The 121,896-nt window shown below is 52.0% G+C and overlaps 6 protein-coding genes across 9 annotated transcripts; 5 read left to right on the top strand and 1 right to left on the bottom strand.

The window, feature by feature from the left end:
• The first annotated feature begins 2,722 nt into the window (after window positions 1-2,722).
• IPO13 (importin 13) lies at window positions 2,723-22,225 on the top strand. Its single transcript, XM_068964155.1, has 20 exons — window positions 2,723-3,387; window positions 5,148-5,884; window positions 11,125-11,265; window positions 11,356-11,497; window positions 11,589-11,755; window positions 11,965-12,085; window positions 12,172-12,319; window positions 12,749-12,930; window positions 13,014-13,040; window positions 13,215-13,349; window positions 13,520-13,663; window positions 14,979-15,059; window positions 15,583-15,720; window positions 15,884-15,980; window positions 18,837-18,889; window positions 21,096-21,162; window positions 21,253-21,311; window positions 21,460-21,549; window positions 21,824-22,005; window positions 22,100-22,225. Exons 1-20 carry the CDS (start codon window positions 3,304-3,306, stop codon window positions 22,194-22,196), a joined length of 2,892 nt encoding a protein of 963 aa, XP_068820256.1. The 5' UTR covers window positions 2,723-3,303; the 3' UTR covers window positions 22,197-22,225.
• A 2,336-nt stretch (window positions 22,226-24,561) lies between these two features.
• DPH2 (diphthamide biosynthesis 2) lies at window positions 24,562-27,887 on the top strand. 3 transcript variants are annotated; one of them, XM_068965516.1, is made up of 6 exons: window positions 24,562-24,809; window positions 25,008-25,120; window positions 25,643-25,866; window positions 26,338-26,748; window positions 26,839-27,015; window positions 27,097-27,887. In XM_068965516.1, exons 1-6 carry the CDS (start codon window positions 24,663-24,665, stop codon window positions 27,219-27,221), a joined length of 1,197 nt encoding a protein of 398 aa, XP_068821617.1. In that variant the 5' UTR covers window positions 24,562-24,662; the 3' UTR covers window positions 27,222-27,887. The 3 variants fall into 3 exon arrangements, with proteins under 3 accessions (XP_068821617.1, XP_068821616.1, XP_068821618.1); XM_068965515.1 differs by having other exon boundaries at window positions 26,065-26,748; XM_068965517.1 differs by lacking the exon at window positions 26,338-26,748.
• Window positions 27,888-30,024: 2,137 nt separating this feature from the next.
• Window positions 30,025-33,314, top strand: ATP6V0B (ATPase H+ transporting V0 subunit b). Its single transcript, XM_068965056.1, has 8 exons — window positions 30,025-30,175; window positions 30,937-30,985; window positions 31,219-31,302; window positions 31,430-31,507; window positions 31,715-31,784; window positions 31,897-31,948; window positions 32,158-32,348; window positions 33,034-33,314. The coding sequence occupies exons 1-8, from the start codon at window positions 30,109-30,111 to the stop codon at window positions 33,058-33,060; spliced, it is 618 nt and encodes a 205-aa protein (XP_068821157.1). The 5' UTR covers window positions 30,025-30,108; the 3' UTR covers window positions 33,061-33,314.
• Window positions 33,315-35,549: 2,235 nt separating this feature from the next.
• On the top strand, window positions 35,550-43,919 carry B4GALT2 (beta-1,4-galactosyltransferase 2). Its single transcript, XM_068964477.1, has 7 exons — window positions 35,550-35,561; window positions 36,058-36,413; window positions 36,615-36,850; window positions 39,776-39,966; window positions 40,109-40,231; window positions 40,343-40,447; window positions 43,246-43,919. The coding sequence occupies exons 2-7, from the start codon at window positions 36,110-36,112 to the stop codon at window positions 43,394-43,396; spliced, it is 1,110 nt and encodes a 369-aa protein (XP_068820578.1). The 5' UTR covers window positions 35,550-35,561; window positions 36,058-36,109; the 3' UTR covers window positions 43,397-43,919.
• A 980-nt stretch (window positions 43,920-44,899) lies between these two features.
• Window positions 44,900-48,201, top strand: CCDC24 (coiled-coil domain containing 24). Its single transcript, XM_068961753.1, has 8 exons — window positions 44,900-45,025; window positions 45,253-45,428; window positions 45,568-45,684; window positions 46,376-46,453; window positions 47,049-47,103; window positions 47,596-47,665; window positions 47,802-47,880; window positions 47,964-48,201. Exons 1-8 carry the CDS (start codon window positions 44,900-44,902, stop codon window positions 48,199-48,201), a joined length of 939 nt encoding a protein of 312 aa, XP_068817854.1.
• A 1,289-nt stretch (window positions 48,202-49,490) lies between these two features.
• On the bottom strand, window positions 49,491-79,932 carry SLC6A9 (solute carrier family 6 member 9). 2 transcript variants are annotated; one of them, XM_068963699.1, is made up of 14 exons: window positions 79,854-79,932; window positions 74,233-74,348; window positions 62,382-62,538; window positions 61,673-61,804; window positions 60,982-61,252; window positions 54,422-54,554; window positions 54,093-54,227; window positions 53,908-54,011; window positions 53,262-53,499; window positions 53,038-53,172; window positions 52,826-52,925; window positions 52,637-52,737; window positions 49,926-50,096; window positions 49,491-49,800 (listed from the first exon to the last, which is right to left on the bottom strand). In XM_068963699.1, exons 2-14 carry the CDS (start codon window positions 74,260-74,262, stop codon window positions 49,606-49,608), a joined length of 1,902 nt encoding a protein of 633 aa, XP_068819800.1. In that variant the 5' UTR covers window positions 74,263-74,348; window positions 79,854-79,932; the 3' UTR covers window positions 49,491-49,605. The 2 variants fall into 2 exon arrangements, with proteins under 2 accessions (XP_068819800.1, XP_068819799.1); XM_068963698.1 differs by lacking the exons at window positions 74,233-74,348; window positions 79,854-79,932 and adding exons at window positions 65,921-66,076; window positions 68,448-68,507.
• Between the last annotated feature and the right edge of the window lie 41,964 nt (window positions 79,933-121,896).

Here is a 121,896-nt window from a genome sequence, read left to right as displayed (position 1 = left end):
CAAAGAATCTGCCTGCAAAGCAGGAGACCCAGGTTCAATCCCTGAGTCAGGACGATCCCCTGGAGAAGGAAATGGCTGCCCACTCTAGTATTCTTGCCTGAGAAATCCCATGGACAGGGGAGCAGGTGGGCTACAGTCCATGGGGTTACAAAAGAGTCTGGCATAACTCAGTGACTAAACAACAAAAACAATCCAGGGTTGTCACAGGTTCTGGCCCCATATGTTCTATTCTTAAAAAAAAAAAAAAAAAAAACAGTTTTAATTATTTAAAATTTTTATTTATTTGTGGCTGTGCTGGGTCCTTGTTGCCTTTGGGAAGACTTTTCTCTAGACGCAGCAAGCAGGGGCCACTCTGTTGCAGTGCCCGGGCTTCACACTGCAATTGTTTCTCTTGTTGCCGAGCATGGGTTCTAGGTGCGGAGCTTTCAGTGCTGCAGTGCGTGGACTTCAGAGCGCGGGCTCAGCAGTTGTGGTACACACGCTTAGCAGTTGCTCCATGCCATGTGGGATCTTTCAGATCACGGATCAAACCTATGTCCTCTGCATTGGAGGTGGATTCTTAGCCACTGGACTACCAGGGAAGCCCCCTCATTTTTGTTAGAAAGAGGTGGACAGATTTTGAACACAGAATTTGTGGTCTTAACTCTCCCTCCATTCCTCCACCTTCCACAAGGATATTTTAGTATCAGGACCAAGACCTTTCACACCCCTATGCACAGACCTGAAATCAGTACTTTATTGTGGCTTCCTGTTTCCTCCTTCCAAATCCCCCTTTCTTCCTTCAATGTATTATACTGTTGCAGGAAAGGGGACCCACCCCCCTCCCAGGGCCCAAAAGAGGGATCTTGTCTAACCCTAGGAGATGAATGGCCCTTGGAGACACATGTGCTGACAAAGCAAGAGACTTTTATCAGGAAGGGGCATCTGGGTGGAGAGCAGTAGAGTAAGGGAACCCAGGAGAACTGCTCTGCCTCAGGAATGGCAGTCTCGGTTTTACGGTGATTGGATTAACTTTCTGGGTTATCTCTGGCCAATCACTCTGACTCAGGGTCCTTCCTGGTGGCACACACATTACTCAGCCAAGAAGGATGGCAGCAAGAAGGATTCAGGGAGGTGGTAGGACCTGTGGGGTCTCCTTTTGACTTTTTCCGAATTTTTCTGGTTGGTGGTGGCAGCTTGTTAGTTTCGCATTCCTTACCACATGTTGTGCGGTAAAATAAGTCATGCAAATAGTTACTATGGTGCCTGGCCAGGGTGGGCAGTTTCAGTCAGTGTTTCCCCTAACAATACTATAGACATATTTTTCTAAAATGTAAATTCAATCGTCAATGCCCACTTGCAACCTCATCGTGGTTTCACATCGCACTTAGGATAATGTCTCAATTTTTCTTTCCAAGCTCATCGCCTTCCTCATCCCCTCCCCCTTCCTCCCCCTCACAGACAACCCCCTTAAAGTGAACACAGCTAACTAACTGTACTTCAGACATTTTCTTGATAAAGATTTGTTGAATGACTAGATTCCCACTGGACTCTGCTTACCAGCTAATCAAGCCTCCTCCTCCCCAGCCTCTTGCTGTTGCTATTCAAGCTAAGATCAAGTTTCTCCTCCTCAGGGAAGCCTTCATCCACCTCAGGCCTCAGTGGCTTCCTCCACTGAACACAAGAACAGAGGTCCTTTCCTTTTTTATTTTATTTTTCCACTTGAGGTAGAGACTGCTGGCGACTTGGGCCAACCAGATCTGTGGCTGATCTCTGCTACCCTCGCTGTGTGTCCAGCGAAAAGATAAGCTCAACTTTCCTCAACTTCGGCTTCCTCATCTGAAAATAGTGAATGAAAATGCCCATCACAGAGTTGCTCCGAGAATTGGACTTAAGGTATGCAATGTGCTGTTCCTTGCACTTAAATATCAGCTATTTTAATGACTCATAAAGACAAGTTGCTTCCGAGAACCTAATGAAATTCTCCAAGCACTGTCCATGGTAAGTAGTTTCCCGGTTGCTCGCTGGGTGGCCCTGAGAGCCATCCTTTTTTATTCCTGAGGCGCGCCAAGCCCCTTTCCTCCTCGGTGTTCTTCTCACGACAGTACCCTTCCTGGGACCGAGGTCTTGCCGCCAGGGGAGCACCAGATTAACCTGTGTCCCCCCAGCCCCTCGGTCCCCTCCCAAACACACACCTTAACCTCCAGCCTGGCTTCCCAGCTCTATCCCACCGGCCTCTAGACTCACGTCCTCTTAGGAAGCTGCCCGCAGCGCCTCTCGCCGGTCGAACTTGGCCGCAATAGGCCTAAGGCTTCCTGGGCTCGGCTGATCCCCAACCCACGTGCTCCCGGCCTCCGCCGCAAGGCACCGCCTTCCCGCTGGGCGCCATGCGGACTACATTTCCCAGGGTGCGCAGCGGCGGGGGCTTAGCTCGGGTGGTGGGGAGGGGCCCCCCCTCAAGCGGCGCGCCGTTCCGCGGCCTGCTCAGGGGCGCGCGGGCAAGCGCGAGGATACGAGAGGGGACCCGGAATGAGTTTCCGCGCAGTTCCGCCGTGCCGTGCCGGGCTGTGCCGGCCGGGTGGGGCCAGGGCAGGCGCGGGTCCGAGGGGGACGGCTTCTGAGTCGGCGGCGCCGCCGACAGGCGCTCGGGGCAGCCCGTGCCTCGCTGAGGTCCCCGCCCCGTCCCGGCCGGGCCGGCTCCCCTGTCAGTCACTGGGGCGGAGGCAGCGGCGGTAGCAGGGCCGGAGACGGAGGGTGAGAAGAGCGTGGGCCTGGCGGAGCCGAGGGGACCTGCCACAGCCCCTTAACTCCACGGACTCTTCGCCCGAGATTTGCGAAGCTGTACCCCTGCGCTTCGTTGGACGCCTCCGTAACCCGCGAAGGGCTCTCTCCCCCGTAACCTCCCACCCCCGTGACCTCCTCCTAGAACCGGAGATCTCACTAGGGTGTTGTGGTACAGGCCATCGACCCTGTGACCCCTTGGTTTTCCCCAGGCCTCGATTCCCTATGACTCCCTCTTCATAGATTCTGGGGACAGAACCCTGATCTACCATCAGAACCCCCGCCTGCAAACTCCTCACTGACGGCTTTCTCCTAGGAGTTCCCCTCAGTGGGTCTCCTCCTAAGAGCACCCCTTTTGGCCTCTGGCTAGCCCCCCACCCTCTACCGAGGTGGGGCGGCCTCGGCAGCCATGCTCGCCCTGGGACCCCTGTCACCCCACCACTTCCTGGGCACCCAAGCCGGAGTCTAGCAGGGGGGCAGCAGCCAAGAGGCTGGGGCAGGAGACAGGCCACGGTCCACCTCCCTGCTGGGGAGGGAGCAAAGATGGAGCGGCGGGAGGAGCAGCCGGGGGCTGCAGGGGCTGGAGCAGCGCCAGCCTTGGACTTCACGGTGGAGAACGTGGAGAAGGTATGAGGGCCCTGGGGAGGGGCACTCCAGTGACAGAGCAGAAGTTCTGGGGACTGACACTAATGCCAGGGCCCAGGCCTGGGCTGGGTGCCCGTTGGGATGGTGCCTCCAGAGCACCTGGCATTTGCTTTCTCTCTGGGCCAGCCGACAGCAATGCAATGGTGTCTTAGGCTATTTTTGGCCTTCCGTAGACACCGGTCCTCTGTGGACACGCTAGGGTCTTGGGATGGTCCCTCCAGGGTGCTGATGGCTTAGACCCTCCATCCAGACTGGCTACTCCAGCTCCATGGGAAATGCATGAGCAGTGCAGTAAGAAACCAGGAATGAGGGAGACTTGCAGCTCAGTCTCCAGAAACCAGAGTGATGCTGAGCCATCCTGGCCCTGTTTGGTTGAGCAGGGGCTCAGAAAATAATCTGAAACTAAAACAATCTGGGTTGTGTTTTCACTTTTCCTTGGAGAAGGGTCCTTCGGTTGTTGGATGGAGGCCAGACCACTCCCGGGCAGGCGGAAGTAGGGCTGGCCCCTTGGTTTTGTGCTGGATCCAAGGAGCCTGGTCCTGCTGGCAGCTTCAGGGTCCTTCCCTACTCACCTGCCCACATGGCTTCCTGCCATGGCACTCTCAGGCTCCCCCACTGCTCAGTCTGTCTTTTTCAAACTGCTTCTCTATGTCTTTGCTGGGTTCTGCCCCCAGAGGCTGGGAATGTAGAAATACTTTCCACCCTGGGGTGGATGGGGGAGACGGGGCTATCGTGGTGGAAAACAGGGAATGGTTGCAGATACTCATTTGTTATTCTTGAGCCCCGTTTACCATACCCAATGGTAAGGATGCATCTTTCTGCTTCTGTTCTCTGCCTGCCTCAGCATCCCAAGGGTCAGTGGCCATAACTGGCTGTCAGGGGTACAGACAGGGCTCAACCTACTTGGATGGAGCCTGCTTAGGGGGTGAGAGTCCTGGCCTCACTCATCCACCCCTTGGGGCTGGGCAGTGTTGGCATGGTGGCGCACTGTTCCATGTGCCTCCAGGGAAATAAACCACTGTTTTCCTACTGTGTGAAGTCCTAATGGAATTGGGACCCTGGGGATTTAGCTAGTTGAGAGCTCCAGGCTGGGCACTTGCCAGGGCTGCAGGCCAAGACTTCTCTGGACCAGCTTTTGGACCCTCTTGTATGCTCTCTGAGGAGTTTCTCACCCTCCCTTCCAGTTTGTCTTTGCCCTAGGGCTGCCTGGCAAAGTCTTAGTCCTGCTCAGATTTCACAATGGCTTTGGTGCCAGCATCTGGAGTGACCTAGGGATGATCCTGGGGGAGCTAAATGGAGCTGTTGGAGTAGATGAGAGCAGCTGTGCCTGGGAGGGTTGGAGGCGGGGGGTGGCTCAGGCTGTTCCGTGCTCTTCTCAGACTTAGCTTCTTCCTTATGGAGCCACTCCTTCCACCTGGGCCTTGCCCTTTACCTCAGGTGCGTTTCCTTGGGGGAACTTGGCCTCCTCTTTTGCTGCTTCCCTGCAGAAGTTCACGCTCCCAACCCCTAAGGTTTTGCTATAAAGAGAAGAGGCTATGGTGGAGTGTGGGCAAGTTCGGGCTCTCAAGATCCCGGCCGGACCCCAGGTCCATGAAGCACTGCTGAGCCTGAGCTCTCCCTTCCTGCTCAGCCCCCTGGTCAGAAAGAGAGGACAGTTTTGCAGGACCGAGTCATGGCCTGTGTTGTGGGCTCTGGCAGGACCAGAGTGGCCAGCACCTGCTCAGTCTTGTGCTGTCCTGCAGGCGCTGCACCAGCTCTACTATGACCCGAACATTGAGAACAAGAACCTGGCTCAAAAGTGGCTGATGCAGGCCCAGGCGTCCCCTCAGGCCTGGCACTTCAGCTGGCAGCTCCTGCAGCCGGACAAGGTGCCTGAGATCCAGTACTTTGGGGCCAGCGCCCTACACATCAAGATCTCTCGCTACTGGAGTGACATCCCTACTGACCAGTATGAGAGCCTAAAGGCACAGCTCTTCACCCAGATCACCCGCTTTGCCAGTGGCTCCAAGATTGTGCTGACTCGGCTGTGCGTGGCGCTGGCCTCGCTAGCTCTCAGCATGATGCCCGACGCTTGGCCATGTGCTGTGGCAGATATGGTACGGCTGTTCCAGGCCGAGGACTCACCAGTGGATAGCCAGGGCCGCTGCCTGGCCCTGTTGGAGCTGTTGACAGTGCTGCCCGAGGAGTTCCAGACCAGCCGCCTGCCCCAGTATCGCAAAAGCCTGGTGCGGACCAGCCTGGCAGTGGAGTGTGGGGCTGTCTTCCCGCTGCTGGAGCAGCTGCTGCAGCAGCCCAGCTCACCCAGCTGTGTGCGTCAGAAGGTGCTCAAGTGCTTTTCCAGCTGGGTGCAGCTGGAGGTACCGCTGCAAGACTGCGAGGCGCTCATTCAGGCTGCCTTCGCGGCTCTGCAGGACTCAGAGCTCTTTGACAGCAGTGTGGAGGCCATTGTCAATGCCATCTCACAGCCTGATGCCCAGAGGTGAGCCAGTCCCAACCTTCCCGGAGATGGACAGCCTGCTTGGCCAGCCACACATCCATCCATCCATCTGTTCAGTAAACACTAATTGAGAACCTACTACATGCCTGGCCCTATGCTGAATATACAGCAAGGAACCAAACAAGACACAGTCCTTATCCTTGTGGTTCAGAGAGGGAGACAAGACATTAGACAACAAACCATCCAACGAATTAGTCAATGAAAATATTTGACTCTCCCTTCTCGTTCCCTCAGTCACCAAGTCCTGGCTGCTCTGCTCCATATCTTTTCCATTTCCACTGCCCCCACGCTAGTGTAAGGCGTCCTCATCTCTCTCCCCAGATTACCGAGGGGATTCCTCACCAGTCCCCTGGTTTTCACACTTGTACCTTTCATTGCCAACCCAGCACCCAGAGAAATCTTGTTAAAAATGAGAGTCTCATCTTTCCTTTCTGCTCAGAAATCCCCAGTGGCCCCACACTGCTCTTAGGGTAAAGTTCAGAATTCTCAGTGTGATTCACGAGGGCGAAGCACAGTGTGGCATCCCCAGCCCCGTCTCGAGCCGTGCTGCTTCCTGTCTTCACTCTCACATGAACTTTTCAGTTTCTTGAGTGTCCCAGGCTCCTTCCAGCCTCCCAGCCATCACATGTACTTGTCATATCATTGTTGCCTGATCTGAAACTTCAGTTCCTTGGGAAAGTCCTCATGATTTTTAAGACTGTTTGGTCTTCTCTGTTTTTTCTCAGCGCTCCCAGTGTTTTTCCTTCTTAGCCTGTAATGCAGTTTCATTATAAATTAATGTATGTCTCCCCATTAGTCTCTCAGCAATGTGAGGACAGGCTCTCTGTCATTTTATTTTGTCACATTGTGCCTGGCAGCACTTGGTAGCATTCATTATTTTTTAAACAGAGGAAAAGTAGGAGTTGCCTACTTGGTGAGGGTCAGGGGTGGGAGAGGGTGGAAGGGGAGGGAGTGTTCCAGGCTTCGGGAGATACAGCAGGGGCAAAGGCATGTAGTGGGCAGCACCACCATACACTCAAGGACCCAAAACAAGGTGAGTGTAATGAGATGTTTCCTCAGGAAATGTTGCTTGAGCGTCTGTTTATGTGTGGGGGTCTAGGCTGACCACAGGGAGCCTAAAGATGGATAGGTTGGTTTCTGCAAGTCAAGAGCTCAGAATCCAGGAGACACATGGATGGGCAAGTACAGCCTACGTGATGAGTGCTCTAATGGAGGGCGCAGAACTGAGAGGAGGCATTTAACCCAGTGTGAGGGTATGAAGGGCTTCCCAGAGGAGGTGCCAACGGACCTGTGCTTTGAAGGCTGTGTAAGAGTTAGCCAGATGGAAGTGATGGATATGGGGAGGACATTTCAGACCGAAGGAAGAGCCCAAGCAAGGAAAGGGTGTGAGAGAGCCTGGTGAGTGGGTATGATTAAAGAGCAAAGTGTAAGGGCCAGTGGTAGGAGATCTAGACTCATCAAGGCCTTGTTGACCAGGCTTAAGATTTTGGTCTTTGTGCTGAAGAGGATATAATAAGAGAAAATGGTGTGATGAGATTTTTGGTAGAAGTTGGATTGGCGTGGCAAGCCTGGAAGCCTGATACTTCACATTTCAGAGAAGAGGCTTTGAGAATGCTCAACAGAGCCAGAGGGGGAGATACCACTCAAAGGGATGGCCTGGGGAAGTGGTTGATGGCTCTAGCTTTGGCATTAGTCATGTTTGAGTTTGAATCCCAAATAATTCATTTCCTAGATCTGAGACCTTGGATAAACCACATTTAAGCCTCAGTTTCTGTTATCAGTAAAATGGATCATTATACAGAGTTTAAATAGGATAATGTTCCCAGGGCCTGACCCTGGTATTCTGGGAATATTTTGGTATGAAGATTCAATAAGAGAATGTTTCTGAGAGCTTTAGCATGGTTCCTTGACATCGCATTAATGGCGGTTACTAGTATTTGGTATCACAATTGCTTTGGCAGTTAGTATGAGCCCTTTCCCATGACTTCTCAGCTTTTCCAGATTAAGGTGGTACCAAGTCCTAGGTCAAGGCCTTTCTTGGCTGGCTAGGCTCAGACAGTTGGTGGCTAAGGGGAATTTGCGGGGCCAACGCGTGGGTGATGTGAGGTGTCCTTGGATACACCCAGGTTTACCCGCCTAGCCAGTCTCAAGGGCTTTGGCAGGTAATTGATGCCTCTGCTCCTCTGAACGAATGAGCAAGCAAGAAGCCAGAGAGGGAACCTATAGCCTCCTGAGCGCCCATTGGCTGCAGCCCCCTCGGTTGCTTAGCAACTCTCCCCATTTTCTCAGCTCTGCTCCCAGAGCTCTAATTGCAGGTCTGGGCTGGGCTCAGTGTGAGTGGCAGCCAAGGAGTCCCAGCAGCTCTGCCCCGGCAGCTCAAGCTGACCAACAGGAGCCAGGCCTTTGGAACTCAGGCTCAGCTGTGGTGTTTTAAAGACATCCTCTCTATCTCCCTCCCCCAGACCTAGAAGCCTTGAGGCCTCAGGTGCATCCTGTTTGCTCACAGGTCTCAGGCTCAGGTGTCTGGGTGGTAGGAAATCAATGCAAGAGTTGCCCCTATGGGTGGACTACATCCAGCCTGGAGTCAGCGTTTGGGCTTTGCTCTGTCTAGTCCATTTCCTAACTTTGGCTTGAGAAAGTCACCTTCAGTGGCTTTGAATTTTGGGTCATCTAGCCATTCCCCAGGTGTCCTGACGTTGGCTCTCTCCTTGGCTGAGCTTGCACTCAAGTCACCATTTTCCCACCCTACACAGCTGCTGCTGTTTGCCTGGCTCTCCTTTGAAAAAGATTTTTTCTTCAGATTTGTTTTTAATCCTGGGAAAGCTTTTTGCTGGGGGGCTGGAGAAGGGAAAAAAGATGAATTAGACAGGCTCATGGGAGCTCCCATCAGTTAGAATTTGAGGTATGTGTTGAGATGTGCATAGATCCTTTGAGGAAATTCAGGTTGGGCCCTGAGACAGAACCAGGTCTATAGCAGTGCACGGGGCTGCCTTAACCTGGAATATGTCACTCTTTGCTCTGTGACCTTGAGTAATGCTCTGAGCTCTACTGGGCTATATTGTTCTTGATTTATCCTGTTACGAGGCAGAGATGAGACAAATTAAGAACTTTGATTACCTACTGTGTACATGAATTTTGAAGATGTGAGGGAGCCCTGGAATTCAGTGAGGATGCTGTGGGGGTAGGGCACTACCTTCTGCTGCCATCTCAGCTACTGGGCAGCTCAGGGCCACAGCCTTGGCCCTACCCCTACTCACTGTGCCAGAGTCTGGCCTGAAGGTGCCCATTGTCTTGTGGTGCAGCCTGTGTCAGGGCCATGAGACAAGCCATCCCCACTGTCTCCAGGCCACACCCTCTGGAGCTGTCTCTGGGCTGTGGGTAATCTGGTATGAACGCCTTGTCCCACCAGAACTGGGATGTGGAAGCCAGCATCCCGAACTGGTTGCCTCTTGCCCTTCTCATCCTTTGCCTAAGGTTATCTTGCCAGGGCTACCTCCTAGCAAGCTGCTTAAGTCCAGATCCTTCTGGATCTTCAGTACCGCCTCCCTTCCATAGATTGCTATGGTGACACCGTGATTGGCAGTAGAGGGTTCCCCCCTGAGAGCATCACTTCCTCTGCTTAGTCTAGTCTCCACAGAGCAGGCAGCTGGGGATGGAGCTAGCCTTCTCTCAGCCTCCTTTGTGTACTCTGCTTCCTCTGCTCCTTCCTTAGGGGTCACTGTGCTTCGATGCTCTGGCTCAGACCCTCTTTTCTCATTCAGCACTGACGCATGCACGCATGCTAAGTCGCTTCAGTCATGTCTGACTCTTCGCGACCCTACGGACCATAGCCCACCAGGCTCCTGTGTCCATGGGATTCTCCAGGCAAGAATACTGGAGTGGGTCGCCATGCCCTCCTCCCATTTGACACTTAATTCTTGGGCACTTTCCAGCTATTCCCATAGCTGTTTGCTGAGGATTCCAAAATCTACGTCTCTTGCTCTAACCTCTCCATGGGGCTTCAGGTTTCCATATCCAGTTCTCTCTGGACACTTCTACCTGCCTCTTTCCCTGGGTACCTCTGATTCAATATGTCTAATGTTGAACTTAACACCTTGTGGCCTGCTGTTAAATTTATTACTGTCCCCATCCATCCTTTCCTCCAGGTCTCAGTAAGTATTTCCACCAGGGAGAGTTGTTCTTGACTCTTCGCCATCCTCCTGTACCTGTTTTGTCTCTGAGTTCCCTCTGAGTTCATTCCCTCCCTAACTGCCACCAGACTCCTTAGGAGTTAGGATTTGGTGGCAGGGGGTGGGGTGGAGGGTGGAGGTGGATGCTCGCGGGAGCTGTTGCTGGCTCCTGAAGTCTTTAACAAGACTTTTCAGCGTGTGTTGCCTGTTCTGTCTCCTGTCCTCATTCAATCTCCCCTGATACTGATGGTATGTATTAATTTCCTACAGCTGCCATGCTAAGGTACCACACCCTGGCACACGCGACAGATTCATTGTCTCACAGTTGTGGAGCCTGGAGGTCTGAAATCATGGTCTCAGCTCCCTCTGAAACCTGTAGGAGCGCCCTTCCTTGCTGCCTCCCAGCTTCGGGTGCTTTGCTGGCAGTCTTTGGTGCTCTGTTGGCTTGCTGCATAGTTCCAGCCGCTCCCTTTGTTGTCACATGTCACCCTCCCTGTAGGTCTCTGTCATTACATGGATGTCTTCTTTTAAGAACATCAGTCATATTGTATTAGGGCCACCCCCTACTCTCTGATCTAATCTGCAGTGACCCTGTTTCCAAATCAGGTCACATTCTGAGCTACTAAGGTTAGGGCTTCAACACACCTTTTTTGGGGAAACATAATTCAGTCAATAGCTGTCTTATTCTCTGGCCCCCCCAAATTTATTTGTCCTCTCCACATGCAAAACACGTTCACCTCATCCTAACCTCCCTAAAAGTCTTAAGCCATTCAAGCACCAACTCTAAGTCCAACTGGAGGACACAGGTCCAGCTACACCTACCTTTTTGTATATCCTTTCCAGAGTTCTCCTGGAGGTCTCTGACCTAAACTTATTCCCAAATTGGGCAATGTCAAACCTGCCACACAGGCCTAGCCCCTGATCTCTTTCTTGCTTTGGGTTTGATGTGGAAAGGGGGGCTTTGATGGACAACAGAGAGATTGTGCCTTTCTCCCAAAGCTGGCGGGAGATGGGCAGACAGTTCTGATGCATCTCCTCACCCTCTGCCTCCAGGTACGTGAACACACTTCTGAAACTCATCCCACTGGTGCTGGGACTGCAGGACCAACTGCGACAGGCAGTACAGAATGGGGACATGGAGACCTCCCACGGCATCTGTCGCATTGCTGTGGCTCTGGGCGAGAACCACTCCCGGTGAGGACAGGGGCAACTGCAGGTGGGATAGCAGGGCCCTCGAAGAAGTAAGGGAGGTGGAAGGACCTCCCCATGCCTTCTCCCTCCCAGGGCCTTGCTGGACCAAGTGGAGCACTGGCAGAGCTTCCTGGCCCTCGTCAACATGATCATGTTCTGCACGGGCATCCCTGGCCACTTCCCTGTCAACGAGACCACCAGCTCCCTGACCCTCACCTTCTGGTACACACTGCAGGTGTGTCACGTGACCTTCAGTGGACCTGGGCCGTGATGGAAGAAGGGGCATCACGGCATCTGTGGCTAACTCTCCTCCCTGGTTCTCTCAGGATGACATTCTGTCCTTTGAGGCAGAGAAACAGGCTGTGTACCAGCAGGTGTACCGGCCAGTCTACTTCCAGCTGGTGGATGTGCTTCTGCACAAGGCCCAGTTCCCTTCTGATGAAGAATATGGATTCTGGTCCTCCGATGAGAAGGAGCAGTTCCGGATTTACAGGTGACAGTAGCAGGCCAATCCTAGCTCTAAAGGGAGTCCTGAGATAATGAAGGCAATGAGGGGAGGGGTCCAAGGCCAGGTTCCCTGAATCCTGGGCCACCCTTCTCTGTTCTCTAGGCACTTTGGCAGGGCTGTGAGGGAATCGGGGTGGGCTCCTGTGCTTGAGGGAGGCACCTAGGCAGTGTATAAGGCCTTCATCTGCTTCTTAGGGTGGACATCTCAGACACGCTCATGTATGTCTATGAGATGCTGGGGGCCGAGCTCCTCAGCAACCTCTATGACAAGCTGGGTCGTTTGCTCACCAGCTCAGAGGAGCCCTACTCCTGGCAGGTACCTCCCCAGCCTGATTCCCTCAGCCCTCCCAGGTCTGTCACATCCTCCTCCTCAGCCAAGCCAGTGGCATCCTCTTTCCCCAGCACACAGAGGCCCTGCTCTACGGCTTCCAGTCCATTGCAGAGACCATCGATGTCAACTACTCTGACGTGGTGCCCGGGCTCATTGGGCTCATCCCACGGATCAGCATCAGCAACGTGCAGCTGGCGGACACTGTCATGTTCACCATTGGTGAGCCCTGGCCCACACCCGTGAGCACACCCCCAGAGCCACCGTGTGCAGCCCCAAGCCGACCTGCTGGGTCCTGTGCAAAGTGGGAGATACAAGCGCGTGCACACACAGTCAGAAACTGCAACCAGTGGACTGTCCTGGCATGTCGAGGGGTCCTTGCTACAGTGCGCTGAGCTGCAGTTCAGTGAGGCTAGTTCACTGCCACTGAAACAGTGCCGCTGGGCCTCTACCGAGTAACTTCTTCCCACTTAGCAGCAGTAAGGTCATGTTTGGGCCCGTGCGTGCATATTTGCCCATCCCATGCTCTGAACACGCAGCACTCTCTCTGTTCAGGGGCTCCAGCTCCACCCTGCCAGATCTGCCTGCTTTGCAGGGACCTGGCACGCAGCCAGCCTGGCCTGCCTCAGATGTCTTCCCTTCTTCCTCCAGGAGCTCTGTCTGAGTGGCTGGCTGACCACCCCGTCATGATCAACAGCGTTCTACCCCTTGTGCTGCATGCCTTAGGCAATCCCGAGCTCTCTATCTCTTCTGTGTCCACCCTCAAGAAGATCTGCCGAGAGTGCAAGTATGACCTGCCGCCCTATGCTGCCAACATCGTGGCTGTCTCCCAGGTATCCCAGGGCCCTGGGTGCAGCCGGGCCTCAGGGCACAGTCTGCCCTGCACTGACACCATATTCCTTCTCTTTATCCCTAGGATGTGCTGATGAAACAGATCCATAAGGTGAGTTCATAGGTTTCTAGGGCGCTCGGCTCTTTGAGGTATTGGGGGGATCTGAAGAAATCCCGTCTTCTGCCTTTGAGCCTTATTCTCGTTCTTGGAGCCTTCCCCAAGAGGCTCATTCTCCCCACCCACAGCGAGGCGTGTTTGGGACTGACCCTCTGTTCTGCCCCGCAGACGAGCCAGTGCATGTGGCTGATGCAGGCACTGGGCTTCCTGCTGTCGGCCTTGCAAGTGGAGGAGATCCTTAAAAACCTGCACTCGCTTATCTCACCATATATCCAGCAGCTGGAGAAGCTGGCAGAAGAGATAGTGAGTGAACTGGGCGCGTGCTTGTGTGTGTTCGTGTTGTATGTGGCCGCAAGCAGCAGTGGGTCTCTGGGGCTGCCCTTTGTGTGGGCTGTGGCTTAGCTGCTGAGGGGTGGGCTGGAGCTGGCAGTCAGGGCTGGGAGATCCAGAGCTTGGTTCCCTTCTCCCCGTAGCCTAATCCTTCCAACAAGCTGGCCATTGTCCACATCTTGGGGCTTCTCTCCAACCTCTTCACCACACTGGACGTCAGCCATCATGAGGATGATCATGAAGGCCCTGAGCTCCGGAAGCTGCCAGTGCCACAGGGACCCAACCCCGTGGGTGATGTTGTCATTGCCACCGCCCCCCCCCCCACCCCCAACCCTGTGGGAATGTCATAGTCACCCCTGAACTCTATGGGTAATATTGTCATTGTTTCCCTGGCCCCGTGGGGCATGATGCATTTGGTCCTTTGACCCTGTGAATGACCCTCCCACTGCCCCCTGCTCTGTAGGGAGTGATGTCCTTGTCTCACTCAGTCCTGTGGGTGATGTTGTCTTTGTTCCTAGCCTAATTGGAGTGGTGTTATAGTGTTTCCTTCTCCCCATGGGGGATACTGACATTATACATCCTAAGTGATGTAATTATGGTACCCTGTTTAACCCCCAACTCTATGGGGCCTTCTACTTCAGCATTCACCATCCTCTACAGGCACTAAGAGTGCTTACATACTCCACATGTGATAGTTCTTGCCTTTGAGTGGCTTTTGGTCTAGAGGAAATACACGTAAACAGATGGTCACAAAGCACTGTGATAAGTGCTGTGGTAAGCTTGGCACAGGACACTGGGGTGACTACTTAGGAGCTGTTTAGTCTGGGACAAGCCTCAGCTGCCCATTCAACACTATGAACATCGGGATATCTGATGCTCATCTTATAGAACTGTGCTGAATAGCAGGTATAGTCTTGATTAAAAGTACTTTGCGTACTGTAAAACTCTGTATAGATGCGAGGGACTGCTTTAGTCATTATTCCAAGTACCCCTCCAGTGTTTTTTCCTGGAGAAAAGGTTAGCCACAGTATCCTGGTCCCTCTGTTTAACTCCCCACCCCAGTATTGGTCACCCTTTTGGCTCCAGACCAAACCAAAGCCACTGTCCTCCCAAAGAACCCCTCCTTCTTCTGTGGTAGTCATCATCCCTCCTTCCCTCAGCTCCCAGGACCTCAGGCTGCTCTGCTCCACCATAAGCTGCCCGTATCTACGCATCCCTTGGGGCTCTCTACCCTAAGCCTATCTGGGTGAGACAGTATCTCTGCTTCTTCAGGGGCTGGTCCATAGGCCTTTGGCACTAAAATGCTTTTACTGAGCAGAAGTAGATAGGGAGTGACTTTTTAAAAAGATTATAAAGTTTTAATAGTCTTCTGAAGCTTGCAATTTGAAGCTTCCTCTAAGATGATCCCTAGAATTCAGGGTATCTTTGATTCATGGGGATTCAGCAAAGTACTCCTTCCCCAGGGTCCTGTGTACCAAGTCTTCAGCGTGCAGTCTGGGGTAATAGGTTTGAAACTCCTGGCCTACCTCCAACTACCAAGTAGTCCTTCTCGGGTGGCCGAGAGTGGTAGTGGGGGCACCTCACTTCTTCCTGTGTCTTCAGGTGGTGGTGGTACTGCAGCAAGTCTTCCAGCTTATCCAGAAGGTGCTGAGCAAATGGCTGAATGATGCCCAGGTGGTAGAGGTGAGTGCTGACCCTTGCCATCAGCCCCCATGATGACTCTGCTCAGAGATGGAGCTTCCACCACCTTAGCTTGCTGTGATCTGGAGGAAGTGAAGGAGACGAATCCTACCCCATAGATGCTCAGAATATCTGGGGAAGAAACTTCCTGGTGTCACAAGAAGTGCTCCACCCAAGGCTGTGATGCTGGGGCTGAGTGCCAATCAGGGATCCATTTTAGCATCCAGATACCTGCCTTGGTTCCATCCAGTGCGGGCGTTTCTCACTACTGTTGCTCCCTGAGAGGCCGTGGTGGAGATGTAAGGAGCTGGAGTTAAGTTACAGAGTTCCATCCTCAGCCCCTCTGAGAAGGGCCTTTCAGTCTCTTGCCTTCCAGGGTGAGGGTCAGACTAGCCTACCTTCCAGGGTTCACAGAGCCAGGCACGGCTGGTGGGTAAAGTCTCCTTTTTAGGCCTCTGTGCAGGGCCTCCGTTCTGTTGCAGCCAGTGGTGACCTGCTGACCAGGCCCTCTTTGCTTTCTTCCCAGGCGGTGTGCGCTATCTTTGAGAAGTCCGTTAAGACGCTGCTGGATGACTTTGCCCCCATGGTGCCACAGCTGTGTGAGATGCTGGGCCGGATGTACAGCACCATCCCCCAGGCCTCCGCTCTTGACCTCACTCGACAGGTGGGCCTTCATCCCAGGCAGAGACCTGACCCAGGGATTGGGTGGGTAGGTGGAGTAGGGTGGATGGTTGCTCTGGCAGGAGTCCTCGCCTGCATTCCAGGGACGCTGGCTTGTCCTGGTGGGCCAGGGCCTCCGTTGACCAGCATCCCCTGCTTTGTTGCAGCTGGTCCACATCTTTGCTCATGAGCCTGCCCACTTTCCCCCCATCGAGGCCCTCTTCCTGCTCGTCACCTCCGTCACACTCACCCTCTTCCAGCAAGGTAGGTCCCGACCAGGGTCTCCGCTGCTGCCGCCACTGCCACCGCCTCTGCCTCCCTGACTGGGGAGCCACAGCTGCCCACTCTGTTCTCCTCTCGCCCCGAGTCGCACATGGGTTTTGATGGGAAAGTAACGGGATCAAGCACAGCACAGCTGTCACCTTACAGATAGTTGACACCTTAGGTGGAAGTGGACAAGAGAGTGACTGATGTCTTCTCCCGGGCTCAGGACCAGGCTGGGTGTGGGGGAAGGTGGGGCTGGAAGCTCTGAGGGGCTTGGAGCACCAGCTTGGCTCCATTTCCTTTGGCACAGAATGAAAGGTGGCAAGAACATGGGCTTTGAAGTCAGCTAGACCTAGAGTCTAAGCTCATCACCACCGACTAGTTGTGTGACCTTGGGCAAGTCACATACCTTTTTAGAGCCTTTGTTTCCATATCTATGAAATAGAGATGTCAGATACTTGCTAGGACTGTTAATAGGTATTAAAGTAGCATCTTTTGGGCCCCTGGCTTGGGGGTTTTGCACATGATGTTCTCGCAGAGTGCTGGTTCCTTTCCCTGCATTGAGACTCATTCCTTTCTAGGCCAGAAGCCTTTGGCTGTGATCCCAGCCCCCCAGTCACTACGGCCCTCTGCCTGAGAGAAGTTGGGAGTGGGGGGCTCCAGGCTTCCCTGCTGCCTAACCCAGGCTTCTCACTTGGAGAAGAAACAACGTTGTTCCGTCAGCCTCCTGGGTTTTGCCTAGAGTCACGCTCACAGGCTTGAGGCTCACCAGGAGTCTTAGCTGGAGCCAGAGTGCTCTCTGCTTCTGTCCTCAGTATTTGGTCCCCTGATGCTGACCTCTGCTCTGGCGGACCGTGGGTTGTTTCCAGAGTGGGGAGAAATCTGAGCCAGAAACCGGATGTGGTCCTCCTCAGCCTCACCTCTCCCCACCCTCCATGGCCACTGCTCCATCTGGATCGCCTCAGCAATCTTCTGACTGGTTTCCCTGGCATCTGCCCTTCTCCAACCCGTTCTGCACCCAGCAGCTGTAATCTTTTTTATAAGACACAAATCTGAGCACTCTTCCCTCCCTGGCTTAAAGCCCTTCCATTGCTCCCCGTCATCCTCAGGTCATGTTCCCACTGCCCGCCACCACGTGACACAGACCTGCATACTTCTCAGCAGTCATTCCTGAATGGCTCCAGCAGTTCAGCCTCCCTGATACTTCCCCCATCATGTCCCCTTTGACTTCTGTGCCCTGCTTCTCTGCCTGGATTGCCCTGTGCCCTTCACTGGGTGAGCGCTCTCTCCTCCATGCCTTACCCCTGCATCAGTCCTCGGAAGCTTCTCTAAGGCAGAGCTGGGTGCTTCTGACCTTGCACCAGAACTGCATGGGCACGCACCGCTGATACAGCGTTGATCACACTCGTAAACAGCCTCCATGACTGTCTCCCTCCTTGGACTAAGCCCCTCAAGGGCAGGCTGGGGTCTCTTCCTTCTGCATCCCTCAGAACAAGGCCAGCAGAGAGCAGACACCAGACACTGTTGAAGAAAGGAGGCAAGGTCTCCTTGCTCTTGGAGCCTTTCTTCCTCACTGTCCAGCCCACCTCTAGCAGGGCGGCTGCTGAACCTCAAACCTGCCATCTACAGGGACCCCAGGCTTGGGTACGTTGGGCCTCACTTTACAGGAATTGATTACAGAACTTGAGTAACTTAGGGGGCCAGTGTGGAAAGGACAGGCTTTATCAAGGGCTTCTCACAGCCTGAAGGAAGTAGGGAAGAGATGATTATCGACTTGACAGTCGGGGAAACTGAATGTGGATGGCTTGCACAAGATCACACAGCTGTTAAGTGGTATCTCAGGCAGGGGTTTCCACAGCGTCTCCTCCTGAGAGTGGAGCAGCCAGGCAGGAGCTCCAGGCCATGCCTCGTCCTTGCTGAAGGTGTCATCAGAACTGGAGGCAGGATAGTGTCCAACATCCTACCTGATGGGCTTGTGGGTTGTCTTATAAGACAGGATGCCCCCACTCACCTGCTTCGCTGTCCCAGTCTTGCCATACCTTCCTCGGGCTCTGCCCTCCCACTGCACCGTGGGTGACACACTGACTGGTCTCCCTCTTTCTTCGTGCGTCCCAGTGGCGGGAGGGGGTCATCAGCCCTGAGCCTGGCTCTCTGCTGAGTCTGTCCATGCGGAGGGGCGTTGTGGGCGGGGCTCTCATTTTTGCCTCATCGTGCAGCTCCTTCCCCTGGGCCTTGACTGGCCAGCCCCACAGCATATCAGGCACTGCCGAACCCAAGAAGGAGTCTTCTGGATTAAGAGAACCCTGTAGATCCCTTTCTTTGGCTAGCCCAAGAGCCTTAAGGGCAAGGAAGGGAGCGGACACCTGCTCAGACCATGATGCCCGGGAAGGGCTTTCAGCCAGGCCTCCCAGGGCAGTACCAAGGACCAATCTCTCACCAGCCCTGCCCTCCTCTTGATGATGAGTGATGGGGAGGTATGTGATCGGAAGCAGTGTAGGGCCACTGCAGTCTGCCAGAGGCCACAACAAGAGTGTGGGGGCTGTTTGTCCAGCTGCATGGTGGCCAGCACCGCTCAAGCACTGCAGGGTCCCTTGGGGACTGGCCTGAGGAGGAGTGAAGAGTAGGTGGAAGGCCCCTTGGGAGGGAGCTGGGGCAGACCGTCCTTCACTTCGCCGTCTCTTTCTGTTGGGCTTCTCCCAGTTCATGGTTTTTGTATGTTTTGTTTCTTTATCTTGCTTCCTGCTGCTCATGTGCCCCCCGCTGTCTCCCTGCAGGCTCTCAGTCCCACATAACTATATGAGGTTGAGTTGCTGTTTGTATAATTTTTTCTTAAGTTCCATCTTTATTATATTTTAGGGCCCAGGGATCATCCTGATATTGTTGATTCATTTATGCAACTCCTGGCACAGGTGTGTTTTAGTTTTATTCATTCACGTTCTGTTCTCTCTCTTTCTCTTTCTCTTATGTTGAAATTCAATTTAAGCCTATTTTTAGCTTTCTGTTGACAAATTTTTTTTTCTGTTCAGTTGAATAGAGTTTCTTCATCTGTTTCCGTGGAAGTTGACAACCCAACATCCTCCTTTAGTGCCCCTTTGCCTCAACTAGCTCAGTCCTCCACAGAGACCAGGGAGAGGCTGATCCCGAAGGGAGGGAGCTGGGCTGGCCTGAGGGGTGGGCATGGGAGGGGGTGGTAACCATCCGTGCCCAGCAGCTCCTGTGGGCCCGAAGTGACCGAAGAGCTCAGGGGCAGGCCCGGAGTTGAAGGGCCTGGGGTTCACTGTCCCTGTGCTCCTGCGGGGAACTGCCTGCCTCAGTGCCCCCAGCCTGCTCTTGAGAGGTAGGCTGGGAGGAGCTCCGAGGGAGGGGCCAAGCTGAATGTGCTGCAGTGGAGCCCAGAGCTGGGCTGTCGCTGGGCTGCTGGACAGGTCCTGCTGCTGCTGGGAGGTGGGGTGCTGGCTCCATTGCGAGATGTGTCTGGTGTGTGTTTAAGTGTCTCGGATCTGACTCGTGTGTTTTGAGTCCGGTTTGGGCAGGGAACAGAAATCATGTGGCTGCTGTGAGCAGTATGTGTATTGTTCTGAGTGTCAGAATAAATGTGTAGCTGTAGTGAGCCTGTGCACTGATGCGTGTTGTGTGCTGACGTGCGTTAGACATGGATGGAGTTTGAGTGTCGATGTTTGTTGGAGGTGTGTGTGTTGGGCTGTGGGAGTGCATGTAATGGAGGGTAGGAGTATATATGGTCGTGGTGTGTCTGTATGAGGGTTGTATGTTTGGGAAGATACATGTGTCGGGCTGTGGGAATGTGGGGTTAGTATGTGTGTCAGGGAGATCCTGTGAGTTGGGGGCTCCTATGGGTTGGGGTCTATGATGTGTTTCTTTGTTTAATCACTCCACAAATATTTTTTGAGTGTGTTATATGTGCTTGATCATGTGGTAGGTGCTGAGAATATAATGGTGAGCAAAAGCAGACACGGTTCTTGCCCTCTTGGAACTTACAACCTAGTAGAGGGGTATAGGAGGAGTGGGAATGGACAGTGTGCTCTGGGCCTGGGTGGACATGTGTGTGAGGGTGTATCTTTGGGGCGAGGACATCTGACCGTGGGTGTGCATGGGGAGAGTGTGCGTGCTAGAGAACTGGGGAGGGTGAGGGCCTGGGTGTGTGGACATGGTTTGGGGATACAGGGTTGGGCTTGGGATGAATGTGTAGCGAGGGTGTGTTGCAATTGGGGAGAGTGGTGTATACAAGGGATGTGATTGAGGTGTGATAGAGGGTAAGTAGGGCGTTTCAAGTGAGGGGCCTGTGGGGCTGTTTGCGCTTGAGTGAAAATGAGGGAGTGGAAGGTATATGAAGGCTGGAGGGTTGGGGGTTGATGTGGAATGCATTGGGGGCTGCTGGGGGACAGCAGTGCTTGATGACTGTGGGAGCTGTGCAGAGCATCTCCTATGACCTGAGGATGTGCCATTCGCGCCTTGGTACCACTTGGGGTGAGCTCTCAGCCCCTATACTCCATCCACTTCCCCTGACATGGCAGCCCTGGCTCCTGGGCTGGGTATGAATGAGAAGGGCCCGGACACAGGCTGTCCTGGGTGAGGTGGGGCCGTGGCTCCCAGGCTCCTGCCCTGCCTTTCCTCTTCCTAAGCTGGAGAGTGTCTGAGGAATGCAGGCAGGACATAAGAGGGGGGCTGTGAACTGGGCTCCCTGTCCAGCTGCCATCTCTGCCCTGATAACAAATCAAGGGGGCCTCAACTGCCTCTGTGAATCAAAGTGAATCACTGCTGGCAACCTGGAGCCTGCAGGAGGTCTGGCCCTGTGGTAGGGGGTGGGGTGGGGTGATGTGTGTGCTCGGGGGTGACTGGGGCCCAGGCTGCAGCATTATGACTCCCAGCCTCTCTCATGCACATGTGCGTTCATGTACACATACACGTACATGGCATCCCTTGGCTGCTCCCCTCCTGACACACTGAACTCTGGAGTGGTCTCGTTCCCAAGATGGCTGGGTGGCTGGTTTTGGCAACCTTCACTTGTGTGTGAGGTTGGGGCCTGGGTGGCAGGTGAGTGGGAGGATGATTCTTAGAGTCGACTAGGGCTGGGCTTACCAGCTCCACCTCCTACAGGCTCTGAAGCGGAAGCCAGATTTGTTCCTATGTGAACGACTGGATGTCAAAGCTGTGTTCCAATGTGGTAAGTGGGGTGCCAGGTGGACAGGTGGGCCTGGGGCCCCCTCGGGAGGATCCCTGAGCCCCACCTGATCTGCCTCTGCCTCTCTCACAGCTGTGCTGGCGCTCAAGTTCCCCGAAGCACCTACTGTCAAGGCCTCCTGTGGCTTCTTTGTGAGTCCCGTGCTGACCCCCAAACCCTGCACCGTCCTTACACCCCGCCCGCCCTGCCCAGGACTGTGTGGGGTAGGGGTGTGGTGTGCAGGCCTTGTCTCCAGGGAGATGGGGGAGGGGGGCTGACGGGCCTCTCCATCCTCTGTAGACAGAGCTGCTGCCTCGGTGTGGGGAAGTAGAACCTGTGGGAAAGGTGGTACAGGAAGATGGCCGTATACTGCTCATAGCAGTGCTGGAGGTGAGACGGAGCGGGTTTGGGGATGGGGCGGCCCTCACTGCTGAGGCAGCTGTCCTCCTGGGAAGCTTGCATGGTTCCCTAAGCTCTGTTTCTTCATCAAGTAAATGGCTGGAAGTTGTTAGGTCGCTGTGAGGATCAGCTATCGTGTGTCAAGTAACACTCACTCGTCATGTGCACTGTGACTGAGGAACTGCCCGGGAGTGGGTGGTGTGGCTAGGCTCTCTTGCTGCAGACGGGGCAAGGCCCTGGTGTGCTGAGAACCCATCTCCCTCAGGCCATTGGGGGCCAGGCCTCCCGCAGCCTCATGGACTGCTTTGCCGACATCCTGTTTGCTCTGAACAAACACTGCTTCAGCCTCCTGAGCGTGTGGATCAAGGAGGCGCTTCAGGCACCTGGCTTTCCCTCTGCCCGACTCAGCCCCGAACAGAAGGACACCTTCAGCCAACAGATCCTTCGGTGAGCAGAGCTGGCAGGGCCCGGGCTCGGGTCACGGGGAGGCGGAGGCCGTGGTGGGAGGTGGTGATAACTTGCTCTCCCTTCTCTCCTTCAGCGAGCGAGTAAACAAGAGGCGGGTGAAGGAGATGGTGAAGGAATTCACACTGCTGTGCCGGGGGCTACATGGCACAGATTACACAGCTGACTACTGAGGGGCACCCCGTCCCACCCACACCTCCTCACCCCTCCTTATCCCCAAAGAGTAAACTTGAACCCTCACGGCACTGCTGTCTCTGCTTCCTTTCCACTGCCACCACCACCTGACTGGGTGACCTCAGATGACCTGGGGGAAGAATGGGAGGATGCTTGGACCCAGGCCTTGGTAGGGCATGATGGAGCCAACCTCCATCTAAAACCTCCAGCTTTTAGAGTGAAAGGAGCTTTACTACAGCCAAGCTGCCCTAGACTGGAGCCATCCAAATACTGCCCTTGCCCTTGGGGTAGGTGGTGACTGCCGAGTGTCAGCATCCTGCCCCTAAATTAAATTAGTCCCAGTGTTTATGCATGCATACACTTATATAACCAACGGTGCTGGATACTAGGCCACTAATCATGCCATGCCTTTTTCTGTCTGAACAAAGGCTGATGTAGTCCATAGCAACCATACTTCTCACTAAACTGGGAGAATGGAACCAGTGAGGAAGGCTTCCTGGAGGAAGTTTCATTTCTGAGGGCAGTGGGAAGTTTCCTAGGTAAAGGACTTGGGGCCTTGGGCTGGAAGTGAGGTGAGGCTGGGCTCATTTGGGAGGGAAGAAATGGAGAGTGGCTTTGAATTCCAAGGTGGGTTTCTTGTGTGGGGTTATGGAGGCACCCAAACTTACACTTGGTTCAGGAGAGGCATAGAAAGCAGGGCTGAGTATGTGGGGGAGGAGGCATGGTGTCCCCCAGAGGAAGAGGAAGGCAAGCCCTAGTGTTGTCTGCAAACCCATAGCTCCCCACTTCTGTGGTACCTGATATGACGGGCAGGGCTTGGTCAGGACCAAGGACAGCTCCTGGCCTGCTGTTGCTCTGGTCCCCTAACAGGGTTCTCTCCCTTTCTGTCTCAGCCATAGTTCCACCCCTGCTGCCTCTCAGGCACCCCAGCCTTCTCAGTAAAATTGCAAGAGCAGGACTGGGTTTTCCTCACTCCCAGGCTTGAGCCATGAGTCTCCCTGGAGGTGATAGGAGAACTGGTTACTCCCATGTTTGTCTCAGTCTTTCTGTTCTTTTCCCAGTCTCTGTGCAAGTTCTGTGTCCTATATTCATCCTCATTCAGTCTCTTCCCACACCAGCCAGCATCAGCCTCCCTTTCATGTCATTCCCTGAAGTAACTCTGTGCTCTTTCCCTTACCCCTCCTCCACCCCATTCATACCTTTTGGCTTTTTCATTTCTCCTGGGGTATGTGGAGATGTTTCACATTTTGTCCTTTTCTTCTGTAACATGACACCCAGGTGTCTTCTTCCTCCCGGTCATGACCAAATGTTTTATATATATAAAACCTGGAAGAATTAGGGTTGGAAAGAATGGTTTCTGAAATCAGACATGGGTTTGGTACTGATTGTGTCACTGACTTGCTGTGTCTTATTAGGCAGTTAGCCTCTTTGAACCACAGTTTCATCATCTGTAATATAGGACAACTCACTCCAAAGACTAAACTCAAAATGTGAGTCCCTGGTGAACAAAAAGTGCTCAGTTCAGTTCAGTCGTTCAGTCGTGTCCGACTCTTTGCGACCCCACGAATCGCAGCACGCCAGGCCTCCCTGTCCATCATCAACTCCCGGAATTCACTCAGACTCACGTCCATCGAGTCAGTGATGCCATCCAGCCATCTCATCCTCTGTCGTCCCCTAGTGCTCAATATTTGCCTAATCGACAGACTGTTATGAGGATAATAGCGGATGATTTCAGTACATGTGTTATGCAGAGGACCTATTTATGAAGTTTTATATCGAAATTAATTTGCCCTCGCAATCCTATTAAAAGTACTACTGAGGAAACAAGTCATAAAGACGTTGAATAACTTGAGTAAGTAGTTACGTGGCATAGCCCAATATTCAAACCCAGGCAGTTTGGTATTTAACTTAAAAATTATGCAATGCCACCTCCCAAGGTGATAGAGTGCACACGAAGTCCTTAACAGTGTAAGCGGATAGGAACTGCTCAAACCGGCGTAGTTATTTTCAGGCAATCGGTGTGTCTGAAGGGGCATGGAGGCTAAACGGGAAGACCAGCGCCAGGAGACGAGGGCCAGGAGAACTACAACACCCACAAGGCTCCGCTCTTCCTCTGAGGCACTTCCGATTGGTTTCAATCTCGGAGACCGACCATTGGTTCTCGGGATGGCTTGGCGGGGATTGGCCGTGCAGGTTTAGACGGTTATAATTGCCCGCAGTCCCGCCTCAAACACCCGGAAGTAGTCTCCGGGGGAGGCCCACGTGTACTGGTAAAGCGGAGAAACAGGAGTTGCCATGGGAGAGGAGCTGGCTAAAGGGCTTAGGGCAGATTGACTCCCCAGTGCCTCCCCGCCTACCATCCCCACCAATCGATCCTGACCCCTTGAGGGCTGTTTTTGAGCACGTGGGGCCTGAAGCTGACGGAGGGAGGTTCCGATTGCCTGCTGCCACCCAAACTGTGCCTCATGGAGTCTACCTTCAGCAGCCCTGCAGAGGCGGCGCTGCAGCGAGAGGCAGGCTCTGCCGGGCTGCGCACTCCTCTTGGAGACCTGGACCGAGTGTACGAGCTGGAGCGAGTCGCTGGATTTGTCCGCGACCTGGGATGTCAGCGGGTGAGGGCATGTTGGGGAGCGGATGGGTCTGCCAGAGGATTGGGATCTTGAGGTAATTTTGTGAGGCTGGGAATGGGGGAGATGCTTCGCTGGGTGGAGGGGCTTGGAAGGTTAGATAGGGACTCCTGGAAAGGTTTCCCTTGAAGACACCTTCGGTGCAGGAGAGGCTGTTCCTGACTCCATGGTACATGCTTACAGGTGGCTTTGCAGTTCCCTGACCAGCTATTGGGAGATGCTGGGGCCGTGGCAGCACGACTGGAGGAGACTACCGGGTCGAAGATGTTCATTCTGGGAGACACAGCCTATGGCAGGTGTGAACTTGAGCTTGAGTGTCGAGGATGAGGTAGGGATCCAGGGCTGATGGTGTTTCTCCTTTATGACAGTGTCTGCCCTCAGTAGCTTTGTTTCTCCTTCATGATGATTCCTTTCCTGATACTAGCTCTTCTTAGTGACACTGTCTTTTCATTTTATTTTTAATTGGAGGATGAGATGGTTAGATAGCATCGCCGACTCAATGGACATGAGTTTGGGTAAACTCCGGGAGTTGGTGATGGACAGGGAGGCTTGGCGTGCTGTGGTTCATGGGGTCGCAAAGAGTCGGACACGACTGAGCGACTGAACTGACTGAATTGCTTAACAATATTGTGTTCATTTCTGCCATACATCAACACGTATCAGCCATAGTTTACATACGTCCCCTTCCTCTTGAATGCCCTGCTCAGCTCCCACCCTTCTTTTCATAACATGGTTTTCTTCACTGACCACATTTTCCATTGATGACAGCAATACTTTTCTTAATGAGAAGCTCTCTCATGATGGTATCTCCTCTGCAGCTGCTGTGTGGATATACTGGGTGCTGAGCAAGCTGGAGCTCAGGCCCTTGTACATTTTGGCCCTGCCTGCTTAAGCCCTCCTGCCCGCCCACTGCCCGTGGCCTTCGTCCTTGGTCAGCGATCTGTAGCCTTGGAGCTCTGCGCTAAGGCCTTTGAGGCCCAGAACCCAGACCCCACAGCGCCTGTGGTGCTGCTCAGTGAGCCATCCTGTGCCCACGCCCTGGGTGAGGGTTTTGCTTGTGTATGCGGGTAGGGTGGGCTGACCAGTTTGTGCCTTAATTCCTCCATTTCAGTACACTCCTGTGGAGTTCTCAACATGGGCTGGGCCCCAACCTCTTCTTTTGGGTCCCAGTTAGTCTCCTGGGGATGAGAGGGATCCCGTTTTACCAGGCCCCAACCCTGACACCACCTTCTTCTTCCAGAGGCCTTGGCCACCCTTCTGCGCCCACGGTACCTGGACCTGCTTGTCTCCAGCCCAGCTCTTCCCCTGCCAGCAGGCTCCCTCAGTCCAAATCCTGAGCCCCTGGAGCGTTTTGGGCGCCGCTTCCCTTTGGCTCCAGGGAGGTGTCTGGAAGAGTATGGTGCCTTCTATGTGGGGGGCTCTGAGGCCATCTCTGACCCTGATCTTGACCCAGACCTAAGCCGGCTGCTTTTGGGCTGGGCACCAGGGCGGCCCTTCTCCTCCTGCTGCCCAGACACAGGTCGGACTCAGGATGAAGGTGTCCGGGCTGGGCGTCTAAGAGCACGCAGACGCTATCTGGTAGAGAGGGCCAGAGATGCCCGTGTGGTGGGGCTGCTGGCGGGCACACTGGGTGTGGCCCGACACCGGGAGGCCCTGGCACACTTGCGGAATTTGACACAGGCTGCTGGCAAGCGTAGCTATGTGTTGGCCCTTGGGCGACCCACGCCTGCCAAGCTTGCCAACTTCCCTGAGGTGGACGTCTTTGTGCTGTTGGCCTGTCCTCTGGGTACCCTTGCCCCGCAGCCTTCTAGCGGCTTCTTCAGGCCTGTATTAGCACCATGTGAACTGGAAGCTGCCTGCAACCCTGCATGGCCACCTCCAGGCCTGGCTCCCCACCTCACACATTATGTGGACTTATTGCCTGGTGAGTGGTGGGGGCACTGCCTAAGCTAGAAACACTTGGGGCATGAAGCTGGGGGGCCGATATGAATCTTTTTTTCCCCCTCCCTTCCAGGCTCTCCCTTCCACGTGCCCCTCCCTCCACCTGACTCAGAGCTGTGGGACGCCCCAGATGTATCACTCATTACTGGGGACCTCCGACCCCCACCTGCCTGGAAGCCATCAGATGATCCTGAGTGCTCAGCCCTGACCCCGAAGCCCCAGCTGGAGCTGGCTGAGAGCAGCCCTGCAGGTGAGTGTGGCAGATCTCCACTCCCATCTGAACCCTTGCCCCCTGTTCGGGTCATTCAGCCTCAACCCCCTCCCTCTGCAGCCTCATTCCTTAGCTCCCGGAGCTGGAAAGGACTGCAACTCCGCCTGGGTCAGACGCCGGTGACAGGAGCTGTAAGCGGAAGACGAGGAATTGCCATCGCCTATGAGGATGAGGGAAACAGCTGATACCACGTGGGACCAGAGCCACAGGTGGACTAAGACCTTTCATGCTCCCTGCACCAACCTCACTCTTCTGCCAGGATCCTTGGAGGAGCCTCTCACTAAGGCAGCCCCCCACTGAGGACAGGCTCCAGCTCTGTCTTGTCTTGTCCTGTCCTGTCATTGGCACAAGGCTTAGCCCATACTGGCTTGGTAAAGGTCTGTTGTTTGACAAGGGAACAGCTTTAGGTCTTCCCTGAAGCCCCTGGGCCGTCTGTTCTCCTGGGAGCAACCCAAGACCTCTGGCCAATCCAAGTTCCTGCTGTGCAGCTGAGGGTCTGCCTTTTTCAAAGGCAGGTGCTAGATGTTTTAGACCACGGTTTTTCAGCCTTGGCACTGTTGATGTTTTGGGCCAGATGATCGTTTGTGATGGGCTGTCTTGTGCATTATAGGATGCTTCGCAACATCTCTGGTTTCTGCCCAATAGATGCCAGTAGCATACCCCTCTCCAATTATGATAAACAGAAATGTCTCCACATGTTGACAAATGTCCCCTATGGGGGCAAAAGCATCCCCAGTTGAGAATCACTGGTCTACACTTAGCTACACAATACATGTGGTTGTCAGACATAAATTTGAATTAAGATTAAAAGCTCAGTTTCTCAATCACACTAATCATATTTCAGTACTCAGATAGCCACATGAGGGGACGGCACAGATCCAAGACATTTCTATCACTGCAGAAAGTTCTGTTGGGCACTGCTGGTCTACACTGACTCCAATTTGTTTCTCAGGGAGGTCACAGAAACTTGAATAAACCAGATAATTTTTCTCCTTGTTTTCTTTTTATTTATCAAATACCGCAAGTCCTGCACAGGTCCTGTTGGTTGAGATCTGAATTATATTTGATAGGAGTCCTGTCCTCACAGTGTAGATGGGAAGAGAGGCAGCTAAAAAGGCAGTTACCACAGGGTGAAGCAGTATTCTTTATGAGGAAGGAAGTCCCCAGGGGCAGCTGGAGCCCAGAAGAGGCTTCTTAGAGGGTGTTACCTCAGCTGGATCTCTTGAAGGAAAAAAAAAAAAAAAAAAATCAGAAGTAATGGAGTGAAAAGGATATTTGGACAAAGGGTACACCATGCTCAAATACACAGGCATAGACCATCATTGTGGGTACTTAAAGCAAAGCGGAGTTGCTAGGTCTTAAGGGTTTAGAGGGATGAAGTGAAAATGACTAACTAGTTCCCTGCATTTGCTGAAAATCTGGACATATTGGCATTGTCCCCCTGGTGGCTCAGATGGTAAAGAATCTGCCTTCAACTCAGGAAACCTGGGTTCGATCCCTCGGTCGAGAAGATTCCCCTGAAGGGAATGGCTACTCATACCAGTATTCTTGCCTGGAGAATTCCATGGACAGGGGAGCCTTGCGGGCTACAGTCCAGGGGTTGCAAAGAATCAAAAACAGCTGACTGACTAACACTGTTAGGGTGTTGTAATTTCTGCCCTCAAGGATTGCACAGTCTACTGGTAGAGGCAGTTCTGTAAATTGATTGTGGTAATCAGGACAAGGTGGGCACCAGTTGTATATTCTACCAATATGGATTGAACACCCAGGGTGTGCCAAGCACTGGAAATCAGCAGTGAGTTTAGGAATCCTTTCATGGTTGCTTACATGTTTGTGGTGGAGAAGACAGAACAGTATGCAGAATGGTGATAAGGGCTATGGAGCAATATAACACTGAGAAGGAGTGTCAGAGAAGGGGCTACAGTATTAAACAGGATGATCAGAGAAGACTTTGAAGGTGAGCAAAGACTGAAAGAAGTTTTGAGTGAACCATGTGAATAATTAGAAGAAGCTGAGGGAACAAGTGCAATGCATTGAGGGTACGATTGTGTTCAAGAAATAGGCAGGAGGCCAGTACAGCCATTGGAAAAGACCCTGAAGTTGGGAAAGATTGAGGGCAGAAGGAGAAGGGTAGGACAGAGGATGAGCTGGTTGGATGGCATCATCGACTCAGTGGATATGAGTTGGAGCAAATTCTGGGAGATAGTGAAGGACAAGGAAGCCTGGTGTGCTGTAGTCCATGGGGTTACAAAGAGTCACGACTTAGCGACTGAACAACAGGGCAGCCAGAGGAGGGAGTTAGCAAGAAACTATTCGGCAACGCAATCAGGGTAAGAGGCCTGGTAGACCATTGTAAGGACCATGGTTTTTATTGCGAGGGAAAGGGGAGCCACCGAGGTATTTAAAGAGAGTGACATGATCTTATTGAAGTTATGTAAGAATCGCCAGGGTGGCGGGAGACCCTAGAGCGGGCGCACTCCCCTGCTTCTGGCTAGGGAAAGCTTTCTGGAAGAACGTATCTTAAGATCATTAGGTGTTGGCCGACCTTGGGGTGAGCACGAAGAAACGTGCTTTAGGCAGAGGAAACAGCATGAGCTCAGCGAGGGACGGAGCAGACACCCTCGCGAGCTGGGTGGGACGGTCAGGGAGGAGGCCCGCGGGATCAGCACTGGCTTGGAGACTAAGCTAGGGCGGCGGTGAGCAGGCTCGGGTGGAAAGCAGGGCTGGTGGGCCGGAGCTGGGTGGAGTGTCCGGGAGTACAACCAGCGGGCGCGGCCCGACCCTTGATGGACCGGCCAGGCAACGATCGAGGTATTCAGCAAGAAAGGTTTCGGGCCGCGAGACTACAATCACCACAATCCTCTGCGCCTGCAATTCTGGCGTCGCCAAATTCCTAGACCGCTGGCGACGAAGCGCCGGGCCCGACGTGAGGTCACGTGATGCCCGCGGGTCACGTGGATCAGTCAGGTGACCCCGCGGGGCGGGCCGACGGGCTACGGGAAGGACGGCGGACGCAGGGACGCGGTTTGAGCTCAGGCCCCCCTCAACCCGCGTCCCGCCGTCTTTGCCGCCATGACGGGGCTAGTGCTGCTCTACTCCGGGGTCTTCGTGGCCTTCTGGGCCTGCCTGCTCGTCGTGGGTGAGGCCGGGCCCTGGAGGGCGGGGACGGCTTCGGGCCGAGCTGACCCGGCTGGAGCCCAGCGGGGAGGTTGGAGTGTTGGGAATATTAGGTCCTGACGCGGGTTCCAATACCTCAGGCTCCTGGACTTGACTCGCGTCTGTCTGGGCCCCTAACCCGGACAGAGGAGGCTCGTATCTGCAGCTACTTGAGGTGGGGGGGGGGGGCGCGGGCGGGGCTTGGTGGGGACCGCGAGCGGTCGCAGCCCTGGTCCCCTTCTGTCACTGGCCTCCGTTCCCCGGCTTCCCGCGCCCTCCCTGTCTTGCTCCTGACGGGCCTGCCTGGGTCGCGAGCCAGCTGCTCCAGTTCCTCTTTTCCCGGTCGTTTTGCCCTCCCCCCACACCAACAGCGTGTTGAGTAAACAGCGGCTCAGACTGGGCTGGCTGCATCTGGTGTGGCCTGGCCCGAGCTATTGCTCCCTCCCCTCCTCCAGGGTATTCAGGCCTCCTACTGGCTCCCCTTGACGGGTCTCCGTCTGGGATATGGTGTCACAGAGGGAGATAGGTTCTTGAGAGAATGGCAGAAAATGGAGGCCTGAGCAGAGGAATCTGTATAGGCAGCTGTGGTTTCATTTTGGGGAGAGCCAAAGGATTCTGTCTTGACTTAGGTGTATGCAGTCCTTTGGGGAGCTGGCCCATCTCCTGGGCAGCAACGTCTTGCCTAAGTTGTGGAGCTTCTGTCTAGAGAGCAGGCCCCTAACCCCGTTTTTCTCATTGCTGTAGGAATCTGCTACACTATTTTTGACTTGGGCTTCCGCTTCGATGTGGCATGGTAAGGGAGAGGTTTCCTCTAGGAGCTTCTTTGACACCTGCCGTCTCTGATCTGAACTCCTTCCCTCCCCACCTGCCCCCGCCCCCCAGCTGTCTTGGGTGTGGACCATTGGGAAAATATGAAGTGTTTTGTTTCAGCATCCAGGACTGGAGGGGTTGGAGTAGGGTCTGGGTGGATTTTGTGCCCACTCCTCCGTAAGGACTGAATTGTCTTTCCCCCTGTCTGCACACCAGGTTCCTGACAGAGACTTCCCCCTTCATGTGGTCAAACCTGGGCATTGGCCTAGCTATCTCCTTGTCTGTGGTTGGGGCAGCATGGTGAGTGTTGGGGTCATGGGACAGGGGAGGGGCTGAATCATAGCAGGGGGTGTCATTGGGTTCTTAGTCATCTTGGGGGCAATGACAAGTTTGGGCTTCGCTCATTAGTTTCTTATTTGTCCTTCAGGGGCATTTATATCACTGGCTCTTCCATCATTGGAGGAGGGGTGAAGGCCCCCAGGATCAAGACCAAGAACCTCGTCAGGTAAGTGTAGGACCCTTGTAAGGTTGTCAGAACCAAGTGGGAGCTGCCTGTGTATTTGACCTACATTACATGTTGCTCCTGACCGGCCTCCTGATGGGGTGGGATGTCAGTGGGGGAAGGTGGTTGGAGATTTTCCAGGGAGGAAGGTTGGCTTCTTTCTCATCTCTTTCTCCTCTTCACCCCCTAACTCCCCATTACCACTACCAGCATCATCTTCTGTGAGGCTGTGGCCATCTACGGCATCATCATGGCGATTGTCATTAGCAACATGGCTGAGGTAAGGAAGACTAGGTGGTGTGGGTATCAGTTCCAGTGTGTTTTATATTGCTTGGTTGGGGAGGGGGAGTGGAGTAGGGAATGGTTTCTGATTATTTCTCTGCCTCCCTCAGCCTTTCAGTGCTACTGACCCCAAGGCTATTGGCCATCGAAATTACCATGCAGGTAGGTGGGTGTGTGAAGGCAGAAAACTGGGGCTTTACAGATGATTCCCCCTGCAGCGCACATCCCAGCTTAGACTCTTCATTTTGATTTTCTTTGGCCTGCTTTGCAGAGTTGGGGTGGTGGTTGGTCCCATTAGTCCATGTTGGATCCTTGCCTTCATTTCCCCCTGTGTCTGATTCGGTATCAGTGCTCCCTTTCCATCCCTCCAGGTTACTCCATGTTTGGGGCTGGCCTCACAGTGGGCCTGTCTAACCTCTTCTGTGGAGTCTGCGTGGGCATCGTGGGCAGTGGAGCCGCCTTGGCTGATGCACAGAACCCCAGCCTCTTCGTAAAGATTCTCATCGTGGAGATCTTTGGCAGTGCCATCGGCCTTTTTGGGGTCATCGTTGCAATCCTTCAGGTGCTGAATCCCCCTGGGGAGCCACTTTCCTTGTCCCCAACTCAGTCTCACCCTTCTTCTGGAGGAGCCACAGTGCTCCCTTCTACATCTGTAACCATAAGACCCCTGCACAGCTTTCGCTGCCTCCTCATCTTCTGGTTTTCTGCTTTTGAAGCTTTCCATTTATTTCTGTCTTTAACATGGCATCACTGATAACATCTTTTTTTGTCTGTTACATTGTTTCTATGTATGAAAGATGTGGTCTCTTTTCCTGTTCTGTTGTTTCTTCTGTTCCTCTGTGTCTTTGTAGTCTAGACCAGGTTGGGATCTTGTCTGTTGTGGTCTGTCTTGGTGTGTTTGACTGTATTTTCAGTTGGACAGCATGTCTGAGATGTGTATATCTTATTTGTCTGACAGTGTGTGAGTGTGGCTAAGGATCAGCCTGAGGATCTTGAGCGTGACTGTGGGCATCTGACTGAGTTGACTCTTAAGAGACTGGCATGTCCATATGCCACTTCTCTGCATCGAACCTTGTAGTTGTCTCTCTGTCCCCGTTGACTGTGTTTGTCACAGCATGTCCATTGTGGTCCAGTCATCCGCTGGCTGTGGTCTGGCCATCCTGCCGTGGATCTCATCTTCTGTTGTATGTCATTGTCTAATCAATTTTTTTTGCCCCTGCCTGATTTCTCCTTTTCTTCTTTTGCAGACCTCCAGAGTGAAGATGGGTGATTAGATGGTCTGTGTGGGTGGGGCCGTGCCTCACTCGTATTTATTTGTGGTTTTCCCCGGGACAGCTGGAGCTGTGCCCCTTAGGCTTCCAGGGGGCTCGGTGTTCGGGGCCTCCCTACACTCACTTCGTGCCGCCTGTCGGCTTGGAGGTTCTGCCTGGCTGGACCCTCAGTGTGGGGAGGGGGCTGCAGATGGCTGTGCAGCTTCACACCTGTGTCCCTCCCCCACCTCGTCTTCCCAGTGTTTGTGAAATAAACGTGGTATCGGTCTGGGTCAGTGCTGCTGCTTTTGCGTTCCTTCGCCACCACCTTTCACAGAAGAAGGGTAAAGAGACTTGTAGGCCTCAACTTCATGCCAGCCTCTCTAGCATTCCAGTTCTCTGCTCTGTCTCTGCTCTGGACAGCACTGGCTCCTGGGTGGGAAGGGAGTGGTGCTGGGCTGAGGCCTCTGTAGCTCTAACCCTCTTTATTGAAGGAGCGAGTCTGGGGATGTGGGCCCCTTGCTTGATTGTTCGAGGAGGTGACCAACCCCATGCCCTCAGGGCTCTGGTCAGCTCAGCCCCAGTTGACTGCATTTATTACCTGGTTCTCCCCTCGGGCATCCACCATCTCTTCCTCTGGGGCCTTGGAACCCATTCATTGATCTGTGTTCATCTCTGCAGCATCCCATGCCAGAAACTATCTTATGTTCCCAGGGCTGTGCCCAGCTCCTCCCACGCCTGTCCAACCTCTTACCCAACCTCCTGTTCCCCTAGAAGCCCCTGCCACACACACTTCGGTTCACACCTTTAAGCGTCCTGGCCGACTAGCAGCCCTCTCCACCGGTGGACCTTTTGATTCTGCTCCCATCGATGAGCCAACAAATTCCTGACCTCCCTGCCGAACTTCCAGGTGCCCTTGTTTGGCTGAGTTCGCTCCCCAACCCAGACCAGACCCCATTCTTCCAAAACGGGTCTCCGGTTCGGAGCCCTTGGATGAGTCTGATCAATTTCTCCCGCCCCTCCCTTGTCCTCGGTACCCTCGCTCCGCGGCGGCCAGCAGGGGCGGGCGTCGGAGGCGCGCGGCGGGTACGGGCGCGCTGGAGGCGGGGGCCGCGGGGACGCGCGCGCGGGCGCGCCGGCCGGGCCTGCCCCTCCGAGGCGCCGTAGCGCGGGAGGGAGGCGGCGGCGCTGTGGTCCGTCGGTCGGCGGGTCCGTGGGTCTGCCCGGCCGCCCGGCCCCGCCCTGCCCCCCGGGGCGGCTCGGCTCCATGGCCCTCGGCAGCGGCGGCAGGAGGCGGCCTGGGGGCCGCGGGGGCCGCTGACCGGGAGGAGGAAGGCGGCGGGGCCGGGCCATGGGGAACGGAACCGACTGCAGCCGCCGGAGCCCGGAATCCAGCCGGAGCCGGAGCGGCGCCCCCTGCTGAGCCCCGAGCGCTGGGTGAGAGGGGGGCGCTCGCGGCCCCCAACTCGGGGCCCCGAGATTCCAGACCCGGCCCCGCGAGGGGCGCCCCGAGCGCGGCCCCGAGATCCCCGCCCAGGACCCGGTGAGAGGCGCTGGCGGCCAGACCCCGGCCTGCCGTCACCCCACCCTACCCCCATCCCTCGGCTCCCCGCGTCCCCCTCGGGCTCCTCTGCCCGCCCCCAGCCGGCCTCCCTTATTGTCCTCGCTCCACCCCGGCCTCGTGGCGTGGGGAGGCGCTCCACTTACGTCGCCCCTTTGCCTCGGCCCCCAACCCACATCTTCTCCAAGCCCCCTCCCCCGCAGGCTCCACACCCACCCGGTCTTCGCTGCTTCCCGGTCCAGGGGTGCCACGTGTTCAGGCCACTCAGCCTTCCAGCCCCGCCCAGACTCACCGCGCAGCCTGACCGGCAGCCTGACCCAAAACCCCTGACCCGGAGGGAGCGGTGGGAGTGTTCGCACGTGGGGTCTGTGTGACTGTGTAAGCCCAGGAGCGCGGCTTTGTTTGTGAGTGGGTGGCTCGGTGCATTATTGTCACTGTCACCCAGGCGTGTCTGTGACTCTTTATGTAGTTCTCTGTGTCTCTGAGTGCAGCTACAGCGTATCTGACTGTAGCTGGGACCCAGGGTGTTTGTATGGTTGTGTGATAGATACTGTGTATCTGAGGGAGACTCAGCCTGCTCTCGGAAGCACTGCCAGAAGTGCCCCCAGAAGTGTTACTGCTGTGGGACCCCCAGTTAGAGCCATGGCCCAGGCAAAACCCTCTCCTGACATGCTGTCTCCAGGGCCCAAGCATTTCCCTTTCTGGGAATCAGAACCAATCCTTGAAGTCTTATGGGAGGGATGTCCTGGGCCCCATCCTGTCTTTTCACCTCTTGCTCCAGAGGGAAGTGATCTCGTAAACATCTTGTTCAAATTTGGGCCACCTGCATGCTGAGGGCCACTTCCCAGCCTGCTCCCAGATGGCCTGGCCTACTCGCCACTGGGACCTGACCAAAGAAATCACTGCCCACCCCCATGATCCAGGAGGACTAAATGAAGTCTTGAGTACCAAGTGCTCTGGCATGGTAAATACTCAGTAAATGCTCTCCTGTCCTCAGACCAGGACTCCTGGATTGAGGATGCTGGCCTGTGGGCGTTTGTTTTCTGGGCACAGAGAACCCATGTGGGTCTGTACATAAGTGTGTTTCTGTGTTCAGATATGAGCTGGTGTGATCAGAGGTCATGTGCCCATGATCCATGGTGCGAGGGAGGGTGTGAAGTTGGATAAGAAGGACACTTACCCAAGTGTGAGGGTAGGTGAGGCTCTCCTTGTGTGTATGTGTCGGTGAGGATGAGGAAGGAAAGCCCGTGTGGGTTAGTACTCAGTGTGTGAAGATGCATGAGTAGTGAGTTGCCAGGGACCGTGTGTGTGTATTTACAGGTAGAATTTAAGTCAAGGGGTGTGAGCAGGTAAGTGTGAGGATACACGTCTAAGAATGTGAGCAGTGCACAGAAGGTGGGTGGGTGGCCTTGCCTCTCTGGCCCTGACTTGCTGGGTGTGTCTCTCCCACCCCTGCCCAGGCCGGCAGCCGGATGCCCGGGCCCATTGGGTGGGCCGGCGGCCGCCTGCGGGATGAGCAGACTGCTGGGGGGGACGCTGGAGCGCGTGTGCAAGGCCGTGCTCCTTCTCTGCCTGCTGCACTTTCTCGTGGCCGTCATCCTCTACTTTGACGTCTACGCTCAGCACTTGGCCTTCTTCAGCCGCTTCAGTGCACGCGGCCCCTCCCGTGCCCTCCACCCAGCTGCCAGCAGCAGCACCAACTGCTCTCGGCCAAACGCCACTGCCCCCAGCTCCGGGCTCCCCGAGGCTCCCAGCGCCCGGCCCGGCCCCACGGCTCCTGTCCTGCCACCCTGTCCTGACTCGCCGCCTGGCCTTGGTGAGCCTGCGGGGTGGGGCTTGCCTCTAGGGGTGGGCCAAGGTCTGGGGGAGTGAAGTCTTGACCCCCGGGGGTGCCACAGGTGTTGTATGTTGGCAGAGGGCTATTCTGGGATTCCCTGGCCCACCCCAGGTAGAGGGAGGGGGCTGGCGTCCTTGGGTTCCAGTGAAGACCTAATTCCCGCCCCTGTCCTGCCTGCAGTGGGCCGACTGCTGATTGAGTTCACCTCACCCATGCCCCTGGAGCGGGTGCAGAGGGAGAACCCAGGTGTCCTCCTCGGTGGCCGCTATACGCCCCCTGACTGCAGCCCAGCCCAGACGGTGGCAGTCATCATCCCCTTCCGACACCGGGAACACCACCTACGCTACTGGCTCCACTACCTGCATCCCATCCTCAGGCGACAGCGACTACGCTATGGCATCTACGTCATCAACCAGGTGTGCAGCTGCAGCCTCCAGGCTGGCCACCGGCCACTAGGGAACCCATGAGCACCTGTGGGTGAGGGGCCCATGTGCCTGTTGTTGGATCTGTGCGGTTGGGGGCATTCATGGATGCCTGAAGAGTTGTGTGGACATGCAATGTACGTGTGGGGGTCCATGTATGTCTGATACAGGCCCTCCTCCCCACAGAGAATCCCCAGACTTGAACTTGGATCCCTTTAGACTCCAGGACGGTGGTGTGTCACTGGAGTAGGAGCAGGGAGCTGTGAAGCCACCAAGCGGCCCAGTTTAACCCCAGGGCGGGGAAGCGACCATTGAGATGGGTCTTGAGGGATAAATAGGCATCAGCCGGTGGAGAGACTGGGGAAGGCAAGCATTCTAGGCAGAGGGACAGGGGAGGCCCCAGGCCCCAGTGAGAGAACTGGTCTCCTGTGTTCGGGAACTGTCAGCTGAGGCGAGAGGTGCCTCATGCAGGGTGGGTAGCAGAGGTGAGGTTGGGAGGGCTAGTGGAGGCCATAGCCACAGGGGTCCCAGGAGGCATCTCAAGCAGCTGGATTCCAGCGTGAAAGTGGCAGGGCACCGTTGTGTCTTTTTGTGGCTATGCCGGGTCTTCCCTGGGGGCAACACAGGCTCTCTGGTTATGGTGTGGGCTCAGGAGCTGCGGTGCGCAGGCTTAGTTGGGATCCCCATGGCATGTAACATCTTAGTTCCCCAACCAGGGATCACACCCATGCCCCCTACACTGGAAGGCAGAGCCTTAACCCCTGGACCACCAAGGGAGTTCCCACAGTGAGGTTTTAGGGAGAGGGTGATGTGTATGTGTGCTGCTTAGAAAGATTGCTCTGATTGCATGTGGACAGTGGGATGGAAGGGGAGCCTGGAGGTAGGGCGCCTGGTTGGGAAGAGGGTGCTATGTTCAGGGTGGAGATGGTGAATGTGCCTGCGAGTTGGGCAGGAGTCGTGCGGATGAGAGGGGAGATATGATATAAGTAGCTGAGAGGAAAGGGAGGTGCCAGGACACCTTGAGGCTCTCTGTCTTGACTGCTGGCCCTGGGTATGGTTGCGCCTGTGAGATGGGAACACAGGATCTGGGCCGGGTCTGGGGGAGAATGTGTCTTTTTTGCATGTGATGCGTTTGAGTGCCTGAGGGAAGTATAAGAGGAATGGTCAGCAGGCATTTGGACAAACGAACTGACCTAGGAGTGAAATATGAGGTGGAGAGGGATCTGGGAGCCACCAGTATATAGATGGTCCCTAAAACCAGCCATGTCCAGCCTGCCGGGAGTGGGGCCTGGGAGCTGAGAGGAGAAAGCCAGCATGTAAGGAATGGGTGGAGAAAGAGAGACCACAGAGGCTGCAAGGGTTGGCCAGAAAGGTTCGAGGAGACCCAAGAGAACTTGGTGTCCCAGCAGCCAGGAATAAGCGTCAAGAAGGCAGCGTGGCAGCTGCGTGAGCGCTGCTGGGGGAGTAAGGAAGGATGTAGACCGAGAAGCGTCCAGTGGATTTAGCAACAAGGTGGGCCCAGCAAGAGCCATTTCAGGGGCATGGTGGGGGCGGAAGCAGATTGCAGTGGGTTGCAGAAGGAATCAGATCTGACAAAATGCAAGTAGCCAATTGGAGACAGCTCTTTATTAAAAAAAATTCTGCTGAGAAGGGAAGGCAAAAGGTAGGGTGGGGTCTAAAGGAGGGGCTTTCTTTGGGTGGGAGAGAAATGGGCACATTTATGAGCCCCGTGAGAGAAACCGAGGGCTCCTGGGTGGCGAGAGAGGTTAGGAAGGAGTGCAGATGGAGAAAATGGACCATTGCTCCAAGGGCTGGTGGGAGAGAAGGTTCAGGGCAAGGAGGAGAGAGAGCAGGTGGGGCCGGGCCGTTCAGGGTCCAGGGGAGCAACTCTTGCCCTCTTGAGCCCAGGTTGGCTGGTAGGGAGGAGGCGCTACTCCTCCTCTCCTTCCAGGAGAGTCTACTTGAAGACCAGGAGCCTCTCTGGCTCCAGCCTGGAGATCATGAGTTGGCGCAGGGCCTTTAGGGGCCAGCCAGCTCCTTCCATGAAACCCTCCTTCCTCTGGCCAGAATTCAGAGTCTGGGGCTGCATGGCTAGGAAGCCAACCTCAAGGAGACCTGGTCCCACAGCCCCATTTCTTGGGGGACTCCAGGCTCACTATGCCGCTCATTTTGTTGGGGAGACAAGTGAATTGAGCCTGGTCCCAGAGGCTGCCCAAGGGATTGGGTGTGGATCTACAAGAGCCAGAGGGGACAGGTGGCTTAGTCCCCATGGTCTCTGCATCTTAGATGCTGGCCATTTGGGGACATTCTTTGTTCATTTCACTCCACGACAGGCTCAGTAGGGAAGCAGTGTGCTCAGGGCCGCTCATCTTTAAGATCCTCACTGGCTCAGAGAAGATGCCTGGCACCAAGGACAGGGCTGAGGGGCATGATTGAAGGAATGAATGAAACGAGAGCCCTAAATTGTAACCGTTTGAATGGGCCTGGCATACATGAAGCACAGGGGAGGGAATGAGTAATTATACTGGGGCGGGAAGGTTTGCTAACAGAGGCCTTTCCAGACATGAATTTGAGAAGTGGAGAAGGAGAGCATTCCAGACAGGGGCAACTGCTAACGCTGAGGCCTGGAGGCAGGAAAGAGTCTGGCATGTTCTGGGGTTGTGGAGAAATATAGGATAGCTGGGCTTGGGGGGTCTGAGGTCATTGGCCAGAGAGGAGATGGAGCCAAATTCTAAAAGGCTTTGCAAAGCTAGGTCCAGGATAAAGAGCTGGATTTGATCCCTAGAGTCCGGAGGCCCCAGTGGAGGATGAGTTGACGGGTAGTGCTAGGTCTGCAGGGACCACTCTGGACAGTTGTAAAGTGGCAGATGTTTCCAAGTCTCAGGCCCAGAGCCGACCTGTCTCCTCTACCAACCCCAGCACGGTGAGGACACCTTCAACCGGGCCAAGCTGCTCAACGTGGGTTTCCTAGAGGCACTCAAGGAGGACTCCACCTACAACTGCTTCATCTTCAGTGACGTGGACCTGGTCCCCATGGATGACCGCAACCTGTACCGCTGTGGTGACCAGCCCCGCCACTTTGCCATTGCCATGGACAAATTTGGCTTCCGGTGAGGGCTCCCTTCTCGGCTGGACCCAGGCCTCCCTGTCCTGCCCTGGCCGTCACTCCCAGCCCCCTTCCCCCTCTTGTTGCCAAACCTCTGTCTGGAATCCCCTCAGGCCCCTGATTGACGCATGTCTTCCGTGCCCCAGGCTGCCCTATGCTGGCTACTTCGGAGGTGTGTCGGGCCTGAATAAATCCCAGTTCCTGAGAATCAATGGCTTCCCCAACGAGTACTGGGGTTGGGGTGGTGAGGATGACGACATCTTCAACCGGTGAGCGGGGATGGGGTGGGGAGTCGATGGGGTGTGGATGGTGGGCATAGACTAGGTGGGGCTCTTCGCCCATCCTGGTGCCCACTCCAGCCTGGCTGTCCCTGACCCCAGGATCTCCCTGGCTGGGATGAAGATCTCGCGTCCAGACATCCGCATAGGCCGCTACCGAATGATCAAGCACGACCGGGACAAGCATAATGAGCCCAACCCTCAAAGGTGACCCCCAGTGACCTCAACCCCAGCCGTCCTGGCCCCTTACCCCATAGAGGTGATGTCCCGGTGCTGCTGATCCCCGGAGATGATTCCAGGGCCCCTGACCCTTGACTCCTGAGATGACTCCCGGCACCCCCACCCCTGGCCCTTAGTCCCCAGCTCAACTCTCACCCCTGGCCTGATTCCGCAAGTGACTGAAATTTAAAGGTGGGGCTCAAATCGTCACTGAGTTACTTGCATTCCTCTTGGACCCTCACAGACCTCACTCCAGCCTGAACAGATAGGACAAGAGACAGCAGGCCCAGGGCACAGCTCCAGGGCCTAGGGACCCAACAGAGATTGCTGCGAGCAGTGTGGGGTGGCGGGAGTGGAAAGACACTGCTGAGCCCTCTGAGATTGAATAGGTGGCTGGTCTCTGAGGAGGAAGCCACATCGGTGTCTTAATGGTGGCTGGGAGAAATGCCTGAGGGCATGTGAGATGGGTGGTGGAGGGCAGGAGGCGTGTGAGGGGATCCAGAGCACTCAGACCTAATCCCTGCTGGGCAGCTTGTGTGAAGTTCAGTCTAGGGAGGGAGACCAGGAGATAGAGCACAAGGTGATCAGGGCAAGGTGCTGTCCTGGCAGAAGAGGGAGTGATGGTGGGAGGCTTCCTGGAGGAGGTTGTTGTTCAGTTGCCAAGTTGTGTCCGACTCTTCATGACCCCATAGGCTGCAGCACGCCAGGCTTCCCCATCCTTCACCGTCTCCTGGAGTTTACCCAAGTTCATTCCATTGAATCGGTGATGCCATCCAACCATCTCATCCTCTGTCACCCTCTTCTACTTCTGCCTTCAATCTTTCCCAGCATCAGGGTCTTTTCCCAATGAGTCAGCTGTTCACATCAGGTGGCCAAAGTACTGGAGCGTGGAGTATTCCTGGAGGAGGTGATGGTAAACTGGAGTTTGAAAAGAGTTATTCATTCTACAAATATTTGTCACACACCTACCTTGGGTACAGTACTGTATTCACCAGGCTGATGGAGGAGGCTAGTCTGGATAAAAGGAATCAGATGTGTAGGAGTCTGGAATGTGTATGTCCATTGTATACGCTGAGAGCTTGAAACTCTTCATTATTACATTCTGAAGGCTGGGAGTGACAGGAGGGGGATCACTGCTGATCCCAGGTTGGGAGTTTCAGTTTTGTCCCAGGGGTGCTGGGGAGTCATGGAAGGGCTTTCATGTGGGGAAGGAATGGGACCACATTTGGGTTTGGAAGGATCACCCTTTGAGTTTGAAGAAGGTGAAGGACTGGCAGAGCTGCTGAGTGGAGCAGGAGGAATGTAGACCAGGCTCAGAGGAATCAGTGGAGCCCAGGGGGTATGCTGCATGTGAAACTGGCATGCGCCCACCGGACCAGTAGGATGTTCTTCTCTGAAGCCAGGGTGTCAGAGTGGGGAGGAAGGTGGCCGTACTGATGTTAGGGTTGATATTTGGCAGAAGCATGAAGTACTGGGCATCCAGGGAGCTGATGTAAAAGCAGTTAAGTTGAAAACTATGGTGAGTAGGGAAGGGACGACAGGCTGGGAGAAGAGGGGCTTTGGGATATCTGAGGAGGAGCACTCAAGTGTTGGACTGGCTCCAGAGAGGGATCTGAACTGAGCCAAGAAGGATGGAGAGGATCAAAACATTTGGGATGAGGGTGGCAGTGGGGCTCTGGAAGCACAGGCCAGGGGCCATGTCTAGGCACCATCCTTGGTTAGTGATATCTGCATGGCCAAGATAGCGAGATGTTTCTGGCTTAAGGAACTCTGTGGATGCTGGTTTCATCCAGCTGGTTGCTTTTGCCTCAGATCTAGGAGTTCCGGATTCTTCTTGCTCTCACCCTACATATCTGGGCCATCAGCAGGTCTTATCAGTGCCACCCCTTGAAAGGTATCTGAGCCAGCCCACTTCTCTTTACCTCGGCACTAGTGCAGCCTCTTTGGAGCTCATGTTTCCTGGCCCTCCCGTTCCCAGACTGGGCTAAAAATCCCTCAGTGTTTTTTAACTCACAGAATAAAAAGCTGTTCCCTCTGACTTACAGAGGCTTGCCCATACATGCTGTAACCTCCCAGCTAATCTTACTCTGGGTTTTCTCCTTGGCCCATTAAGCTCTAGCCACTCTGCTGTGCAAATTCTCCTTTTCAGTTTAGGGTCAGCCTGTGCTTTTACCTCTGCCTGGAAAGCTCTTCCTCTGCTCTCAGCTTGGTGGCCCACACCCACCGCTTCCAGGGCAGTCATCCTGTCTGCCATTTCCCTCCCTCTGCTGTCTTCCCTCAGTATTCTGGTGTCTTCCTTGTCTATTACTTGTCTGCCCTAGTGGTATAGACTTGCCATGAGAGGAAGGACTTTGCAGTTCTGTTCATGGCTGTGACCTTGGTGCTTAGAGAGGGCCTGGCACATGGCGACTGCTCCATAAATAGATGGTGAAGGCGTGATTAAAGGATGAGGAGCAGAGAAGGGGGCACAGAGATGGTGGGTGTGGGGGGTAATGATGATGCATATAGTATAGGACACATTGTATTTGAGGTGTCTGTGGGGTACCCTGTGTCTGGGTCTGCAGTGAGAAACATTGGTGAGCGTGTCATGATTCTGGACTGAAGGGGGTGAGATCTCTGTTTTGAGGGTAGTTGCAAGAACCAAAGGGCCCCAGGCAGGTGGAGGGGGTAGCGAGGAGAACTGAGTCACCCCAGGAAGAAGCCAGGAGGGCGTGAGCCTTGGCCCCAGTGATCCCTACTGGGTTTGGTGGTGAGCCCTGATCTAGACCCACTTCTATCCTGTCTAGGTTTACCAAGATTCAAAACACGAAGCTGACCATGAAGCGGGACGGCATCGGGTCAGTGCGGTACCAGGTCTTAGAGGTGTCTCGGCAACCACTCTTCACCAATATCACGGTGGACATTGGGCGGCCCCCTTCGTGGCCTCCTCGGGGATGACACCAGTGGACAAAGGCTCCCAGTGCCAAGGATTGCCTGTCAGAGGACTGACCTACAGCCTGGCTGGCAGCTGTTCTGTGGTGGATCCCCCAGGACTGAGACTGTGGGCTCTGTTTTCTGAGGGTCTTCAGTAGGCACCCCCCAGCTGCACTTGGAAGTTTCAGAACCTACTTTGGGGGAGCTTCCATCCTGGGCAGGCCCCTCAAGGGTGGCCGTCTCTGGGGTCAACCCCTCCTGCTCCTCCCTCCCCAGTTCAGCCCCCTTCACTGTCAGGGTTGGGTCAGCCCCTGCACTGCCTCGCCGAGTGGCCTGGGCCAGGTCACTCCACCTCTCTGTGCCTCAGTTTCCCCTCCCTTGAGTCCCCTAGGGCCTAGAAGAGTGGGAGGTATGACTAGGGGGCAATGTTGCTTCCAGGGGGAATTCTCAGACCTGAGGATCCCCCACACTCCCAGGGGAGGGGAAACCTTTTTCACTCAACATTGTAGGGGGCAAACTCTGGGGCACCCCCTGCTGAGGAGCAGCCCCAGGAGGGGACCAGAAGGGGTGCTGTGTTGCTGCCTGGGATCTTGGGGTTGGGCTTTGCATGGGGGCGGATGGGGCTTGGATCAGTTGGGTTCCAGCCCCACCCCGTCTCTCAGAGGGAAGGCAGTAGCCCCAGGGCCGGCTCGTGTTTGTACATTGCACAGAAACTTGTGTGGGTGCTTTAGTAAAAAACGTGAATGGAGAAGCCCTTTGTCTGTTTGGGGATGGGGATCTGGATCCCTAATGCCGGAACCTGGTGTGTTTTGGGAAGGGCGCCTGGCCCAATCTGTCTGGTCCGGACTGTCCTGGTTCCCCAAATCCCTAGAAGCGGATTCACTAGACTTACGCGGGCTGGAAGGACAAATTTTACCCTGCCGCTGCCTCCTGACCGGAAAAGGCAAGGGAGTAATAAACCCACCGGGCTCAGATTCTCGGTTCTTTCACCTGCCCTGGAGTCTAAAGGTGCCCAGGGATGAAAGGTGCTTGGGGTCAGATTGATGTGCATGGTTGAGACTGCGAAACCACCTACCACGGCTGTGGGTTGGGCTTTGTTAGCCGGCACCGCCTGGAGTGGGCGGGGCCGGGGCTCTCTGGGGGCGGGGCCCCGTTTCCCGGGTGACAGCCGCGCGGAAGAGGCGGAGCTAGGGCCCAGTCCCACAGCCTGGCTCCCGGGGCCGCGACCTGAAACCGTGGCCTCCGAGAGTCGATCAGTAGTAGGGCAGAAGAGCGCCAGAGGCCAGCGGCTCTGGACCGAGCAACTCTAGTGGGGACGGGAGGCAGAACGGAATGGGGCTTGGGAGAGGCCGGTCCGAGTGACAGGCTGGGGGCGTGGCCTGTAAGACCCGGAAGCGGGCGAGGCGTGAGTGGGCGTGCCCGGCCCTGGGCGACTAGCGGTATCCCAGTAACCCAGCGCTCGGACCCACGGTCCCGCAGGTCCAGGCGTGCGGCCCCGCGTCTCGGGCGCGGCGGCGCGGGCGGGCCATGCCTGGGGACTCCCTGTCTCTGTGGGAACTAGTGGAAGAGCACGTTCCGCTCCCGGAGCGGCCCGAAGTGAAGAGGATTCTAGGGGAGACGACGGTGGATCTGAGCCTGGAACTTCGGGCAGAGGTGGGGCGTAAGAAGGTGGGCCCCACGGCAGACCTGTCCCACGACTTGGATGATTTGCTCACCTTCTACGGGTCCCTAACCCTGCCCAGTAACTCTCGAGCTCTTGTCGGAACTCACTGTCCGTCCAGCCCTCTCCAATTTAACTGCCCTGCCCCTCATTCCCCCAGGTCCCCTGCCTCCCTTCACTTCCCTCCGCAGTCGCCGAGGTGCCCCAGCTCTCCTTGCAGGTGGTGATGTTACGATCATTGCTCCAAGAGGCTCGATCTATCCAAGCCCCAGGATCGCGCCCCACCTCTCACCTCTCCTCCCTTCTGGCACCACCGCCCCTCGTAAGAGATCTTGTGCGCCAGGAACTGCGGCAGCTGCTCCAAGGTCTCCGCCGGAAGGCCATCTGTGAGGGCAGGTTGGAGCTCCAGACCTGGGGCTGGGGCCTGTCTCCAGAACTCCGATGGGCTAGCCTGGCAACTGACAAGGGGCCAGGGTTGCCTTTCCTGTGGTTCCCTGGAAGGAGCCCCTGAATTGCCTTTACGCATCTTGTGCAGGGACCAGACCCAGGCTTGGGTCCAGTATAGCCCTAGGGTCCTGCGCTTTGCCTTGGAGGAGCCCAGGCATGATTTGCCAGAAAAGGAGATGTTCCAGATGAGAGCTGGTGAACCCAGGTATAGTAATAGGAGAGGAGGGATCTGTTCTTGCTGGGCAAAGGACCCCAGCCAGCTGGTAGGTCCCACCTGCAGGCATGGAGGAGCTCCTGGTCTGAGACTGACACTTCTACAGCCACCTGTGGTAGGAGTCAGTCCATGAGGGCTGCAGAGGCTCAGGAGACACGTGCCAACCCTGGGAGCTTGGTTCGATCTGGGTTTTAGAATACTAGGAACAGACTTCCAGACAGATACAAAGAGAAGCGCTTTGCAGGAAGAGGGTGCACTACACGCAGATATGAGTGGAAGGAAAGACTTCATCCAGTGGCCAGTTGTCCCTCAGCCTGGGACAACCAGGCTGCGAGGACTGGGGTAGAGAGGACTGGGGACTGAATGAGACAAATGAGCAGCAGCATGTTCATCAGTGAATGGTAGCAACTTATTTCTCACACATCCTTATGAAGGGGGTGATGTCTCCATTTTGCAGATGAGGATACTCAAGCTCAGAAAGGTTGATTGACTTTCCCAGGCTCATACACAGTAAAGGGTGGCAGAACCCATGTGCAATCCCAGGCTCCAGATCTCCTCCTTTTAGCACCATCTTGTATTGCCTTTGTGAAAAAGCACAAAATTGTCTAGGAGAAATGGCATTTGTGTCCTGAAGACCTGGGGTGAAGCAGCATGGTAGAGTGAGGTTGACTTCATCTGCCAGCAGCTGTCACCAGGACCTCAGTGTCATCAAGGACCAGCTGAACATGTCCCACATCGACCAGGTTGCTGGACACCTGCGGTGAGGCCCCCACATGTGTGCAGTGGGGCTGGAGACAGGGAGGATGGGACTGCGGATGGACCCTGATGTATTGGGACTACTGGGAGTAGAAGGGAGGGAACAAACCTGGCTGGGAGACCCAGGAGAGTGGGGCTGAGAGGTGGAAAGGGCAGGATGCTGATGAGGTTGCCTCCAGGAAATCAGTCAAGTACAGATGCCTACATGGGCCTTGGCCTGAGGACTTTTATCCTGGGAGGTGGGAGAGAGATGATACATAGCAGAGTTTTTTACAGAAGGGGCGGGGCTGTGATGCGGGAGAGAATGGAGGCAGGAGGACCTGCAAGTCTAGTCCTGTGATGTAGAAGAGAGAATGTTGCTCCTCAGGGTGGGCACTGGCAAGCAGGCGAGGAGAGAGTACATGCCCTCCCCAGGAAGAGGCTGGTGGGGCTGCAAGGCTGTGCTGGAACAGCATGAGGGCAGCAGAGGCAGAGGTGGGCTGGAATAGGAGGGCCTAGAGGAGGCTCCTGGGGAGGCCGGGGGTGGGGACCACGTGCAGGACTCTGCTGAGACCCGGGTCTGCAACGCTGCTTCTGGTGCTGCACTGTCCGTGTCCCAGGGCCCTCCTGGAGGAAGAGTGCCATGCGCTGGAGAGGGAGATTCCCATCCTGCAGGTGAGCTGCAGTCCTGGACCGCCCCGCCCCCAGCCCTTCTGCTGAGCGTAGACACCACCGTCTCTCACCCAGGGCGAGATCCACACACATGGGTCTGTGTGTGTCTGTGCCTGCAGAGGTTGTGTGAGCCATGGGTCTGTTTGTCCTGTGTGCACACTTCTTATGTGTGTGATCCCTAAGTACGTGAACCCATATTCCAGTTGAGTCCCTAAGTCCAAGGTCAGCACTTTTAGATCAACTGCTGGGTCTGCCCAAGTCTTTTGTCTCCTTCTCTTCCCCAAGTCTGGATTCAGGCCTGCCACCCCCTTGCCAAGCTCAGCTTTTCAGGGAGAGGCTGGTGTTCCTCTCAGGAGTGCCCCCATGTGGTTGGGATGAAGAGACTGCATGGGCTGGTTCCTGTGCCCCACCATGGGGATCCTGGCCTGGGCACCCTGCCCAGACCTGCCCCAGCCCTGCCGTAAAGGCCAGGCACTGAGCCAGCTCTCCCTGCAGCGCTGCCTGGAAGACGAATATACAGGGGCCCCTCAGTCTTCTGAGGCAAGCCTAGAGCCCACCCTGGCAGGTGAGGACCTTAGCAGGCCCCAGAGCACCCAGCGCTCTGTGCCACCCCCACCCCCCATCTCCCCCGCCAAGCCCCCCTCTTGTAACACACCCTCGAAGACTGGGCGCTGTGTCTCAGGTAGAAACTTCTCTTCCAGAGCTAAAGGAACAGAAGGCAGCCATGCAACAGGAGCTGCAGTCACCCCTGAGGCCTTCCTGTGTCTTCCCCAGCCACGGGTAACCCAGAGCAGACCGACAGCTGGATGGGGCAGGCTGAGAGGCAGGCCACGGCCGCCTCACAGCTACTCCCTCCCATTCAGGCCACAGCCCTTTGGGTCCTCCAGCCAGGGCCCTGGATCCCTGTCTTCCCTCCACAGGGCTGCTGGAGTTTGGGCCAGCCCTCTCCAGTGCTGCCTGCCTGCTCCTCCTCTGGAGCACTGCCCCAAACCTCGCGGCCTGGCCTCCACCTGCCGCTGGGGAAGGAAGATTCAGTGCAGCCCCGGGAAAAGGCCAGCTTCTACTCCGGTGTCCAGTGCAGCGCCCCAGGCCCCAACCTGAAGGGCTGCTCAGGAAGGAGGCTTCAGCTTCGGTTGGCACTTGCCCTGTCTGCTACTGCCCCCTTTCAGCTGCCAGGGCCCAGCCCACTTCAGATCTAGTCTAGGATGAGCCCTCCCCAGGATTCCACTGCTGTCTGTCTGTCTGGCCCTCTCTCTACCTTCTCGCCAGGTCCTGGGTGTCCAGTCCTGACTGTCACAGCCTCTGGCATTTCTCCTCCCAGGTACCCCCTCCCCCCAAAGGCCTGGCAGAAGGTCTTGTCCCAGCCCTGACTCATGTCCCCCTGGAGGACACAGACAAAGCACAGCAGCAGCTCAGAGACAGGAATAGAAATTTCATTAAAATCTATGGACTTTAAAATCCTAGTGGTGCGCGGATGGTTGGGGGTGGGAGGCGCACCGTTATTGCTACAGAGGATTAGAGGCGGCTCTTCCGGGGCTGTCACTGCACAGAGGGGCATGGAGGACGGACACACGGACACTGCAGGGCTTGGGGGAAGGAGTTCTGGCTCCAGAGAGGGGTTGGGGCACACGGGCTGGGGCGATTTGGCACGTGAACAAAGGTAGCCCAGTTTGGGAAGACTGGGCTTTAGCCTGGTGGTGGTAGGAAAGGGGGTGTCCTGTAGGGTCCCCTTCCCCGGGGCTCTGGGCTCAAACCTCCTGCTGAGCATCACCCCACCCCTACCCCCCAGAAACAAGTTCTTTGGGCAGGCTGTTGGGTCATGGGCCTCTGCTGGGCTGGCCCTGACAGCCAGTGCTGGAAGGAAGTGCAGAGACCTCAGAGCCGCCGAGTGAGGTGCAGGTGGGCCTGGAAGACAGATTGGGCCCGAGGCCAAGGGAGAGGGGGTGGCAACCACAGATAATACAATTTTTACAAAAATAATCACACAGACAAAAGGGCCGAGCCACACAGCCTGACCCGTAACACTGCACAGCCCCCTGGCTCCTCACCCTGCCTCCAGGTAGGAGGATCCGAATTAGCCTGGGTGGAGGCTGGGGTCCACCCCAAGGGCAGGAACACTGGTCAGGAGCCGAAGGCTCAGGGCAAGGGACAGGTAGGAGACCCACCCAGAACCTCAGCTCAGGGCAAAGTGTGGGGGCATCAGAGGCCACGTGAAGCCCAGCAGGCCTCTGGGGACCTGGCCTGAGACCCCTCCAAAGTGCTATTGGGCCCCCCAGCAACCCCCCCATCACCCACACCCCCCAGCTGCCATCTTGGCATCCAAAGGACCTGTAAACACTAGGGACACGAGCACGAATGACCGCGCTAGCAGTGGTGGCCAAGGTGACAGGCGCCACCCCCGGCCAGGGCATGGTCAGGGCAGGCAGTGATACCTCTCCACTGTCTCCCCAGTCTCTGTGTTGGGAGCACAGGGTGGGGGTGGGGCACTCCCCCCAGCAGCTGTGCTCATATCCGGGAGTCCTGCAGACGGCTGGAGCCATTACTGCCCACCATGGGAATCTGGGCCTTGTCCGGGTGCAGCGGCTGGACCTCAAGCCCGTCTTCAGGGGAGGGTGCAATGGTGGGGGCATAGCGCCCTGTTCGGTGCTCCAGGAGTGCGGGACCCCAGTCTCTGCTTGGCTTTGTTGCATTTTTCAAACGCTGCGGGAGAGGTAGGCATGGGGGACGGACGGGCGGGCAGAGTGCCTCAGAAGGGAGCCCTGGAGCGCCATCCATCCATCCACCCCCTTCTGATTCACCTGGCTGCCCCTGCCCCCACCCCTCACCTGGAGGAGGGTGTCCCCATCTGTTCTGCAGAACTGGAACAGGGCGTAGAGTGGAATGCAAATGACAGAGGACAGGGCCATGAGGAAGCCAATGGCCACGGCCCAGCCTGGATACTGGTATTGGTTGTAGGTGATTGGCTGGTACTGGATCACCGAGAAGATGAGAATGAACTGCAAAGAGTCGGGGTTGGGAGTGGGCATGAGTCCTGCCCAGCCCCACCCCGGCCTTAGGCCTCCTATCAGCGCTGCTCCCCTCCCTCTCCAGTTTCCCAGACTAGAAAGAGGCATCTCAGGAAGGGCAGAGTTGACATCAACGTTTGGGTAGTGGAAGAAGCTGATGGCACCAGGGGTCCAGGGTATGATGCGCAGGCGGGCACTGTGGAAGGGGAGGGGTCTGGCTTCTGGATAACCCTGAAGCAGCAAGAAACTGTTCAGCTGCCATGGCCCTTGGAAGTCAGTTCTACTGAAAGACTTGCAGTGGCCCCCCACTGCCTGCTGAAGTAAGGCCGAATCTGTGGCCTTTAAGGCTTCAGTGGCATTTTCCATCTACTGAGCATTTATTGAATGTTTGCTCCAGACCTGGGAGCTCCTGGGATTGCATCAGCTCTAGGTCTTCAGTGCCCAGCACAGCGCCTGGCACAATCTTATGTGCCGATCTGAACTGAGTAATGCAGGGAGGTGGGAGCAATGGGGGAAAGGAAAGGGAGGGGTCCTGCCAGTCTATGGCTGCAGAGACAGCAATGGACAGCCAGGGGAGGCTCTGAGGCCTAGAAACAGTGTCAGGTTGGGGGTGCTCTCAGGAACCACTGTGGAGAGAGCCGAGGGACACCAGAGATAAAGCCTAGGGTTGTAGCAACAAAAATACTACAGGAAGCAGAAAGATGGGCAGGTGGCTCATGGGCCACCTGGAGGGCCTGGGGCAGTGGGTGCTGCTTGCCAGGAGGCCTCAGCATACACCTCCCAAGCCTTCAGCTGCATCTTGGAGCTCAGGCCCCTCCAGCCTTTTTAGTGACTAAATTCTAGAAGTCAAGACCTGTATCCACCCGGGGAACGCTGCACTTAGAGGAGCTTAGAAGGATGGAGTTTGTAAAAAAATTTAAGCTGATAGAAGGATGGAGTTTGTAAAAAAAAAATTTTTTTAAGATCTTTTCAGCATTATGAAGAAGTAAAGCCTCCAAAGAAAACTAACAGCCCAGAAGCACGCTTCCACAGAGCCTGGCATCCTCGCCCGAAGGTGATTCCAGCCTGGCTTTCTGAGCACAGAGAGGATGCTGCGGGCTTTGCCTCAGTTTCCTGGAGACACTGGACCTAGGTTGCCTCCTGCCTCCTGCCCTGCCTGGGCAGTGCCCTAGGTCTCCCCACAGGGCAGCAGCTTCCTGGGAGCCCTGGAGGATGAGCTCTCCCAGGGCAGGTCCTGGGCCAAAGCCACAGCCCCCGAGGGCACAGCGCTTGGCCGTGGTGTCTGCCCTCTCCCGCCTCCCACCGCTTACAGGACACTTCCGCTCCTCCTGTTTCAAAGCTGGGCCAGTGGCCAGAGCTGGTGCCTGTGCCAGGCTCGGGAAGATCCCACACCCCATGTGATGGAGGCCTCAGCCCTCAGGGGCCTTTTTTTTTTTCCCCAGAAACATGAGCCAAAGTGGAAATCTGGTGCTGACCTCTCTGCGGCACAGAGGAGCTGGCACAATGGGTGGCACGACTCCAGACACTGCCCTGACCATCAGGCTGACCCCTCTGTCACTCAGAGACGGCCCTACCTCTTTTCTGTGGAGGGACCATTATACTAGCAAATCCCTCCCCCCAGCCCCCGACTTCTCACCCTGATCATAAAGGAACGAAATCAGAAGGTTTGTAGTCCACAGACCACTCCTCCTCCGAAACTTGTTTCTAGTGCAGCATGGGCCCAGCACACAGGCTCCAGATCAGACCACCTGCTTTGCATGAGGACTCTGACTCTTAGAAGCTGAATAACCTTGGGTCAACTACTTAACATATCAGGGCCTCAGTTTCCTCATCTGTAAAGTGGGGATAATAACGAAACCATGGAGAGTTGTATCACGAGACTTAGTATATTGTTCCTGGTCATGGGGGGCTTTCCTTCCACCACTTCCACTCCCTTCTGGGGGGTCTGTCTTCCAGGTGTTGAATACTGGTGGAAGCCCAGAACTCCCTCTCCCAAGCCAGCCCATTCCAGGGTGGCTTAGGGGGGTGTCCCGGATCCTGAGCTGATACCTGACTTGCACAGCCTGCTTCTGGAACATGCATTCACACCACATATCGTGAGCACTCTAAGCACCTCAGCTATAAGGGACTAGAGACACAAGCTCAGCGAGGCTGTCAGAGGCCCAATGCCAATGTCAGTCATGGTTCCTGAGACTCCTCTGGGGGGATGGCCGGTGGAAGTACCAGGGAGAGAGGGCCAGCTCTCAGCTGCTGCCAGCCTATTTTCCCCTTCTGAAGCTGGGCACTGTCTTCTGTCAAATACAGGGCCCTGTGCTCCCTTCCTAACCCAAGGCCAGGGCTTGGGTCGTTCTGAATCTCCACACCTGTCTGCCTCTATACAGCTTTGCTCAGACTTCCAGTGACCAGAGCTATGGGTGCGGAGCCCCAGGGGGAAGCTCTGGCCTGAAGAGCTCGTGCTCCGCCTTGGCTGGTTCCCAACAGAAAGACGCTCGCCACGGGGGCAGCAGGGGAGGGACCAGCGAGGGACTTACAAAGATGATAGCTGGTGAGACGAAGCGCCAGCAGATCTGGAAGAAGAGGGGCGGTGGGAACCCCAGCATCATCCGGATGTCCTGGAAGTAGTTCTGGTGCCCTGGAGAGAGGGAGGTCAGCAGCCCACAGGACAGCGTGAGCAGGCCAGGGGCTGGGACACGGGAGGCCGTGGGAGCTTGGGCACTTACCGTAAATGTACATGATGGACACACACATGATACAGGAGATGATGACCAAGGAGAAGCTGGCCGCGTAGTTGTCCATCAGCAGCAGCCAGTAGATGCCTGCCTACGGGCCAGTGGGCAGCTGAGTCAGGGGTGCCTGAGGCTACGGGCCCCTTCTCTCCCGTCTTCCCCTCATACCCTGGCAACTCCCACCCAGCCTTTCCCTTGGTTCTTACTTGGCTGGTAAGAGGGATCCCCAGAAGGAAGCCAGCCACAGCCACGCCCAAGGTCACGTAAGTCTTTTTCTGCAGGATCCACTCATTCCCTACCTCATCCACGATGGCTGTGACCAGCGTCTCTAGAAGGCAAAACTGCAGGACACGGCCATCAGAGCAGGGGCCTACCCTTGGCCCCGCCTCCTCCCGCCCCCAGCCACAGGCCCGAGTCCCGCACCTCCTACCTGAGTGCCCAGCCCCAGCAAGATGAGCATGAAGAAGAAGAGCAGGGACCAGAGTGGGGCGATGGGCAGCAGTGTGAGGGCCTCTGGGTATGCCACGAAGGCCAGGCCCGGGCCGTGGTCTGCCACGCGGGACACGTCCACACCCAGGTGATTGGCCATGAAGCCCAGGATGGAGAAGATGACGAAGCCGGCATAGACACTGGTGGCACAGTTAGTGATGCTGATGATGACACTGTCTCTAATGGGGAGGGAAGCACGTGGTCAGGACACGCAGCTTAGTTCCTCCTGCCCAATTTGGGCCAGGCCGGGAGACTTGGAGACAGAGAAAGTTCTAGGAACAAAAGCACCCCTACTCTCATCTCTGGTCTGTTCTGGGCCTCCTTAAGTGGGCTTGAGGCTCTGAGTCCTTACAGACCTCTGGGGCATCACTGTTGTCAGCCCTTCTCTCTTCTGCCTAAGTGTTCTCTGTTCTGCAATGACTGGACTCAGACATGGCACTGCCAGGATCTCCAGGCTGTGAGCGGAAGGGAGGGTCCTGGCGGGCCACGAGGCTGCACTGGATCTGGTGGGTCTGGGGGAAGCAGGGTCAGGCTGCAGAGAGAGCGGGAACAGGGGGCAGCCCCAGCGCCGGCAGGGAGACTCTCACCGGTAACAGTTGTTGTGGAACTTGTTGTAGGAAGCCATGGTGACAAGGCCGCCCCACGCGCAGCCCAGCGAGTAGAAGATCTGGGAGGCGGCGTCCCCCCAGACCTGCAGGAGGAGCTGCGCTCAGAGGCTGGCGCCTCTCTGCCCCTCCCCGTCCCTCCAGGTCACCTTCCACCCACAGCCCACCTTGGCCTCCAGGATCTTGTCCCACTGTGGGGTCAGGTAGTACATGATGCCCGTGAAGGCTCCTTCCAGGGTCACACCACGGATGAACAGGATGGTCAGCACCACGTAGGGGAATGTGGCCGTAAAGTACACCACCTGGGGGTGAAAGGGGCCCCACTGGACTCCTTTGGGCTCTTCCCACCCCCCTCAACCACCCTGGGTCCTCTGGTCCCTCTTTCCATCCCACATGCTTTCATCACTCCCCCACCCACCTGTCCACACACAAAACCCAGGCAGGGGAGGCAGGATATTTCTGGGTGGGCACAGATCCTGGAAGGAGGGGGACTTACTTTTCCTGAAGACTTGACCCCTCGGATGAGGCAGAGGAAGACGACCACCCAGGAGACACCGAGGCAGCCGAGGAGGGGCAACCGCACCTCCCCGAAGTTTCCGATGTCATCCGACAGCTTCAGCACATACAGCCTGGAAGGGGATACTCTGTCACTGAGGGCCAGCCCCGCCATCCAGCAACACATTCCCAAAGCCCAGGGCCCAGCCTGGCAGCTCCCTCCTTTCTCACAGACTCCCAGCAGCTGGCTTGTCTGAGATGGGAACCTTGGCAAGGCCCCAGCCGCAGCCTGCTCAGCCCTCTCTGCCTGCTGCCTCTCCCAGGATCCTCGAGGGTACCTGCAGGCCACAACCCAGGCCTGGGCTAGCTTCCTCAGCCCCTGGGGTGTGGAGGTCTCCCTGTCCCTGTTCAGACCTGGCCTAGGTCTTTCCTTTAGGAAGGCGCTCTCCTCCAGACTGGACACCCCCTATCTGGTGTCACCGCCTCCAGGGAGCCTTCTGTGACCTTTTCACCCACACTAGTCCTCCAACTCTGATGAACAGAGGGAGGCAGTGGAGTACTGAGTAAAGACGGAGGCTTCCCAGGTGGCACTACTTGTAAAGGACCCGCCTGTCAATGCAGGAGACTTAAGAGAGATGGGTTTGATCTCTGGGCTGGGAAGATCCCCTAGAGGAGGAAATGGCAACTCATTCCAGTATTCTTGTCTGGAGAATCCCATGGACAGAGGAGCATGCAGGGCTATAGTCCATGGGGTCACAAAGAGCTGGACATGACTAAAGCGACTTAGCATACACACTGGAGCATGCAGGCCTAGACTTGAACCTGAATTCCTCTCCTGAGTGTGCATGACTCTCTCTGGAGCCCTATGCCATGCCAGCTGTGTTTCTTCCACTGACTGGACATTGAGGTGCCAAGCCCTTGCTAGATGCTGGGCATATTGACCTAAATCAGGTATTGTGGGCACTGCCAGCAGTGTCTTAACCCCAGGGAGAGGAGCACACTGCAAGTATTCCTGGAAAAGGGGAGGCTTGAGCCACAGTTTCAAGGATGGGGAGAAAGTGGGTGAAGAGAAATGAAAGCACATGCCAGGCCGAGGGCATGGGTCAGGGTCAGGGCATGACCCACCAGGACAGGGTCAGGAACCGCCTGGGCATGTCAGCAGCTCAGGAAGGCTGGGGGAGAAGGGGAGGGGAACAGAGAAGGATGAAGACAGGAAGGAACAAGGTCAAGAGAAGTTGTGAAGTCAGGGCAGAGAAGTTTGGATTTTATTCTGAGAGCAATGAGAAGCTTCTGGAGGGTTTTTAGGTCTCTCGGGGCCTCTCCTTGGCTCAAAACCTTGTAGCAGCTCCCATCTCTGGCCATGGAAAAACCAGTCCATACAGTGGCTACAAAGCCCTCCATGACCCACTGTCTCCTAACTGCCATCTCTCAGATCTCCTCTCCTCCGGCTCCCTCCCCCCCTCCTCACCGCTCCAGCTGCACTTGGTCCCTTGTTGTTCCTTAAATGTGCCAGGCCCACTTCACCTCAGGGCCTTTAGACGTACTCTTCCCTGTCTGGCATGTTTTTTTCCCTAGACCTCCACATGTCCACATGGGTGTGAGATTTCTGCAGGCACACAGGGCCCCATGCTTAGAAGGGCCTTGTGCTTGCTTTAATGTCCTGCCATTGTCATCTTGAAATTCTGAACACATTTGCACAAGAGGCCCTATCTTTTCATTTTGCTCTGGGCCCCACAAATTATTCAGTTGGGCTTGTCAACGTGGTTCCCTCCCTCCTTGCATCCTTCAAATCTTTACTTGGGTGTCCTCTTTGCAAAGGGGCCTATTCTGAATACCCGGACTAAAACTGCGACCCCTGCCCCAGCCTGGCACCCCTTACCCCATTCCTGGCTGTATTTTCCTCCAGAGTATGTCTCCTATCGTACTGCACATTTTACTGTTCAGTTTGTTATCTGCCCTCTATGAAGGCAAGGGTTTTTGTTTTGTTCACCCTCGTATCCTTCCAGTGGTTCGCAAAGTGCCTGGCACAGAGCCATGCCCAGTAAGCACTTGCTGAATGGATGAATGAATTAACATCATGGAAAATGGACTGGGAAGTATAAAAGGGAGTATCTGGAGGGGGACTGGCTTGGCTGCTGGAGTTGTCCAGGCTAGAACTGATGAGCAAGAGACAAATTATTGAGCCTCAGTCTCCTCATCTTTAAAATGGGCATCATAACATCAACCTAGGATAATCTGTAGATAAATTTAGAAAAATACAGGCTCCTTTCATTCCCCTCTTTCAATGAGGACTTCTCAGCATAGCTCATAGGCTGTCCTCTAATCTTAGCTATTTTTACTTTTTTTTCCCCAACTCTGTTCTCAAACCTCATGACAACATGTTTAATACTTTGTGATGGGTGGTCACCCTGGTCCCTCATGGGACAATGTTGCCAGGTCTTGGATTTGTTTGTTTGGTCAGCCCACTGGACTGTCAGACTTGCAAGCACCTTGTTAGGCCTCCTCTGCCTTAAATCCTCGCCTAGGCTGCCCTTCACATTGTGACCTGCAGAGGGCGCTGTCCAACACATCCCACTCCTGTCAAACTCCTGCCTCGGTGTTGATTCACTCAACAGGCATCAGGATGAGAAACTTTCCAGGCTCTCAGTCCATGGGGGAACCAAAGACAAAGGGATGAATAAGACCCACCCCCTGCTCCCCGGAGAGGCTCCTGGACCTTTGCGGCTGTGCTTTCCAATCTTTTTCCCTTTGGGACATGCAGAAAAAAATAGTTTGGGCTTATGGGACAAATAGGTCACTCAAAGCTGAAGGCTGAAGGCAGCAGGGCTGGAGATTCTGGGCTGCCCAAGCCCGAGTGGACTGGCACACTATTTGGGGCACATCGTGTTGGGAGGCTTTGCCTTCCAGAATAGCCACCGGGTCTTACTGCTACAGCTGAGAGGTGATTTACTTTAAGCACCAGTATTCAAAGTAAACAACCCATTCCTTGCTCAAAGGACTCTCGAAAAACTTTATCTAGTTACATATGTTGAACTGGTAGTGCTTTGTATTATTTTTTTATTGCAAGAGTTCAGCATGCAATACAAGGGCTTAAAGAGTTTGGAAGGCGAGACTTCTGAACTCTAACTTTCTTTTTATCGCACCATATTTAATGTTTTGTTTTGGGTTTGGACCATGTGCTTTTGAGACCAAACAACTAACTGAAAAACTTTTGGAACCCCCCATATTTACAAGTTGGCTTTCACATAACATCTCTGGACTTATTCTGCATTATTTTTTAATTTCCACAACCAGATGGTAAATGCCTTGAGAACAGGACACTCTCATCTATTTCACTGCATCTCCAGCAGTGGCTCTCACTGTACTTACTGAGTACCTGTCACTTTCTTAGTGATTTCTGCTACATCTTTATAATAACAAGAATGATGTTGTAACCACTCCCACTTAATGGATGAACAGTTGAGACTAAATGAGGTTTGGTGACCTCAGAAGGCCAAGCTGGTATGTAGCACAGCCAGGATTTGAGTGAGGTCTGTGTGGCTCTAGAGCTGGCATGAAGACACCGGGAGAGGGGTGCTGGGATCCAAGTCCCATTGGGTGCCAGGTGTCTGCTGGGGAGACGAAGGCATGGTCCTGAGCAGGCATCAGATCAGCTCTCAGAGGACTGTAAAGAGGTGTAAAATGCTGTAAAGAGGTGGTGAGGGCAGGGAAGACTGGAAGCCAAAGGGTGGGCAAAAGGCGGACGTGGGCTCAGAAATCTGCCCTGGGAGCTCTTCTCCCTTTAGAGGAGTCCATCTTTCTCTTGTTTTGTTCAGTAGTAGAATGGGAATATTTTATAAAACTGGCACAAACTAGTAGGGTTGCCGTGGTGCTCAAATGAGACTGTGCAGCTCTCCAAAGGGTTGCTGGAAACTGTGGACCCAGAATGCCTGCAGAGAATCATCGGCCTGATTCACATTAGGCACCAGGCACAGCAGGGCATGTATATCCTGACAGCATTGAGGCCTAGTTCCTTAACATCTGGGAATCAGTCTCTGAATCTGAAAATGGGGGTGATATCATATAATATGCCTAACACATAGTTCCCCGGTGGCTCAGGGGTAAAGAACTCACCTGGCAATGCAGGAGACTTGGGTTTGATCTCTGGGTTGGGAAGATCCCCTGGAGAAGGAAATGGCAACCCACCCTAGTACTCTTGCCTAGAGAATCCCGTGGACAGACGAACCTGGAGAGCTACAGCCCATGGGGTTGCAAGAGTCGGACACGACTGAGCGACTAAACAGCAACAATAAGCACATAGTAGGTGCCCAGAAATGGGGTGCTTGCTCACCTCATCTTGCTGAAGCCAGCTTGGGCAGCCCTCTCAAAGGTCACTTCCCTAGGCTCTCCAGGAGGGGGCAGCAGGGAGCCATCCTGAAGGGAAGGAGTCCTGCCTGGAACTGGGGCTCCTTAGGGAGGCCTGGCTCCAGCCCCCGCCAAGGAGTGGAGTTCAGCAGGCCATCCTGTGGACCTCCTGACCCATGGCTAGTTTTCTTGGAGGGAAATTCCCCTCTAATTGCACTGGATAAACTCTCCTGAGCTTTGCCAAGCAGTAGCCCCACCCTGGAAGACAGCCCCTGGGGTGAGAATTTCTGGAGCATGTCTTGGCTTCGTGCTTCTGGAGGCTTCCAGAAGGCTCTCCCTCATCTAGATCAAGTTGCCCAGTCCACACCATGCCTCAAATGTAGCAGAATACCTGAGTGGGAGGAGCCTCCTACTCCCCGCTCTGTCCTGGCTCTGAGTGCAGTTCTCGGGATGTACTTGGTGCTCAGGAAATGACCCGTCCAGTGACTGAATGACCAAATATGCCCAGAGGCAATTTTGCCCAAACCTCACTGGGAGGCAACGGCTCTGTGGTCTCCACCATGAGTCTTGAGGACAGTGACCACATCTTAACCGTCTTTGAACACCTATAGCACAGGGCCTTCCCAAGAGACTCAGTGGTAGAGAATCTGCTTGCCAAAGCAGGAGGTGCAGGAAACACTGGCTTAATCCCTGGGTCAGGGAGATCCCCTGGAGTAGGAAATGGCAACCCATGCCAGTATTCTTGCCTGGAAAATTCCATGGACAGAGGCACCTGGCAGGCTACAGTCCATGGGGTTGCCAAGAGTCAGACACGACTGAGCACGTATGCAGCAGCCACAGCCCAGGGACACTGGGCCCTGAGGCTCTGAGTGCTGGCCCTCGGCTTAGAGGATGTGGACCTGCTAGGACTTCGAGTGTCACTGGGACCTCAGCTGCCCAGCCCTGACTCTCCATCACAGCGTGGAGAAGGCCTCGAACCCTCTGGCCGGCAGGGGAAGCCCTGTGCCTTTTGACGTCCTGGCCTCCTCTGTCCCAATCCTCTGTCCTACCTGCTCCCAACCCCAGCTCCAGTCTGCCACCTCCTGGCTGCGGCTCACCTGCCCATGTCTCCCAATCCTTCTGTAGCTCCTTTTCTCCCTCCTCTGGGAAGTCTTGGTTTTTTTATGGTTTGTTTTTTGAGCGTGTCATGCTTGGCCTGTGGGATCTTAGTTCCCCGAGGAGGGACTGAACCTGTGCCCCCTGCAGTGGCGGCACAGGAAGCTCGGAGTCTTAGACACTGGACCTCGAGGGAAGTCCATGGGACGCCTCCTTGATCACCTGCTCTTGCCCTCACCATACCCCTGCATATACCTGCACTGAGGCCCCTGCCCCTAATGGCACTAACGACCCAGCTCCCTTCTGGACTGTGACCTCCTCATGGCACAGTCTCAGGGCTGTTCATACCCCATGGACACACAGAGCCCGGCAGAGTGGACGCCATAAATGTTTGTGGAATGAATGAACGAGGCCTGCCCACCAGCCCACAAAGCCCTCTTCCCATGAGCTCCCCAGCAGGACGTGGGGAATTTCCTCCAGGATGTCCTGCTGGGCCCTCACACCCACCCAGCTGGGACAAGATGTTCCAAACACCCCCAGCAACAGCTTCCCTTCAAGCCAGCCCTGGGACTCCATTCTCTGTCACTACAGAGCTCAGGGGTGCCAGTCTGCCCTTCCCAAACACAGCTTGATAAGGACAGCTCTGGGCTCAGGAAACTTCCACAGCTCTTCTTTGGTTCTGCAGGGTTAGGTCTATGCTTCTTTCTTGTAAGTCCTCCAAGAAGGCACGTACTCCCTGTAGGCTACCACATGGCTGGTGAGTTCCCCACACACCTGTTACCCTTCATCACAACAGGTTTCCCTCAGGTTCATCTGGGACTAAGGCCCTGTGTTCGTGCTCTTCTGCTCGCCAGGAAGCCACCCCTTCTTTTCCCCGACTCTCCTCGGCTGACCTGCCTGACTGCTGGAGCCCTCCCTCTCTCGCTGCCACTGTCTAAGGACTCTCACAAACTCACAAAGCCTGTGCGTCAGCGTCTCCTGGAGAGGCTGCCCACACCCCTGCCATGCTCCATTCCGGGCACTCTCCCTAGACTGCAGACCACTGCCCGACAGCGAAGAGGGAGGGCTGAAGACAGGCCCCATGGGTAACCCCTAGAAGCCCAGGTCCCACGGGGGCCTCACCTCCAGTACTCCTCGCTGGGGCTTGTCCTCTTGAGGGTCTGGTTGAGCGCCTGAGAGACGTTGCCAGGCAGGGCAGGAGGCTGCGAGCCGTTGGTGATGTTGGGGTTATCCAGCACGCTCATGCAGTCGGGCGTGTTCCAAGGGTTATTGCAGTAGGTCCAGGGCAGCACAGGCGTCATGGATGAGAAGAAGTAGTAGAAGGCAATGCAGATGACCACGTTGTAGTAGATGCCGATGTAAGTGGACACCACCATCATGCCGTAGCCCACACCTGGGGGAGGGGAGGGGCAGGAGCAGCCTCACACACCTAGCTGAAGGACGCGAAGCTAATTCTGAAGGGCCTAAGGGGCAGGCTTTCGTAGAGGGCCACAGAAGGGGCTGGTCAGGCCTTGGCAGGAGTGAGCTGGGGGCTGGGGGTGGGGGGCGGCGAAGGGCTTTTGTGTATGCACGGGGCAGGAGGAGAGGGTGGAGGCCAAGTAAACAATGGATCCCAGCATGTGTCCCTGGCCTTGGCTGGTGATGTGGGCCTCCGGTCAACACCCAGGTTCCATAACGGCTGGCAGTGTTTATACAGATGGGTGAGTCAGCATGGCCCCCAGAGGCCCGTGTGTGTGTGTGTGTGTGTGTGTGTGTGTGTGTGTGTGTGTGTGTGTGTGTGTGTGTGTGTGTGTGTACCACATCCGGGCCTCACCTTTGAACATGGGGCTGATCCTCCAGACCCCCAGGCAGCCCTGACTTGCAAACTGGCCGAAGGAGAGTTCCATGAAGAAGAGTGGGATCCCGCAGAAGATGAGCATGATGAAGTAGGGGAACATGAAGGCTCCTGGTGGGCAGGGAGAGGGCTGGCTCAGGGCCGGCTTTGGGGGATCCCACCCTCTTCCTGCTCAGAACCCGACAGCAGAACCTTTGCAATTGGCTGGGCTTCCAGGAGGGTGTGCCATGCCCTGGACTGGAGCCTCAGTCTGAGGCACACTGCTCATGGCCTGTTTTTTAACTTGACAGGGGTTCCCAGGAAGTCTGCTCTAAGTGGAACCCAGGTCTCAGAGCTGCCATGTTTGGGTGGGAGTTGATGACTTAAGCAAGCAATTTCACACACGTTAACTGATGGGGTCCTCAAATATCCCCGAATCATTTGGTGGGGCGGGGCTGTTGAAATGCAGGGGGTATAAAACTGAGACTTGGGAGGCTGGGTTGCTTTCCTCTCTACCTTTTCTCTCCTCGAGGGATCAGGCTGCTGAGGTCAGGGGGTAAAGGGTACCTAAGCCAGGGGCTGGGGCAAAGGAGATTAGAGCCAGAGGCCAGCCTGTCTAGAGTGGGGTCTGTGCCGGAAGGGGGTGGCTGGGCCCTGGTGGCTGGGCTCTATCCATGCGGGTGGTCCCTGCCCTGTGCCCACTGGGTACCTCCCCCGTTGCGATAGCAGAGGTATGGGAAGCGCCAGACATTGCCCAGGCCCACGGCATAGCCCACGCTCGTCAGTACAAACTCGATCTGGTTGCCCCAGTTGCCCCGTTTGAGGTTCTGGTCCTTCTTGGTGGCCTCGCTGGGCACAGCACCATTCTGTGGGGACAGGAGAAAAGCTATCATCAGCAAGGCATTGGCATGAGGTGCCTGACCCTTCGGGCCTCCCCCAGTAGGGACACCGTGGACCCTCCAGGCCCCCACCCCCACGCTGGGCTTCCCCTCTGTTGGCATGAGCTGCAGGCAGGCCTGGCAGAGGAGCACAGAGGGAAGAGTGGCTGCCAGAGGGTGCCAAGCAGGGCCGCCCTCACCAGCCCCCAGCACCCTGTGCCGGGGGCACCAGCCCACCTGAGGAGCTGCTGCCAGCATCTGAGAGGTGGGACACTGAGAGGGAGTTCGAGTTGAGAGCCCCCCAGCCCCAGCCCCTCCAAAGCCTCCCCTCTCCCCTCTGGGTGAGGATCTGGGAGCAGCTGAGCCTCATACCAAGCAGCCAAGCTGGGCTGGGCACAAAGGGGCCAGTGTCCAGACAGCCCCCCCACCCGCCACCACATCAGCAGGCTGAGCACGCTGCCCATGGCAGGCGGCTGCGGGGGAGGCGACGCTGGACCCCTCCCCCAGCTGAAGGCTTTTTCTAGGGGGCACATGGTGGTCACGGCGGTAGGGTACAAGAAGCGGCAAGTAACTGAGCTGGGCCAGGCCTGAGGAAGGCATTCTGGGACTCAGGATGGGAAGGCCAGGGGAGCCATCTCTAATTATCGCCCACGACTGGGAAGGGGAGCCCTGGGGAAGCTGACCTGGGCTGGGGCGGGGGTCTGCTGGCCATGAGTTGGGGGAGGAGACCAGAGTTGTAGGCACCATGCCAGACTTGGAGGACAGACTCTGCCAGGAGAACTAGAGGGAGTGACTCCGGAAAAGGGTCTCTGAGCTGAGAGAGCATGGGCTGCAGAAGAGGGGGCTGGTCAGAAGGGCTGATGAGGGGGTTGCCCCAAAGGAAGGTTGCAGGCTTGCCTGGGGAGCTGTGGGGCTGCACTGGGTGGCCTGAAGCCCCACTGAGGACCCCAACCCCACAGCTGGGACTAACGCAGTAAGTCCCTTTAGAAGTGTGAGCAGACCCGTCCCCCGTGTCATAGCCCTTCCACCCCTGCCACTGAGTCAGCCACCCTGAACTGGAGCCTGAGGGTCGGAGGAGTCTCAGAGGCAAGGGAAGACCCTGAGAGTCACCAACAGAAAGGCCCAGAGAGCTCCTGAGTGACAGAGACAGTCTCCCAGAGGTGGGCTGTTCTCCTGAGAGAAATGGCCAGGGTTCCTGAGGACACCCAGGGTCAGAGACACAGCTGCACGACCTCTGAGGGACAGCACTGTACTGACATGGACCCTCAGTTTCAAAGAGACAGACTCAAGGCACACAGGCAAAGAAACAAATGGGCCTGGTGCCTTGCCATGCTGCTGGACTCTGACACTGACCGACAGGCGCAGAGTGGGGCAACAGTCTCACTGGGCCTGCGCCTTCCAGGAAGGCCTATTTGGGAAGGCAGGCCCAGAGGCCCCAGCACCTGATGGTGGCCCTCCTAGCCACGCACCCTTTGCTCTCAGTGGGCGCATCTGGGGGGCCGCTCCAGGCTTGCACAGCACGTGGGCACTACTGCACAGACACCCTTGTTCCGCACAAAGGTGTTACCCCCCCACCCAGCACTGCCCACTGGAGAGCCTGTGTGCATTCATTTACAGCCTCAGAGGTTCACAAGCACCTACTATGTGCCAGGCCCTACCTCAGGCTCAGGGAATTCAGAAGTGAACAAAACACACCCCGACCCACTCAGAGCTAGAAGTCCAGGGGGAAGTAAGCCATTAATGAGATAAACACATAATTTTTACATGCAACTTCAACGTGACCACAAAGGGGAATTTCTCAAGTCACAAGAGCATGAAAGGATGACTAGGGTGGGGGTGGGGGCAGGGTGAGGTCACAGAAGGCTGCCCTGATGAAGCGGCTTGAAGGCCACCTTGGCTCTGGGCGGAAGAGGGGTGTGGTGGGGCGAACTCCCAGACCTGGTGTGACAGGTCCCTACAGAATCCCAGCTAAGCCTGTCACCACCTCCTAGAGCCTTTTTTGGGGACAGGCCTAGCAATAGCATGGGGCTTCGGGGGGCATTTTTTCAGAGGGCGTGAGGCCTGCCTGGGGTAGTTTATCCATTCCCAAACAAAGCCCAGCCAAATAGGCCGCCTATATGTTGATCCTACAATAACAGTTTTATTCTGTCCGAGGCTTGTTTACTTAGGGGCACAATGGAGGATTGTGGCAGCTGCAGAGAACATGGGTGGGGTCACGAAGCAGCAGTTACAGCTGTAAGAGAGGCAACTGAGGGTCCAGGGTGGCCTCACGGGTGGAGCCAGGGCAAGGCCTCTTGCAGAGACCGAGGTCCTCAGGTTTGGTGTTCAAGGCCTGAGCAAGTGCAGCGGGACCAGACTTGGGCCTCTGAGGTCTCTGCTCCTCCCCTGGCATGGAGGGGCCCGGGAGGGTGGCCAGCAGCGAGTCGCAGGCTGACTGAGCCCTCAGGAGTCAGCAATCGCATTCACGAGCAGCACGCTACTGAGCCTTGCGCTCAGCAGTTCAGCCCTGCTGGCTGTGCCCCTTGGAGGCCTGAGCCTGGGGGCCTGGGGCCTGGAACTGGAGACGGGGATGGGACCCTGGAGGGAAGTAACTAACAGGAGGGGTCCGCTATGCAGGAGGAGGTGCACTGACGCCCTGCAAGTGGTGGGAGGAGCTCCAGCAGAAGCAGCATCGGCTGCTCCCTGGCCCTGTACCCAGCCCTTCAGTGCCCCATTCAGGAGCTGTGCAGGGAATGCTGCCGTGGGGGCCTGCTCCACAGCTAGGCCTCTGACTTTTCATTCCAGTGCAAGCTCTGTGCAGGCAGTCTGGCTGGTGAAGGCATGGCGCTCAGCAAAGGACAGAGGAAGCCCACTTTGCTCCAAGGACATTGGAGGGAACGGTCCCTCTGTGGGGCTTCCCGGGGGCTCTAGTTCCCTTCCAGCCCTCTTCTGGGGACTCCCCTTCACTTCCTTCCTGGACAGCAATGCCAAGGCCGGCGAGACTTTTCCAGTGCTGCACAACTTTTTTTCTCCTTGCATAATTTTCCTTATTCTAAGCCCTCCATTCTTTTTCACCTGCTGGGTGGAAGGCCTGTCACTGATAGTAACGGTCCCTGCAGAGGTTGTTCGCTCTGAGGTGCCCACAAAAGAATTTCTTTGTGCTCATGGCTTTGACCCAGACTGGTGGCCCATCTGCCTAACCCAGCTCAGCCCCATTGACTGGCCAGGCTCCAGGCTCCTGCTGCCCATCTCCCACTTCAGGAGCTGCCCTCGCTGCCCTCCAACCTCCCTCCTTTGTTCACATCTGGGTGGTGAGTTAAAGTAGAGCGGCCTGGTGCCCTTCTGGGTTGGTCCCTCCTCCTCCGGCTCCCTGGATAGCCCTCACCCTCACCTCTGACTTGCCCTCATGGGCCTCATGGGTGATCTCCAGGGTGGGGATTGCCCTGCCCTGTGCCCAAGCTTCCCCAGGCCTGGCAGGACGCAGGCTATGGGGCGTGCCTTCCACGGCTGTGTGGGTGGGCTGGCTGATCATCCTCCATGATGTCCTCTGTGCAGAGACATACACACATAAGACCTCAGTGCCCCTGTCCATAGAAGCAGTCACTGAGGCAGCAGTGTCCATGCCTGCCCAAGGATTTGTGACCTGTCTTGGGTTCACAACCTCCCACCCCATCCCTGCCCAGGAGGGTGAGCCGCACTGAGCAGTTGCTTATGTAAGTCCTCTCCCTAGCCCTCTGCCCTCTGTTTATTCACTGTTCTGGGTGAACTCCTGGAATTCAGGCAGTTCAGCTCTGAGGGCAGAAACCAGAGCTCCCCCCCACACCTTGGGCTTGGCAGGGCGGGGATCCCGCACCGGGGGTTAGCATCCTAGCTTTCTAGAATCTGCACCCTTAGGATCCCGAACCTCTTCCACTCTTAGCATTGAGAGACCTTAGCTATAAAATCAGGGGACAGACAGACAACCTCAACAGATCTCCTTAGATTCTGAAGCTCTGCCTTGCCTGGAATTTGTTATTTCTGACTCTCTCCTGTATTTTCCATTAGTTCCCACTGGCTTTCTGAACAACTTAAAAAAAAAAGTTATTTGCTTTCTTTCCGATTATGAGCTTATCATTAAAAAAAAAAAAAATTGGAAACTCCAGCAAAGTGTAAAGAAACAACGCTGCAGAGCCCGCTCCCGAGGCCACCCCCTGCCCCCACCGCAGAGGCGCCCCTCCCTTCTTCTGTCCAGACTCCGAGGCAGCCCAGGTTTCTACTCTGGGCGATGGCTGTGTTCAGGGTGCCAACTCCCGCCCTCCGAGAGCAGCGTCCACTGGCTATTTCTGTGAATCGAGAGCTCTCTCTTCTGCTCTCGGTGGACACTGAGGACTCCTGGAGCAGGCTGGGCGGGGCAGGCCCCGCTGGGAGCCGGCAGGCTTCTTGTCCAGGACTCTGAAGCCCCAGGGTTTGCTCAAGGGTGAAGTCCTCTCCAAGACAAACTTTGCAGAGGAGAACGGGCAAGACCCTACATCCCAGACTGACCCTGAGCCAAATCCAGATCCCTGGCAGCCTTCTCTGAGCTCCAGTCGGGGAATTCAGGCAGCACAGCCGTGACAGTAGACCATGGCTGCCTCGGGAGACCCTGGGACCTCACACCCCTTGGTTCTTGGTTCCCCGACTTGTCTTCCTGAGGCAGCACCTGCCCTGCAATGACAGAGCTTTCCATCCTTCAGCTGGCTTTGCTGATCCAGACACGGGAAAGAGTTAAGTGCCGGGCTGGAGGAGCAGGACCATGGGAAAATCTACCCTAGACTCGAGCGTATGCAGGGGCTATTAGTGTCTCCTGCCTCAAGGAAAACCTCATGGCACTTCTCAGGGGATCAGGCCCTCACATAGGAGGTGAGAGAGGCGAGGACATGCCCGGTGCTGTTTCATCCCAGAGCCCTGACTGGCAGAGGGCTCTGCCAATATTGACCCGCCAATATTGTGGACAGCAGACAGGAGATGCAGCCTGGGCATATCGGGCTCCACTCTAGACCCTGGGGATAGTGATAGGACCACTGGGTGGGCTCTGCCTCTGTCCTGGAGCCCAACAGCCCTGCTCCACACTGTGGCAGCCGTGAGCAGCCTCTGCCCCAATCGGCTGGCATCGTGCAGGCATTTTGGAAGTGGCTTTGGTTGCTGACCCTGGCAGTCCTGAGGGTGAAGGGCAGCCCTGCATAATACTACTCCCAAACCCAACTCAGGTCTCCCCAGAGGACATTCCTTCTCTTGCCTGCTGGAGGTCAAGTCAGGATCCGCTGCAGAGAAAGAGGTAGCTGTCCCAGTCCCCTCTCCCTCACTGCCATCAGCCACACTGTGCCTGCCATCCCCGCCCATCCCCGGCTTCCAGGGATGAGGGCACACCGGTGGTGCCCACCCCACCCGGGCCCTTGTCCTGGACACTGGCGAACATTCCGCAGGGTCTGTCGCCTCCCAACTGAGAGGCTTGCCCACCCCCTTCCCCCATCCTCACCAACGAAGCCCCTGTACCAAGTCCCCCTGCCCCCTCACCCACTCTCCCCATAGGAGTAACTGCCGTGGCACAGACAATGGGGCTGTATTGATTAGTACAATTCCTGGGCACCTCCGGCCCGTCTCCCCGGGAGCCAGGACAATGCAGCTTTGATACACAGAGCAGATTCTCAGCAGGTCCTTGGGCTGGGGGAGCCCTCACACCCCCATTCTCCTCCCCCGCGCCCCTACCACACAGCTAACTCTTCCTGCTCCTTTGCACAGTTGCAACTTTTTGGGTCACTTTTGCTGGTGTCTGTCTCTCTGGCTGGCTGCGCCTGCCCTTCCCTGGCACAGACCACTCAGCCCCTCTCCCCACCCCCAGTCCTGCCTCCCAGTCTGCCTGGCACCAGAGAGGGGGCTCAACCTCCTGGAAGGTGACTGACCTGTTCTGGGGAGGAGGGGGCCACAGGTCCCTGAGCCGCCGCCATCCCGGGGTGAGCACTTGGAGCGGAGAGCGCGTGTCTCCTCCGCTCATTCACACCTCTGCCAGCTCCGGGCGACACTGACGCATCCCCTGCCTCTTCCACTGCCGGCTGGGCAGCATCAATTACTTTCACCTCATCTCCTCCCGAAGCTCTGCCTACCCCCTCCCCTGGCCCTCCCCCTCCAGCCAGTCCCCATGCAGCCCAGCGCGGATGCTCCACAGCTAGAGTGGGACGTGGGGCTTGTTGTGTTTCTCCCTTGTTCCCAGCAAGTTACTGGAACAAAAAACACATACACACACTCACAACCACAGGGTGAGGCAGAGCGGGCGCAGAAGAGAGAGAGAAGGCGGCTCGTCGCGTCCTAGAGTAGGGTCTGGGGCCCAGATGGTTCTGGGCACACAGGCCTGGCACTTGGTGGGCTCCTGGTAACGAGGTTGGGTACCACTGGGCACTAGAGATGGTGAAGGGGCAGGGAGAAGAGGACATAGCCACAGGGCACTACCAGAGCATCTCCGACTTCATAGAGTGCTGTGGCCTGAGGGGTGATGGGCCCTGGCGCAATCCCCCCAAGACTTGGGGATCCCCAGCCAGCCAAGATGGTAGAGTGTGGCCTCACAGAAGAATGTGACTGACTCTGCAAAAGAGTTGTGGCCTGGTGAACTGCACTGTCACCTGTCTGAAGAAAGATGGCATTAGCCAAGAGGGTGGCTGCAGATCACAGATCCTTGAGGATTAGCACTGTGTCACCTAGAACCTGAGGCAGTCCCTCTGGAAGAGGGTGCTGAGTGGTCTGGGCAGAATGTCACTCAGACCCTCCATCCCTCCTCTCTGAGGCCGCACTCACTGGTCAGTCTCCAGTGGGTGCTGGGCCACCACAAACCAGTGACCAGGAAGGTGGGCTCCAGTGTTCTGGTGCTGGGGAGACATAGCTTCCAGTTTTTGGAAACTGATGGGTGGGCAAAGGGTCTGGTACAAAGTAGGATCTTAGTAACCTAAGATCAGGCATGAATTCTGAGGCAAAGGACCTTCCCTGTGAGTTTGGTAAGTGTGCTGACCCCAGTGGGAACATGGCAGGATGACACTATTTTAAAATTTTTTGTTATTATTATTTTAAAAATATTTAGTGGGCTGCGTTGGGTCTAAGTTGCAGCACACGCGCTCTCTAGTTGTGGCACGCGGGGTCGGCAGTTGTGGTGTGACAGCTGAGTTACTCCGCGGCATGTGGGACCTCAGTTCTCTGACCAGTGGCATCGAACCCATGTCCCCTGCACTGTAAGGTGGATTCCTAGCCCCTCGACTACCAGGGAAGTCCCAACATCATTATTTTTTAAAAGGCAAAGTCTTTAGCCAGACAGGCCTGGGTTCAAACCCCAGCTCTGGTGGGTCTCCTCTGTGTATCTCCTTAGGCAAGTTACTTTACTTGTCTGGTCTTAGTTTCTTTATCTCTAAAATGGGGATCATAGCTACCCATCTTTGAAGCTAGTGGACATTATTAATAACAGCAATAGATGATATATATTAAGTGCTTACTGTGAGCCAGACGCTGTCCTAAACACTTCATATGAATATATATTAACTCATTTAATCCTCCCAACAGCCCCTCGAGGTGGGTATGCTACTATGCCCATTTTGGGAGAGACGATGGGGAATGATCTTGGCTTAAGCAAGTCTCCCAAGAGAACGGCCTCAGATCCTAGTGACTGAGCTGCTTCCAGGCCAGCCTCACGCAGCCGGGTCCCCAGACACGCTCCGCTGACTTCCGCTGACTTCCTGCGAGTCCAGACTGAGGGCCAAGCCCCTGGCTAGGCCACTGGTTCCAGGAAGGCCCAGTCATCCATGATGCCCAAATGCTCATTTCCACCCAGGGTGGGCTCTGGGCTTTGGCTGCCCTGGCCTGGGCCGGGTGCCCAGAACAGGCAGCCCTGGCTGGACAGCTTTCTCTGGCTCTGGCCATGGGGACAGCAGGCGGCAGCAGCCCAGCTGGGTCCTGGCCGTAATGAGGGCTCATTAGTGGGATCCAGCCGCTCTAGCCCCACTCAGGGAGGCTGGCTCCCCCAAGCCCGCCTCTGACTTTTCTTAATAAGAGTGGGCATTCCTCCAGAGGGTCAAGGAGTCGAGGGGCTTTGTTTGCGACCTGTGACTCTGAGGGAAGGTCCTGCTGAGGCAGGACTGCAAAATGCTGGGGTGCTGGGGCTGCCAGGAAGCTGTGTGAGGGGAGGGGAGGCCACAGAGCTGAGTTGGTGGGTTCCAGGGGTCCAGGGTGGGGAAGGAGGACAAGCGGAATGGAGGGGAGGTCCTAATCCAGAGAGGAAGCCTGAGGAGGTTGAGCCTTTCCCTCTGGATCTAGATATGGTCCATTTCACTGGGGAGGCGGCAGTTGTGAGTCTAGGATCATCCGGTCATTGTGCAGGCTGGCCTGGCTAGGAGAGGACCTCCTCTGTGCTAGTCCTTGTCATATAAGGAGAGTGCGCACTGTGTGTTGGTGCCTGAGATAGGAGAAGACCTACTGTGTGTCAAACCGCACTAGGAAGGCACCCAGTGTGTGCCAGGTCCAGTGCTGGGAGAGCACCCACTGTGTGCCAGCCCCATGCCAGGGAGCCCTGGTGGTTTGCTGGGTCCTGCACTAGATGAGTGCCCCATGTATGCCAAATTCTGGGCCAGGTGAGGACCCAGCACATGGTCAGCCCTGAGTAGGGTGAGCATGTACTGTGCGCTTGGCACTGTGCTAGGTGAGTGCCCAATGTGTGCCATGTCATACTGGTTGAGCACTTGTCACATGCTGGGACTCAAGCTAGGAGAATGCCTGGTAAGTGACAAGCCTTCTACCAAGGGAGGGCCCGGTGTATGTCAAACCCTGTGCTTGCTGAGCTCCCAGGATGTGTCAAGTCCACACTGGTTCTGCACTTGCCACATGCCAGGACCCGGGCTGGGTGAGCACCCACTGTGCACCAGGCTCTGAGACGGCTGCTGCAGACAATAAGTATCTAAACACTCTTGTCAAAGCAGAACAGAACAGGTCAGGGTGGGGCAGCCCCGGGCGGCCTGTGGTGCTTTCAAAGCCTTCTAGGACGATTTAGACGCTCCAGCACCTGGAGCAACAGCCTGGGTGACTCTGCTCTTATTCATCATGAGGCTTCCCAGTAGCAGAGCCACCCAATGCAGCAGAGATATGGGGAGAGACCAGTGAGGCTCACCAAGGCCTATCTGCCCAACGCTGTACGAGTGGGGAGCAGGCACAGGGGAAGGGACTGAGGTGGACGCCGTGTGAGACCGTGGGATGAAAGCTGAGCCAGTGGGGCTCTGCTGTCCCAGGCTCCTTGCTACCAGCTCCCTGTCCTCCGAGCCCCAGGAAACCTGGCCCTACATGTGTATAAATAGAGGCACTAGGTCTCCATGAAAGGAACCACCCCCACCCCCACCCCTGGTGCCCCCAAGCATCCCAGCTGCTCCCAGGCTTGGAGGCACCCCGGCCAGCTGGGTTCCTGCATGGCCCTGTCCTAGGAGCTGCTGAGGCGTGAGGGAGGCAGCTGAGCTGGCCTGGCAGAGACCATCTGGGCTGGGAGTGGGGGGGAGGCACACGTGCGGCAGGCATGTGGGCCTGGGCACGTGCTGGGAAGTGGCTTGCCTTCTACGGGGTACCTGCTGTATGGAGAGCCCAGCAGAGGCTCCAAGGATGACACAGGGTAAACCCTGAGGAGACCCAGGGGACCCATGTCTTCACACCCAATCCTGGGGCAAAGGGCGATGGAAGTGAGGACCTCGTGGCCAGGGCCAGCTGCCTACTCCCGCATACCAGGGCACAAATGGCGACAGAAGTCACAGACCTGGGAGGGTCCAAGTACCCCTGGTTTACACGCCTGGCCCTCAGCTCCCTCTGTTCTGCCCCACCGTGGCCTCTAGAGAAGGAGCATCCTTCGTGATCTGCCCTTAGGGGACCACGGGCAGCTAATGAAGTCCGGGTTCAGCTGACCAGGTTAGCTAAGAGGGATGGCGCTCCTCAGAGACAAGCGCTACACGGAGGCAGCACTGGTTCCAACTGGGTCCTGAGAATAGTGTAGCCCAGGGTCATAAACAGAACTGAAAAAGAAGCAGGAATAGAATCTCGAGCAACCACTGGGGGTGCCCAGGGGACCTGCTATGGAGCCTCAGACACAGCAGCGGCGGGCAGATGTCAAAGGTCAAAGGGCATGAAGGAAACTAAGCTCTGGCTATCTTTAGGCACATCCTGGTGCTGGGAACAGGCGTCCCAAGGCAGCATTCCCTTCTACAGACAGGCTGGCCGGCAGAGCCTGGGGTCTGGGAAGCTCAGCCCCGCCAGGGGTTCTGGGACCTTGGGATTCAGGCTCTCTGTGCTGCCCACGTGGGTCCCCCATCACCCCTGCCTGCCCGCGCCAGTCCTTTCAGGGTCACTCCAGAGAAAGCAGAGCAGCCAGGGAGTACTCAGAGGGTTTCTTAAGTTTCACGGGACTCAGAATCTCCATCGAGGGAGGGGCAGAGCCGCACTCCAGTTTCTGCTACGGGCCCATGGCGATTCCAACACTTCTGGCAAGAAGGAAGCCAGTCTTGATCCTATCATGGCATCTACTCCCCCTTAGCAAGTATGAGGGTCTTGAGCCCTCTGTCTCTGCCTACGTCTGAGCACTTAAGAGTTCAGGCTGGGTCAGGAATACTTTGAGAAGCCTAGTTCATTCAGACTTGTTCCAATCAGGAGTGGGCCAGACCAGAGTAGGCCTGAGGGGCTGGATGCTGGAAGTTCAGGACCAGGCAGGAGAGAGGGTCCTGAGCCTGGAGCACAACTGTTTGGCTCCCTCCCAACAGCATTTCTCTGGACCCTGGACTTAAAGAGTCCCAGAATCCCTGGTGAGAGACAGGGCTTGTTTGGGGAGGGCTCAGCAAGAGACCCTGGGTCAATCAGTTTTTCAGTGAATGAGAACAGCAACGGGAGAATCCATGCGGGGAAGGGAGGAGCCAGGGGAAGGGCCATGTTTAGCCACTGGCTTCCTCCAGGGCAGCTGCAGTCTCACTGGATCTGGAGGCAATATCCCCAGAGAAGAAATACGACTGCCCTTGGGGTATTTTCCTGGCTTCTGATTCCAGAGCTGGCCGGCTCCACCCGTCCGTGAGCCATCCACCCATGAGCTGGCCCTGCTCTTGCCCACTACTTCATGCCACCTCTCCTGTGCTCTGAGGGAGCAGGCAGTGAAGAGCTGTGACTTGGGGAAAGGGGAGAGGGATGTTTCCTGAAAGACCTCACATGGATTTAACGTGAAATGCTCTATGCTATTTTTCGAGTGGAAGACGAGAAAGATCCGTCTCTGAGTACTCCTTGATCAGCACATACTGAATGCTCTCCACAGCAGGCAGAGCACAGGATGGGGGTGTCGGGGTGTCAGCCATAGGACAGCCCTGCCGGCAAGATCGACTGCACCCTGCTTTCCAGGATATCTTGTGATGAGTGTGGGGAGTGTGCTTCCTGCTTCCCAGCATGACTTTCGGGCTCTGTAGCAGAATCTGCCTGCTATGGGCTCCGAACCGTGGCAGTATCTAACCTGCTGGGTGAGGGGCTGCCTGCCTGGGCCTGAGACAGCCCTACCACTCAGGAGTCCTGGCAGTGCCAGACTTGGGGCCCCATGGAGCCTCCTAGGCCCTTCTGTCGAGGCCAGCAGCTGACAGCAGGCCCCAGAAGAGACGGACGGTGCTCATGACCCCCACCCTCTCCCTGCAGTCTGACCCCTGTACTCACCAGCATCCCTTTGGCACCTTTTCCTACCATGGTGGTGGTGGGTTAGGGGCTCTGGACTCCCAGACCACACTCACAGGCTCTGTTTCTAGCACCTTTCAGAGTACAGGCCTCCAGAGCTGTGGAGAGAGCAGAGAATGAGGTGAGGATCTGGCCCAGGGAAGGCAGGGCAGGACGTGTGTGGCCCTCCAGAACAGGTAGTGCAGAGCCCAGATCACCCGCTGCTCTTCCCTCCCGTCCTGTTTCTTTCTGGATGACCCTCAATCCAGTTCCTACCTCACTCTTCTCCCAACCCTTCCCCTGGATCCCTTGGTCTCCAGGCTTCCTGTCCCAGTGGGCAAAGGTCTATTTTTGACTCTCCAGATGCCCAATTCTATAAAAGATAAAAAGTGAACACAGAACTGGGACAGGGTCCAATTCCTTCATTGTCTGTGTGAATGGCCTCAACCTTTCCCCTGAAGGGGAGTCAGCTTGGATCAGCACATGCTCCCCCACCTCGCTCCGGCCAAGCGGCCAGGATGGGCCTTCCTTATCCTGGTGCTGCTCAGCCTGGGCTCCAGGCATCTGGGCTTGTTGTTACATCACTAACTTGGACCAGACAGAAGCTCTGGGCACAGCAAGCACAGCATGTGCAGGCATGCCTCCGTGCCCTTGCTCAGGCGGGCCCCTGCCGAACACCTTGCCTTCTGCTCCCCAGGTGAAATTCTACAAACCCTTTGGGACCCTGCTTCAGTGTCACTTCTCCTCTGTAGCTTTTCCTGACATGGCCCCCACTCCACTCCAGAATGAACAAATTGCTTCCTCTTTTGTGTTTTGTGTTACCAGTGTCCTTATAAACTCACTCTAGACATATTTGCTTATGTCTGTCAACTGTGGGTTGGCCAGTTCCCTGAAGGGTCGGATATGTTTTATTGACTCCTCTGTGCCCAGCTCAGCTTGCAGAAAGTGTTGGTGGAATTGAGTTGAAGGGAAATGGATAACACTGAGGCCTTGGAATCAGGAGCCAGGTCAGCTCAAGAGATCTTTCAGAGTCAAGTGGGGCTGGCAGTGCGGGGTGGGGAGCAGACAGACTGACAGGAGGCATGGCCATGCGGCTGCTGGTGTCTGAATGTTTGATGTCGAGGGATGGATACAGATGCAAGACAAAGTAGTTTTTGACATGCCACAGGAATGAAATCACGCTACAGGAATGGAATCAAACTTCGAGAGCCTCAAGGAATGCTCTCACGGGAGGAAAACCCGTGGTCAGATGGACAGGGATGTTCACCCTTCGTAGGAGGTTTCTATGGGTCACAGGAAGGACTAGGGTCTTCTCTGGGTACTCTCAGGGAGTGGCTGCTACTGCTGCTAAGTCACTTCAGTTGTGGACTGTAGTGCAAAGGCTATTCTGTGTCACTTGGCCCCACCCACAGCCACCTTAAGAGTTCACCCGCAGACCAAGGAAGTCATTGGAAAGCTAGAAGAGAGGAGGAACCAGCTTTTCTTTGCCTATGCAAATCTTCCCTAGGTTCCCTTCAGCCTTTCCCCTGGTCGCAGGATGTCCTGCATAACCTCCTCAGGGCCAGGCAAGGGTGTGACTTGTGACCATTCCCCTTAGTCATCCAGGCCAGGTTTCTTGCCTCTCTCAAGAAGTCCCTGCTCATGGCTTTGGTCTTCTGGCGTGGGTCAGAAGTAGAGGGAATGTGATCATACTCTTGTTCTCACTCACCACATCCCTGCCTCCAAGCTATAAACTCTAGACTTATTGTCTTCAAAGCTGTCACTCTTTGGCTAACAAATAATAATGACAATGAGGATGGTAATGAAGTGGAGCCACCTCACGGGTTGCACATCGTGCCTTCTGGTCAGATGGGTAAACTGAGGACACTCTGTCCTGGAACTTGGGCTACAGGGTGATATCCCTGAGCAATGCAAATATGGCCCTTGTGCTCAAGGCGCTTCTCCTTCTCGGTGGGAAAAAGACTCCTTGGCCGTGGCTCCCAGGACGATGAGTTGGGTGGGTGCAAAGCTTTGCTACTTCTCCTGCCTCTGTTATTCCTGTTAAATGGCCCCATCCATCCATTCAAAAAGTACCACCTGAAAGCCTCTGATAGGGGTTGGGCATCCACATTACCCTGGCACCAGGCCTGCCCCTCACCCATATATGGGCAACTATTGACAAGCTCTCTATCTGTGCCATGTGGGTCAGAGTCAGGTTAGCTTGTGATGAAGTGCTTGGACTCTGGGACCTGGGAGGAGGAACTGACTCTGCCAACTCACTAGGTATGTGACTTCAAGCAAGTTACTTAACCTCTCTGACCCTTGGTTTTCTCAATCTGGAAGATGGGGCTAATTATACTTCCTTTGTACCTTCTGAAGTTTCTGCTTAATATTCGATTCTACAGGTCCTCCACTTTCTCCTTCCCTCCAATCCATTAATCTTCCCAAAGTCCTAAAACCCTGATTCCTTCCAATAGTCTTCCACAGCCAACAGGATATGGCCTAAATTGTTCAGCAGGCAGTTAGGGCTGGCCACAGTTCAGTTCATTTATTCCACAAATATTTATTTCGGGCTTGCTCTGGGCACCTGTGCTGGGAGAGAACTCTTGAGTCTCTGGCCTCCTGAAGCTTACAGGTTGGGTGGAAACAAGTGAAACCGGTGACTCAAATGCGTATAATTAGAGCCTATGATAAAGGGTGCGAAAGTGAAAGATCCTCTTTACCAGCGTCTGTACCAGTGAGGCCTGGCCTTGTCTGAGAGTTAGAGAGGACTTTCCTGAGGAAGTGATGTTTAAGAGTCAGAGGGGCATGATTAGGCAACAGTGAGCAACAGAAGAGGAAGAGAGATTCAAGCAAATGAAATAATATAGAGAAAGACCAGGAGCCTGGGGCTCAGAGAGTGAGGGAGAAAGTGGCCAAAGATGAAGGGAGATGCATAAGGAGGGTCAGGGTCTATGGGGCCTTGTTTTGATCTTTATCCTGAGGGCAATGACAGCCACTGAAGTCTTTAAACCAGAATTGTAACGGCGAGGAGGAGCAATTGGTGGCGTGTGCATTTTGAAAATGCCAACCTAGATTAGTATGGCGAAAGGACTGGAGGGAGGGGAGAGAGGAAGAAAGGAAATTGACTAGCAATAGACCAGGCCAGGAATGAGGGGGCTTGGTTCAGGAAGGTGATGACGGGGTGAAGAGAGGTGCACAGATTTGAGAAAAATATAGAAGGTAACTTTGGTAGGACTTGGTGATGTATTGGACTTGGGGGTGAGGGATAAGGAGGGGTCTCTGGTTTCTATGGGTATTAGAGGAAGAAGCCAGTGCCCATTCCAGGGACAGAAATGCTGGGGATGCTGCAGGTCTGGAGTGGGGAGAGCATGAGCTAGGTTGGGTGAGCTGGGTTCAAGTTGCCTATGAGCCACCCAAGGCAGGACAGGGAGAGGATAGTCATAGGACCTGGTCCATTTTTACTGTCTCACTGCTCAGTCATCTTCTCCTCCAGACAGGACTGTCAGGTCAGTCAATGTTAAGGGTCCATCTGGGCCAAGCCTTGAAGTCATTGCTGGGGATGGAAAGGTGACATGTTCTTTTCCTGCCTTCAAGAACCTCACAGTTTAGGAGAAAGAAGAGGAAGCGTAATTTCCCATTCACTGTGATGGAGGGAGGGGAGGGGCTGTGGGAGTGGGGAAGGGCCCTTAGTTCTGCCTAGAGCCCAAATCAGCTATCTACAGTCTCTTATGGCCACCTGCGGGCCATGTGGGACTATCCAGCATCCCCAGAGGGTTCTTGCCTTCATGCCTTTGCTTAGGCAATTCCCTCTTCTTTGAGCACCCTTGTTCCCATTTCCCTCTGTATATACCCCACCCATCTTCAAAGCCATTCCAAAGCCATTACCACCAAGAAGCCTTCCTTTCTCTTCCGCTTGCAGTCTTCCCACTGTGCCCCCGGTTACCCCCAATGCACGCAGTGTACATCTGATCAACACGTTCCTCACACGCAGCCGTTGTAGCATGGTTACTTGTGTCCAAATCTGCCTTCCCCACCAGCTGGAGAAATCCCAGGGCAGAGGTGTGATTCTTCTGCATCCTCAGAGCTGGGCACTGAGCCGCAGTCGCAGTGTAGGCCGAGTTAAGGGGGCGTTTTCTCTGCGGTGCTTGGAACACTTGGGCATGCTCAGTGTCGCCCATTAGTCCCTTCCTAGAACCAGTCCCCCCTCACCCACTACCCTCCAATCTTCTCACACTCCCTCACTTTGGGGTTCTTTAACCTCTCAGGCCCTTCTCTCCTTCTCCACTCTTAGGCCCCCGCGCCCACCCCCCGCCCCGCCGGCTTTATCTTCTATGAGAGAGCTGTCAGAGAGGCGGGGACGCGGCTCCTTTAAGAGTGGCCAGCGAGGGGGCGTGGCCTGCGGAGAAAAGGGGGCGCGGCTCCTTTAAGAAGCCGCGGGTCCGCTAAAAAGAGGCCCCTGAGCGGCAGGAAAAGGCGAGGTTGCTTTCAAAGCTGTAGCACCGCCTGGAGAGCCCGGATTCCTCGAAGCCGGCTCGCTCGTCTTAATCCCGGTGCGAGGTGTCGGGAGCGGGCGTTACATCAGCCGCCACGTGTGGGCCTCTCAGCTGGTGTGGGGGCGGTGACCCCGCCCCCCGGCCCCTGCGGTGGAAAAGTACCGGGGCGCCCAGGTCCCCGCCCCCTTGCCCCGCCCCCGGGCCGGCTCGGGCCCCTCCCGGCCCTCCGGGAAAGCCCCCCTCCCTCCCGGCCCCAGCCTCGCGGTCTGCTCCCGTCGGCCGTTGTCTGCGGGGTGCGGGGCACCGGTTGGGGGTGGGCGCCCCGGGCTGCTAGGCCCCTACCCTTACCTGCGGCCGCCCAGGCCCGCCTTACTCACACCCGGAATGAAGGTTGGGGTGGGGAGGGCGCGGATTCTTCCCGGGAGAGCAACCGCCCGAGAATACCGTGGCCGTAACCCCTTCCCAAAGCCGGGAGCCGCAGACAAGGGTCCGAGGGCACCGAGACTCCCTGGCACGGCTTCCCAGGACCTTTGGGCGCGCGGGAACCCGCACCCGGCCGGCGAGTGGGCGAGCAGATAGGGAGGCAGGGCGGCTGGAGGGGCCAGATAGGCAGCCAGGCCGGCCGGCGGCCGGCGAGAAGATGGAGAGCAGGAGCCCGCATGCGGGGCGCAGACCCGGGTCGCCGGTGCCCGGCGTCGGCAGGCCCCAGCGCGCAGACCCACTGGCGCCTCGTACAGACGCTCTGGTTCCGGAGCTGCCGGTACTTTCACGCGCCCGCCGCCCGGGACCAAACCGGCATCGGCACGCATCTCCCCCTCCTCCAGGAGCAGCCACCACCCCCCCCCCCCCACCCCGCCGCCGCCCGGCGCCGCGGTTCTGCCCGCTGCAGCTCCTTGGTGACAGCGGTGACACCCAGACGCACGCACCTACCCGACCTTTCCGGCGAGACAGACATCCCTACGCGTGCACCCACTCTCATCCACAGATGCCCGCATGCATGCGCGATCACACACACACACTCGCTCGCTCGCTCGCTCTCTCGCTCGCTCTTCCTGGGGCTCAGCCCCGTGGAGCCAACCAAACACCCAGACCGACGGCAGGATAGAGAGAGGCTCGGGCCGCAGCGCCCCCTTCCCATAGCCCCCTTACCATACTGCAGCCCCCGGCCCAGGCGAGCTGGGTCCGAGCCGCGGTGCGCCCAGGTGGCTTTCTTAAAGGGAAAGTTGCATCAGCCTCTTGAGGCTATGTGCCGCCGCAAGTCTGCCCGCCCCGCGGAGCTGCTCGTCGCTCCTCCTGAGCTTGTTGTGTTTTGGTTTCGGGGAGGCGGGGGCCAAGAGTTTGGTGAAAGTTTGGAGAGTGAAGAAGGCTTGGGAGACCTAGCCAAGTCCCTCCCCTCTCGGAGCAGCTCCCCTGGCCGCCCTGCCCACCCACGCCACCCCCCCACCCCATTCTCATCCCCACCCCCCGGCCAACTTCTCAGGCTCCTCCTCCCAGGGAATAAAATTACAAGTTGCTCCAAGCTTTCCGACGATTGAACCCCACGAACCCCTGGGAGTGGGCTCCGCAAAGGAGCCCCCTGCTCCGCCCCATCCTCGCTGCCCTCCAGCTGGGGCCCTTGGAGGAAGTAGATGTCGTCCCCTTCGGCTAGGCTGGAAAGAAGCCAGAAAGGCCTGGGGCACTTGGGGGACTGGGGCTGGAGTTAGCCTGCCAGGCCCCCGGCCTTCTGCGCCTGCGTTCCCCCTAGAGAGAAGTCTGAGCAAATTCCATCCCCTTTAGAGCGGTGCCGCTGGGGACTGTGGGCACAGCTGGGTAAGGCCTGGGTCCTCCTCCTTGGGACTGGAGGGCTTGGGGGTCCTTTCTCCACGGACCCTCTCACTGGTTTGGTCAAACCTACACTGGCTCGGGTTCTATCCTTGTGTTGGGAAGATCCCCTGGAAGAGGGCATGGCAATCAACTGTAGTAGTCTTGCCTAGAGAATCCCATGGACAGAGGAGCCTGGTGGGCTACAGTCTATAGGGTTGCAAAGAGTTGGACACTACTGAAAGGACTTAGCACGCACAGGGGTGGTTGTATTATAAGGGCTGCTGACACCAACCTGGGCCCTCTGTTCTCGCCCTGGGGAGACTGCGGAGGTTCCAATCCTAGCTAAAGGAGACTTTGCCAAAGGGAGATTTGCTGCGCCTGTTTCCTGTCCTACAAAATAAATGAAACACCTTGCTCCAGGCTGCCTCTGAGGAGCAGAGCTTGGCAGTGGGTGGAAAGGGGCTCCCACATTTGTTTGTCTTGAGGCCGCCAGCTTTCAAGGAGAAGGGCCAGTTAGTAGCGGCCGTCAGGGGACTGTTGTCGCCCCAGCATCTGCTCAGGAAGGGACCAGTCTCTTCTCTGCACCCTGAGTCTGTCCTCACTCTTGTCTGCCCAGGAAACCAGTTTCTTTGATCCCTGGGGATAGTCAGCCTCCAAAAAGCTGATTCGCACATGCCAAACTCAAATAAGATCAGTTGACAAGTGAGATTCCACTTTATTTACAGAGGCTCTGAGCAAGATAGCAGGTATCAGGCACTGACACTTCCTGCCAAGGAACGCCAATCCGTTCCACCAGGCTTCTCCAGGCCCCAACCACTCAGAACTTATAACCTATTCACATTAGAGGCTTGGTTAGAACCGGGACAATTTGGAGACATTACTCTCATCAGCAAGAGTATTTTCATTTTCACTTTGTCCCCAGCCTTGCAGGTTTGTGATTTGTATTTTATAGCTTGTTTGTGATTTGTTTTCTATGAACGAACTGCATGTGTCTTACGTGTGTGTGTCCTCTTCCTGAGCAGTCTGTGGCTCCCATGCCCGCTGCCCTTGTGGATTTGTGTGGATGGATCTGTGTTTGTGGGGCAGTGGGGTCTCAGTGTGCATGTGTGCCCAACTCTGGGGACTGGGCCCCTGTGATCCAAGCCTCCCTCCCTCTGCCTTTCCTGCTGGGATGTAAATTGTCTTACTGGTCTCTCCCTCCCTCCCTCCCGCTGGGGCTTGTCATAAAGGGCCAGGACACAGGGAAGACAGGATGGAGGCTGCTGGAAGATCCTCCATGGAGTGGAGTGGGGACAAGGAAGAATAGAAGGGTGGGACAATGGCTTCCATTCCCCTTGAAGGAGTAGACTGGGGCTGGGGGCCCCTGAGAAGAGAGCACTGAGTGTCAGTGAAGCTTCTGGGACCAACGTGGCCACCCCACTCTAAGGACTCCACACAAAGCAGGGGTGGGGGGGGGTGAGGGGGAGTGGGCTGGGATTGGGAGAAGCGAAAGGGAGGAGAGCTTCAGGGCTCAGTCCTGAGTCAGGGAGAAGGTGCATTTGGGATGAATCCTGGGGCAGAGAGACAGTCTCACACTTTAGCCCATGGGGTGGGGGGAAATAGATTTTCCCTGGGGATTTGGGAAAGTTGGCAATGTTGCCCACATGGGTTTTGCTAGACTGATGACATCACACTAAGTACATTTGCATACATACAGAGACTTATAGATCTGTGCATTTTACCCATTTTTATCTAGAAAGGGCTTCAAGCAGATGCACAATGAGGTGAGTCCTGAGGAAAAGCTTAGGAGAAAGATTCTGGTTTGAAAAATCATCTGTCTCCACGAGTCAGAGACTAAAGCAGCTGTTTTCTTCCAGAATAAGGCCCCAAGGGAGGCAGGTTTGGGCCTAGCCCAGGTCAGAGCCAAGATGGCTTCACCCCCACCGTGAGCTCCCCACCCTAGACCGCTGGCCCACAGGATGGGAAGGGCATGGCTAGCCTGAGCCACCGTGGGGAGAGGAGGGGGATCAGGCCAGAGGACAGAGGGGAGGACCAATGGGTCAGACATCTTCCTGGCTGGCTTCTTCCTGGGCAGGGCAGCAAGAGGACAGGCAGCGGCCGGGCCCCACCCACTGTGGTCTAAGGCGTGTCTCAGGAGCCTCCCGTTGCAGTGCTATTTCCTGGGAGGGCTGGGTCCACGTCAGATCCCCTGGTGCTGACTGGTTTCACTTGTCATCATCAGCCCGAAGAAGCAAGGCCTCTGTTGGGTGGCACAGAGTGTGCTTAGGTGTGTTTCTGGTGGGATGAGGGATCAGGCCAGACATGGGCCACTTCTGGAAGGCATTGTAGGAGCTGGCTGCACTGGGCATTTGGTGGAGGGGTGCCGGGAGACCCTGCAGAGAAGTTGGGGGAGGGTGGACATTGCTTTGAGTTACAGCCTGGCCTGACCAGACTTGAAGACTCAGCCTCAGGAGCTGCAGAAACCCCCTGGGCTTTGCTTTCAGTTTCTTCCTCCCTTGAATGCCTAGTGGTCAGTGCCTAGCACCTTCCCTATCCTGTCAGAATGCAAGGGAGGGATCTAGGTTGGTTCCAGATCCAAGAGCTGCCTCTGGGGCTCCGTGTGCCCTTCAGCCCATCCTGCTGTGTTTTCTCTGGCCCTGGTCCAGGTGGGCAGCATGAGCCAATTACAGGAATCAGAGCAGGGGCCCAGGCTGGATCTCAGCAGCTGCAGGTAAAATTAGAAAGAGAGATTGGAAACGTTGACTTTGGCCTGTCTGGGGTACAGCTCTGATGTCCAGAGCATTCAGTGTTCAGATGTCTAAATACCTTAAGAGCTCTCGAAATCCGTGATTCCCAACGCCAAGGGTGCCAGAGCTCTGAACACCACAGCGAACCCGAAACCTAGAGTTCCCAGCATCCAGAGGCCCTAAATGCCCAGAGCGCCTCATGTCTAGGCCTCTGGGATTCCTAACATCCAGCGCTCTGAGTGCCAATTCACTGGGAAGGAATCTGGAGTTGGGGGAGTGGTGGCCCTGTTGACCCAGGTCCCTCCAGTGACTGGCACTGTCTGAGGAGAGGCTATCACGGAAGCTGGGCCAGGGGTGGTGCTGGAAGCAGCAACGATGCTTCCCTGATGCTCTCATCCTGTCCTGAAGTGGGATGGAGACTGGTGACTTTTCCTCCGGTCCCTCCCCACCCCATGTCACATGACCTGTGTAAGTGAATGTCCACTTACTCACCACGTATGAGTGTACATCTACTCTGTGCTGGGAACTGTGCTGATTTCTAGGAACTCAGCCCTGAGAGGAAAGGAACTCCTGCATATGGGAACGTGACCGTGTGTATGTCACGTGCCGGTGTGAGACAGCATGTCTCTGAGGCCCACATGTAGTCAAGGGCTTGGCTGTGAGAATGAATGGCTGCTGGCCTGCGAGAATGTGGATGTCAGGCTGTGAGCACAGACCGTCAACAAGTTGATGTGTCTGACGGTCAAAGCGAGTCTGACTATGTCTCTCCATCGGGCCGTCTCTGCCTCGCTGCTTTTTTAAGGGGTGGAGGTAAGGTCTCTATTCCGCCGGATCAGGCCTCCCTGTGAGGAGCAGGAGGCTAGTTCTGGGCTAGAGCCTGACACCCAGAGCCGTCCTGTTGACGGATGAGAGATTCCTCCCACTGCCCCTGCCCCTGCTGAACCCAGAGCCTCCTTGGATTGGGAGGAGTGGCTATAAGTGGAGCAGCCAACACCAAAAATAGCCATCCACCCTGGGGAGAATCCTGAGACACCACCCCCTCCTCCCAGTCCAGCCCAACCCAGCTTGCTGACCTGGAGCCTGGGTAAGGCTCCTGTTTGACTCTGCTTCCCTGGGTCCTGTCTGAGTAACCCTTTCAGACTGGGAGGAGGAACTAAGCCATGATGTGCCTACCAATGATGACATCACAGGGAGCTGTGACATGATGGGGAGTGACACTGGGCCCCAAGTGGGTGGTGTCTGGCGGCCCGAGTGGGTGGGTCTCCATCTGCTGGCAGCACCCCACAACTCCCAGCAGCTGAGGATGGCGAGGCTGGATAAGGTTTACTGGGGGGCCCTGCCTTATCAGTCTTCCCCACATGCCTGATAAGCCGCTTACCCATGGACTAGCTCAGGGAGCAGGCCGGGAGCAGGCTGGAAGAGGGGAAAGGGTCAGCTGGGGCTGGCTGAGCTCCAGGGCAGACAGCCAGGGTCAGGGAGCCATGGCAGAGCCCCAGAAAGGGGATGGGAGGGGTCCCCAGGACCACCATGGCTGCCTGCATTCTTATCCCAGGACTTCCGCTTGATAGCCAGGTAAACCGGAACCTCGCTTTCCTCAGTATCCCTCAACAGAAGACTATCAGTAGTGGCTACCAATCACAGTACTGTTGTGGGGATTAAACAGGGTGAAGTAGGCACGGAAGAGGGCCTGGTACATAGTGAGTGCTCATCCTCCTTCCTAGGGAAGGCCAGGATCCTATCAGGGGCCCACCTGGCCCAGGAGCAGCCCTCGGCTGGCCTGAGCCTTGCTGGGGTTTCCAGAGTCTGTGCAGCCCCATCCCCATGCCATCCCAGTCTGCGCTTGACTCCAGACTCCCCAGGAATCCTGGGCTTCCTGGCAGGATTTCTTTCCAGTGCCCGCACTGACATCTTGGAGCCCTGGTGCCCTCTGGTGACAAAATCCATCCATGGCAGTTACAGCTTATCCCTAGGATACATCTGTCCAGACCAAGTGCTGTTTTTATGCCTTCCTCACATCATGTTTCCAAGGTAGGAATTATCCTCATTTTCTAGAACTGAGGCTCAGGCAGGTTACATGATTTGCCCAAGGTGAAAGAACTAATCTAAGTGGCAGAACCTGGACTTGAACCCTGGTTGGCCAGTCTCCAAAACCTATGCTCTTACCTTGCAAACAATGTACACACACGGTCATGTGGCGACCCAGAGTTTTATGTGCCATACTGATAACTGGATTGCAGCGATGCCTGGGTGTGTGCTCATTGAAATTCTTCAACTGTGAATACAAAATCGTGTGACTTGGTTTTGAGCACAGTGAGGTTGGGTGTTTGACCATGGAGGTGTTTTGCGTGTCTGTATGATTGTATTGTGTGAGTGTAACCATAGTTAGGCTGGGCGTTTATGTTGTGTGAAATTAGCCATGGCAAAGTGCAGCTGTGTGTGTGTGTGTGACTGTTGTGGGGGTGTGTGTGACTAGCTAGCAAGATTGTGTGGGGGAAGCTGACCGAGGGCCCTGAGTTCCCAGCACCGCTTGCCTTTGTGGTCCCAGAACTGTGTGTGCTCACCATGACACACTTGATGGATGGCTCAACATGCCTGATACACTCCCTTGGGCCTCCCAGTTCTTAATCCTCCCCTCTCCCCCACTTTTTTTGGAGGAAGTAAAGCAAATAGTGCCGCCAATGGAAGTGGCTTTCAGCTTTTCCATAGGATATTTGTGAGAGCGTTTTATAAACCTTTGAGTGATAACTCCTTTAAAAAATCATTTAAGAAAAAGAAAAGTAGATATAGTTATTCTAATTCTTTCATTTGAATTCACGTGTCAGTTCTTATCCATTCTCCAGGTCTTGTTCACAGATCCCCGGGGGTCTCCAAGACCCTTCCAGGGGATCTACAAGGCAAAAATGATGTTCATAATACTACTAAATTGTTCTTTGCCATTTTCACTTGGTTGATATTTGCACTGATGACACAGAGCAGCAGCGGGTAGGACTGCTGGCACCCAAATAGGAATCAAGGCATGGCTCCCAACTGTACCAGCAGTCTCTCTTTTTTTCCCCAGCCACTGTGCGAGCTCAGTACCAAAAAAAAGAAGGAAAGGCCGATTTTGCTGTTGATAAAGCAACAAAATTATAAATTTTATTAAATCTCGACTCTTGACTACATCTGACAAAGGGGAAGTGTGCATATAGAATATGATAGTTATCTCCAGGAAAAGCACTCAAAACGATTGAGTTGTGAGCCGAAAGTCACTTTTCTCACTGACTGGCTACTTTCACTTAAAAGAGCACATGACAAAAATAGTTATTCAGAGTTGAGTTTTGGGCATGATTTTCTCAAAAGTGAATGAAATGAGCCTGTCACTTCAAGGGAAGAAAACTATTAGTGTTTTGGTCAGTGATACAATTAGAGCTTTCAAGTGAAAATTAGAGTTTGGAAAACTTCCATCTGCTACCATGAGTTTGAAAGCTTCCCAAATTTGATGAGACTGGTAATGACATTAATGAATGTACAGGATTTTTTGTTTGTTTGGATTTTTGTTTTGTTGGTTGGTTGGTTGTTGGTTATTGTGTATAATGAGATGTGTCAACATTTGGAAGATCTGATAACTAACTCAGTGAGCCAGTATTTTCCAAATGACCAGGGTACAAGTTACAGAAACGTGCACAGATAAAAGAACCATTCAAAATGCAAGATGGACCAGTGGATTTTAATAGAATATAGTCGGTTCGTTGATATAGTTTCAGATTCCACACTGTCACTAATGTTTAAGAAATGACACCTGTTGAGTTTTGGTGTAGTATCAGAGAGGAATCAGTTCAGTTCAGTTCAGTTCAGTTGCTCAGTCGTGTCCGACTCTTTGCAACCCCATGAATCGCAGCATGCCAGGCCTCCCTGTCTATCACCATCTCCCGGAGTTCACTCAGACTCACGTCCATCGAGTCAGTGATGCCATCCAGCCATCTCATCCTCTGTCATCCCCTTCTCCTCCTGCCCCCAATCCCTCCCAGCATCAGAGTCTTTTCCAATGAGTCAACTCTTCGCATGAAGTGGCCAAAGTACTGGAGCTTCAGCTTTAGCATCATTCCTTCCAAAGAAATCCCAGGGTTGATCTCCTTCAGAATGGACTGGTTGGATCTCCTTGTAGTCCAAGGGACTCTCAAGAGTCTTCTCCAACACCACAGTTCCAAAGCATCAATTCTTCGGCGCTCAACCTTCTTCACAGTCCAACTCTCACATCCATACGTGACCACAGGAAAAACCATAGCCTTGACTAGACGGACCTTATTCGGCAAAGTAATGTCTCTGCTTTTGAATATGCTGTCTAGGTTGTTCATAACTTTTCTTCCAAGGAGTAGGCGTCTTTTAATTTCATGGCTGCAGTCACCATCCGCAGTGATTTTGGAGCCCCCCAAAATAAAGTCTGACACTGTTTCCACTGTTTCCCCATCTATTTCCCATGAAGTAATGGGACCGGATGCCATGATCTTCGTTTTCTGAATGTTGAGCTTTAAGCCAACTTTTCCACTCTCCTCTTTCACTTTCATCAAGAGGCTTTTTAGCTCCTCTTCACTTTCGGCCATAAGGGTGGTGTCATCTGCATATCTGAGGTTATTGATATTTCTCCCGGCAATCTTGATTCCAGCTTGTGCTTCTTCCAGTCCAACGTTTCTCATGATGTACTCTGCATATAAGTTAAATAAGCAGGGTGACAATATACAGCCTTGATGTACTCCTTTTCCTATTTGGAACCAGTCTGTTGTTCCATTCCAGTTCTAACTGTTGCTTCAGCCACAGCAAACTAAAAGACTATAGTTGTGAAGTGGCTCACCTGCGCCCGACTCTCAAACTTTTTCGACTGCAGCCCTCCAGGCTCCTTTGTCCGTGGGATTCTCCAGGCAAGAATACTGGAGTGGGTTGCCATTTCCTTCTCCAGGGGATCTTCCCATTCCAGGGATCAAACCAGTGTCTCCTGCATCAGCAGGTGGGTTCTACACTGCTGAGCCACCTGCGAAGCCTGAAAAGACTATTAACTTCTCTCTTTTCCAACTACATATATTGTGAAGCTGAGTTTCCTTCACATCTTGCAACCAAAACCATTTACTGCAATAGATTGAATACAAAAGCAGGTATGAGAATCAGTATGAATATCAATAGATAAAACTCAAACAAAAATTTTTGTGTCCTCAATTAAAAAAAAACTTTTTATTTTATATTGAAGTATAGCCAATTAACAATGTTGTGATAGTTTCAGGTGGACAGCAAAGGGACTCAACCATAGATATACATGTATCCATTCTCCCCCAAACTCGCCTCCCATCCAGGCTGCCACATAACATTAAGCAGATTTCCCTGTGCTAGACAGTGAAAGAAAGTGTTAATCACTCAGTCGTGTCTGACTCTGCGACCCGCGAACTGTAGCCCTTCAGGCTTCTCTGTCCATGGGATTCTCTAGGCAAGAATACTGAAGTGGATTGCCATGCCCTCCTCCAGTGGATCTTCCAGATCCAGGGACTAAACCTGGGTTTCTTCCATTGCAGGCAGATTCTTTACCATCTGAGCCATGGACCTTTAAGATTATACAGTAAGGTCCTCAATTACTTTTAAGTGTAAAGGGTCCTAAGATGAAAAACTTTGAGAACCACTGAATTAGAGTTTTACTTAAAAAAGGACAAAACTGTATTTTAAAACTTGCTAAGAAACTAGATCTTATTTGTCCCTAAAATAATAATGATTATATAAAATGATAGAGGTGTTAGCCAATGCTACAATGGCTATCACACTGCAATATATGGACGTATCAAATTAACATGTGGTCCCTTTAAATGTACACAGGGTTATATGTTAATTTTATCTCACTTTTTTTTAAAAAAAGAGACTTTATTTTTTCTTTGTCATTATTAATGTACTGTTAAAGAATAAGCTTCTTTGACTGCTTCCATCACAATGCAAAAAAGTCACAGATTTTCAGCATTTTCATGGTGTGCCTGGTGGCATTTTCTTTCCCTTGTGGAATGTTCACCTTGTCACCTTCTCCCTGTACAACCTGGTCTTCCCTCATGAGAAGAAAAATTGATCCCTCAGTAGCTCCTGCCTGCAGGAGCGATGACATTGGCAGGTTGTCTGGCTGGACTGTGTATAATTACTGGAGCTCTTTCTCATCCCATCTCTTCTGTTTCTAAACACCCTTTTAAAAAGTGATGATTTGTTGAGTACTGTGTTAACTTTATATTTTTTTCTCATTTAATCCTCACAGTGATTCTACAGGCTAGAAACTATGATTGTCATTTTATAGGTAAGAAAACTCAACCTCAGAAGGGTTAGGAGAAGCCTCTAGGAATGGAAATGACTTTAAAGCCCTTTTAATTCACACATTCAAAAAGTTGCCCAGCTGAATTTTGGTACTTGAACAATTGTTCTTAGTAATAAATTACCACTGAAGGGAGACAGGAGCACAGATCTGTACCCGAGCCCTGAGGACGTTTGGGTCCTGGCCCCGTGAGACGCCCCCATGCTGAGAGCATGTCTGAGCCCTGCTGATGATGTCTTGCCTGGACTGTTTCCAGAAGTTTTATGCCGAGCCTTCACCCCCACATTCTGTCCAATGGTCTCTCTCAGTCCTTACCTGGGGCAACAGGCTTGAGCTCCTCACTGCATCTTATATACCTGGGGCCTGCGATCCGCCATCACACCAGAACCTCACTCCTGGAGCTGAGATCTGGGTGGGTTCAGACTCCAGGATTCTGGGTGGGTTCAGACTCTTTTTAGGGAGCAGCAGAAGAAGTGGGGGCTGGAGGGTGAGGGCAGTGGGTAGAGATGGCGTGTGAGCCAAGAGAAGCAGGCATGGAGAGGAACCTTGGGGCTGTCGGCCCCCAGCCACAGCCAGGAATGTTCCCAGACAGTGCTGACCTCTCACCCCAGCCCACTTCAGCTCAGGATCCACAGCCCCCACCAACCCCACTTCAAGGACCAGCAGCCGCCTCTGGAGCAACTGGGGCATCACCATAGCAACCAGGCCAGACAGGATGGGAGTCGGGTGGGGCTGCTTTAACGTCTTTTATTGCTGCAAAACATAGGCCTGTTCCTCTCAGCGTGGTCATGTTCAGGGGCCCTGAGGACTGGGAGATCCAGACCAGCAGGGACCTTCCGCTCCCCACTGTGTCTCTCAACTCAGGAAAGGAAGTTTCTGTGGTCTCAGCCAGGTCCTTGCCAACACAATCCAAGAGGAAATTCAGGCTCTCTGTCCAGGCCCGCCCCTCCCCAGCACTCTGGATGCTGGTGAACAGTCTCCTGCGGGTGTTCTGGTGGCAGAGCTGGAAGGGAGGCAGGGGGAGGGGCTGACCCCTTGCCTCTGCCCCTCTGGGCTGAGACGCATTAGGGATGCGACCTTGTCAACCGAGCACCTGATGGGAGGAGCAGGGGAGTGACTGTGCGAGGCGGGGGCTGCTCAGGGCTCGGTGACCTAGCCAGAGGCCTTGTGCAGGCGATTAGCTGTCACGCTGGGCCTAAGCTCCTTACCCTCGGAACTCTCGCCTCTGCACCCCTAAGTCTAATGCAGAGGTGAGGGTGAGGGGAAGGCCTTGATAGGTCTCCAGTGACCCATTTAGCACAACCAGCTGTGGCCCCGTGGGGGTCAGGCCTCTCTCTGGCCCCGTCTCTGTGAATCTCTCTGCTTCTGGGACTCCTCTGCCCGCCTTGCCTTGTGTGGTGCCTTTGTGTTTTGGTCTCCCTGACTCCACGTGTCTTTTGTGCCTTGTCTTTGTGAAGAGCTGTGTGGCCCTGATTCCCTGAAACTCTGGTGGGTTGACAGAAGGGCACGAATACCACTAGGAGGTGGGCTACAGAGACCTCAGTGACAAGGCCGTGGGTGACAGCAAGTCTTTGGAGACACACACTGGTTGGTGACATGAGGTCTTAGACAGCACAGGGTCTCGGGGGTAACGCGTGGCTGGTGGCCCAGGTTTGAGGGACGTTGGGTTGTTTGTACGCACAGATTGGGTGACTCTGAGTTGTGGCTAACACAGGATCTGGTAACTCAGAGACAGTGATTCAAAATGAGTTCTTGGGCAGCCAAGGGACAGCACTGGTTCTTAACTAGGGCAATTGGTCCCTCCCCTCCAGGGACATTTGGCTGTGAGTGGAGACACGTTCGGTCGTCTCATCTGAGGGGAAGGTGTGCTCTTAGCCCGTAGCGTGCAGAGCCAGGATATTGCTCCCCAGGCCATGTGCACAGGCTGGTCCCACACGCGGACCTAAATGTGGGGGCCAACTCTGAAACCCGACTGCCAAGCTTAAATCCTAGCCCCTGTCCTCTGCGACTCTGGGTGAATCTTATGTCTAACGTGGAGTACCCAGGCAGTACCCTTCTGGAGTGTTGGGGTTGCTGAGCTGACTCTTGTCAAGTGTTTAGAATTGGGCCTGCCACAGAGTAGGTGGTGCTTTTTGACTCAGGCCTGGAGAGAACAAGGGTGGGTTTAAATTCTGTGACTCAAATGTTCTCTCCCTTCCTCGTTACAGTGTCTACTTCAGAAAGGCTTCTTCCATCAGGAAAGCACGTGGCCGAAAGCGCTTCTGTCTTATAGTTACCGACCAGGTTCTTGGCCTTCCTTGTGGGTCAGTCCCTAAATCGTGTCCGCCTCTGCAACCCCATGGATTGCAGCACGCCAGGCTTCCCTGTCCTTCACTATCTCCTGCAGTTTGCTCAGACTCACATCCATTGAGTTGGTGACACCATCCAACCATCTCATCCTCTGGTGTCCCTTGATCCTGCTCTCAATCTCCTGCCCTCATCAGAGTCTTATCCAGTGAGTCGGCCCTTTGCATCAGTCGGCCAAAGTACTGGCCTTCCTTACTCAGTAAAAAATAAGAGACCGGACAAGAAATTCAGGCAAGGGCTTTACTGGGGCTTCTACTGCAGCAAGGGGAAACGAAAACAAATAAGTTTCCCTTGCTGGCTCCCTGAGCAGGGAGGGCAAGGTGGTTCCGTACATGGGGTGAAGTTAGGGGTGTGTCAGGGGCTGGGCCAGAGGGGTGGCTTGGGTGGTTTGCCCACCCCTAGGTGCTGTTGAGTGCAGGCGGCATGTGGAGTACCCTGCTTTTGCTCCTGACCCCGGCTTTCATTCCCAGCTCTTTAGAAGTGGCAGTTGGGTTTCTGGCCTTTTTATATCTTGTTGTCCATAATTTGCCCTAACTGCATGTGCATGGGTATTTCTCATGCCTAATAGTTTCTTTGTATTTTTGTTGCTCCAGGAACGTTTGTCCAGATGCAAGCATTGCAGCAAAGGGTCCCAGGTCCCAGGTCTCAGTCGGTCTCTTCATGTCATGCAGGCATAGTTATTTCTGAGGAAGAGACAAATACCTATAAATCCCAAAGAAATGGCTCTGATAGGCTAAGTCTGGGTCACCTGACCACCCACGTTTTGCAGAACACCATGTAAATAGATTAACTCTTCTGTTCACCAGGAGGACTTCCTTGGTAGCTTAGCAGTAAAGTATCTGCCTGCAATTCAGGAGACCAAGGTTTGAGTCAGGAAGATTGCCTGGAGAAGGAAATGGCAACCGACTCCAGTACTGTTGCCTGTGAAATCCCATGGACAGAGGTGCCCTAGAGGGCTATGGTCCATAGGGTCGCAAACAGTCAGACATAACTTAGCAACTAAACAACAACAAGAACAAATTTTTCATGACAACTCTCTGGGATAGAACTCTTACTTTCCTCTTTTAACAGCTAAGGAAACTGATGCCCAGAGGTTCAGTAACTTGCAAACCCAAGATTGGATCAAGGCAGTCTGGTTTAAAAAGATGCACCTTTCCTTCACAGTCACCATCTTGAATGTTTATATTTAGATATATCAGGTTTTATTTTAAAATGTGCAATAAGAAGCAACATTGCATTTGTTCATAAGATGCAGTCACAGAAGCATTTTCATTACAAACAGTTGCTCATTTTTCTTTTTCTAAGATAAAGCAATTGCATTAGTCATTAGTCATCTGTTTTTTTGAGTGGGCTAATGAGAGAATGGTTGTGATTTTCTTGGTGAGAGAAAGCAATAAGAGCTGGTCCTGGGGTAAAGGGTAGGGTAGAAGGGAGGAAGGGCCCTTGGTGATGAGCAGAACTAAGTCTAGATAGAATCTGGCCTGGTCCTGAGATAGGACTGCCATGGTTGACAAATTCTTTGGATGATGATCCAACCTTTCAACTTTTCCTGAAGCACTGATAGGGTTACAGCACAGTCAAATCAATAATTTACTAATAATACATCTGCTGTCTGTTGCACACATCTTGAGGGAAAGAATGCCTGCATAATGAGAGTTGTCTTGCCCTAGAGCCAAGGGTGCCAGACGAGGGGCATAGATGGATAGGTGTGCTACTTACGTTCTTATTCATATCACTTAATCCTTCTTAGGTGCTTAGTATAAGGAATAATCAGATGAGAGCATGTGAGTGGGTTGAATAGGAAGAGGAAATTTCCCTTGGGGAATTCGGCATCAGAGGTGGGGTTATATTGCTCTCTAGTGGACACTTTGTGAATTTACACAATATCAGACTGGATGTGGCAAGTTGGTTTTTTTTTTTTTTTTTTTTTAAACCAAGGGGTTGGTTTCCAGAGTGTTTGGGAAGCCGGCCCATAAGAAACACTGTGTGTGTGTGTGTGTGTGTGTGTGTGTGTGTGTGTGTGTGTGTGTTGGGAGCTATGCAGCTTCACCTACTTCACCATGCAGAAATCAGGAAATGGTTAGAGAAGAAAGATGTGGGAGTAGTTGATGGCAATAACCCAAGGATCTTATTTAAAATGTGAGAAAACCAAAGCCTGTGGAGATAGGAACTTCCCCCCCACCCCCACCCTCCACCCCGCCGCTGGCTTGATGTGGACTAAGTAAGATGATTTAAATAAGAAGGCACAGCCAGTAACTTTCCAAGCAGAACTGGATGTCTGCCTGGGTGATTCTAGATGTCAGTTAAACTGAGAAATACTCCAAATCCACTGATTCCCTTGATTCACCCGAAACAAGAAATAAAAAGTGCTGTGCCATTATTTAATAAAACAAAACAAAGCAAAACAAGAGAAGGACCAAGAGATAGTATACCCACAGTAAATAAAAGGACATTTTTGTCAGGATGGGAAAATAGAAGGGTTTGGGGGGAAGGGCGTGTAAGAGGAGATGAGTTAGAGATTTCATCTTAATGGTGGATATTTTTGTCTTTAAATATATGTTTAACTTTTTCCTCCTTCTGAGAGGGTAGCACACTCTTTGTTTCCAGTGAGAAATTGTCTTTGATCCAACTGGATTTAGAGCTAGTTGGTTAAAAATTAGTATCTGGGGATTTAGAAAATATTCTGTTCGCTTGAATGGCTTCTCTTAAGTATGTAAATGAATTGCTCTATTATGAGCCTAAATTGCTCTTGGCAAAATTGTCTTTATGTGTTTAACTGGCCAAGGTATAATTTGTTTCATTTATGAACACTGTAAGATTTATCTATGAATTAAGAGACATTGAAAAAGCTGATTTATTCTGATAATGATGTGAAGATTTTTTGGTTTTGTGTGTGCAAATAATCCATTAGTTTAATAAAATTTAATTGAAATTTCTCATTAATACACCATTATAACTTGAACACATCTGTGCAAACATAACTTTTTTAGTCTGTTCTGGTCGTAACAAAATACCATACATGGGGAGGTTCAAACTGCAGGCATTTATTTCTCACGTCTCTGAAGGCTGGGATGTCTAAGATCACGGTGCTGGCAGATTCAGTTCTTGGTGAGAGCCTTCTTCCTGGCTTCCTGGCTTGCAGAAAGTCACCTTTTTGCTATGTGTACACATGGTGGGGAGGGACAAAGGGAGAGGGAGAGAACGATGGAGAAAGTTTTTGGTTTCTTCTCATAAAACACTAATCCCATTATGGGGGCCTCGCCTCATGATCTCTTCTAAACCCACGCATGTACCTCCCCAAGCCCCACCTCATAATGTAACAGAGAGCAAACCTGACTCCATATTGGAGGTATTGCTTTAGCTCTAACCTTTGTGTCCTGTTTCCTGTGCTCACTCCTGATGGCTCCGCACCCTGGAAAGGAATGCCGCCTACAGCCTGAAACACACATCCTAGCTCCTTTCCAGGGCTCTGACTCCCACGCTTGACTAGTAAAGATATAACAATTTTCATTCATATAGAGATAATTTTCCTCTTTTGGAGATTTATAGGAATATGGTGACAAGACCTAGAGTAGACAGCTACAAGACCAAAGGATATCACATTCCCCCTGGGATCTGGTCAGCACCAAGAAGTTTGCAACAACCAGCCACATCCCCTACCCTTTCAGTATAAAAGAAGCCTGAATTCTAACCCGGGTAAGATGGGTCTTTGGGACACCTGTCATGTGGTGAGCAGTATGAGCTTGGACTCGGTAACAATATCATTATATTAGGGGTTAGGGTTTCAACACATAAATTTTAACACATAAACACTGAACTGAACTTGAGCATAAATTGGGGGAACACAAACATTCAGTCCATACAGTAACCACCCAGGAAAGATGCTCCTGATCACTACCTTCTCTGTCCTTCCCAAAGCTGCCGCTACCCTGACTTCTGATCCCCCACAGCACTTTTGCTTGTTTTTGAACTTTTTATAGTTAGAATTAGACAGTATATATGCTTTTGTATGTGTGAGATTCATTCATGTTGCGATGTGTAATAGCAGCTTATTTGTTCCTATCGCTGTATTCCATTGCATGAATACACAACTATTTATTCATTCTAGTTTTTCAGTTTTTGATGACCTGAAAATATAAATATTTTGGTACACATACCTAGGGTTGGGGATTGCTGTTTCCCAGCATTTGCATACAGTCAACTTTAACAGATATCATCAAATGGTTTTATAAAGTGGTTGTAGCAATTTACACGCCTACCAACAATGTGTGAGAGTCAGCCATGGTAAAAGTATTTATCCCACAGAAATTGGCAACTTCTACAAATCACACTTTCTTTCCTAGTGAGCCAGTTGTTAAATAGTTACCAGTATACCACTGCCATGGAGAAGGCAGTGGCACCCCACTCCAGTACTCTTGCCTGGAAAATCCCATGGACGGAGGAGCCTGGAAGGCTGCAGTCCACGAGGTCGCTGAGGGTCGGACACGACTGAGTGACTTCACTTTCACTTTTCACTCTCATGCATTGGAGAAGGAAATAGCAACCCACTCCAGTATTCTTGCCTGGAGAATCCCAGGGATGGGGGAGCCTGGTGGGCTGCTGTCTCTGGGGTAGCACAGAGTCGGATACGACTGAAGCGACTTAGCAGCAGCAGCAGCAACCACTGCCAACACCTACTGTCACAAAAACTTGGTGTGTTTTTCAGTTCTTGGTATTATCAGTCTTTTTTTCCCCTCAAAAGAAATAATTTTAAAAAATTTAGTTCAAAATTTTAATTGAATGTATTTTAACTCTTTATTTTTTAAAATATAAATTTATTCATTTTAATTGGAGGCTAATTACTTTATAATATTATAGTGGTTTTGCCATACATTGACATGAATTCACCACAGGTGTACATGTGTTCCGCCTCCTGAATCTCCCTCCCACCTCTCTCCCCATCCCATCCCTCAGGGTCATCCCAGTGCACCAGCCCTGAGCACCCTGTGTCATGCATCGAACCTGGACTGTTGACTCGTTTCACATATGATAACATACATGTTTCAATGCCATTCTCCCAAATCATCCCACCCTCGCCCTCTCCCACAGAGTCCAAAAGACTGTTCTATACATCTATGTCTCTTTTGCTATCTCGCATATAAGGTTATCATTACCATAAGACAGAATTTAGAGGTATTATTTTTATTTTATTAAGATAAAAACTAATATAATATTGTAAATCAACTATTCTCTAATAAATTTTTTTAAAAGATCAAATATACAAGCAATCAGATATCTTTTACTTTTTATACACATATATCCCTCAAATTTAAAAATGATAAACTTATTTTTCAGTCTTTTCAAAATCATATATACTTTTATGAAAAATTTAACTTTTATTGACTCAGCGAGGCTTTTTTTTGCTCTGCAGCATTCGGGATTTTCATTCCCCAGCCAGGGGTTGAATGCCATGCCCCCTGCATTGGGAATGCAGATTTGTAACCACTGGACTGCCAAGGAAGTCCCAAAACCATATATCGTAATGTCAAGGATGAGGAAAAGCCAGGACAATCTTACATCATTGGTGCAAGTGTTAACTGGTACAACGACTTTGGAAATCTCCCGCAACATTTCCTAAAACTAAGCATACATATACCCCTGACCAGCAATTCTCCTCCTGAATATGTGCCCAATGGAAACGGGTGCTTCTGTCCATCAGAAGGCACGGGTGAATGTTTTCACAGCAGCTGTCTTCATGATAACCCACTCTGGAAACAACTCGGAAGTCCAGCAGCAGCAGAAGGAGGAAATACATTGTGACGTGTCCATACAATGAAATATTACACAACAACAAAGGAGGAACGATGCATGGGCAGTATAAGCACAGCGGTGAGCCTCACACGTGAAGTGGAGTGAAGTGAAGTCGCTCAGTCGTGTCCGACTCTTTGCAACCCTGTGGACTGTAGCCCACCAGGCTCCTCCGCCCATAGGGTTCTCTAGGCAAGAGTACTGCAGTGGGTTGCCATTTCCTTCTCCAGGGGATCTTCCTGACCCAGGGATCGAACCCAGGTCTCCCGCATTGCAGGCAGACGCTTTAACCTCTGAGCCACCAGGGAAGATCACATAATGTTGGCCAAAAGAAGTCAGATGCTAGAGGCTATACTGTATTATCCCAATTATAGGAAGTTAAAAACTGGCACAACTAACCAGCACAGTGGGAGAGGCCAGGTAGAGGTCACCCACGGAAGTGGTACTGACTTTCAGAAGCCATGAGAGAGTCTTCTGCAAGGCTGGACTTATTCTATTCTTGATCTGAGTGGAGAGTATATGGGATATATGTATTTAAAATTGATATTGTACTCATTACTGTGTCTAAATCATATGCCAATAAGATGAAAAAAGTCATGTAACTGCCTGCTCTTAAGAGAGATGTTACTGAGTCAGATCTTTATGCCAAGTGCAGCTTTAGCCTTATGCTATATTTTGTTGACATTGCAGTGTAACATGAAATAGTCTTTGTGGTTAAGAGTGAATAATTCGTGATATCATGATTGTGGAAAGATTCTTAAATGAACAATCATTAAAAGACGTTTGTTCGTCATAAAAATTAATGCAGAAAGTACTAAAAAAGTTTTTTTAATTGCCCCAAATGCCACTGCCCCAAAACAGTCATCTTCAGCCTACTTCTATATCATTTCTGACATCCTTGAACTTGTGTATGACCCACTGTGTATATTTCTATCACATCTTGTCAACATAACTATAGTAGCCACATTACTTGGATTGATTATTAATGTCTGAATATTCAATTTCAAATGCGTTATTTAAGATGCAATTCAGTGAAAATGTACTTCTCTTGCTTTATATGTTGAAATTCCACCAGTCAGTTGAAGTATAAATATATATGTAATTTTTCATGAGTAAAATGCTATAGTAATTGATGATGATTTGAAAGCTGTTGATTGTATACAAAAACACTGACAAAGAACTCTCAAATAATTTAATATGAAAATAGGTTGATAGTTACTGCAATTTTTAAGAGCAAGTATGTTAACTAGGTATCTTTAGAAATAATTTTATATTGTTTACAAGTCAAGAACTGTTATGGTACTGGCACAAAAACAGACACAATAGATAAGCAGAACAGGATAGATAGCCCAGAAATAAACTCACGCTCTAATGGTCAAGTAATCTACAACAAAGGAGGCAAGAATATACAATGGAGAAAAGACAGTCTATTCAATAAGTGGTGCTAGGAAAACTGGACAGCTACATATAAAACAATGAAATCAGAACATTCTCTAACACCATATACCAAAATACACTCAAAATAGATTAAACATCTAAATGTAAGACAGCATACTATAAAACTCCTAGAGGAAAACATAGGCAGAGCACTCTCTGATGTAAATTGCAGCAGTATTTTTTTTTTGATTCACCTCCTAGAGTAAAGGAAATAAAAGCAAAAATAAACAAATGCGACCTAATGAAACATAAAGCAAAAGAAACCACTGACAAAATGAAGACGACCTACTGAATAGGAGAAAATATTTGCAAATGATTTGATCGACAAGGGATTAATATTCAATATATGTAAACAGCTCATATAATCTGACATCAAAACCAAAAATCAAACAACCCAATTTAAACGTGGACAGAAGACCTGAGTAGACATTTTTGGAAAGAGGAAATGCAGATGGCCAACAAGCCCATGAAAAGATGCTCAATATCGCTAATCAATCAGGGAAATGCAAATCAAAACCACAATGAGATATCATCTCAAATCTATCAGAATGTCTATCATCAAAAAAGAACATAAATAAAAAATGTTGGCGAAGATGTGGAGAAAAAGAGAATCCTTGTACACTGTTAATGAGAATGTCAATTGGTCACTGTGGAACACAGTATGAAGATGAAGGTTTCTCAAACAACTAAAAATGGAACTACCACATGAACCAGGAATTCCTCTCCTTGGTATATATCCCCCCCCAAAAAACAACACTAATTTTAAAAGATACATACCTCCCAATATTCATAGCAGCATTATTTATTGCAAAGATGTGGAAGCAACATAAGTATCTATCAACACAAAAATGGGTAAAGAAAATAGAACTTTATAGATGTGGTATATATACCACATCTCAGCCATAAAGAATGAAATTTTGCCTTTTGCAGCAACATGGACGGACTTGGAAGGCGTTATGCCAAGTGAAATAAGTCAGACAGAGAAGGGCAAATGTTGTATGATACCACTTATAGGTGGGATCTAAAAAACACAACAACCTAGTGAATATAACAGGAAAGAAGCAGACTCACAGACCCAGAGAACAAACTAGTTGCCAGTAACACTGTCTGTAAGAGAGAAGGAAAAAAGGAACAATTCATACGCCCACTGACCACAGAATGTATAGCTTCGGTGTATTCACACACGGAATACTACACAGCAGTAAAAATGAAAATGATATTCCTTTTTGTGCCACAACATTGCTAATCTTCATAATTATAATTTTGAGTGGAAAAGCAAGTGTCAAAAGACTACTCTTTTCACTAAGACCAAAAGTAAATAAAACAAAACAATATCTTATTTAGACATCAACATATGTGATAAAACCCTCAGATAATTGTGACCTCTTGGGGAAGGCATGAGTATTAGATGGGAGAGGAGTACATGGTAGCCTAAGTTACTGATAATAGTTTAGCTCTTGGGATGAGTACCAAACTCATGGGTTCTCATTATATTATTTAAAAAATAAAATCAAGAAATGAATAGTCCTCACCATATTCTCACCCCCAAGGATGCCAGACTCCCACTCCCTTGAGTGTTTATTGCCTCATCTATTTTCGGTGTGAATCATTGTATTGGTCAAAGTGCTTTGTGCAAACCACAGAATCTAATACTCAGTTTAAAAAGAAAGGAATGTATTACAAGGTACTAGGTACTGGGTGGGCTTCCCTGATAGCTCAGTTGGTAAAGAATCCATCTGCAATGCAGGAGACCCTGGTTCAATTCCTGGGTTGGGAAGATCCGCTGGAGAAGGGATAGACTACCCACTCCAGTATTCTTGGGCTTCCCTGTGGCTCAGCTGTTAAAGAATCTGCTTGCAATGTGGGAGACCTGGGTTGGATCCTTGGGTTGGGGAAGATTCCCTGGAGAAGGGAAAGGCTACCCACTCCAGTATTCTGGCCTACAGTCCATGGGGTCACAAAAGAGTTGGACCCAACTGAGTGACTTTCACTCACTCAGGTAATGGGTAAAGCTGAATTTTTAGAGGCAATAAATTGTGGCTGATGCTAATTATGAATAATGAGGCTTTAACTGTGGCTAATGCTAATTATGAATAACGAGGCTTTCATAGGGTGGGGTCCCTAGAACAGAGTCTGCAATGGAGATTTTTAAAAAATATTTTTTATTACTATTTTTTGCTGGGTCTTTGTTGCTATGCGTGGGCTTTCTGTAGTCGCTCAGAACCATGGGCTTCCCTGGTGGCTCAGAGGTTAAAGCGTCTGCCTGCAATGTAGGAGACCTGGGTTCGGTCCCTGGGTTGGGAAGGTCCCCTGGAGAAGAAAATGGCAACCCACTCCAGTATTCTTGCCTGGAGAATCCCATGGGCGGAGGAGCCTGGTGGGCTACAGTCCACGGGGTCGCACAGAGCCGGACACGACTGAGCAACTTCACTTTCACTGTTCACTTTCTGTAGTGGCAGAGAGTGGGGGCTACTCCCTAGTTGCGGGCTGTAGGCTTATCATTGCAGTGGCTTCTCTTGTGGTGGAGAACGGCCCCTGGGTGCGTGGGCCTCAGTTGTTGCTGCACGTGGCTTCAGTAGTTGGCGCGGCTTGCAGGTTTCCGAGCATAGGCTCAATAGTTGTGGCCCCGAGGCCTATGGGATCTTCTGGGACCGGGGATTGAAGAGGTGTTCCTTGCTTTGCAAGGCAGATTCTTAACTACTGGTTCCACCAGGGAAGCTCTAGAGGTTCTTACTTAAGATTCTTATTTCAGAGATTTATTTTAAATCTTAATTTAAATTAATTAAGACATTAATTAATTTAATTAAGATTAATGAATTAATCTTGATTAAGAGATTACTTATTTGTTTATTATATTCATTTAAGGAGTGCTCTTGGGAGAAGATGAGTGAGGGGAACCAGACAGGACAAGAGGAATAAAGTTAAACAAGAATTCGGGAGTGTTATCTGGAGACTGTCCTCAGCCTGGTTCTCAGGGGAGCATCGGAGCATGACGGTACCACAGAACTGGCTCTCATTTCAGGCAAGTGGGATAGGCTAGCCCTTTGTACCTGAGGGAGGCTGCCTAGCCTCCAGGGGAGTTGGTTTCCACATGACTGGGAAGGGGCCACCAGCTCTGACAGAGATTGGAGTTGGGTGCGCTGAGCAGGGCAGAGCCCTGGAAATGACTCAGCACCAACCTGACCTCACTGGGAAGTGGGGCCGGAGATCTGGGAGGAGGTCATGGGTGGAGGAGGGCAGTGAGGTGGGGAGAGCAGGAGAGGGGGCTGTCTGTGCACCCTGGAAGTGCAGCCTGAGACCCTGGGGGCTTGGCCTTGCAGTGATCTCTCATACCCATGGGGACACAGAAGGACAGGCCAAGCCCTCCCCCTAGCTTCTCATTCCAGCGAGTGCCAAGCACATCACCAATCCACCCCAGGCATCAGTGTCATCCTTCCTGTTACTCAGGCAGAGAGAACTAGGCTTCTCTCTTAGCAACCTGCTTCCCCCTCCCTCCTCCCTACTCTCTGCAGCCCCAGCCTTGGCCTTGATCTCAGGCTTTGAAGGTGCTGGATTCAATGTGATGGCTGATTCATTGGGTGATAGGCAGTTTTCCCCCAAGCTGCCTGCCTCAGTCTGGAGTGGAACATTCTGGCCTCTCAGGAGGGCAGACCAGGAGGCATTAACCCCTGCTCTGCCAGTGTGTTTCTCTAGGGCCAGAACCCAGGATTCTGGAAATTGTGCTCTTCAGGGTGGCACCAAAGGGAGCCTTGTGGAGGGCTTTGGGCACTCATTCTCACCCAGGCCATCCAGGAAACACTTAATCTGAATAAAAGGAGTGTCCCCTGGCCCACCCCTCTTTCCAACACGGTTGCCACCTCGGCCCTTATGTCTGCCCTGTGCCTTCTGCACACCCGCATACCCTCTGCCCTGTGCCTTCCCCTGCCACCTGCTCCCAGGGGTCAGCCCTGACCGTAAGCAGAGATTTACACCTTTCCGAATACTCGTACAGGAAGTCAGAGCCACCACAGGCTGGGGCCGGAAGTTCAGCGGCTGAGACAGGCCTGGGTAGGAGTTGTTTCAACATTCCAGTTCTCCCATCCTTCCGGGTGACTGGTGGATGGGGGCATCTTAGCAGCATGGGGTGAGGGCCTGAGCAGGGGTGGGAACTTTCTGGGAGGGAACTTGGCCAGATGAGGCTCAGCAGGATCCCCCCAAGTTGGTGGTCCCTCCTCTACTTAGTCTTGTTTTGAAGGTGCTGAAAGAAAGGCTGTATCTAATTTCACCCCCGGCTGCTTGAATCAGGGGCCTCAGCTTCAATCCAAAGGCGCCAGCTTCCCCCTTTCTCTTTTCCCTCTTGTCCATCCTTAGCGCCTGCCTCGCCTACAGTCAACGCCTGTCTCTTCCTTCAGACCTTGTGCCCCACTGTCCCACACAGCTGCGGCCACTGCATTCAGAGGGGGCACCGCTGTCTCTGTAGCACACGGGAGGTGACTCCACACCCTCAGCTGTCCTCCCTGTGCTCTGGACACCTCCATCTTCCACCCTGTTGTTTTATTGATGAGTCCTTATTACTTGCATTTTTACCCTCCAAGTCTTAGAGTGTCTATCTGTAGCCTATAAACTTGCAAAAACCTTCCTCATTAAAAATAAATAAATAAGTAAAAAAGCCCAAATCTCCCTTCTTCATGCATCCTGCCCCGGGTTCTCCCCTCTTGTGTGTCTCCAGACCCTGATGGGTTACCTAACAGACAAACCAGGGACGCATGTCAAGAGCCAGCCAAGAGGAACAAGTGCAATAAGAATAGGAAAGGTCATTTCAGTGAAAAGTGGCAATAAATTAATGCTGTCATGCTTAAGATAATTTAGAAAAGGCTTACTTGAATTTTATCACACATGCAAATTTTACATTATTTTGAAAATCAAAAATTAGTTTGTGTCACGTATAGATAGGAGGGATGGGAACCCTCATCTTTTTTTCTGGCCCCCCAGCTTGCCCCTTGCAGTGGAAGCTCAGAGTCTTAACCACTGGCAGTTCAGTGGTTAACCCTCACCTTTTAAATGTGTTAATTCTCTCTTCCTCACCTCTAGCTCTTCAACCCTGTGTGTCTTCAGATACCATCCAGTGCTCCTGCCAAGGCCGCCAGTGACCTTCACATTGAGAAATCTGATGGATGTCTTTTCCTCTCAGCTGTGACCCTCTCAGCAGATGTCACCTCTAGCCTTGAAAATCTCTCCTGTGGCTTCAGTGACAACTGCTCTCCGGGGTTCCCTTCTACTTCCTAAACCTGTGCCTTTTGGACATCCTCATGGTTCTCCCTCTTGGAGTGTTTGTGTTCCCGAGTCCTGAGCTGGTCTCCTCTGTCTCTCTACGTACCTCTCCTGGGATAGTTCCTGCACTTGTGTGGCTTTAGTTACCATCTGCACTCAGATTACTTCTAAACAGCTTTCCTGGGAATTCCTACGTGATCCAGTGATTAAGACTCTGTGGCTCACTGCCAAGGCAAAGTTCAATCCCTGGTCCCCACAGGCCACGCGCTGTGGCTAAATAAATAAATTAAATGAACAGCTTTCCTTAGCTCAGCCACAGCTTCTGACTTGGAGATCTGTGCACCCCATTGTGTACTCTTTGAGGAGCCTAAATTCGCTAAATCTGAACTAGAGTTCTCAGCTGTCTGACAAAACATTCCTTCTCCAGCATCTTCTGTCTCAGGGAGAGGTGCCATCATCCATTCAATCCCCAAGCTCAAAACCTTCTCTCTCACATCCCCCACCTAACATCCTCTGCAATCTACCAGGTCCTGTTGACTCTGTCTCTTGACTATCTTGACTTATTCATTTCTCTTTGTTTCCTGGCTACCACCCTCATCCAAGTTGCCATTATCTCTGGCTTGCAATAGCCTCTGAACTGGTCTCCCCAGTCTCTACTTGTTCAGTCCACTTTTCATACCGAAGTCAGTCTGATGAGGTTTTAATGATTTCTCATTGGCTCAGGCTGGCCTTTCAGACTTTCCATCTTCTGGTTCCCAGCGTCAGGTGTGCACGTGCTCAGGAGAGCCTTAGCTCTCATTCTCTGCTCCAACAATGTGTAGCTACCTGGAGCTTCCCCTCTCCTGCTTAGGCAGTCTTTTCTCCTCTCCTGTATTATTTTTTGGGACAAAAATAGCCAGGCGAGACACACTGGAGACGTGAACTAGGGTGGTGACATGGATGTGGTAAGAATTGATGAGATTCTGGAGAAAAGGGTAGGGGGTTACACATGAACTTATTTACAAAACAGAAATAGAGTCACAGATGTACAAAACAAATTTATGGTTACTAGGGAATGGGAGGAGGGTAAATAGGGAGATTGGTACTGAATATACACATTGTGCTAAGTTGCTTCAGTCATGTCAGACTCTTTGTGACTGTATCCCACCAGGCTCCTCTGTTCATGGGATTTTCCAGGCAAGAATACTGGAGTGGGTTGCCATTTCCTTCTTCAAGGGATCTTCCTGGCCCAGGGATGGCCCGAATCTCTTATGTCTCCTGCATTGGCAGGCAGGTTCTTTATCACTAGCACCATAAAATAAATAACTAATAAGGACTTTCTGTACTGCACAGGGAACTCTACCCAACACTCTGTAATGGCCTATATGGGAAAATAATCTTTTTTTAAAACAAGTGGATATATTAAAAAAAAAAAAAAGGAATTGATGAGATTCTGGGCATACTTTGAGGGGAAATACAATAGGACTTGTTGAATTTGGAAATGTGGGAAGATAAAGGATTCAAAGATAACTTTCCAGTTTTGTTATTTGTTTATTTATTTTTGCCTGAGTAGCTAGAAAAAATGAATTCCACTAACTGAATGGGGGGAGACTGGGAATAATGGATTTGGATGGGACGAGAAGGAGCTCAGTTTTGGATATATCACTGGAAATGGCTATTAGAAATCCAGTTAGGTATATGAATCTGGTTCAGGGAACTGATCTGAGTTGGAGCTGTAAATTTATGAGTCATCAGTGGAGAGGCAAAATTTAAAGTCACACGACTGAATGAGAGCACTGAGGGTGTAAGTTTCATAAAAAGTCGAAGAGGCCCAGGAGCTTTCAGCATTAAAAGGTTGCAGAGATGAGCCTCAGGAGAGAAAAATCAGGAGGAAAAATAGGAAAATATAGCACCCCAAAAGTCTAGTGGCAAAGGGGTTTGCTGGAGGAGGAAGTGGTCAACTGTGTCAAAGGTTAAGTAAGCTGAAGGCTGAGAATTGACCATGAGATTTGATAACAGGAAGATCATTGATGATGCAGACAAGAACAGTTCAGGAAATGGTGTGGTAAAAGCTTGTGGGATTACATCTAAGAGAAAAAGGAGAGAGAGGGGTTGGAGTTAGACAAGTTGTTAAAACCTTTTTTGCTGTAGAAAGGGTACAGTAAAGTGGATGCCTGCTAGAGGGTTAATTAAGATTATGAGAGTGTTTTTGTTTGTTTTTAAATACGGGATAAATAACAGCAGATAGATTATTTCTGTATATTTATGGGACTGATCCAGCAGAGAGGAAAGACTGATGAAACAAGAGGGAAGAAATATTAGAAGAGCAAAACTCTTGAGAGATTGAGAGACGAAAGGACCTACTCCCTGAACAGGGAGGTTGGCTTTAGACAGAAACTCTTCTGAGCTATTTTCACGGCTTCCTTTACTCTGCTCCAGTGTCTGCTCTTTGAGAAATCTTTCCTGTCCAGTCTTCTAGAATGGTGATACCCATCACTGTCTATACTTTTATCCTGCTTTATTATTATTTTTTTAAATATTTATTTGCCCGTGCTGTTTCTTAGTTGCACCACTGTGGCATGAGAAAGTTTTAGTTGCAGCGTGTGGGATTTAGTTTCCTGATCAGGGATTGAACCCGGACCCCCTGCATAAGGAGCATGGTGTCTTGGTCACTGGACTACCAGGGAAGTCCCCTGCTTTACTTTCATTTGTCAGCACATGCTCAGTCGTTCAGTCATGTCCAACCCTTTGTGACCCCATGGATTATAGCCCACCAGGCTCCTCTGTCCAAGGGATTCTCCAGGCAAGAATACTGGAGTGGGTTGCTATTTCCTCCTCCAGGGGCTCTTCGAAGACTCAGGGATCAAATCTGTGTCCTCTGCATTGGCAGGCAGAGTCTTTATCACTAAGTCACCTGGGGAACCCTATTGGTAGCATTTGTCATAATAATATTACAGAATAAATATGTTTATTGTCTGTCTTTGTCATTAAAATATAAATTCCACGAGGGGAGAGACTTGGTCTTATTCACCCTATATTGCCAATGCTCAGTATCAGCGTCTCACATAGAAGTTGCCCAGTAAATATTTGAGAATGAAGGAAGAAGTGAATCTTTCCCTCATGCCCATGGCAACATGCTCAGTTCTCATTCCATTCTGATTTTTATTTCATTCTCCTATGACCCACATCTCCTCCCATTTTCCATCCCCATTCACCCAAGAAAACATTCTAACCTATCTCCACTGCCATCCCCATCATTCCCATACCACCCTCCCCCCCCGTACTACCCTTATCCTGAGAGTAGCCACCCTTATCTATGTCTGTCTCCTCCATCCCCCAGCTTAATTCTGATAACCCCAGTCTCAGCGCTAGCCCCACCCACATCCTGTCTGTGCATCCTGATTGCGTCATCACAGTCTCCTGCAGTCATTGCCAGCACGGTCTCTGCTCTGCTCCTCCCCCTTTCTGTTCTCTTGCCGTCTACATGCAGTCTCCGTCTCCATCACCATTGCCTTCCTATTCCCTCTTGCCGTACCTAATCTGCCTCAGCATCATGGGGAAGAAACATAGCTTTGCACTGTGCATTGGTTAGACATTGCCAGAGCCACGGTTAATACAAGCAGCTATGGGAAGAAAGAGATGGAAGTGCTTTTTTTCAGTGACTTAAGTAAATATTAAAAAGCCTATTTTATGAACTAGCACTGTTCCCTACAATAGACATAATAAATGACTTCCTGAGGATTTCTAAAATATATTTTGCATATGATGGCATTATCACAGGCCTTGGGCCTGAGGGTTCCAATCCTGTAGATGAAGACAGTCTCTGTGGTGAAATGATCTGCCTTCTCAGAGAGCTCTTTTTTCTTAATTTCCAGTGTCAGGAAACCCTGGAAAAGTATCTATAAGCTATGATTAAAAAAAGATGAAACAAGTCAAATTGAATCTCACTTGGAACTCCAGTTTTTGTTCCAGACTGACTAGTCAACTAACAAGGATTTGGGAGTTATAAGTACTCTGTATCTTTCTTTATCTTATTCACGAGAAATTATCAGCCCAGGACCTGAATAAGTAAAACATTTCTCATGCCCTTGAGATTTTTATCTTCTCTTTATAAATTTTTCCTCCTATACCAATCTGTGACCTAGAATTCCCATCTAGTCAAGGCTAGACAAAAATGTATATATGTTCTAAGCAATGGAATAATTATACAATTTATAGATATTATACTATCTATTATATCTTCATATACTTAATATATAGTTATTGATACATATTAATGAAACTACTATTTCTAATGTAACTATGAATTCTTATGTAATTTTATTTTATTCTTAGCTATCTTCAGTTCAGTTCAGTCGCTCAGTCATGTCTGACTCTTTGCGACCCCATGAATCGCAGCACACCAGGCCTCCCTGTCCATCACCATCTCCCGGAGTTCACTCAGACTCACGTCCATCGAGTCAGTGATGCCATCCAGCCATCTCATCCTCTGTCGTCCCCTTCTCCTCCTGCCCCCAACCCCTCCCAGCATCAGAGTCTTTTCCAATGAGTCAACTCTTTGCATGAGGTGGCCAAAGTACTGGAGTTTCAGCTTTAGCATCATTCCTTCCAAAGAAATTCCAGGGCTGATCTCCTTCAGAATGGACTGATTGGATCTCCTTGCAGTCCAAGGGACTCTCAAGAGTCTTTTCCAACACCACAGTTCAAAAGCATCAATTCTTCGGCGCTCAGCCTTCTTCACAGTCCAACTCTCACATCCATACATGACTACTGGAAAAACCATAGCCTTGACTAGACGGACCTTAGTCGGCAAAGTAATGTAAGATGCTAACTAAAGATCATAGGGCTTAGTGCTCATTCTGGTGTTTGATAACTTTTCTTTGGAATTTTCTGAATGTATAATAGTATTCTTTACCAATGAGGGCACAATCTCCTTTTTTTTTTTTTTTTGGTTAGAATAAAGCTAAGAGACATGTGATTTTGTAAAAAAGAAACAAACCATGGTTGAATTTGCTACTGTTCATGTTGTATATAAATTTGACTTGTAAAAATGTTTATTTAAATCAGGATCTAATAAAGATTTCTCAAGTGGGGATATATTATCATTGAGACCAGAGATGTAGAGACCTTGGCCCAAGTCACTTTGTCTTCTATGCAACATTTGGGTGAGCATCATTGATTTAACAATCACCTCCAAGAATTATGTCTTGTTCAAGGTCCATATTAACAAAGATCCTTGAAACTGACACATTTTACACTATTTTATTATGAATTAAAAAACAATTTTTGGGGGGTGATGCTGCTGTGTTGGGTCTTCAATGCTGCATGTGTTAAGGGAAGCACACTGACTGAAACTGCCCACCCTGGCCAGGCACCATAGTAACCATTTGCATGAGTTGTTTTATGACAGGAGATCCTGATAAGGAATGTGGAACTAATAAGCCACCACCAACCGGAAGAGTTCGGCAAAGGTTGAAATGAGACACCGCGTGTCCGTCCACTTCCCAGAATCCCTCTCGCTAGCATTCATCTTGGCTGAGTGATGCGTGCACCACCAGGAAAGACTCTGAATTAGAATGATTGGCCAAAGACCACCCAGAAACTAATCCCATCACCATAAAACCGTACTCAGAGCAGTTCTCCTGAGTTCCCTTACCCTACTGCTCTCCTCCCGGGTGCCCTTTCCCAATAAAATCTCTTGCACGTGACTTTCCTCTAGTTGCAGAGTGGAGGCTGTTCTCCAGTTGCTGTGTGTGGCTTCTCATTGCAGTGGCTTCTCTTGATGCAGAGCTGGGCTTCAATAGTTGCAGCATGTGGACTCAGTGCTTACAGGTCCTCCTGCTCTAGAGCACAGGCTCAGTAGTTGTGGCACATGGGCTTAGCCACTCTACAGCATGCGGTGTCTTCCCCAACCAGGGATCGACCCGTGTCTCCTGCATAGCAGGCAGATTCTTCACCTCTGAGCCACCAGGGAAGCCCCTCGTTGTGCTTTTAGTTTACATCTTACTGATTACTAATGAAGTTGAACAACTTTAAAAATAATTTTATTTATTTATTTTTGGCCTTTCTGGGTCTTGTTTGTTGCAAGGGCTTTTATCTAGTTGCAGTGAGTAGGAGCTACTCTCTAGTTGCCGTGCATAGGTGGCTCATTGCGGTGGCCCCTCCTGTTGGGAGGCATGGGTTGTAGGATGCATGTGCTCAGTATCGTGTCTCCTGACCTCCAGAGTACATGCTCAATAGTTGTGGTTCAATAAACTTAATACTGTTAAGATAGCAAGACTACCCAAACTGATCTATATATTCAATGTAATTCCTGCCAAAATCTCAGCTAGCTTCTTTGCAGAAACTGACAAGCTGATCTTAATCTACATGTGGAAATTTAAGGAGTCCAGACTAACAAAAACAATCTTGAAAGAAGATTCATATGTTGCAATTTCAAAACTTAGTAGAAAATGACAATAATAGTATGATGCAGAAGTAAGGATAGACATATAGATCATTGGAAGAGCTGCGATCTCAGGAGAAATCTCTTACATTTACATGCAATTGAATTTTGATAAAATGTCAAGACAATTCGGTGCAGAAAATATCTTCCTAACAAATGGTACTAGGAAAACTGAATATAAGCAAGAGAATGAATTTGAACTTTTTTTTCCCAGGGATCAAACCCAGGTCTCCCACATTGCAGGTGGATTCTTTACCAGTTGAACCACCAGGGAAGCCCTTTTTCACACCTCATACACAAAATTAACTCAAAATGGACTATATTCTTAAATGTAAAAGCTAAACTATAAAACTCTTACAACATATACCTCCATGTCTCAATTATCATATTTCATAATAAATTTTATTATCTAGTAAAGCATGCCTTCCTTCACTGTTTTCATTTTCTTCAAAAATATCTCTAATTTTTTTTTTAAATATCTCTAATTTTAATCAAAAGCTTTTTGCTACTTTTTATGAGATGGTCTTATAGATCTTACATTTTCTTCTTTCATCTATAGTGAATCACATTGATTGCTTTTTAAATGTCGAGCTAAATCTTGTTGTTATTGATTCTAGCTCACAGTGGTTTACTTCCTCATGTGGCAGACTTCCTTTTTAATTGCTTGGCTATCTTTGGTTAAACAATCCATAAAATTAAGATTATATAAAATTGAACCCCAGACTCATGAGAGGGCAAGTTCATAAGTTAAATTCCTCTGGTGAATCTATTATTATTATTTGCATTCAAGTTGCATCAAAGACAGACAGGTTTTTCTTGTTATTCCTTGTGTAGGCCCAATACTTACCTTCCATTTCCCATAATGTCTATTTACCTCCAGAGTTCTAGGTTTCTGGTACTGGCACTTCCCCCTGATGACAGCTTAGTGTTCATGTTAGCATGTCATTAATTCCAGAAAGTTGTATCTATTTTAGGCCCCTGGAGATTTTCCCTAGTGTTTTGAAGCCCTAACAAAGTGTATGAATATATATTTGTTGAAATTTATCCAGTATCAATATATTTTTAAGCAGGAGGGCTTTTTCTAGTGAGCTGTACTGCTGGTGGAGAAGTCTTTTTGTTGCAGTATCTTTTAGTGTTTTAGGATATGTATCATTACTAACTTATTCTAAACTGTTAGATTATTTTTGTTAATGGACCTGGCAACACCATATATTGGGGAAGTTCATACCCAAATCTTTCTGTTTCAGTTATTTCTCTGAGATCTTATAATTGTGCTTAGGGGAAAGACTGGAAGTAGGGAATAACCAGGATAATATTCCCATAATCACATAGGCCAGACAAATTCCTGAGCCAACAGTAAGCTCAGGTACCACAGATGGAACAAATCCTAAGAAATGGTCACCAGCAATCTAACTGGGCAGTTGAACAAGTGGATAGCAGAAGGTTAAGATGCAGAGATGTACTGAATTCAAGGAAATATCATAAGGATTAATGCATTTATTATAATTTACATTGGCTCCGGGTCACAGGAACAAATCCATTTTGAATGAAACATTAAAACCTTTTAGTGGTGATGGCTGTTTGTAGAAAGATTATGGTAGTATCGGAAATTACCCTGGGCACAGGGTGCACTTGGGGAGTTTTATTGGTCCTATTCCAGCAGCAACCAGAGCAAGTTTCTTTCTTTCCTTCTTTTTTTTTTGCATCCTCAGACTTCAAAAGACTTCCTAGAGGAGAAACACAGGCATTGTGGGTGTCCCAGGAGAACTGATCCAACCACTTCAAGATATAAATTTTCTTCATGAACAGAAGGAATAGTTTAAGAGGAGAGTTGTATTTTTATCCCTGGATTTTTGATACTCAAAAGTGATACAATGGTAATCAGACAAATAAATCAATCATTCTGGATTTTTTTTTTTTTCAAAAGTTTATGTGTTTCTTTTCTCTCCAGAGTAGAAGATACTTTTCACTTTGGAATGGCAGGTTTTCTGTACCTCGAAGGCAAGACCCCAGGCCAAACTGACACATATGAAAGAGACATGGGACCACTGCCTTGGTGACTGCATGGTGGAGCCCACCTCACTATTCGGTCTGTTTGCCGGAAGATAGGGATTTGGCACACTTACTGTGTCTTTAAATTTTGAAGTAAGAGTAAGGCTTTTTTTTTTTTTTTTTTTTTGGTTTAATAGAAAAAGCTAGGTAATTTTCCTAGGGTTTTTTCCTTGTAGAAGAGAGGTTAGTGACAGAGTTCTTCTCTTTAAAGTTGCACCCTCTTATGTTGTTCACAGACTGGCCCACTTCCAGCCTCTTGTGATTGATTAAGTATCGCTAAGCATCCAGAGGGCAGCTAATGAGCCAATATAAAACATCCACCAAATTATTCTTAAGGTTAAAAGTCAATGAAATTGGTACAAGAAGCTACCATGCCCTCGGGGCACACATTTTCTTGAGGTGGAAAGCTAAAAAAGACCAGGGAACACAGGTAGTAAGTACAAGCTGGCATGCGCCCCTCCACGGAAGCTCAAGTGATGTTTCTTTCTTCTGATTAATCTCAACGTATGTTCAATCTTCAGTTAGTAGCTCAGTTTTAGCAGAGTGGTTGTTTAGGCTTCTTGTTGCTGTGGTTAGAAAGCTTCAAAACACTTCAATAATGTTTTGTAATTAAGTAGCTAACTACCATTTAACACTTGAATATTTTCCGAGAGAATGGCCAGGAATTTCCGGAGTCTACCCAGTCCTTCTGTTGGCTATAGATCTCATTGTCTTGGAAATTATGGGCAGGACAGCTAATGATTTGGGTCTGTACTTCTTGGCCAATTTACTTTTTAAAATCCCCTTTTGGCTTCCTACCATTCTGAACTAATTGTGGGTGATATAAACAGTGAGAGCACTAGTGTTGGTAGGCTTCACACATTTCCTTTACTATTTGACCTGCAATCTGAGGACCCTGAGCACTATTGAGAGAGAATGTTCCCTAAACGTGAGAGTGAAGCTCTTTAGGAGCCTTTGATGAATGGTGACTGCGTTAGCCTTCGCTCATTGCTAATTTCTCTTTGTTCTAAACACACATGAATTACCAAGCTCATAATTGAATAAATGTCATTTCTCTGCCTGGGCAGGAAAAAACCTAAATATTTACACATGTCTTTGTGGTAGAGGATGAGTCACTCATGTTTATGGGAAGTTGGTGTTACTGTTTGTATTTTTAAATTTTATTTGAGGGGCTTCCTTGGTGGTCCAGTGGCTAAGAGTCTGCCTTCCAATGCAGGCGACCTGGGTTTGATCCCTCATCAGAGAACTAGGATTTTGCATGCCACAGGGCAACTAAGCTCTTGCACTGCAACAAGAGAAGGCCATGATCACCAGTGAAGACCCAGTGCAGCTACAATTTTTTATTTTATTTTATTGAATTATCCTTGATTTACAATGTGCTAATTTCTTTGATATATATTTATGTATATATATATATTCTTTTTCATATTATTTTCCATTGTTGAATAATAATGGTAGTGAATATAGTTCCCTATGCTACATAGTAGGACTTTATTATCTATCCATTCTATATAATAGTTTGCATCTTCGAATCTCAAATTCCCAATTCATCCCTTCCCCACCCCTCACTAGGCAACCACAAGTCTCTTCTCTATGTCTGTGAGTCTGTTTCTGTTTCACAGACAAGTTGATTTGTGTCGTATTTTAGATTCCGCATATAAGCAATATGATATTTATCTTTCTGACTTACTTCACTGAGTACAATAATCTCTAGGTCTATCCATGTTGCTCCAAATCGCATTATTTCATTCTTCTTTATGGCTGAATAATGGCAGAAAGTGAAGGAGAACTAAAGAGCCTCTTGATGAAAGTGGAAGAGGAGAGTAAAAAAGTTGGCTTAAAGCTCAACATTCAGAAAACTAAGATCATGGCATCCGGTCCCATCACTTCATGGCAAATAGATAAGGAAACAGTGGAAATAGTGACAAACTTCATTTTTGGGGGCTCCCAAATCACTACAGATGGTGACTGCAGCCATGAAATTAAAAGACGCTTGCTCCTTGGAAGGAAAGTTATGACCAACCTAGACAGTATATTCAAAAGCAGAGACATTACTTTGCCAACAAATGTCCATCTAGTCAAGGCTTTGGTTTTTCCAGTAGTCATGTTGGACTGTAAAGAAAGCTGAGTGCAGAAGAATTGATGCTTTTGAACTGTGATGTTGGAGAAGACTCTTGAGAGGTCTTAGACTGCAAGGTGATCCAACAGTCCATCCTAAAGGAGACCAGTCCTGGGTGTTCATTGGGAGGGCTGATCCTGAAGCTGAATCTCCAATACTTTGGACACCTCATGGGAAAGCTGACTCATTTAAAAAGACCCTGATGCTGGGAAAGATTGAGGGTAGGAGGAGATGGGGATGACAGAGGATGAGATGGTTGGATGGCATCACCGACTCGATGGACATGAGTTTGGGTAGACTCCAGGAGCTGGTGATGGACTGGGAGGCCTGGAGTGCTACAATTCATGGGGTTGCAAAGAGTTGGACATGACTGAGCCACTGAATTGAACCGAATAGTCCACTGTGTGAAGCCATAGTGATGTTACTATCTGTTCAGTCACTGAATGTGTACTGGGTACCTGCTATATCCCAGATACTGTTCTATGTGCTGGGGATAAAGTGGTGATCAAAAAAGGCAAAGATTCCTTCCCTTACAGAGATCACATTCTAATGGGAAGACAGAAACAAGATACAGAAGTAGAATGTGCATTATGTTAGACAGTATTTAGTGCTAATGAGAAAAAAAAAGCAAGGAAATGGGATAGAGAATACCTATGTGGTCAATGATAAGAGGACTGCAGTCTTAGACACGGTGGCCAGGGTAAGGTTTCCCTGGAAGGGGACCTTTGAATCAAGTCAGAAGGAAGTAAAAGCAAGCCATGTGACTGTCTGAGGGATGGACACTCCAAGATTATGAGTAGTAAGTACTATATACCTAAGTTCCACTTGAAAAGAGGGAAATGGTCAGGTGCATGCCTGCTATTGGAGATCTGGGAAATGAGGAGGAACCAGTAAAAATTTCACTGAGGGAGAAGGATTAACAGGAGATTTATGTTGCTCTGGAAGCCCTCTGGAAAAAAAATGCTTTCAAGGATGAGAGGGTGACCAAGTCTGTCAAGTGCTGCTGGCAGTTGGGTAAGGTGAGGGCAGAGAGTGGGCCAGCTCTTGAGGAGCAACAGGGGCGAGAACCTCATGGAAATGACTTCAGATGGAGAGAAACCGGAGATGGCAAGTGCAGATTCTTATTGTGAGGGATTTTGTTTTAAGAGGGAGCAGAGAAACAGTACAATAGCTGGAAGGGGACACAGGTAAAGAAAGTCTTTGCCTTTTTGTTTTCTGGTTTTGGGGGGTTGGGAGATCATATATTAATAGATCTATGCTGGTGATGATTATCCACTGGAGAGAAACTACCTATGCTGCTGTAAGAGGACTAAGGAAACTGCGGGAGCAAAATGAGGGAGCGGACAGCCTAGGAGAGAAGCCGAGGCCTGTGGAGAGATGCTGTGATTGGTGGATTTGGTAGCGGGAGCTATTGAAATTCTCTCAAGCTGGCCTCTGTTAGTGAAATAAGAAGCAAGGTTATCAGCAGGGAGTGAGAAGGAACCTGTATGAAGAGGGAGGAAAGGATGTGAAATAATTAACTGAGAGAGTTAATGGACTAGAAAAATGTAGAATAATTGCTAGGAAGTTAAGTGCCCACTGGAGGTAAGTGGTCATGAATTTAAAATAGTCTATTCAACATAACTGCTTTTATTCAGCCATATTTGGCAGCACTGGTGCAGACATGGAGTAGCTGGGAGAATTGGATTTCATCAATATTTGGGTTTTGCTAAGCAAAGAATGCAGATACGTGGATGATACCGCTCTAATGGAAGAAAGCAAAGAGGAACTAAAGAGCTGGTTGATGAGAGTGAAGAAAGAGAGTGAAAAAGCTGTCTTAAGACTAAATATTTTAAAAAAACTAAGATCATGGTGTTCAGCCCCATTCAGTTCAGTTGCTCAGTCGTGTCCGACTCTTTGCGCCGTTACTGCATGGCAAATAAGGGGAAAAGGTTGAAGCAGTGACATGTTTCCTCTTATCAGGCTCCAAAATCACCGAGGATGGTGACTGCAGCCATGAGATCAGAAGACGATTGCTTCTTGGCAGGGAAGAGATGACAAACCTAGACAGTAATGTTGGCAGGGACATTACTCTGCCAACAAAGGTCTATGTAGTCAAGGCTATGGTCTTTCCAGTGGTCATGTACGGTTGTGAGAGCTGGACCATAAAAAAGATGGAGTGCTGAAGAATTGAGGCCTTCAAATTATGATGCTGAAGAAGACTCCTAGAAGTCCCTAGGACAGCAAGAAGATCAAATCAGTCAATTTCAAGGGTGATCAATCCTGAATATTCACTGGAAGGACTGATGCTGAAGCTGAAGCTCCACTATTTTGGTCATCTGATGCAAACATTGATTCATTGGAAAAGTCCCTGATGCTGGGAAAGATTGAGGGCAGAAGAAGAAAAGGGCATCAGAGGATGAGATGGCTGGATGGCATCACTGATGCAATGAACATGAACTTGGGCAAACTCTGGGAGATGGTGAGGGACAGGGAGGCCTGGTGTGCTGCAGTCCATGGAGTTGCAAAGAGTTGGACTTCACTGGGTGTCTGAACAACAAGAAGAAAAGAATACAAATTGAGATCTGATCAAGGGAGTTAAGGGTATTTGCAATGGTTGATTTTGATTGGTCATGGAATTTAAACCAGGTAAGGAAGTGTCTTGGCCCTGGTGGCTCAGTGGTAAAGAATCCACCTGCCAAAGCAGGGAAAGCAGGTTCAATCCCTGGGTAGGGAAGATTCCCTGGAGAAGGAAATGGCAACCCACTACAGAGTTCTTGCGTGGGAAATCCCATGGACAGAGGAGCCGGGTGGACTACAGTCCATGGGGTCACAAAGAGTTAGACACAACTAAGTGACTGAACACACAACACAATGAAGTGTCTTAGCTCAAGTTGCCATAACAAGATGCCACAGACTGAGTGGCTTACACAACAGACATTTATTTTCTCTCAGTTCTGGAGGCTAAAACATCAGGATCAAGGTGTGGGCGAGTTTGGTTTCCGGTGAAGCCTCTCCTCTTGGGTTTTAGGCAATTGCTGTCTTTCTTGTGTCCTCACATGGCTTTTCCTTATGCTTGTGGACAGAGAAAGAGATGTCTGGTTTCTCTTCCTTTTCTGATAAAGACACCAACCTCATGATTTCATTTTTCAAAAACTGAAGAATAGTTGCTTCACAATATTGTGTTAGTTTTCGGCATACAGCAAAGTGATTCAGTTTTATATATTTTCATGTTCCTTTCCACCATGACTTATTACAGGATGTTGAATATAGTTCCCTGTGCTCTACAGTAGGACTTTGTTGTTTATCCATTCTACATACAATAATTTTCATCTGCTAGTCCCAAACTCCTAAACCAGCCTCCACCGTCCCCCACCTGACAACCACAAATCTGTTTCTGTTTTGTAAATAAGTTCATTTGTGCCATATTTTAGATTCCATATATAAGCAATATCATATGGTATTTGCCTTTGTTTTTCTGACTTATTTCACTTAGTATGATAATCTCTAGGTCCAATGAAACAGCTCCAAATGGCATTATTTCATTCCTTTTTATGGCTGAGTAATATTCCATTGTATATATGTACGATATCTTCTTTATCCATTCATTTATTTATGGGCATCAGTTTGTTTCCATGTCTTCAGTTCAGTTCAGTTCAGTCACTCAATTGTGTCCAACTCTTTGTGACCCCATGGACTGCAGCACACCAGGCCTCCCTGTCTATCACCAACTCCTGGAATTTACTCAAACTCAAGTCCATTGCATCAGTGATGCCATCCAACCATCTCAGCCTCTGTCATCCTTTTCTCCTTCTAACTTCAATCTTTCCCAGGATCAAGGTCTTTTCAAATGAGTCAGTTCTTTGCATCAGGTGGCCAAAGTACTGGAGTTTCAGCTTCAGCATCAGTCCTTCCAGTGAATATTCAGGACTGATTTCCTTTAGGATGGACTGGTTTGATCTCCTTGCAGTCCAAAGGACTCTCAAGAGTCTTCTCCAACATCACAGTTCAAAAGCATCAATTCTTTGGCACTGTTTTCTTTACAGTTCAACTCTAACACCCATACATGACTACTGGAAAAACCATAGCCTTGACTATGGTTGACCTTTGTTGGCAAAGTAATGTCTCTGCTTTTTAATATATTGTCTAGGTTGGTCATAACTTTTCTTTTCTTTCAAGGAGCAAGCGTCTTTTAACTTCATGGCTGCAGTCACCATCTGCAGTGATTTTGGAGCCCCCAAAATAAAGTCTGTCACTGTTTCCATTGTTTCCCCATCTATTTGCCATGAAGTGATGGGACCGGATGCCATGATCTTAGTTTTCTGAATGTTGAGCTTTAAGCCAACTTTTTCACTCTCCTCTTTCACTTTCATCAAGAAGCTCTTTAGTTCTTCACTTTCTGCCATAAAGGTGGTGTCATCTGCATATCTGAGGTTATTGACATTTCTCCCGGCAATCTTGATGCCAGCTTGTGCTTCTTCCAGCCCAGCGTTTCCCATGATGTACTCTGCATAGAAGTTAAATAAGCAGGGTGACAATATACAGCCTTGACGTACTCCTTTTCCTATTTGGGACCAGTCTGTTGTTCCATGTCCAGTTCTAACTGTTGCTTCCTGACCTGCATACAGGTTTCTCAAGAGGCAGTTCAGGTGGTCTGGGATTCCCATCTCTTTCAGAATTTTCCACAGTTTGTTGTGGTCCACACAGCCAAAGGCTTTGGCATAGTCAATAAAGCAGAAGTGATATTTTTCTGAGACTCTCTTGCTTTTTCAATGATCCAGCAGATGTTGGCAATTTGATCTCTGGTTCCTCTGCCTTTTCTAAATCCAGCTTGAACACCTGGAAGTTCATGGTTCTGTTGAAGCCTGGCTTGGAGAATATTGAGCATTACTTTACTAGAGTATGAGAGATTACCAGCTAAGCCATAAAGGAAGCTCTTCCATGTCTTTGTTATTGTAAATAATGCTGCTATGAACACAGATGTGCAAAAATATTTTTTAAATTATAGTCCAGATATATGCCCAGGAGTGGGATTGCTGGATCATATGACAAATCTAGTTTTTTTGAGGAACCTCCATACTATTCTCCACAGTAGCAGCACCTACTTACATTCCTACCAACAGTGTAGGAGGGTTCCTTTTTCTTCACACTCTCTTCTGCATTTGTTATTTGTAGACTCATTAATGATGGCCATTCTGTCCAGTGTGAGGTGGTACATCATGGTAGTTTTGATTTATGTTTCTCTAATAATTAGTGATATTTAGTATCTTTTCATGTGCATATTAACCATCTGTGTGTCTTCGTTGGAGAAATATTTATTTAGGTCTTCTGCCCATTTTTTGATTGGGTTGTTTGTTGTTGTTGTTGTTGTCGAGCTATAAGAGCTATTTGTATATTTTGGAAAGGAAGCCCTTATTGACTTATGATCTCATTTATTATCTCCTTAAAGGCCCTATCAACAAATTCAGTCACATTGGAGGTTGGGGCTTAAACATTTTATGTTTGTTTGTTTGTTTGCCACACCAGGTGGCTTGTGGGATCTCAGTTTCCCAGCTGGGGATCACACCTTGGCTTACATCAGGGAAAGCATTCTATCTTAATCACTGGACCACAGGGAATCACTAACTTATGATTTTGGAGAAATGCAATTACTCCATAACAGAAGGAATGATTTGAAAGGATCTAGGACAGTGAAAAGGTGGTAAGATTAATGGATTATAAGTAATGGTAAGATGAAGGATAACTGGAATTGAAGCATTAGAAGGTATGAGAGGGGAGTATGAAATAGGGATTATAGAGGAGTTGCAGTCATTTGTAATGACAAGATCTAGGGTGTGACAGTGGGAATGAATGGTTGAGGTAGAGGCAGATGAGTAAAAAGACCACAGGTAGAAAGGATGCAAAGAAACTGAGAGGCTAAGGCATTAGAAGGACCATCTTGTTCATACTGAAATTATCAGGATTATCACAGGAGCAGCATTGCAGAGAGAGACAGCAAGCCAGGTGTTAAACCTTTAAGGTAGGAGAGAGAACAGTTCAAGGTAAATAGATGATAGAAGTAAAGTGGGGGAAAGAAGTTATTGGGGGAAAATGTAGCATAACCAATCATAAGTCACAGAGGAAGATATTTGCAATCCATATAACCAACAAGGATGTCACACATTGAGTTTTCCAGGAGCAGATGTTGAAATAGAATTTGAGGTACAAGAAATTTTTTAGAGATCAACACTTGTTGAAAGGAAGTGGGAGGAGGCAGGATTGGGCAAAGGAAGAACTTAAACTATGATACAGGTCCTACAAAGCTGTCAGGGAGCTCTGGAGCAAATACTGCATGTCAAAGTGTTCAGTATTATGTCAAGATAGTTGGGTCTTTAGACCCCACAGCCCAGCTCAGTCACCAGAGATGGATTGCACTGTTATGTGACCGACCTTGGGCAGGCAGTCACTTGCAGATGTGGCAGGCCTTGAAACAGCTGACAGCTGGAAGTTGTCTGCTTAATACACTCCCTGTAGCTGCAAAACAAGTTCTGTCTGAAGGGGCATCTAGGCAGTGCATCTCTGTGTCCACCACAAAGAGACTCATATTTTATTTTGCATATATGAAGAACCCCTGTGAATCAGGGTGAGCACCTGGGTTGCAAAGGATAAGGCATACATGCACACATGCTCAGTCACTTCAGTCGTGCCCAACTCTTTGCCACTCTATGGACTGTAGCCCGCTAGACTCCTTTCTCCATGACATTATCCAGGTAAGAATACTGGAATGGATAGCCATGCCCTCTTTCAGGGGATCTATCTGACCCAGGGATTGAACCCTCCTCTCCTGTGTCTCCTACATTGCAGGCAGATTCTTTACTGCTGAGCCACTGAGGAAGCCCTGCAAAGGATTAGTTGCTGCCTAAGTATGAGTCTCTTTACATTCCAAATAGCAGTATAGAAGAGTCAGCACATGATGTCCTAAG

This window comes from Capricornis sumatraensis, chromosome 2 (genome assembly GCF_032405125.1).
Source record: "Capricornis sumatraensis isolate serow.1 chromosome 2, serow.2, whole genome shotgun sequence".
Taxonomy (NCBI): Eukaryota; Metazoa; Chordata; class Mammalia; order Artiodactyla; family Bovidae; genus Capricornis; species Capricornis sumatraensis.
Note: the sequence above shows the minus strand (reverse complement) of the source record. Positions and strands in the feature narration are given on the sequence as shown.

Excerpts from the sequence above, each read along its gene's own strand:
- DPH2 (XM_068965515.1), top strand. The coding sequence starts at position 24,663 with ATGGAGTCTACCTTCAGCAGCCCTGCAGAGGCGGCGCTGCAGCGAGAG. Across the intron at positions 25,121-25,642 it reads GGAGACACAGCCTATGGCAG|CTGCTGTGTGGATATACTGG; the intron begins GTGTGAACTTGA and ends TCTCCTCTGCAG. Across the intron at positions 26,749-26,838 it reads TTATGTGGACTTATTGCCTG|GCTCTCCCTTCCACGTGCCC; the intron begins GTGAGTGGTGGG and ends CCTCCCTTCCAG.
- CCDC24 (XM_068961753.1), top strand. The coding sequence starts at position 44,900 with ATGCCTGGGGACTCCCTGTCTCTGTGGGAACTAGTGGAAGAGCACGTT. Across the intron at positions 47,104-47,595 it reads GGGAGATTCCCATCCTGCAG|CGCTGCCTGGAAGACGAATA; the intron begins GTGAGCTGCAGT and ends CTCTCCCTGCAG. Across the intron at positions 47,881-47,963 it reads TGTGTCTTCCCCAGCCACGG|GCCACAGCCCTTTGGGTCCT; the intron begins GTAACCCAGAGC and ends CCTCCCATTCAG.
- IPO13 (XM_068964155.1), top strand. The coding sequence starts at position 3,304 with ATGGAGCGGCGGGAGGAGCAGCCGGGGGCTGCAGGGGCTGGAGCAGCG. Across the intron at positions 11,756-11,964 it reads GAGCAGTTCCGGATTTACAG|GGTGGACATCTCAGACACGC; the intron begins GTGACAGTAGCA and ends TCTGCTTCTTAG. Across the intron at positions 12,086-12,171 it reads AGGAGCCCTACTCCTGGCAG|CACACAGAGGCCCTGCTCTA; the intron begins GTACCTCCCCAG and ends CTCTTTCCCCAG.
- SLC6A9 (XM_068963698.1), bottom strand. The coding sequence starts at position 68,492 with ATGGCGGCGGCTCAGGGACCTGTGGCCCCCTCCTCCCCAGAACAG. Across the intron at positions 66,077-68,447 it reads CCCCCTCCTCCCCAGAACAG|AGGACATCATGGAGGATGAT; the intron begins GTCAGTCACCTT and ends GTCTCTGCACAG. Across the intron at positions 62,539-65,920 it reads CCCATGAGGGCAAGTCAGAG|AATGGTGCTGTGCCCAGCGA; the intron begins GTGAGGGTGAGG and ends CTGTCCCCACAG.
- B4GALT2 (XM_068964477.1), top strand. The coding sequence starts at position 36,110 with ATGAGCAGACTGCTGGGGGGGACGCTGGAGCGCGTGTGCAAGGCCGTG. Across the intron at positions 36,851-39,775 it reads GCATCTACGTCATCAACCAG|CACGGTGAGGACACCTTCAA; the intron begins GTGTGCAGCTGC and ends TACCAACCCCAG. Across the intron at positions 40,232-40,342 it reads GATGACGACATCTTCAACCG|GATCTCCCTGGCTGGGATGA; the intron begins GTGAGCGGGGAT and ends CCCTGACCCCAG.
- ATP6V0B (XM_068965056.1), top strand. The coding sequence starts at position 30,109 with ATGACGGGGCTAGTGCTGCTCTACTCCGGGGTCTTCGTGGCCTTCTGG. Across the intron at positions 31,303-31,429 it reads TCTGTGGTTGGGGCAGCATG|GGGCATTTATATCACTGGCT; the intron begins GTGAGTGTTGGG and ends TTTGTCCTTCAG. Across the intron at positions 31,785-31,896 it reads TCATTAGCAACATGGCTGAG|CCTTTCAGTGCTACTGACCC; the intron begins GTAAGGAAGACT and ends TGCCTCCCTCAG.